Raw genomic sequence first — 127,054 nt, 5'->3', positions numbered from 1 at the left:
CCGTGGCCCAAAGATGTAATTGGTATAAGACCCAGAGTTTGAGGTTCCCAAGTTCTATGTATTAAATTGTAAAATCACATTTTAAAGATTACATTAAATAATGGGGCACCTGGGTGGCAGTTGGTTAAACATCTGACTCTTGGTTTCAGCTCAGGTCATGACCTCAGGGTCGTGAGATCGAGTCCTATGTCGGGCTCTGTGCTGGGTGTGGAACCTGCTTAAGATTCTCTCTCATAGACTATGGACTATGAGAAACAAACTGAGGACTTCAGAGGGGAGGGGGGTGGGGGAATGGGATAGACCGGTGATGGGTAGTAAGGAGGGCACGTATTGCATGGTGCACTGGGTGTTATACACAACTAATGAATCATCGAGCCTTACATCGGAAACCGGGGATGTACTGCATGGTGACTAACATAATATAATAAAAAATCATAAAAAAAAAAAAAAAAGATTCTCTCTCATAAATAAATAAATAAATAAATACTACAGTAAATAATACACAGTCATGGGAGGAAAAGGAGATAATATAGACCACCAGAAAGAACACAAGAAAAATCATCAATAATCCTACCCGGAGATAACCACTGTTAGTATTTTCGGTGTTTTTTTTTTTCCCATCCAGAACTCTGTTTTCTATAAATATATAAATACTTTTCTAAGAATAAACATTTTTCTAGCCAGGTACACACTGTGTCACAGTATATCAATTAATACATTTTAAAGATAGAAATAAAAGTAATCTAGAATGAAATCACTGGAAGGACGGGGTTACAGCTGTTTTCCATATTCTTCTTTATGTTTTTTGGTATTTTCCAAAGTTCTCCAAAATGAGCACATTTGTCAGGGGGATCATATATTAAACTTCTAGACCTTGATAAACACCCAAGCAGAGGAGTTCAAGATTGGGTTTGGACCAATGCTTTTGATATTAGCTGAGGCATCACCTCTTCCAGGGAGCCTTCCTTGATAACCCCGTGCTAGGTTTGGTGCCTTCTCTGTGCATTTATCTTTGAAATAATAATAACAACAACAACAATAGCTAATACTGCCTGCCAGGCACTATTGTAAATATTTTGCCATTTTTAACTGGGCTCTTTGAGGTGTATACTATCACTATCCCCATTTTACAGATGAGGAAACTGAGGACCAAGAACAGAATTCCCTCCCAATCCTAGTAAGGGCAGAGCAATACCCAAAAAGGTTGTTTGCTCCCCATCAGCAGAAGGCATCAGCGACTCAGAGTAAGAACTGACTTCAGGGAAAAGGCACTATTTCCTGCACACCTGAGTTGCCCCGTGGCTCGTACTTGCGTAAAGACCAATCATCAAAGGGAAGAAGAAGGGAAAAAGAAATCATTTTCTAATTTTTGGTTTTTTCTTTTAAAAAGTAGAAGCAGATGGGACACCTGCGTGGCTCAGTCCGTTAAGCATCTGCCTTCAGCTCAGGTCATGATCCCAGGGTCCTGGGGTCGAGCCCCACATCGGGCTCCCTGCTCAGTGGGGAGTCTGCTTCTCCCTCTGCTGTTCTCCCTGCTTCTGCTCTCTCTCTCTCTCTCAAATAAATTTTAAAAAATAAAGCAAAAAGCAGAAGCAGAAAGGATGTGAGGCTTTATGGCCCTTTCTGTGCTTCTAAGGCCCTTTCTGTGTGTCTGCCTTTCTGGGTTGTGATTCTGAGAGTCACGAAGCAGGAAATCGAAAGACGGAAATCCGTGTCTGTGCACCCTCTGGTGACCCCCTCAGTCCATCCTTCCCCATTCCGAGAGGACGCCCCATGAACGAGGCCTCCCCGGAGGCGGGCCGCGGGGCTCACCCCCCCTGGATCCGCACACAGGGGGGCTATCTGCCGCGGTGGCAGTCTCGCCCTGCCTCACACAAGTTCTATTTCTTTTTCCATGAAAACAACTCAGTCCTAAATCACCAACGCCTGAAATTAGAAAAATACGAGGCCCATATTATCATAAAACGATTTTAACACGATGGGGCCCGCCTGGTGGCAGGAGGGGTGGCCAAGAGCTCCATGGCGGCCCCTTCCAGTTGCAGCCCCTGGAAATGCTCAGAGGGACGCGAAATTTGGTTTTCATTAGCAGCGAATGTGAGGAGTTCTGTCGCTCTGAATGGACCTTTGATTCTGGCTGGTGGTGGAATCTTTCCAGGGCCCAGTGAGTTTTGTTTTGTTTTGTGTTTTTTTCATAGAAAATGGGCCAGGCCCTCCTCGCTTATATCTCCCTGGACTACGCGGGGATTGGGCAACACCCCAACCTCTTGACTTCTAAAGTCAACAGCTGGGGCCGGCAAGAGAGGCACCGAGACCATTTGGCTTTATTGACTCTGAGGTTTTATTAAAAATGTTATGTTTCCTTGAGGTCTGCGCCAGACCCAACAAGAAGACCGGCCAGTGAGGGGCTGGCCTGGGCCAAGGGGATTTTCAGCACCTGGGAGACAGCCTACCTTGACCTGCTTTCTCCCGCCCCAGTGACCCCCAGAAATGGCCTTCGCTTTAGATTCTCCGCAGAAAACCCAACTTCTTCCCTTCTGTCCATTTCAAGTGAAAGAACATTGGCCTGCTCTTCAATTCATTCGGTGGGTGTTGGCTCAGCCCCTCTGGGCTGTTGGGTGCCCGAGTCCAGCCCCGCACAGCAGCGGCCCTAGGTGGAGAGGGAGGCCACAGTCGAATCTGTCACCTGATTTCAGATAGTAATAAGGGCTGTAAAAAGTAAAAACAGGAGAGTGCGCGGGAGGAAGACTGGAAGCCGGGAGGCGACGTGAGGTCCAGGAGGGTCCCTCTGAGGAGCGGACAGCACAGGATCTCAGCTGCTGGGCTTGCTGCGGTCTCTCCAGTGGGCAGACCCGCACGGCGGCTGGAATTGGACACACGGCTACTGATTTAACCAGGACTTTCTTCATGACGTCTGGCAGCGGAGAGGAGCCAAGGCTGTTTGCCCTTACAAGGCCGGGCACACCGAACAGCTTCCTGGCCCTGCCCAAGGGCTATGTTAGGGCTTGTTCCCCACCAGACCACAGCCAGGGACTGTCTTAGCTCAGGTTCCCAGAGGCAGATCCGGAGGGAGCGATCTGTGGGCTGTGGGCTTCCAGAAGTGGAATGAGGGAAGGGGCACCGAGCAAGGGGAGAGAGCTGATCGGGGAGGTCTTCGGGCTGGAGACTGGCCTCATGCTGGTCTCACAGGGGCCTTTGGAGCATAAACTGCACCACTGAGGTGCCCGTCCCCACAGAGAGCCAGCCTTTCGGACTCCAGTGTCAGTCAGCCAGACTGTGGCTTGCCTGTCCCCAGGAGAGACGTAACCTCCCTGGTAAGATCCCTACTATTGGGCAGAAAGCAGGTCTCCAGAGAAAGGAGCAGACGTGTGCTGTTAGCAGCTAACACTCGCATGATGTCAACACGATGGACCTGGGTGATGTCTGTGGAATGTCAAGATTACCAAGGACATGGTAGTGGAAGCTTCTGGAAAGTTACTCACATCCCCTTCATGGGCCAGTGTCCCCCTTCCCCTGCTGCTGTGACTCTGGGGAGCAGGGAGTGGCAAGACTATGTGTGCCAGAGGGTAGAAGATAAACCCCATGAAGATTCAGGGGTTCGTCGCGTTGATGAAGATATTAAGGTGCCAGGGGGCTGAGGCGTGCCAAGCTGTCACCCCTAAGACAAAACATATGTGTTGTACCTTTCACCTTCTACCACGAGGTAGGCAAAAAAAGGCCCCCCAAAAGATATGTCCATGTCCTGATCCCTGACACCTGTGGATATTACCTTATTTGGAAAATGGGTCTTTACTTTAAGGATCTCAAGATGAGGATATCATCTTGGGTTCTCTGAGCAGGTCCTAAATCCAATGACAAATGTCCTTATAAGAGATACGCAGAGAACAGGAGGTAGCAATGCGACCACAGAGACAGAGATGGGAGTAAGGAAGCCACAGGCCGATGAATGTCGGGGCCACCAGGGGCTAGAGAAGGCAAAGGATGAATTCTCCTTGGAGCCTTCAGAGGAAACACGGCCCTGCCAACACCCTGATTTTAGGCTTCTGACTCCTAGAACTTGGAGGGAATCTATTGTTCAAAGGCACCCTCTTTGGCCTCTTTGAATTTGGAAGCGGCATATACCACGCCTCAGAATTCTACTCTGACCTATTAGGTGAGCGGAAAGCTAGCAGGTGTTTTTAATTGTGTTAAAATACACGTAACATAAAATTTACCATCTTGACCACTTCAGGTCCACATTGGCTCTCTTAAGTGGCAATAAATATATTCACATTGTCGTGGGACCATCACCACCATTCATCTCCAGAACTCCACATCTTGTCAAAATGAAACTCTATCCCCATGAAACAATATCCTCCCAACTCCTGGCAACCACCATTCTACTTTCTGTCTCTGTGATCTTGATAATTCTAAGTGCCTCATATAAGTGGAATCATACAGCGTGTGTGCTTTTGGGACTGGTTGATTTCACTTAGTTAGCATCGTGTCCTTAAGGTCTGTCCACATTGTAGCATATGACAGGATTTCCTTCTTTTTTAGGGTGAATATTACTCTGTGGTATGGCTACACCACATTTTGTCCATTCATTCATCCACTGATGGGCATGTAGGCTGCTTCCAGGTTCTAGCTCTGGTGAACAACGCTGCTATGAACGCGAACGTCCAACTACCTCTTCAAACCCTGCACTTCATTCTTTGGGGTACATACCTAGAAGGGAGATTGCCAGATTATAGGGCAGTCCTACTTCTAATGTTTTGAGGAGCTGCCATACTGTTTTCCACAGCGGTTTCCCCACTTTACATCCCCAGCAACGGTGCCCAAGGGTTCCAATTTCTCTACAGCTCACTGACATTTGTTAGAGAAAATTATCAGCTTTGAGACAAAGAGAGAGACAGCTCTGCCATGGCCCAAGCTTCGCTGCCCCGCTCTTTACGCCCCACGACCAAGAAGATTCCACAGAACAAGAGAAGGATATTGGGCGAAGTCATTGGCAAACACGGTAGACGTGAGCTAATGCAGACACACCGGGTTGTCAGCAGCAGAAAATGACTCTCCTTTTGGAAAACAGTGTTTGGCCCGCTACTGGATCCTGAGAGAGACTGAGTGCTGGACACGAAGCAACTCTACTACCCGAGCTTCCACAGTGAGCTGGGAATGATCAGATCCACCAGGTCACAATAGTAGGAGGGCCTAGCAGCAACCCCATGGAGAACAGACATGGTATACTACTTGGAATCGGGGCTGGGCAGATCCGGAGGATCCAAGTAGGTGAAGAGGGGTGTCAGACCCCCTCCCCGTGTTACCTGCTTCTGTCGTCCCTATCTCTATCCCTAGACACACCTGTGGCCTCACGGTCACAGTTCCCTACAGTAAACTGTCAGAGGAGCAAAGGACGCAGGTTTGGTTCGTGGGCTGGGACACAGGGCTATGAACCGTACATCTGGTCACCCCCTTCATATGGAGGAAGAAGTGCTACATGTCAGCGCTAACTCCCAGGCTCAGGTACAGGCCGTTAGAAGCAGAGCCACACAGATGGCCCTCAGGATTGGAGTGTCAGGGGCGCCTGGGTGGCACAGTGGTTAAGCGTCTGCCTTCGGCTCAGGGCATGATCCTGGCATTATGGGATCGAGCCCCACATCAGGCTCCTCCGCTGTGAGCCTGCTTCTTCCTCTCCCACTCCCCCTGCTTGTGTTCCCTCTCTCGCTGGCTGTCTCTATCTCTGTTGAATAAATAAATAAAATCTTAAAGAAAAGAAAAAAAAAGAAATGGAGTGTCAGCTACAGTCTTTTCCCAGTTACACCCTCAGCATTGCCTGGTGCAGTGGATTGCATAGTGTCCCCTCCAAAATTCACATCCTTCCTGGAACCTCAGAATGCTTTATCTGGAAATGGGATCACTAGAGATGTAATTAGTTAAGATTAAGTCATACTGGAGTCAGGCAGGCTTTTAATCCAATGGTGTCCTTCTAAGAGGAGAAGAGACACAGAGACAGAGATACAGGGAGAAGGCCAGAGACTGGAGTGATGTTCTACAAGTCAAGGGACACCAAGGATTGCCAGCCGCCATCAGGAGCCAAGAGAAAGACATGGAACAGACTTTCCCTCAGAGCCTCCAGAAGGAACCAACTCCGAGGACACTTCAATCTTGGACTTCCAGTCTTCAATCTGTGAGAGAATACATTTCTGGTATTTTATGCCATCCAGTGTGTGGCATTTTGTTGTGATAGTCCTAGAAAATGAATACACGTGGGGTCATCTGGGTGATGGAAGATGGGCAACACATGGAGCCACTCAGCTTGGGCAGGGAGGCCAGAAGGCCCGCACTGTCATCTTTTGGCCAGAGAGACTTGGAAAGGTACGTATGCTCCAAAAGCAAAATAAGAAAAGGAAAAACCACACACTTCCACCAACTTTCAGGAGGTGAGGACTGCCACCCCACTCAATGGGAACTTGGGTCCAGGCTGTGGACAGAAGTGTCATTAGTCCAGGCAAGAAAACATATCCAAATGCTCTTGAGGTCGTTTTTGGAGCTGCACTTGGCCAGATGGGAGAGGTGCTGGGCCTGGCAGCTGGACCAAGGTCCAGTGAGGGGAAGAGGAGGGAGCAGCTGGGTACTGGGTGAGCGAATGAGGGAGATCACGCTCCTTTGCTCCCAGAGATCCATTGCTCATCGATGCAGGTCACAGAAAAGCACAGTGGGGAAACCTGGCTGGGGTCTTGCTGAGTTGCCCGTATGGAGAGGAGACCAGTGGTCACAGCACCTCAGTCTTGGCATCTTTTGGTGAACAGAGCATGTTTTCAGGACAGAGGAAATCCTTAAGGAGCAAGAATCCATTAGAAACAGCATCTCATTCAAGTACCACCTTCTCAATTTTTGCCATATCTGGCACATATCAACTACACTAGTATTTTACTTGGCATTTTTCTTTAAAACATTGCCTCTTTCAAGTCTTTTCAACAAATGGTGCTGGGACAATTGGACATCCACATGCAAAAAAATGAATTTCGACCCCTACCTCACACCATATACAAAAATCAACTCAAAATGTATCAAAGACCTAAATGTAAACACTGAAGCAATAAAATTCTCAGAAGAAAACAAAGGGCTTGGGGCACCTGGGTGGCTCAGTCGGTTGAGAACCCAACCCTTGATTTCTGCTCAGGTCATGATCTCAGGGTCATGGGATCAAGCCCTGTGTTGGGCTCCACGCTCAGCACAGAATCTGCTTGTCCCTCTCACTCTGCTCCTCCCCCCACTCACGTTCTCTCTCTCTCTCAAATAAACAAATAAATAAATAAAATCTTTTAAAAAAGAAAAAAGAAAACATAGGGGTTAAATCTTCATGAACTTGAATTCTTAGATAGGACACAAAAGCTCAAACAACAAAAGAAACGATAGATAAATTGGACTTCATCTACATAAAAAAAATTGTGCAGTGAAAGACGCTATTGACAGAGTCCAAAGACAATCTACAGAATGGGAGACAACAGCTGCCAATCATATATTCATATATCTGATATACAGGATTAATATCCAGACTATACAGAGAACGCCTAAGCTCAACAACAGAAAGGTAAAAACTCAATTCAAAAATAAACAAAGGATTTAAATAGACATCTCTCCAAAGATGATAGCAAATGGCCAGCAAGCACGTGAAAATGCTCAACACGACTAACTATGAGGGAAATGCAAATCCGAAGTGCAATGAGATATCACTTCACATCCACTAGGATGCCTATAATTAAAGGGGATAAAATAAGGAAGTAGCAAGTGTTGGCAAGGATGGGAAGGGATTAGAGCCTTCATACATGGCTGGTGGGAAATTAAAATGGTGCAGCCACTTTGGAGAACAGTCTGCCAGTTCCTCAAAGAGTTATACACGGAGTTACCGTATGACCCAGCAATTCTGATCCTAGATATATACCCAAAAGAATTGAAAATCGGTGTTCAAACAAGTACTTGTACACAAATATTCCCAGGAGCACTCTTCGCAACAGCCACAAGGTGAAAGCAACCCAAGGCCCCCAATGGGTGAATGGGGAAACAAAATGTGGTCTAGCCATACAATGGAATATTACTCAGCCACAAAAAGGAATGGAGGACTGACACCTGCCACAACATGGATAAACCTTGCAAACATTATGCTCAGTGAAAACAAAAGACCACAAATTATACGATTCCATGTCGATGAAATGCCCAGAATAGGCAAATCCATAGAGACGGAGAGGAGATGAGAGGTTGCCAGGGGCGGGGGGAGGGCGGATGCACACAGTGACTGCTGAAAGGTATGTTTCTTTGGGGGCAATGAACATATCTCGGAATTAGTGGTAATGGTCGCATAACCTCATGACTATACTAAAAACAACTGAATTGTACACTTTATAAAAGGGTTAATTGTAGGGTATAGGAATGATACCTTTTTTTAAAAAAAAAAAAATGTGTTCCAGTCTGGACACACCAGGGACCAACTGGCATGACTGAGGCTTTTGCTCTTTATGATACCAGTTCCTACCTCACAGGACTGGCGGGCAGAATCACGAGCTCATGCTGTGATTTGCAAATATTAGCTTTCAAGCAGAATCTTCTGGAGAACTTGTCAAGAGACAAACTGCTGGCCACATCCCCAGGGTTTCAGATTCAGCAGAAGCCCAAGAATTTGCATTTCTGACGAGTTCCAGAGGGATGCTGACACTGCTGGTCTGAAGACCACACTTTGAGAAGCACTGAATGGATTCATGCAACGTGCTCTGGGTCCAGCCCCAGAGCGAGGACTCAAATACCACGTGAGTCCTGATGGCTCCGAAGGGGTCACGTAAGTCATGTTCTCAACCCCCCAGAGCTCCTACAAAGCCATTTTGCGTGGTCATCTCAGATGCTCCTCTGGATTGGACAGAGAGGCGGCTTTCTCCAGGGCAGTGAGACAGGCAGGCTTCAGAATGAAGTCTCTCCACCCTTGGTCTGTCATCTGCTCGTTCATCCAAATAGATCCCGGACACTTGCCCAGTGTCAGGGGCATGCTGGGCTCTGAGCAAACACAAGGGTGATCAAAAGCCAGTCGCAGAAGGTCAAGGCCAGGTGGAGAAGACGAGGGTGACCCTGCAAGGGTCATCACAGGGGCGTGTCCGAGGTGCAACCCCGTAAGGGACACTGAGCAATCCCCAGAGACACCAGAAGCAGGCAGGTGGCAAAGCCGAGATTTCCTGCAGGGTTCTGGCTCTCCTTCCAGCCCGGGGCCAGAGGCGGTAATAGCTGGCTGACCACAGAGAAGCGGGCAGACCCCGCTCGGCCAGGAGCAGGGGACCCCGTGAGATCGCTGGCCGCGAGGGAACACAGGCATCTCTTTACAGGCTCAAGCACCAAGACACGCTGCTTCTCAAAAGAAACCGTAAAGGAAGACACTCAAAAGGGTAATAGTGCTCTGTGTTTCAGCGGTTCCAAGAGGCGCCATTTTTCACATTTTACCATCTCTGAAAACTGGGGTGTGCCTTACCGTAGCGGTTGGCCAGGGGCCCCGGAGGGAGTTCTCAAGCCCAGCATCTCTCTAGTATGGGTTTCTGTGGCTTGGAAAACAGTCCTGGAGACAATACAGGAGTATTCTTCTTCGCCTCCAGGAACCAGATGGCTGTGGGTACAGGGCAAGCAGACGTGTTCAGCAGCATTCTTCCTGTGGGAGTGGAAAGTGGGGAGCGCTAATGGAAAGTGGGGAGCGCTGCATGATGGAGAGCCGGTCGGGGGCCCGGCGCCAGGGGCCATCAGTCCACCTATGGATTCTTGGAAGAAACGAGCTTCCTAATGGTTAGCTTGTGGCAGAGGGGCTAGGGAGAGCATAAAGTTAGCCTTCTAGGAGTGCTAGAAATCTCTCTCCTAAACCCGCTGGTAGCTCGATACTGTGCCGGTAAACTGGTCCCTGAGCAAGGAAGAAAAGCCCGGAATTGTAGCATTTGCCAGTTTCCATGGCGTAAATATTCCCATGATGGCTGATTTTGAACAATAAACAGTTTAAAAGCTGGTTTGCAAAATTCCTAAATATTGAACAATCAGCCCACCACTGATCCCATGTATATACTTACATGGATGAAAACTCATCAGATATACGTATGATTGGTGCACTTTATTATATGTAAGCTTTTGCTGAATAAAATGTGCTTAAAAACTGAAAGAGAGAGAAGTCACCAACACTTGCTGACACAGAGGACCATATTGTTTGAAAAACACAGGTACAGGCGCCTGGGTGGCTCAGTCAGTTATGTGTCTGCCTTCAGCTCAGGTCATGGTCCCAGGGTCCTGGGTTCAAGCCCCACGTTGGGCTCCCTGCTCCACGGGGAGCCTGCTTCTCCCTCACTCTCTGCCTGCCGCTCCCCCTGCTTGTGCTCTCTCTTTCTGTCAAATAAATAAATAAAATCTTAAAAAAAAAAAACCACTCAGATGTGGGTCACTGACAGAGTCAGATTTTGAATGTGACAAAGTTTATTTTCATGTAAATTTCATATCATTTTATTTTCATATAGATGTTCCTTTTATGTATGTAAAGAGGGATATATGTATGTTATGCGCTTGAGCCTAAAGGAGCTCTTTTATTAAGCGTGAGATAAAAAAAACTTCTAAGGGATAGAAAGTATTGTCTTAGTCTGATTGACAGCATTTTTACTTCCTATGGCTTATAAAATAGCGGTGGGGCAGAATGCAAGGATGTCGTAGCTTTGTTGACATATAGCGAGGCATTTTTGCTCCATTTTACAGCTGTTCTCAGGAGTTGGTGAGAACACTAGCTCAGGAATTAAGAGCTGGGTTCTGGGTCTGGATTTGCTGCTGTGTGACCTTGGGCAAGTCAGCTATCCTCTCTGCGCTTCAAGTCCCCTACTTCCAGAATAGGAATAATAAGGCTACCTGCCTCCCACAGCTACGTGCGTGGTGTAGCACCGTGCTTCAGGGACGCGTGCGAAGAGCTCAGCCAAGGGCTGCAAACTGTTGTCGCGGTCGTTTCTTAGACTGTCTGAACCCTCCTCTGTTAAATAAGCCCCGTCCTGCGTTTGCGGGGAGGATCCATGAGCTAATATGTATAAAGCAGGCTCTGCAAACTGGGACATGCTGCGCTCCCACAAAGGGCCGTGAAGAACGGTCTGAAGATGGTGAGCAACAGACATGGGAAACACGTCGGGACCCCGAAACCATGACGGGCCAGGGCGCCCAAGGAAAAGAGCCGAAAAGGGAACCAGGAGAACAGTGCCTCAAGGCTCCAACCCCACTTCCACACATGGAAACATCTGTCAACCTGTGGTCAGAGCCGCCGTCCCAGCCTGGCCGCTGGGTCATTTCAGAATGGAGAAGTGGCCCTGGGAACGGCATCCTCGTCTGTAAGGGGCTGACGTAGGGGCTGGGACGGAGGGGGGAGGGCGAGGAGCCAGAAGCTGAACCGAAAACGTCCCAGGGAGGCCGTCATACCCCCTGCCCAGCTGTGCTGTGACAAGACCACGTGGCCCACGGTTAAGGGACGTGGGCTTCCCAGCCAGAGGAAGCTGGGTTCCCATCCCAGCTCAAAACAGATCCTCCGGCTGAAAACAGGGGATTAATCGTAGCTGCTTTCAGGGTCATTGGGAGGGTTCGGTTAGACCATGTACCCAAAGCACTGGTAGGCTCGGCACCCTGGCGTTGTCTCTGTAACACAATGCCACCCAAGGCCACCGGGCTCCGTGCCCCCCGCGAATCAGGGGGGCCGACCACGGAAATCCACGTGTACCATGACGTGGTTAGTGCTGAACAGAGAACAGAGTATGAAGTGCTGCAAAAGGGCACAGGGCGTGCCGGCAGGTTCCTGGAAGAGCTCCCTCGCATCAGATGCGGACCTGAGCCAAGCAGTGGGGGGGGGGGGTGGGATGGGCATTCCTGGCAGCTAGGAGACTGTGAGCACAGCCAGGAGGCTTGAGGCAGCCAATGGTCCCACTACACAAAGGGCTGGAGCTCCGAAGACAGATCCCTTGGTTTCAGTGGGGAGTCACAGGGAAATCTCTTCCTTATTTTAAGCCTTATTCATTACTCAGCTAGTAACGAAATGGGCTGTCGCCGTTCCTTCCAGAGTTAGAGAGTGAGCTCCCCGACCCCCGAAGCATTTAAGGACTAGTCATCACGGGGCCAGTCCCAGGCCTCTCGCCTCAAACACCTTCCTTCCTGTATTGCGCGGGGCCGGTGTCTGTGGGCTGCATGTCCCAGACTCCCTTGCCAGTGGGTTTCCAGCTGGGTTCTGGCCAGGCGAGGCACAGTCTGGGGAGACTGAGGGGGGGATGAAGAGAGAGAAGCTGGACTCTTTCTCCCCCAGTGAGATCGCCAGCAGCAGCTGCCTCTCCGCCATGGTCCAGCTCCCCGCCCCCACAAGGCTCCAGCTGGCACCAGGCAGCCCGGGGTTCCGGGCTCTGCTGACCCCATCACCTGCCCTGCTCCCTCCATCCCCAGGGCAGTGGCAGTTTCCCACACCAGCTAATCTCTGGGCTGACTCATCATCCCCTCTGCGACTCTCAGCTCTCCCATAACCTGTGTAAGTAACTCCCCGCATTAAGTCTCTCTGTCTGAAATACCTAGAGTGCTTCTGTTTCTTGGTTGGACCCTAAGTAACGGAAGACCCTCCTGCGGTCGTGTGACAGGACTTCAAGTCATAGACAGGAGGCTGATCCAGAAGGTCCTTTGAGACTCTCACCCAGGCATCCATGGTCCCCATCGTATCCCAGCACCACTTCTCTCTGAGGGGCCACAGGCAGGCCAGCCCCAAACAGACAGGTCCTGGAACAGAAACCAAACCTCCAGCCCCAACCCCAGACACCGGAAAAGTCCAAGAGTCCTTCCGTGGTTACCCAGAGCAGAGAGAGTCCGTTCCAGATCACAGGGAAGAATTGAACAGAGAGCTAGAGAAGAGCCCTGTCGCCCCAGTTTTACAGACGGGGTCCTGCTTGAAAGGCAGGCAAGGTCTCCAATACCCTTTGGGCCAGCATCCACATTTGAGGGCGAGGAAATGGGCCCAGGGAGGGAAAGTGACTTTTTTGGAATTTCCAGCAGGGGTGCCGGAGACCTGGGGCTGGAACCCAGGTGTCCCGGCTCCTGGCCCGGTGCTCTTCCCCCTCCTGTGTTATCGTGTCCTGGCCTGCCTCACAGGAACCAGGGGCCCCGGGTTCACTGACGAGACTGTGCACCTGCTTGATTGGAATTGGGTGCTGCTGTGGCCCAGCCAGCCCGTTTCGCGATGTTTCCTACATGGGCCTAAGGGCATCTGGGCAGTGGGATGACTGTAGCCTTGTCTGAAAGTGAAAAGCTAAGGGTGACCTAAGTGCCATCAGCAGGACATGGGTGACAAGTGTGGCGTGTCCACCCCTTGTGCTCCTGGGCAGCCATGAGACCGCACACGGGGTGACCTCCGCTGGGGCACTTCCACCACGGAGCCCACGTGAAGGTGTGCTTAGAGGGCTCCGTGCAGGGATCAGTGTTGGGGTGGGATGGGGCTCGGCACTGGGAAATAACGTGCTTTTCACTTAAAACCCTTTATGCTGCTTGTGTGCCGGCGCACCATTGTCCTAAGAATAGTTAATAAAGTCGTCTGTAATCTGTCACTTAAAAAATAAGACAAAATTGGGTTCGGGCTCTATGTGCTAATGTGGAAACATAGCCCTGATAAATGAGCTTTCACTGTGTGTAGTGTGCCCTTTGGGAGGAACAAAACATTTATTTACATATGGGGGGGGGATGCCCAGAAGGGGCCACACCAAACCCTCAACACAGGTTAAGATGTGGGGAGGGAAAGAGGAGAAAAAGGAGGCTGCTTTTTACTTTATACACTTCTGAATTGTTTCCCCTTTTTTTCAATCAACTTGTTTTACTTTGTAATTAAAAGAAAAGAGGAAAAAAACTATATTTTCAGTTACAAATGCCTCTGGTTGGCTGGAGTCTCCTCTGGTCTCCTGGCACATGGAGACTCAGCCTGACCTTCCTCTGGCTAAGGGAGGAAAGGGGGCAGGCTGGGAGCCCCACCTTCATGTTGCAGAAAGCCGGGCCTTTTAGGGTGCCCAGCGAAAGATAAGAATGAAAAGGACCTGGCAAAGGCCGTGGCTTCCGCTAAGTTTACCCCATAAACGGAAGCCACTGAAGGCCCGTGTGTCTTATCTGTATTCTGCACCCACAGTCTGTGTTCAGATGCGCAGGGTGGAAGGATCCGGACAAATAAGAAGGTTGGGAGGTGGGAGGCAACAAGAGTGGGGGCCGGGAGCATCATGAGGAATAACTGGAGGGACCAGAGGGAAGACCCAGGTGGCTGGAACTTGTCCGTGGATTAGATGTGTGATGCGCTCCTTGTGGTCCCAAGAGAAAGGACTGGACCCCATGGGAGGAGACCCCCCAGCACATAAAGAACTGGCAGGTGAGAAAGAACAATGAAGCTGGAGGCATCACCTGTCCTGATTTCAAAGCTATAATCGTCAAAACGGTGTGGTGTTGGTGTAAAAACAGACACACAGATCGATGGAACACAATGGGGAACCCAGAAATACACCCACACATGTGTGTCAATGACTCTATGACAAAGCAGCCAACAACACCCACGGGGAGAGGACAGGCTCTTCAAAAATGGTACTGCTGGGAAACCAGACAGCCACACGCGAAAGACGACAACCGGACCCCTAGCTTCCACCAGACACAAACATGAACTCGAATGGATTAAAGACTTGAATGTAAGACCTGAAACCATAAAACCCTTAGAAAGAAAACATAGGTGGTAAGCTCCTTGACCTTGGTCTTGGTGGTAATATTTTGGACTTGACACTATAATAATAATTAAAAAAAGCAAAAATAAACAAGGGGCCACATCAAACTAAAAAGCTTCTGTAGAACAAAAGAAACCACCAACGAAATGAAAAGACAACCTACTGAGTGAAAGACAATATTTGTAAATCATTTATTTGGTAAGAGGTTAATATCCAAAATATATAAAGAACTCATACAACTCAATAGCAAAAAACCCAAACAATACAATTTAAAAAAAAAAAAATGGGCAAAGGAATGAATAGACATTTCCCCAAGGAAGATATCCAGATGGCCAATAGACTCCTGAAAAGAGGCTCAAGGTCACTCGTCATCAGGGACACGCAAATCCAGACCCCAAGGAGATATTGACACCTGTCAGAATGGTTATTAGCAAAAAGACAGGTTATAACAAGTGTGGGGGAGGATGTGGAGAAAAGGGAACCTTCGTGCGCTGTTGGTGGGAATGTAAATTGGCGCAGCTACCGTGGAAAACAGAATGGAGGTTCCTCAAAAAATTAAAAATACAACTACCACATGAGCCAGTAATTCCACTTCTGGGTAGTTATCTGAAGAAGATGAAAACGCTAGTTTAAAAACATATCTGCGCTCCATGTTCACTGCAGCACGATTTACGATAGCCAAGATACGGAAAATAAGCTGAGCGTCCATCGACGGATGAATGGATAAAAAAGATGTGGTCTGGGGGCGCCTGGGTGGCACAGCAGTTAAGCATCTGCCTTCGGCTCAGGGCGTGATCCTGGTGTTATGGGATCGAGCCCCACATCAGGCTCTTCCGCTATGAGCCTGCTTCTTCCTCTCCCGCTCCCCCTGCTTGTGTTCCCTCTCTCGCTGGCTGTCTCTGTCTCTGTCGAATAAATAAATAAAGTCTTTAAAAAAAAAAAAAAAGATGCGGTCTGTTATTCGGCCGTAACAAAGGGGGAAGTCTTGCCATTTGCAACAACATGGATGGAGCTTGAGGGCATTAGGTCAAGTGAAATAAACCAGACAGAGAAAGACAACCATTATATGATCTCTCTTATACGTGGAATCTAAAGGAAAAAAAAAACCGAACTCGTGCATACAGAGAACAGATTGGCGGTGCCAGAGGTTGGGGGTGGGAGCAGGTGAAATGGATGAAGGGGGTCAAAAGGGACCAACTTCCAGTTATAAAATAAACAAGTCATGGGGATCTTATGTACAGCATGGCGACTACCGTTAAGAATACCGTATCGCGTATTTGAAAGTTGCCAAGAGACTAGATCTTGAAAGTTCTCATCACAAGAACAAAATTGTGGCTACATGTGGTGACAGATGCTAACGAGACTTACTGAGGTGACCGTCTGCAACCTGTACAAAGATAGAATCATTATGTTATACACCTGAAACTAACATAATGCGGTATGTCAATTATGCCTCGATTTTTTTTTTTAAGTTAAAAAAGAAAAAAAGAAAGAGCTCCCAATAGACCAACCTGAGATGGAATGAACTGCCTTGAGAGTGAGTGTCCTGTCATGGGAGGAGATCAAGCAAAGGCTGGGCACTGGCCAACAGGACACCGTAGACGTGATTCAATCGCAGGTTGGGAGGGGGGTGGATTCTTTGACGTCCAGAGTCCCTCCCACCCTGAGGGTCTGTGATCCGGGGATGGGAGGACCCAACCCTGGGACAGCCCAGTTTCCTGAGTCCTCACTGTTGGGCCCAGAGCTGTGCGAAGTGTCCTTCAAACTCAAGAGCCTCCAGCCTCGCGGCAAGGCCGAGGGCAGCACGCCCCTGCTCCCCTGTTCTACAGATGAGGAAAGGGCTCAGGGGGCCAGGCCCCTCAGAGTCACACCTGTCGCCCTCCCGAGCCCCAGGTGACCCAGTCAGCAAGGCCCGCCTCTCACCCGCTTCCCCTTCCCCGAGAGGACACTTCGCCAGTCTGTCGGGTTCTCTTTGTCCTCACAAAATACACGTTGCCTTAAATCAGCACAAATGCATTTCACTGTTCTCTCTTACTGGAAATTTGAAAAAAAAATATTAAGCCCTCAAAAAGATGACAAGAAAAACACAATAAACTCCCATGTCCCTTTCACCTAGATTCACCAATTATTAATTTTTGCTGTATGTGCTCTCTCCATGTCTCTATACTTTATTTTTGGCGGACCCGTAAGGACGGCCGCCGCGCACATTAGGACCCTTCCCCCCTAGATGTCCCGAGCCCCTCCAGAGAACAAGGACGTTGTGTTACAGAACCCGGGACGGCGATCACATTCAGGAGAGTTCACACGACACAACACTGTTCCCTGACATACACTCCACATTCCTTCCACCAACTGTCCCAACGCTGTCCTGCCTGTCATTTTTCCTTGTGCGTGTTTCTAGCGTCTAGTTTCTAGTGTGGGTTCTCGTGCCCGTTCCTGCTTCTTCCGCTCAGCCCACGACGTGGGATCCCTGTGTGTCCTTGCGGGGCCACAGCCACCTTGCCTCCAGCTGTGGACCACCCTCCCATCCCCAGCAAGGGACACCTGCCACAGACAAGGCTGTGCGGGACGTCGTCCTGCCCGTCCCCTAGACCAGCACTGCTCAGACTTCGCTCACCAAAGCCCTCGGCTCTTGCGAGAGGGCAGAGTCCGATTCGGTCGGACGGCAGTGGAGCCTGGAAATCTGCATTTTGGACCCACTCCCAGAGATGCTGATGCTGCTGGTCCACCCTTGGAGCAGGGAAGCCCCTGTGCTTGCTTTTGGGGGGGGGGGCAGGGGGGGGAGGTGGGGGTTGGACCAGGAGCACGACTGCCGTGTCTTGGAGCTTGCGGGCTTCATCGTCACGGAGCACAGCCACTCCCCGATGGCCGTCCTTTGTCTGGGCCCCCACGGAGGCCCAAGCCCTGCTGCCTCCCTCGGCCGCCCCCCAGACTCCCCTTCCTCCCCACGCTGTGACCAAGGAGGGCGGCTGAAGCTGCAGCTTCCTGTGGCCAACACGAGTCTCCCCACCCCCCGAGCCGAGCTAGCGCCTGGAAGGCTGGTTCCAGCCCTCTGCGCAAGCCCCAGACCCCTCTCGGAGAAAGGCAGCCTGTCTGCGACTGAAAATGCCCGGAGCTGAGCATCCGTTATCACCGTCGTCACAGACCTCATCCAGTCGCCCTGCCTTTCGCTGGCCTCTGCTTTACAGCCAAGGAAACAGAGGCACAGACACGCGGTGCCCCTTGCCCGCTGCGCAGCCAGAAGGATGGGAAGACTGGTACTCACTCCAGCCAGGAATGAGAAGGACAAAGCCAATGACTGGGGGAGCTTAAAAGTGAGAATACCTTCAATCAGACCAATTGCAGTGGGGAGAAAATGGCGTTTCTAGAAAGACCCATCTCGCTAAAGCTCGTGATCAGGGTGTGGGCACTGGACATTTCGGGGGTTTTTGAGGGTGCGGGATCTCTGGGTTGACCAGGCCGACCCTTGCGTGTGGGGTGCGGGGAGGAAGCCCCAAGAGCCGTTCTGGAGAAGTGTCCCTGAGCCTCTGTGGTCCAGCTCCAGGCACCTGCCTGGCCTGCGCTCGCCTCCCTGCACCCGTGGACCTCAGGGTTCCTGCTGCCCCCTTGCTGCCCCTGCTTTCCTCCCACACCCCGTTCCTGCCCATTAACCCTTCCCCTGCATCTTCCCGTCAGGGCAAGAGGCATAAGGGGCTCGGGCGGGTGCCTCATCCCGCCCCTGAGGGGCCCTGCCCGGGGACCCCTCCTGCTTTCTTGCCCACGCATCCAGGCTGGGAAGCTTCTCTCTGTTTCGAGAAGAGGACCCTCGTCCTCAAGCACAAGCCCGCCTCTTGAGACTCTGAACACAGGCACCACCCAACGGACCCTCAGCCAGGGTGGGGCCCATGAGTCCTATCAGCAGCCCTGGGAAAGCCACCTACCATCTTCCCTGTGTCTCAACACCTCATGCCCTGCACACTCTGGCCCTGCCTCCCGCCCCTGCTCTGCCCTGGCCCCCCGGCCTCCTTTCGTCCCTCAGCCAGACCCGCTCTTCCCTTCCTCAGGGCTGTCCCTCTATTTAGGACACGTGCCCTAAAGAGCTTCAGCCACAGATCTCTCATGTCCCAGCCTCTGTCCAGATGCCACCTCCCCAGAGAGGCCTTCCTGGGCCCAGCCACATGGGTGCCCCTCCGCCTCGCCCTCACCACCGCCCTCCAAACTCTCTCACTGGCTTCCTGGCTAACCGTCCGGCCCCAATCCCTGGAAAGTCACCTCCAGGGACCAGGACCTTGTCTGTCATGCTTGCTGCCACTCCCCCAGGCCCTGGAGAGGGGCCTAGCAGGGAGCAGGTCTGTGATGGAGGCTCATTTCAGGAACGTATAAACAGCACTTCACAGTTTACCTGCTGTTTTCGTGTCCCCCCCACGCGCAATCCACACAAGCCTGAAAGGTAGATAGTTTCTCGCCCCTTTCAAAGATGAGCAAACTGAGGCCCCGAGAGGTGAAGGGACTTGCCTGAGGTCACTTAGCCAGGAAGTGGCCCAGCTAGGACACAAACCCAGGCCTTTCTGACGCCAAACGTCTTGTTCTTGGGATGTAATAAGTTTGATCCCTGTGAACACATTCTTCAGGCTGTTTCTCCCCTCGTGCAAGAACGGCGCTCTGGATCCTGCCCTGCCCTGCCCTGCCAGCCGCCCAGCAGCTATTGTGACCAATGTCCAGTTAGGGACCAACAAGTCCCCAGAGGGGTCCGCCGTCCGCGTAGGAGCTGGGCCACTCGCCTCTCGGGCTCCAGCTTCCTCATCTGTAAAATGGGCGTCATCCTAATCCTCACAGCCTGCTACAGAGTTCTATCCATAGAAACTATTATTAATATTATTGTCTTTATATGTGTGTATTTTCAATACAGAAATAGAACCCCAGTGCATTTCTCTTACAAAAAAACAAAAAATTATAAAATAAAATAAGACACTTCAAATAAAGGGACAGACTAAGGCTCTAAAAGGCAAAGACAGGCGCCCAAGCTCACGCAGGAGGAAGGAGCGGGACCACATCCCAAAGCAGGACCTTCCAACTCCAGGACGGAGTTTCTGGGATCCACGGCCCACGTGGGGACAGACCGCCCAGCACAGCTTCTGCCTTTTCGTTCATTCATTCACTCCGTCATCCAGCCTTTGCGAAGGGCTGGCCCCCCGTTGTGGTATAGAGATTCCAGCAGCGGCCTGACATTCTAGAAGGGGGCATGAGAAATGGACAGCTGCTCCAGGATGACGCCAGTCACGTGGGTCCTGACGGGAGACCGATTCGGACAAGAAGAAAGGAGGCTCGTCGGTCTAGACTGCTTATAGTTTTAGAGGCAAACACACATTTCTCCCGTTACTATAAAGAAGAAACCCACAGCCAGAGGAAGGCAGGGTGAAGCCCGATGAGAAACCGAGGGCCTTTGTGAGGCCCGAAGTGCCCGGGACCCAGGCAGGTGCCCCGGCACTCAGATAGGGAAAGGGTCAAACAGGAAGCGTGGAGCTGTCAGCAGCGCTCAGGCCCCATTAAAAAAGCCCCCGAACCCGAGGGTCATTTCCTCCCGCACCGTGGATGCATTATTTTATATATCTGGCCAAACACAGGGGAGAAACGCAGGCCGTGTAGCCAAGGGGCCGAGAGACAGAGGGGAGAAAAGAAAACAAGGTGAAGTGGAGTTTTACGCGAGGCACTAAATCCCCACACGAGGAATCACACGGGCTGCTAACGAGGACGCCTCCGGAAAGTCCAGGGGACTGAGTCAGGGGAGACGCAGGCCATCGGAGAAAGGTGGGTAAGAACACGCGTGCATGCACACAAGCACGTGCGCACACGCGTGCACACGCGTGCACACGCGTGCACACATGCACACGGGCATAAGCACACACACAGAGAGAGAGCATGCTGGGAAGAAAGGCATCAGGAAAGAAAGCAAACCACAAGGCAGAGCTCTGGAACTATTCCCGGAAGAGCCCTTTCACATAGAACTTTCCATGGCTGGGACCATGGGCAATGAGGGAGAGACCCCCAGAGTCATGGCCACCTGCAGGGAGCCTGGGTCTCACTTCCTGTCCCCCGCTGTCCCCTCCTCGGGCCTGGGAGCTGAGTCTGGTACAAGACATGGTCTCTCTCACATATACACATGCACACACTCACACTAATTTACACACTCATGACTTTAATTTCTTTTCCTGGGTGGAGAGAGCTTCTTGACCAAACATCGAAAGTTCCTCCGTGTTCTCCAAAACTGCCAGCTCCTCGCCCCCTGGGCTGCAGTCAGAGACAGCTTCTCCCCACACGTGGAGTTGTGGGGGGCCCAGTAATGCTCAGAAGCACTCAGCACCGTGCCTGGTTCAGTCCTGGTCAATGGGAGGCATTAGTTTCTTTTTGGTTTGTTTGGTTTTGTTTGGGAGAGAGGGGCAGAGAGAGAGAATCTTAAGCGGGCTCCAAGGCCAGCACAGAGCCCAATTAGGGGCTTGATTTCACGACCTTGAGATCAGGACCTGAGCTAAAACCAAGAGTCGGACATTCAACCAATTGAGCCACCCAGGCGCCCCGGCATTATTTTTCTTTTTATCATCACTGGCAGTGACCTTGGGAGGGCCTGTGCCAAGGAGATGGGAAGGGAGAAGCAATGCGGAAGCCGGGGCAGGAGTGGTCAGGGAGCAGCCAAGGGTAAGTGTCTGCTATGGGGTTAGGCCTCATGCAGTTGAGGGAGCCGGTGTCACTATGAGCCACCCAGACTGGCAGTCAGACAGGGAGACTGTGGGTGCATGACAGCCAGGACAACGGGGACATCGCATCCACTGCTGAGCCCAGGGGAGGGGAAATACGGGTTCTGCCACCAGGAGGAGGGATGGAAGGTGGCCTGGAGAGATGCCTGGTGTCGATTCAGTTGTGCCTTGCCTTGAACCGTGTGACTCTGGGCTCACCACTCACCACTCCAAGCCTCAGTTTCCTCTCTGGGAGTCTGGGGGCCCCATCTCCGCATGGATCTCTGATTCAGTCTGACACTACCCACCGTGCTTTCCAGCAGCGCTCCCTTCCCCCATGGCCACCCCCTCCTCACCTCCGAGCCTCTGTAGCTGGGGGCCACAGCCAAGAATTTCTGCGAAGTGCCTCACCATCCAGACAAACAAGCCAGAAGGAGGCACAGCCTAAGTGTCTTTTTGGTCCGCTGCCTGATCTCCTCGAAGCCCTGCCTGATTTCTTTCAGGCCCCATTGTAGAAAACATGACCTTATCTAACAATTGAGAAACAGCCCTGAGTTCTGATGTGGGCTGCAGCGAGACGTTGGTCCTGGGCAAAGGTCATCTGGCAAATCCCTCAGCCTCTCCAAGCACCCATCCAACCTGCGGAGCCTCTTAGCAATTACGTCAAATTAACAACGGGTCCTGCCAGAAGGGAGTGCCAGTCTGAGCCCGAGGACCTGCGCCAACATCTGGGCAGGGGTGCGGTAAATTGCCCATTGTCTGAGGGACGGCCTGGAGGGATGGCCTCAGGATCTGCTCCCAGACCACACTCCCCTACTTCTTTGGGAAAGATGAGCCAGAGAGGTCAGGCTCCCCTGACTCGGCTGCCAACTCCTGTAGCCCCTCCAGGCCCAAGCCAATGGTCACGGCCAGGGTAGGAGGAGCCGGGGCGGGTCTTGCTCCCCAGCCCATCCCAGGCCGCTCAGCTGGCAGGGTGATCAGGATGATGGGTGCCCACGTGGGCCACACCCAACCTCACCTCCTTCCTGCCAGCCTTCCCGAGTCTGATGCTGCAGGGACAGGGATTGACAAGACGGGGCCTTGTGTTGCCCTGAGTCACAAGCTCCCGATGCCTTCCTGACCCCCCTTTAGCCTTCAGGTGACTCGACTTCTGCCTTGGGGATTGAGGCTGGCAAGCAGCCCCCGATAGTGACAGTGGCTGGATTTCCATGTGCTCTCGCCACCCAGGGGTCCTCATGGGGCGGGGTGGGGGGCACATCGGGTACACCCCAGGGGGAGGCGGAGGGACCAGCTGCTCAACTCCCACGTCAGACCTCCTCCACGGAATCCCCAAAGCCCTGGCATCCCCTGAAGTAGGCTCCCAGGCCCCTGACAATTGCAATTCGGGGCACAGTTCTTCAGGCTTAATCCCAAGAGCCAGAAGATCCAGGACGGAGCCCCGATTCAGCCCCTTACGGGTTGTGTAAACTTGAGCACATAACTGAACCTCCCTTAGCCTGTCTTCTCATCCCTAAAGTGAGGGTAACGCTGGTACCTCCTCCACAGGGGGCGTGAAGAAAATCCGAGAGCATTCCATACAGCCCTTGGCACAGGGCTTGGCATAGAGGGAACACTCGATTAACTCCAGCCGTCATTACTGCCATTGCCGTGTGGCAGACAGCCCGCTGTTAACCACTACCCTGCCTGCTCTCGGGCCACGGTCTCTCTCCGCCCTGCCTCGCTAGCCAAATTATACCCCTCCCAGACAGGGCCGCCATAGGTGGTTGCACAGCTCGTGCACTGCACAAAGTGCTGTCTCTGGAATTTGGGCTGAAGTCCCACCTGACTCTGCCGCTACGCCAGGCATGCCGGCATGTGAGCGGTGCCCACAAGAGACACGTTTTCCTGCCCCAAAGTGCCACACAGGCAGCAGCAGGTGCTGTGGATCCCTGGCTGAGCTTGCCCCAGCCACGGCTGCCCCAGCCACGGCCGCTCCCAGGACCTGGAGCAGCATCTGCCAAGTACTACCCCTCGAGCCACACATCAGTCCCCCTGAGAAGGTCGTGGCCAGTGTAAGACTCCCCATCCCTCTATAATAAGAAAACGCCTGTCCCCGGGCCAATCCCGGGCCTGCACCTCCACGGTCCATGCGGGCTGCAGGAACTTCGGTGTCTCTACCTGACCAGCCCCGGCAGGAAGAGAACAGAGATCCACTGGCTTGTATATATTTGGAGGACAACTTGGGGAATCTGAAAATCAGTTTATTAGTAGATGAGATTAGAACATGATAGTTCATTTTCTTAGGCATTAAATTGTGTAGGCAATGTCCATATTCTTTTTTTTTTTTAAAGATTTTATTTATTTATTTGACAGAGATAGAGACAGCCAGCGAGAGAGGGAACACAAGCAGGGGGAGTGGGAGAGGAAGAAGCAGGCTCATAGCAGAGGAGCCTGATGTGGGGCTCGAACCCAGAACGCTGGGATCACGCCCTGAGCCGATGGCAGACGCTTAACCGCTGTGCCACCCAGGCGCCCCCAATGTCCATATTCTTAGGAGACGAGGGCTGAATTATTTAGGGGTGATGTGTCATGACATTTACAACTTCCTTTGAAATGTTTCAGACAAAATATATAGATACAGACGTACATATGGATATAGAGAAAAATAGACATGGAGACACACTATAGATAAGCAAACAAATATGGCCACGTGTCAACAGCTATTATATCCAGGTGGTCAGTACGGAGATATATGTTGGACTATTCTTTTTTTTTTTTAAGATTTTATTTATTTATTTGAGAGAGAGAGAGTGAAAGAGAGAACGCACACACAAGCAGGGGAAGGGGCAGAGGGAGAGGGAGAGAGAATCCTAAGCAGACCCCGCAATGAGCGCAGAGCCCAACTCAGGGCTCGATCCCAAACCCCAAGATCATGACCTGAGCCGAAACCAAGAGTCGGACACTCAGCCAACTGAGCCACCCAGGAACCCCTGTCGGACTCTTCTTGCATCTTTTCTGTTTATCTGATGGTTTTCAAAATAAAAATTATGAACAATTTTTATTTTACTCATAATTTTTGTAAAGGAGATGGTGAGAAGGGGGCCCCGGGGTCAGCTGAGTGCTCTCTCCTCCCCCCACCTGCACAATCGTCTTCCTTTCCTAGAGAGACCGTCCTGGGCAGGCCCTTGTCGGCTGCAGGCGTGCGGGGAGTGTCCTCCCAGGGCAACAGGTTAGGGCCACTCAGGACCGGGGCAGACCATCACTGCCTCCAACTCGGTCCTCCCGGAGGAGCCCAGACACACCGCTCTGTCCCCCGCACCCCCTCCCCCTTGCGATCCTCCTTCTGGAGTAAGAACACCCCTGCCGCGTTCTGCATAGTCCAAGAAACTGGAAATCACGTCATTGCCCGTGAGTGGAGGATTGGAGGCACGACTGGAACTGCTGTGTGTCTGCACGCTCACACACGAACGTGGGTCTGGGACATTCCAAGTGAGGAGGCGAGGTGCAGAGCACCCCGCATGATTCGTTGTTTTCACAAGAAAACACTAGATACGTAGGATCATCGTGTATGCCTAGAGAAAGATCTGGAAGGTGGCCCACTGAACCGTTCACAGTGGTGACTTCAGGAGAGTGAGAGAGGGTGGAGGAAGAGAAACTTTCACTTTCGTGGCAAACACATCTGCATTTTGGGAATCTGTTCGCAGTTCTCAAGAGCACACCTCGCAGCCCTCGCTGCACTTCAGCGGCCCGGCAGCCCTGTCGACCCTTCCCATGATCCACCAGGGGTCAAGCACTGTTCTAAGGTCCTCGTGCCTATTAACCCACTTATTCCCATCATCTCTCCCAATTTAGAGATGAGGGAGCACAGAGCAATCATGTAACTTGCCCGAGGTCACACAGCCAGTAAGTGGTGGGGCTGGGATTTGAACCTGAGCAGTCTCTCTCCAGCGACGGTGTCACAGGTTGACGATATCCCCTCGGAGGCCTCTTCACGCATCGCCTCTAACCCTCACAAAGCTCCCAGAGGGCTTCCATGCCCGACTCAAGTACTCTAAGAGCAGCTGAGGAGGCCGACCCGAGTCGGCCTGGGTCCTAACGTGATCCGAGGCTGGTAGGAGGTCCGCCCTCTTCTTTTCTAAGAAGGAGGCTGTGAGGGCACCAGAGAAAGAAAGAGGGTGTTCTCTGGCTAAGGATGTGCAAGCTCCAAAGCCCTTTCTTCTTGCCACACGCCTCCGGGGCCACACAATGTTAGTCCTGCAAATCAAGGCCCTTCTGCTCCTTTGACAGATGGGGAAACTGAGGCCCAGAGACAGGGAGAGCCCCATGTCTGGATGAGTTTGGCCAGGACCTTTCAGGGTGAGGGGGGAGAATAAAGCCCCGTCCTGTTGTCCAGGCCTTTCTGGTCTTGCTCTCTTGGTGGGGGGGGGGGCGGGTGGTGAGGACCGAGCCTTGAATCCCAAGGGCCTCCCGCCGGCCACCACATGAGAGGCCGTCTCCAGGACACCCCTCACAGCTGGGACCCCATGGCTCCCACACACCCCCATCCTTGGGGCCGGGACAGAGGTGTCACACTGCCCCAAAGCCACACCTTAGAATTCTGAGAATAAGAAGTGGCCCAACACCCAGAGGAGACACACCCAGATGTTCACAGGGGTGGATCTGGGGCGTGAAATTGCGGGTAATGTTTATTTCCTTCTTTGTACTTTCCCACACTTTCCAAACTTTTATTTGGTGAACATGTATCGCGATTATAATTAGGCCGAGAATACTGTATTTTTTTTTTCTCCAGGAGACACCAAGGACGTATCGCAGGACATATTTCAGCCAGTGAGGGTAAACTGTGTGACACTTGCTAAAAACTAAGAAGAGGACACGGGAGAGGGAGAGAGCCAGAGAACCAACCCTGTTGGATGCCTACTGCGTGAGGTGCTAGGAACGCTGCGTCCGTGATCCCTGTAATCTTCACGGCCATCCTGGGCATTTGGTGTTATGATCCCCACTTTACAGGTGGATATACTGAGGCACAGAAAGCAACTTGCTCTTCCCACCTCACTATGCTGCCCTTCCTTGAGGTGACAGAAAATGCAATTTCTAAACCAGTTTGGTTTTAATACATCCAGAGGACCTATTATCCCGTGCCTCTCAGAGAGGAGTCATCGGTTCTTCACGATACAGGCGCCCCTCCAGTCACCGCGGTATTGTAGCCCAGAACAGTGACCGCCGTCTATCACTTGTCATTTTCTTGATGATAGAGGGTCATTTTATGTCCCATGTGCAAAGTTTTGTACATAAAGCTGAAGTGGACTCCATCTACCATTTGGTAGCCAGCAGCACTGAAAACCAGGACCATCCTTCTGGAAGCAATGGATGACATCGGAGCAGGAGCTGGAAGCAGGAATTGACTCAGGAATTCCATTCCCAAGGACGTATTTCTAAGAACTGCTTCGGCAGAATTAGAGAGCTGTGGGCATGAAGAGGTTTGGGTCAATATTAACTACAGCAGCAAGTAATGTGGAATCCAACAACGTGAGAGAAGACGCCATAAAAAGTGCTCTTGGACCAGGGGAAGCACTTTCTCCATACGTGGTAGCCAAACCCCATGAGGCCCACGAAGGCCCTGCCTCCTCCTAGTCACACACTGTGAGGCCGTGTCTCACGCTGAGTAGGGCTGACTTGGTGGTCAACAGGCGATGGTGGGAGTGACCCCAGGCCTCCTTCAAGGAGAGGTCGTGAAAGATGTTGCAGCTTCCACCTCGGTCTCTGGATCACTTCTTGTGGTGGTGGCGGGGAGCCGGCCACCATGTCATGAAGAAACGCAAGCCCCACGGTGGAGAGGCGCTGAAGTGGAAAGGCGCTGAGGCCTCCCGCCAACAGCCACTCAAGGGCGCCATCTTGGGAATGGAGACCCCGGAGCCCCAGTCAAGCCCTCTGATGACACGGCCCTGCCTGACATCTCAAGTGCAACCTCATGAAAGACCCCGAGGTAGAACCACCCAGCTGAGCTGTTCCCGACATTCTTAACCCACAGAAACGACGAGAGAGTCAGTGTGTGGCTGGGTGTCCGAGAAGCTGGAGAGATGACCCTGGCCGGGCCAAGGACATCGGCTCTCATCATCTTCTTGGCCCTTGACCTTTCCCCAAAGCCCCTCCATGAAATGATTCGATCACAAAAAAATCTTTTTAATTAAAATAAATAAATACACGTTGTCATTTTAAGTCACCAGGTTTGGGGGCGACTTCTTCCACAGTGGTGGAGAAACGATGCCCAGTGCAACGGAATGCGGGGCGGCAAGGAACGCGAAGGGGCGCCTGCTACGTACAACGTCGGACCATGTGGGTGAACGTCACAACGTTGAGCAAAAGAAGACAGAGAGCAGAGGACGTTCTTTGTGATTTTATTGACACGGAGGTCAAAACACTCAAAATTGGGGCGCTGGCTGGCTCGGCCGGTGGAGCACGTGACTCCTGCTCTCGGGGTTTGTTCGAGCCTCACGTCTGGTGTAGCGAAAACTTAAGTAAAGAAGTAAGTTAATTAATTAATTAATTCAAAAACTTAAAAAAAATCAGAATGAATCTATGCTATCAGGGTAGTTGTTCCCTTTGAGAGGGGAGCTTAGTGACTGGGGCAGTCAGGAGGGGGCCCCCGGGTGCTGATAATGGTCTACTTGTCCATCTGGGGGCTGTTTCGTCCAGATCATGGGTGCGTCTAGTGTGCAAAATTTCATCAAACTGTACATTTGTTACTAGTCTGTATATACACCCTACTTCAATACAAAATGTTTTAAAATGACATTTTCCATGCACTGTATAAAGTCTAGACACCTGCGACCAGACTCTGGTCAGTGACATGGGAAAGCCTGTGCAGGGATCCCCGTCCTACAGCACGCACGGCACTGGAAGCCGGGATGGAAAGAACCGGCAATGTTTGTGTTCACGGGGATTCCGGGCCATCCTTACGTCTTTAAGCGTGTCATTTGCCATCTTGACATCTTTAAGTATTTCGTTTAAGAATGTATTATACTGTCTTTTCTAAGGAATGAACTAAAGGGCCAAGAGGCCAAATACATTTCTGCAGGCTGTCTAACCAGAAACTGCAGTAGAGTCCTCCAACGAGTAAGCCTTTCACTCACCCAAAATCTGGCCACCCCGAAGAGCTCCTTCCCAGAGATTTTATGAATTGCTCAAGTGTGGTTTCTCTCGCAGAACTGGTTGCTGCAACTACCGTTTACATTAAAGGCAGAAAAGCGAAGGCCTACTCCCAAGGTTCACGGAACCGCGGGACTGGGGAGGGAGAGAGAAGGTGTCGCAACATCGTGGGCGAACAGAGCAGGAAGTATCACTTTGCTGTGAAGTAAGAGGGAGATCTGCGGCCCTGGGAGACCCTTCCCAAGGCTGATAGGAACAGAATCAGAGCAGAAACACCACCCTCCAATCCCCAAATGGCTGCAGACTCACAGGAAAGAGGAGAGAGTACCCAAGTTTCACTGAGCTATGACCTTTGGGCTGCCCATAAGAGCTTTCCAGAATAGGTTCCATATTGGTCACAGGAGACCTCAGATGTTCCAATATTCAGGCATCGTCCTGAAGACACAGAATCTGTCCTCGCAGGCCCTGCCTTATGTCTTCTCCCAGCTCGGAAATTATCAGTGGCTCCCCTGGCTGGAACCCTACAGCACAGCCTTAGAAAGCGTCCCGGATCTGGCCCCAAACTATGGATCCAATCCGGGCACCCACGGTTGCCTCGCCTCTGGCCTCCAGGCCCTGCTGTATCCCTCACCTGGGAACTCCCTTCCCCAACTGCCCTGTACACGGGGAAGGGCTTTCTAAGCTTCAAAGCTGTGGAAGAAACCACAAAGGAAATGTTTGACAGATCCGTGCTACCAAAAAACAAAAAATTCCGGTGTGATTAAAAAATACAAGCAAAATTAAAAGACAAACAACTGGAAAGAATGTTTGCAGCAAATAGCACAGACAGATGGTTAGAGCCCTTAATTTATGAAGAACCCGCATAAATCAATAAAAAAAAAAACACGAAGATGTTCATGGATAAAAGGCAAAGAACATAATAAGAAACAAATATGAGTGGCCAGTAAACACTTGGAGGGGGAAGAAAGGATGCTCCATCCGTCTGAAGGCCAAAGAAATGCAAATAGCAATAAACGCCGTGAACTTAGCATAGACACCGCTCCCTGCTAGCTGGAGCACAGAGAGAGGCGTTTGCCCTGGTGGCTGGGCGTGGGGGGTAAACCGGTGTGATCGTTCTGGCAAGCCACTTGGTGTTACTTATCAAAAACCTGAGAAATGTTCCTACTCTCTGTCCCTATAATTGTTTAAACTATTTCCTTAGGAACTTTCCAGCAAATAACTTGGTGATGCGTGTCAAGCCTCTAAGAGGTTCATACTTCTGGTTCACATTGCTGATTACTTTCTCCGAAACATGGAAGTTAAAATACGGTCAAAGGTGGACGCACAGAGATACCCACCGCGATGTAAACATGTGATAACAGAAAGCTGGAAACAACCTAAACACCCGTCAGCCGGGGAATCAATGAGTCAATTATGACGTCTCCATGTGACGGAAAGCATTAGGCAAATAGCCTTGTAATAATCGAGGGTTCCAGATGATGCGGGAAATGCTTATGAGATGATAGATTTGTAATGGAAAGTAAGCTGTAAAATTCTTAAAAAAAAAAATCCTAGCCAATAGGTGGAAAAACACACCATGAATGGGTTGCCTCTGGCGGTGAATTTGGGGGAAATTTGTGTATGTGCTTCTTTACCTTTTTCTGTACTTTCCAAAATTTCTACAGTGGGCAGAATTACTTTGATAATCGTTTAAACGGTTAAACACCTTTTATGAAATTATTCTCCTTGATAGACTGTTGATTTTCCTAGCGAAAAGCAATTTTCCCTTTACAAGTCGACGCAAGGTAAGCTCCCTAAATACGCACGAGCGAAGGAATGAACAGCGCTTTCAAGTCTCTTGTGAATCGTTTCTCACCTGCTTTTATTGCCTGGTTATTTGTGTTTATGTCTTTTCTCCCTTGGGATCCTGGAAGATCCTGGAAGGCAGAAATCACGTGTCTCCATTTATTCGTGATCAGCCAGGGCCTTGTGCCCAGGAGGCACTCATGGTGTTATTTTTTAATGAATGGAGCATCTGAAATAGTTCCGTGTGTTTTAACAGGAGATAAAGACTGCGGATCCCAAGGATTATTTGTTAAACCCATTCCTTATGAAGTCAGGGAACTCCCTGCGTGTCAAGCAGAGGAGATCGAGAAGTGGTTCCAGTGGCCGCTGTGCCCCTACCTGGTGGCCATCCCATTCGTCTAGTCCCGAGAACACTGTCCTAGGGGTCCCCATACTGCAACTAATTAACTAAGGGGCCGTGGGCAAGTCACTCATCCTTAGTTGGTTCCTGGCTGAGCCCAGGGTGCTGGAGTATTTCCAGCTTGCTGTCACCATGAGTTCTGAAAAGCATCTGATAATGGAAGTTGGCTCAGAATATCAAGTGGAAAGGTTTCTTTAGAACATTGCAGAATTTTTCTTAAAAAAAAAAAAAGGCTCTGTTGATAATCAAATCAATACTACGCACCAGGGAGCTGGACTCCACTTTATGTACATTTTTGTCTTTAGGCTCAATTTTAAAAATAATTAAAATAGGCAACCTTAAGATTCTGCTAAGGACCATAGGGTCTTGGAGCATGCGTAGAGATGAAGAACGATCTCTCTGCTGTCAACTGTTTACCAGAACCGCAGGACATCGTTGATATAACAGTGTTTCCAGGGAAGGAAGGGAAGGGAGAGAGACCCTGGCTTTTCGTCTCCGGCCCCTCCCTGGATGGGGACTCCTCCCCTGGCCGCCTTGGCAGGACGATTTTGCTGGCTTACAGTGACCTCTGCAGACAGCAGGGAGTGGCACATTTAGGTCTGAGCCAAGGGGGTAGAGAGGCCCCTTTCGCTCTCCCTGGGCTCCCGGAGTCCTCTCTCATCAGACAGGACACTCCAAAGCGCGACGTGCACTCGGTACTTAGTGTTGGAACGGCTCCGTGCTGCTTGCGGGGCGCCCACCTGACTGTGCCCCGGAGCCGGAGCTGGGCCGGGTACAGCCCTGAGCCTCCTGGATGGGCCCCTAGAAAAAGCGACTTGGGGAGCTCTGGCGGATCCACCGCTGGCCCGAGAAATCAGCCTTGCTGAGTCCCCACTTGAGCCCCTCCCAACTCAGGGGAGGTGACAGCATCCAACCCAGGGCCCTAGGTAAATTCCGGAGCCAGACGGGCCTCTATCACCTTCCTGGGCACGTGGCCTGGGGCAAAGCATTGAACCTTTCTATGCTTAAACTTCCTTATCTTAAAAAAGGGGGGGGGGTTATAATCATCCCTACCTCAATAGATTGTTGCCCAGATTAAAAGATTTGAAACATTTTATTTACATATAAATGAATATATTTTATATATTTATTTGTACGTTATATATAAGCTTAACACAGTAACTGGCACGTTTTTTTGAAAATTATTTACTCTGATTTGACCGAGGAAGTCAGAGAAAGAAGGATCGCTTGAAAAAATCGAGGTATGCCCATTCTCACGGTATACAAACCAGAACGAGGAATGCCGTTCTCCCGAAGGACCCCCCCCCCCCCCCCGCGGCTCGGTCACCGGATGCCACCCTCCCGCCGGGGCCGCGGCCGGGCCTGGAACGGTGCCCCCTCCCGGGGACGACGGCGTCCCGGCGCGCTCCGCACGGACCCCTCCTCCGGGGGCCTGCCCCGCGCCCCCGCCCGCGCCGTGGTCCCGCGCCGTCCCCTGCGGGGTTGGGGGAGCCGGGTCCCAGCGCCGGGCCCTCCCTGCACCCGCCTGCCGCCCGGACCGGCTGCGGCCGCCCCCCGCCCCGAGTGTGCGGGGAGCCGGAGCCCGCGGGCCGCCTCGCTTCCCAGCGGCGGGTCCCCCTCCCTGGCGCGGAGGCGCGGGTGCGAGCGGCCGTTCGGCACCGGAAGGAGGGGAGGAGGCCGGAGGCGCCTTCGCAGCGCGCGGCAGCCCTGACAGATCTGATAAAGAGGAAGGAAGCCCGCGACGCGGCCGAGCCGAGCTGACAGCTCCCCAAACTGACGAGGGTCTGCAGCTGTCACGGCCGGCCGTTTGCCGCCGCGGGGAGCCTGCGCCCCCTGCTGGTCACGTTAGAACCGCACCCAACGGGCGAAACGAAAGCCTCCAAGGGCAAGGCTCATGCTTCCTGCAGCACGAGGTGGTGAGCCTTCCTGGCGGAGGCCTGTCCGGGCCCGGGCCCCCTTACCTTCTGCTCCTCGCCAGGGACCTGCCCCGGAGAACAGACGAGAACAGATTTGCTCCCGGTGGAGCTCCGCTGACCTGGCCACCCAACGACCTTGGCCGGTAGGAGTCGGGCCACCAAGTCCACCCTAGTAAAAGCAGAAACACTTGGACGGATCGCAGAGCACGACCTGCATATTGCTCCGTGCCTTGGGCTCTAACTTTGGCTCTGTCGCTTAATAGCTGTGTGACCTTGAGCAACTTTCTTAACCTCCCTGTGTATTAATTCCTTCATCCATAAAATGAGAATCATAGTCTCCATCTCATAGGATTGTTAGGGAGACTGAGTGAGTTAATATATGTAAAGTGCTTAGCATAGTTCCTGGCACATAGTAAGCACATATGTTAATATTTTTTTAATTTCAGTGTAGGTCTTAGTCTTATTTTGCACTTGCTATATAATTGTTTCCTCATTCTGGGGATTCTCCTGCTGTCTTTCAGTCCGTTTCTAATTTAATTCTACTGTGGTCAGAGAACATTATATTATTTCATTTCTTTGAAATTTATTGAGACTTGCTTTATGGGCCAGCATATGGTCTACTTTGCTAAAAGTTCCATGTGTACTTGAGAGGAACGTGCATTCTGCAGTTGTTGGACATAGTGTTCCAATGTCAATCAGGTCAAGTTGATTGAGTTATTCAAATTCTTTAGTGTGTGTTTGGGGGTGGGTGCCTTTTTTTTTTTTTTTCCCTGTTGTTCTGTCAGTTACTAAGAGAGCTATGTTAAAAATCTCTATGATGGTGTATCTATTTCTCCTTCTGGCTTAATTTTTGCTGTATGTATTCAAGACCATGTTATCAGAGGCATATAAATTCTGGACTGTTGTATCTTCCTAGTAAATAAGCTTTTCATTACAAAAGGACATTATAAATGTCCTGTATTATAGAATGTCCTTCTCTTCAGCTCTAGTAATACTTCTTGCCTCAAAGCCTGCTTTGTATGATAAATGGTTACATCTGCTTTCGTTTGATTTACTGTGTCAACAGATTGTTCCAATCTTTAGTTTCAGCCTTTCTGTGTCCTTATAGTTGGTTTCTTACGCATGTCATGTATTGGGGTTTGATTTTTTTTTTATCGTTCAACACTTTGACATCAGATTGTTTAGTCCACTTATATTTAATGTAAGTACTAATGGTGTACGGTTTATAGCTAACCTCTTGCTTTTTTTTCAATTTGTGCTATCCTTTGTTCCTTTAGTCCTCTTGTCCTCTCTTTGGGATTCACTGGATTCTCTTTTAAACTCCTTTCCCCTTGAATCTTAGATTTGTATTTGTTCTTGTAATTATCTTAATAGCTACCTGAACATTACAATATTTATTATAGTTTTCTCAAATTAGTACTTTTACCACTTGCCAAATAAAGATCCTACAAGTACTTAAAACACTTATTTCCTACACTTCCACCAAAGTTATATATTCCTAATATATAACCAGTTATATATTCCACATTATATATTTTCCTCCATTATATTTTACTTCTTTTTCTTTTTTAAAGATTTTATTTATTTATGTGACAGAGAGACAGCCCGATGTGGGACTCGATCCCGGAACGCCGGGATCACGCCCTGAGCCGAAGGCAGACGCTTAACGACTGCGCTACCCAGGCGCCCCTATATTTACTTCTATAACCAGTTATGTTTCACAAAATGTGCTTCCATAGAATATAAATACGTAAATGTTTACTTCCGCAGAAATAAAATATACAACAGTGCATGTCTTCACGACATTATTGTTGCTCTTTAAAGAATCAATATGCTTTTACATTTGCCTACAGATTTTACTGTTGCCATTGCTTTTTATTCTCCCATCTGGTTCTGCCTTCAATCTGGGGGTCATTTTCCTTTGGGCTGAAGTACTTCCTTTAGTGTCTTTCGCACGCTGGTTTGCTAGTGCCGAATTCTCTCTGCTTTTGTCTGTCTGAAAATGCCCTTTTTGGCTTAGCTTATGAGAATACTTTCACTAAGTATGGAATTCTCCATTGGTGGGGTTTTTTTCTTTTCTTTTTAGCAGTTTAAAGATTCCCCTGTCTTCTCGCTTCCCATGTCTCTGCTGAAAAGTCCACCATTAGTATTATTGTTACTCCTTCAAAGGTTATGGGTCATTCTTCTCTGGATGTCTTTAGGATTTTGTCTTTGGTTTGCAGCAGTTTGACTACAACATTCTTAGGTGTGGTCTCTGTTTTTATTCCATATGGAGTTTGCCGAGGCTTATGAATCTGTGGTTTGATGTCAACAGTTTTAGGAAATTCTCACCCATTATTTCACCAAATACTGTCTCTGCCCCATTATGTTTCTGTCCGCTGACTTTAGTTACGCATATCTTTAGACTGTGTTCCTTGTCTCCTATGCTCTTTTCTTGGAGATTTTTTTGTTTTCACATTCTTTTTACTGTCTTTGCTTCAGTTTGGATTTGTTCTGTGGACCTGCCTTCAAGCACTAATCCTGTCTTCTGCCGTGTCCATCTTACTGTTAAACCCATAAAATGAAATAATTTCAGATTTGCATTTTTCAGTTTAAAAAAAAAAGCTTTATAAAGGCATAATTTACAAACTGTAGAATTCACCCATTTTAGGTGAACACAGTTAAACGGTTTATAGAAAATTCTTTTTTTCTTTTTCCTTTTTCCCTTTTAAGAATATATTTTGGAAAGTGGTGCCTGGGTGGCTCATTCAGTTAAACATCTGATTTTGGCTCAGGTCATGATCTCACGGTCCTGGGATCAAGCCCCACGTGGGGCTCCACGCTCAGTAGGGAGTCTGCTTCTCCATCTCTCTCTTCTTCTCCTCTGGCCCCTCCCCCCCTCATGCTCTCTAATGAAATCTTTTTTTTAAAGGAATATATTTTTGATGACATTTAAATTGAACTCTAATTCAAACACAAAGGAAATCCACATTACTAACTTTGCCAATTAACCTGTCAATATCCTGATTATCCAAAACTCGAGCCTGGCAGAGCTGCCTCCATGCAATTTTTAAAAATTGAGATATAACTTAATATACCATAAAATTCACCCTTTTAAAGTACACAATTCAGTGTGTTGTTTTGGTTTTGTATTTTAGTATTCACGAAGTTGAACAATCACCATAATTACTTAGTTCTGGAACATTTTCATCACCCCAAGAAGGAATCCTATACTCACCAGCAGCCACTCCCCATTCTTTCTTCCCCCAACTCCTAGCAATCCACTAATTTGTCGGTCTCTCTAAGATTTCCCTATTCTGGACATTTCATATAAATGGAATCATATGTGGCCTTTTGTGATTGCTTCTTTCACTGAGCATGTTTTCAAGGTTCAATTGTATTGTACCTTGTGTCTGTACTTTTTTATGGCTGAATAGTATCCCATTATATGAATATATAGAAAGATTTTTTTTTAACCCACCCATCTGTTGACATCTGGGTTGCTTCCATGTTTTGGCTACTGTAACAGTTGAAATGAGCATCCATGTACAAGATGTGTGGACAAAGTTTTATTTCTCCTGGTTATAAACCTAAGAATGGAATTGCTGGGTCATATGACTGCTCTATGTTTAACTTTTTGAAGAACTGCCAGACTGTTTTCCGAAGTGGCTGTACCATTTTACATTCCCACCAGCAAAGTATGAGAGTTCTGATTTCTCCATATCATTGCCCACATTTAATAATTGTCTTCTTGATTATAGCCATACTAGAGGGTTTTGTGTGTGCTTGGGGGGGGGGGGCTTTAATTTACATTTCCCTAATGACTAACGTTAAGCTTCTTTTATATGTCTATTGGCCATCTGTGTATCTTCTTTGAGGAGATATCTATTCAAATCCTTGCTCATTTATTATTCAGTTATATGAACTCTTTATATATTCTGGACACTAGACCCTTACCTAGAATTCATATTTAAAATAGACCCATCATCCCAAAATGATCCTTTATGCTTATTAGCAATTCCCACTCCTGCCTCCAGTGCCAGGCAATCATTATGCTGCTTTCTGTGTGTTTTGGGTAAACCCCTCCTGCTAATGAAATCTTGTCTCCTAAATATGATGAGATTATGGGAGATTTCATTCTGCCTTTTGGAAGTCCTTGGCTTAGCTTCTAGCATGCCATGTGTAGCTTTGGAATTCAGCAAATGTCCTATGAGAAAACCAGTCATGTATTTGGGGGTTCCCAGGCTTCCAGTGTGCCCTGTAACCAAGAGCCTTGTAATTTTCTTTTCCCCAGTAGAGCCCCTCTGCATGGGCCAAACCCAATCCTCAGTTTCAGGCCCAGAATCAGCAAATGCCCCCCAGGGAAGAAAACAGCCAAACCATCAGTTCACCTCAGAAAGCCTTCCTTCTCTGAAATTCCAATTCATTTAGTCCAATTTTCTGATGTTTAAAAATATTATTTTGTTTTTGTTAGTTGCAGTATGAATGCTGTGTTGGTGTGATCTACTATATCCTACCCATCAATTACTATAAACTTTTAAGTCTTTATATCTTGTCAGGCAAGTTTCCTAAGTTTCTCTCCCTTCTCCAGATATATATGGGCTATAGAGGGGCTTAATTCTTCCACATGAATTTTTAAAATCCATTTGTCTAGTTCACACACACACACACTTGAGATTTTGTTGGAAAACCTACTGAATTTATCAATTACTTGAGACAGAATTAAAACTCTTAAGATTCTTAAGCCCCCTATCCATGAACATGGTATACCTATCCATTGAGCAAATTACTATTAGGTCCTTTGATAATAGTTTGCATTTTTCTTCATAAAGGAATTTCATTTTCTATTAGATTTGATCTAAGATTAATGGATTAATTCAAAGATTAGTTTATCTTTTAAAGCATTTTATTTTTTAGAATAGGTAATGTATGTTACAAATTTCTCAAAGCTCAAAAAAGTATACATTGACAATTTTCCATTTTCCTCAGTCACCCAGGTTTTGTCCAGAAGAAATGTCATCCAATGTTACTAGTTTATTAATTTTAATATGGTTAATATTAGTATACAGTAATTCTATTTTTTCAATATTTTATCTAGTAATCTGGCTGAATTTTATTATTTCTGATAGGTTATTTTGGATTTCCTTTATGTATATGCATCATCTGCAAAGAGCAGCCATTTGGTCCCTTCTTTTCCATTCCCTATTCTTTCTACGGATTTTACTGCATTGACTAGGATGCTTCTAATAAAGTAGCTGTAGAAAGTAGCCAAATAATAGCTGTGGTAGAAGGCAATCCTGTCTTACTCCGGGCTTTAATGGGAGGACTTTTGTTTCATATTTGCCTATGAAATTTGCTGTAGGTTCTTGGCAGATGGCTTTTCAGGTTAAAAAATTTTTACCTCTGGCCCTACTTTGCCAAGAATGAAAATCATGAGAGTTTTTATCAAATTATTTTATGCACCTACCGAAATGACCATATGATTTTTTTCCTCTTTAATCTATTAAATCTGTTGAGTCACCCACTCATGGAAAAAAGTAGTCTCAAGTAAAATACTTTTACCCCACGCTGTTATTTATTTTCATGAGGGGGGAAAAAAGAACCTTTTATGATAGTGAAAATATACTTTATTTTTTTAATACAATAGCTGCCAGCAATATACTGGTTCTAGAGAGAGAAAAGAAAATACATGCATTCTATAATAAGCTTTCATTTGCCTTTTCAAGTAATTCTAAAGAAAATACTCCAATTCTGTTCAACATTAGGACTTAGGGAGTTGAAATTTTTTCCATGATAAAAATATGATTTTGACAGCCCCAATCTTGATCATTTGTAAAGGATGGAATTTAAAAAAAAAGCCCATATAGTGTATCAATAAAGAATGCTTCCCTCTCTGAATCAAATACTGATTATAACCAGTGTAAGAAAATGGTTAATCAATAAACGATGAAATGTGTATCAAAATGTTCATGAAAAAATACATTGCTATTTCTTCTCATTTTTTACCTTGCAGATATTTCCTAAATGGGTATTTTAAATGTACAGAAACAAATGCTATCTACACAACCCTGGAGAGATTCAAAACTCAACAGACATTAAAATGCCTAAATTCTAGAGTTGATCAATTTAGTGTAAGAATAAATGTCAGAAGTCTCTTAATTGTACACAGATTGCTCAAGCATTTAAAAATAAATTGTGTAAGCTGAGTTATCAAGAAATCAAATCTTATATGATTTTCATCACAAAAGTCAATGATCCTAATAAAAGATAGCAGAGGGGTATAGAAAATTTGCATCTACATTTTTTAAAAAAAGGAAGTTGTATCAACTGAAACAGTAAAGCTCTTTCCAACTGTTCAACACAAAAATTCCTCAGAATTCCTTGGAAAATACTGAGAGTTTCCATTCAGACTCTAATCGTGTTGAAGTGGAACAGAAGGGGTTTAAATAAAAGGAGAAAGGATTTAGTAGTTGTAGAAATAGTAACAGATGATCTGCATTGTATCAGTTCATAAACTACCATGAAAACTTTTATGCCCTAAAATCTCCCAAGATTTTAAGCTACGATCTTTCACACAAGTATAAAATGGGGGGGGGGGGGGTCATGTTCTGGGATCATCCTTTTTCCTAGCTTTTGTCCATTTGCCAATCTCAATTTCATCTATCTTCCCTGATAAAGTAGTAAGATCTGTCTTTCTACATCAAAATCATAACAGACAGACCTGCCTTCCTTGGACACCTAGAGAGACAGCCAAGTACAATCATGGGATAAATTTTAAAAAGACAACAAGGAGAATAAACATCCAAAGTGAAAATAGTTCACAACTGAATTTCAGAATGTGATTTTCATCCCTCTATTTTGAGAAATGTACCTCTGTCCTCATTAGCCCCTGTATTCTGCACCACTTCGTCCCCTGCTCACTGGAAAGAACAGATCCTTCTCTTGAATCTTTTTCATACTTTGAGAGCCATGAGGCGAGGTTCAGTTATCACCTGAATGCCAAGTTACTACTATTTTAAAAGGAGGGGAGAAGTGGTGATGGCTGCCTGTGTCCTGGTGCACACGCTGACGTTTTCACCCACTGAAGCTACTGCTGCAGACCCTCCCAGTGATAACCTGAGTGCTTTTCTTGCAACCAGATAAGTCATCATCATCCAATATTTAATTACAAAAAGGTGGGTGCCCAAACTTTTGATCAGCAATAAGGAGTTCTAAGAAGTGCAAGGCAAAGAAACCTCCCTGAGCCAAATGGATACAATATGGAGCTTATCGTTCTATACCGAGCTAATTACTGATGGGTTAAATAATGCAGTATATGCTTATAAAAATCAGGCTGTCTCCATAACACCAGTGATTACTAAATGTTAACACACCAAAGGGGGGAAAACATTGCCATTTTAAAGCAATACTATACTTAAATTTCCAAAAACAGCCTATGAGAAATAGCACTTCTTAAGCAAGTTACATATAAAAAAATTACCAAAAATGTATTATAGTTACAACCACGGTCTTTGGAGCAGTAGTACTTCGAAAGTCCATTTTTTAAAAAATGAATAAATCCATAGCAAATTTTTGTTTTATTTTTACCAAGTTCATCCTCCCTTGTTAGAGCACAAATCATTCCTGGTTTAGGACTTCAATTTAAAAAAACAAACAAACATGCAGAGTGCTATTCCTCAATGTGGCTTTAGAAAAATTTAATTGAAAGAAGTACAATGATTGAGCTGAGGCAAAACTGCAGTAAATACGTCCTCACCACGACGACTACGATTTAGTCCCAGTGGAGTGAGCCACCCTCTACCCAACGTTTAACGGTCAACGGGGGTGGAACGGAAAAGCTGGTAATGGGTGTTTTACCTCGTTTTTAATTCAGGATGGATAACGCTTCCTTTACATTATCCACGTTAATTAAATATGCTTCAGAAACAAAATTCTGCTTGACATTTTGACCAACCCACCCTACATTCCTTAGGTTAGTATCTGTGTTACTGTTGACGTTGCAGGTTGTTGTACTGCTACAGCTAAGTCAGCTAAATATCAGTTTATGTAGTGTTACTCGAAAGATCTACAGACAGCAAGGTCTAGGCTGACCTAAGAAGGAGCTCTGTGAAATGGAGGAGGAAAGCAATAAAGTTCCGAACGAATGGCACCGGGCCCAATCCACACAAAAAACAACACATGTGGACAGAGTAGCAGGTGCCCATTGGTTCTGCTCATATAGATAAAATGCTTGAGGAAGATCTTGAGAATATCCCATCCCTCTCTCTAAACTTTCAGCTTCTACATAATATCAGATGTTACAACTGATAAGAAGGATACATGCTTTTAGGCAAAAGTAAAAATCCACGTACAAAGTAAAACAGCAAAACCTGTAGTGACTTTCTGCATGACGCTCTCTTCACTGGTGGTGCCATACCCCGGACAGACAGACAGACGGAACTGATGAGGAGGGTTCTGATACAGTGGCAATCCTTTCAATATACTCTTGCTAAATATTATATAATCCCCCCAATACATAAATATTCCTTGTACCATGCATTGTGCACCAGTTTGGGGCTGACTGATGAGGTCGGGGGTGCCACTTTAACAGTTACACACTGCACCCAGAAGTTCTGCCCTCTGTCCACAGTGAACAGACAGTGCTGAGGGCTCTGGAGGGATGGCGAGCTACCTCTAAAGGGGAGAGTGTGGCGGAGTGTCTCCGAATCAGAGGAGAGGAGGGTACGGGGCAGGGGAGGGAGACAGGATAAAGAATTTGAACATAATACTGCTTAGGAGTGCATATTTAAAGACAGCTACTATACCTTGTCTATCCTTTATCCTAATCTTGAATAACCGCACATTCATGCAAAATACGATTTCTACGTTATGGGAACAGGAGCAGTCTGTTAGGAAAAGCAGATTCTTAGGGGAAGATGCGAAGACATCTCTCTCGTAAGTGACATTTTACTTGGTAAGTCTTTTGGCTACATCACTATACGCGATTTCAACCTCCTTGTCACTGGGACAGGTATTGGTAAACTCATCCCTACTATACGCATTAGTTAAGTATCTCCAGATGCCCGTCATTCCTTTCGGAATATCGAAGTTGCGATATTTTTTGGCCACCACCTGAAATACAAAGGGATCGAAAGTTAACATTTATTTTCCAGGACTTGTAAACCAGACCTCTCTCTGATTTTAGGGCAAACTAATTCTGTTGACCTCTGAGAACTGCTTCTATTTGAGAAGAAGTCACCTTTCTTCTAACTAGAGTTTTAAATAACGACAAGGACTGCAAAGTACATCGGAACTTCAGTAAGGTGACAGGGACTGCACACGCCTGCCCTGGTGACCCAGGGAGACAGCCAGGTGTGATCCCTGGGGAAATACTTGAAGGCGCACGCACGACGGGCGATCTCTGTTTTCCCTGGTCTTGGTTTTTATCACACAACTAGTGTTGACTACTACGCTGTTTAGGCCAGTGTCTTACACAGTAAATGCTCAATAAATATTTCTTTGCCTTGTATAGAAATAATCCAGGTGATCACAGAACAGAATCTGACAACATGAAACCAATGTAGCAAACTCCAATCCAAAGTTACCTGCTACATTTTTTAATTTTTATATAGTCACAGAAAAAAATAAATATTCTTCTTTCGCATATGTCTCCATTTTAAGACATAATTTTACATTTAATTAACTCTATTATTCCAACTGTTGCCTAAATAGCATGAGGTTATACTGTTTCAGGGTTCCTAGTCATATACCAGATCAAAAAAAAATTTATAGACAAAGAAAGTGCTATCTTAGTACACAGAGAATACCCGGTCTAATGGCGATGTCACACCACCCCTGCATGCCTACCTTGACAATGTGCAGTTTGGGAAGCAGGTTGCAATCAGCTAATGTCATTTCATTGCCATCCAGAAATTTACGTGTAGAAAACTTAATGTCCTCCATACTGTTCTCATCAATTTCATCAGGGAGGGGAGAATTCAGATATTCATCCAGTTTCTGCAGAGTTTTCAAGAGACCCCTCTCCAACGCTGAAAGAAAGATGGGGTTACTGTGAGAAGGAAAACCACCCAAGTCCCTAAGTAACAGCGTTACTCTTTCAGTCAGTAACTATTTTATCAAATGCTTAGTCTGACATGAAGCACGTTGAACAGGACAGACAAGGTTCCTGCTCTCCTGGGGCTTATTTACATGGGGTGAGGGATGAGACACACAAGTCCCTTTGTTCAGGTAAATATAGAAATGAGCATAACAGTTTCAGAAATTGGAATCTGTAAAAACTCAATAACTAAATGCCCCACTTACAAACACACTATGACCCAACACAGTTGCTGTTTAAACTAGAAAAATGAGTGAGAAAAGGCAAACGTATTAATTCAAATCTAGGGAAGAAAATCTTGCCAAGACAGAGATTGTAATGCCTGTTTCCCCAGGAATATTTGGATTTATCACCAAGAAACATGTGAAAATACTCCAATACAGATAATCCAAGCAGAAAGCCTGAAGTTTTTGCACTGTCTTATAATACAACCCAAGAAGCCAAGAACAGCGCTATTTTATAGTAACACGGAAAACACAGACATCAGATTAGAGAGTTCGATTTACAAAAGTGAATGAGGGGGCTCTTCACCCAAATAGAGTAAGATGCTATGATTGTTGTAATTCAGAGAAGAGTGGGACAGAGCCACCCCTCTATACCTGGAAAGTCAAGGTTAGTGACCTTTGGCAGAGGGGGTGGGAATGTCGTTAGAGAGGAATACTTCCCAGGCCACCCTGACCCCCCACTCCCAGAATGCACAAGCTCATGCTGACGACTACAGGGCTTGGCCATAAAAGAAAGCTAAATACCATGAGGTGACAACCAATACAATTAAACTTTGAATAAATTTGGTTCCATTAGAGAAAAAGACCAAAGTTTTATATGCTGCATATTAGATATTTCACCAGCAACGTAAGTATGTCCTAAGCCAGAACCTCTTCTTCCAAATTGCTCCCACCCACTCATCCCTTGGTCCCTTCCTAGCAGTCCAGACAACAGACGGCAGTCTTAGCTGGATAAGGGGCTGCGGGTATAAAAATGAGTAAGTGGATTTTAGAGGTACTTAGGAGATGAAAACCAACAGAGGTCAGAGACAAAACTGAATATGGAAGAAGGATAAATGTCTTCCACGAAATACAGACATGAGCCCCTACTACACGCCAACTCTCATTCTAAGCACTGTTAAATCCACTCTTGAAGAAAGCAGTTCGAGTTTACGTTTTGGGGAGTGGGAGTAGTGCAGAGAAAGTCAACGAACGATCCCCAGGGTAAACGCTGGTGTCATCTGCTGAAACACGGACCTGCCTAGAGAAGCAGGTTCAGGGGGTGCGGACACGAGTTCAGTATACGCTGCCTTCGAGGTGTCTGTGAGACATCAGGGTCGAAGCACCCGACAGACAGCGGGGCCACAGTGTCTGGAACAGTCTGGGCTGGAGCAGTATGTCTGGAAGTCCTGAGAACACAAATGAATGCCGAAGCCACGGAAGGGAAGGACAGGCGGAGGTTCCAGCGTAGCGCCCTAAGAAACACCATCTGCGGTGCTGTGCAAGGCAGAGCGGCCATTTTCGTCGTTACAGAGCATTCCGCCACAGGACGACGTAAGAAGTGTTCATCCATCCTGTTAATGGAGTCTGTACTGTTTCCGGTTTGAGGCTCATGACTAATCGTGTAACAAACATTCTTGGACAAATCTTTTGGTTGCACATCTGTTCATATTCCACTCCAACACGGAGTTGTGGGCTACTGGGTGTACCTATATTCAGGTTTGGTAGAAACTGCAGTCGACGTGCCAAGTTCAAGACCACAAACAGCAGGGTAGAGACATCCCAGGGACTTCACACGTTCGACACCACTCGGGGCTGTCGGCCTCTTCAGTTTTAGCCGTTCAGGGGGATGACAAATTAGGTCTGACACCTTTTCATATTTACTGACTATCTGGATATTCTTTTTGTAAAGTGCCGTTTGCTCATTTTTCATTGCATAGCTTGCCTTATTTGTAGGAGTGCTCTATAAATTACAGGTGCAAACCCTTTGTGGTTATATGTATTACGTATACCTTCTTTACCTTTTCCGCTCCCTAGATGGTGACTTTTTACAAACAGAAGTTACTAAACCTAATGTCAAATTAATCAATTTTGTTTCTTCCACAATCAGTGCTTCCTCCAGATTAAGAAATCTTACCTACCCCCAAATTATGAAGATATCCTCCATTATCTTCTAGAAGGTATATTATTTAGTATATTTATATATACTACAATCCACTTAGACATGGTTTTTGCGTAGGGTGTGAGATAGGGGTGTTTTCTTGATTCCATATTCTGTTCCGTTGTTCTGTTTGTGTATCCTAGTATTAGTACCACACTGGTTTAACTACTATCCCTTTGTAAGTCTTGTTATCAGGTAACGTAAGTTTCTCTCAAGATCATCTTGGCTATTCTTGGTTCCTTCCATTTCCCTAATAAATTTTAGAATTAGCATGTCAATTCACACATGCGCGCACACGCACGCGTGCACAGAAAACCGGCTGGGTTTTTGAATTATCTACAGATTCAACAGAACCCCAACCTGAGAACTGGCATCTTTACAATATCGAGGCCTCTAATCTATCAATACCACTTATTTAAATCTTAAAACATTTCTTCCAGTGTCTTATGTTTCCTATGTAGAAGCTTTTACCATCTTTAATTGGATTTATTCCTAAATATTTGACTTTTTAAAAAAATATCTGACATTTTGATGGTGTAAATATTTTTGCATGTTTTCTATTGTTTGTTGCTAGCATGCAAAAATACAACTAATTCTTATAATGGCCTCATATCTAGTAACCTTGCTAATTCATTTTTTTATTCTTACAGTTTATCTGTAGATTACTTTGGATTTTCTACATACACAATTATATTGCTTAAGAATGACAAACTGGTTCCTTCCTTTACAATTCTCATACCTTTTATTTCTTTCTCTTGCCTATCGTACTGGCCAAGACCTCCACTACAATGCTGAGGTGGTGACAGCACTGCTTCCTAGCTCCCAGGCTCAAAGGAAACCTTTCACTAGTTCCCTATTACATAGGATATTTGCTATCGCTTTTTTTGTAGATTCTCCCTGCCAAATCAAGGCAGTTCCCTGCCATATCTAGTTTAAGACAAAAATATATATATATATATCATTTTACCATAAGTATCAAATTTTATCAAGTACTTCTGCTTCTACTGAAATGATATTTTTCTCCTTTATGCTATTAATTTATACAAATATTTTACTGTTTAAACAATCTTCTGTTCCTAAGTTAAACCCCACTTGGTTCTGTGTATTATCTTTTCTCACATTGCTGGATTGGGTATATTTTATTTTAGATTTTTGCATCTACGTCCGGGAGAGACTGTCCTGAAACTGTTTTTCTTCTGATGGTCTTGTGTGGTCTGAGTGTCAGGGTTGACCTCAAAAAGCAAGCTGGGAAGTATCTTCCTCTCTTCCGTTCCCTGCAAGACTATGTGCAACACCAATGTTACTTCTTCCCCAAATGCTTAGCAGAGTGCATCGATGGAGCTATCTGGATCTGGAATTCTTTTATGAAATGGTTCTTAATTATATATATAAGACTATTCACATTTTATGCCCTCCTAGAGTAATTTTGTTACACTATACTTTCTGTAAATTTAACCGACAGTGTTTTCAAATTTATAAGCATAAAAATTTGCATAATATCCTCTAAAAATCACTTCAATGTAAGATCTGTAGTAATCGTCTTTTTATTCCTAATATTGGTTATTGCTGCCTTTCTCACTTTTCTGGGTACTTCTTGTCAAGGATTTCTCAATTTTTATTTATTAGACTTTTCAAAGAACTTTTAGCCTCACTGACCCTCTGTCATGTTTGTTTCCTATTTCAAGGAAATCTGCTCTTTAGAATTTCCTTTCTTCTGCTTGAGTTTAATTTGCTGATCTTTTCCTACCTCAACCCTCAAGGTGAAGACTGTCAGATTTCCAGTCTTTCTAATATAAGCGCTTAGAGGTATAAGTTTCCCTCTAAGCACAGCGTTAGCCATATCACATAAATTTAGACCTGCTGTCTTTCATAATTTCATTTTTCTTTAGCCCACGGGTTACTAGAAACATACTGCTAAGTTTTTCAAGCAAGTAGAAATTTTCTAGCTGTGATTTTGTCACTGATCTCTAGCTTCTTTTCTTTGTGGTCAGAAAAAAAATTTTTTGTATGATTTCAATTTCCATTTTTTGGAAAATTTTTCAGATTTGCTTTATGGCTCAGCTTTACAGTCAGTTTTGATGAAGTGTTCTACGAGCACTTGAAAATCAAATGTATTAATCTGGGGCGCCTGGGTGGCACAGCGGTTAAGCGTCTGCCTTCGGCTCAGGACGTGGTCCCGGCGTTCTGGGATCGAGCCCCACATCAGGCTCTTCCGCTATGAGCCTGCTTCTTCCTCTCCCACTCCCCCTGCTTGTGTTCCCTCTCTCACTGGCTGTCTCTATCTCTGTCAAATAAATAAATAAAATCTTAAAAAAAAAAAAAAAAGAAAAGAAAACCAAATGTATTAATCTGCAGTCGTTGGGGACAGTGTTCTATGTAAATATCAGCGAGACTACACAAGTCCATTGTGTTGTACAGTTCTGCTAGACTCTGTTAGTTTTGGGCTGAGTTTAACAGTTATTGCTAAAGGAGTGGGTTAAAATCTCCCACCAAGGCTGTGGATTAGTTTATTTCTCTTTTAGCTCTGTGAATCTGGGTTATAATTTCCAGCCTAGGTATTTAGTAATGCAAATTTAGAATCATTCTATCTTTCAGGTAGATTAACCTTTTAAGTCAGTTTGAAACAGGCTTCATCATCTCCAGTTAGTCCTTCTTTCCTTCAAGTCTCCTTTGTCCAGTATCGGTGTGGCTTTGCTGACTTCTTTTGGTTAGTATTTGCACTCCTTTACTTTCACCTTTTCTGAATACAGGTGTGTGTTTCACAAATACGTGTGTATTCATTCTTGTACATAAGCAATGTATTTTTGAGCCAGCTGGGAAGTGATGTCTTGGCTTTGGAGAACTTAAGTCATCTACACCGAATGTAATTACTACAGAATTTGGTTTAAATCTGTCATTAGACATTCTGATTTCTACTTGTTCTGTGTTTGTCTGTGTTCTCCTTTCTTGCTTCTTTTGGATTAAGTTTTGAAAATTTATTCATCTCTCCCTCTATTAGTGTGTTACACATTCTTTTACTAGTCTTTGTTCCCCTGACTTATTAGCATTTACTTAGAACTTTCCGCCACTTCCAAGATAATGCAAGAGCCTCAGAAACTGAGGCCACTACCTCCCCCCTGTCCCAAAGGCTACTATTGTCATGTATATTAATTCGACCTAGATTTTAAATTCCACAAGGCATGACTGTTTTATACAGACAGTATTCACTTATACTTTATAACATATTTTACTACTTTTTGCTCTCCTTCCGTCTTGCGTCTCTTGGTGTTCATCTGAAATCATTTTCCTTCTGCCTGAAAAACTAGGTATTTCTTTTAGTGGGAGTCTACGGAGATAAGTACTCAGTTTTTGTTTGTTAAAAATGTCTTTATTTCACCATCACTTATTAAAATTCATAAATAAAAAATGAATGTCTTAATTATTACATTCTTAAAGAATTTTTTCGGCTGAAACACTTGGTGAATATGTAATAGAATTAATTCTCAGAGCAGCCATGGGACACAGAGTAGATAATATCCTACTTCAAAGACACAGAAATGAAGGAGAATCTGCCTTATTCTGAGCATCATGACTGACATCTTAGAGAACGTGGATGTGCTCTGACCACTTGGAATTGTAAACTGAATGGTGAATTTTAGAGGCTCACAGAAAAGGCAGTTAGAAAAAGTTGACCATGGGGTGCCTGGGTGGTACAGCGGTTAAGCGTCTGCCTTCGGCTCAGGGCGTGATCCCGGCGTTATGGGATCGAGCCCCACGTCAGGCTCCTCTGCTATGAGCCTGCTTCTTCCTCTCCCACTCCCCCTGCTTGTGTTCCCTCTCTCACTGGCTGTCTCTATCTCTGTCGAATAAATAAATAAAATCTTAAAAAAAAAAAAAAAGAAAAGAAAAAGCTGACCAGTTTAGCGAGTACATGAATCCGGGGCAATAAATACAAATGTCCTATCTTGAGGCAAAAACAAAAAATTATTTGGATGTGCTCGCTTCCACTCTGGGAGAGTGTTTCACTACTTTAGAGAATTTTAATGTACTCTCAGCTCTCTGAAGAGCTCTTAAGATTGTCTTCTGGATTCTACTGCTTCTGTTGAGAGTCAATTGCTCACTCTCACTGCTTTTATCTTGAAGAGCTTTCTCTCTGCCACCTGTAAAGATCCTGTCCGGTTCTCGGCAGGTGCCTATGGTACACACAGGTGTGGTTCTCTTTATATTTGTCCTGCAGGGGTTGTGTAATGTTTGACTCCATGGCCTGTTACCTTTCATCAGTTTTGGAAAATTCTTGGCAATTACCTCTAACTATACCTTTGGCTCCATTTTCCTTCTCCTTCTGGGACTCCAGTTACAATGCATCAAACTCTTTTCATCGTGCTCCCCAAGTCTTACACTCTTTCCTCTGTTTTTTTGTAGGTTTTTTTTTTTTTTTTGTCCTTTTGTCTCTGTGCTTCCATTAGCTATTTCCTTCTGACCTGTCTTCCAGTTCACTAATTCTTTATCACTGTCTAATCTGTTCGATTCAGATAGTGAATTCATAATTTCAGATACTGTATTTTTAAATTCTAGAACTTCCATTTGGTTTTTTATACTGTCCAGTTCTTAGCTGAAATTTCCATGTTGTTCTTTTACCTCTGAATATCTATAATAAAGTTAAAGTCAGTATCTGATAACTGAATACCTTGTAGTTTTTAATATGTTTTTAAAATATGTGTCATTTTAAAATACATATTAAAGGGGGTGCCTGAGTGGCTCAGTTGGTTAAATGTCCAACTCCTGATTTCAGCTCGGGTCATGATCTCAGGGTCAAGAGAGGGAGCCCCTTGTTGGGCTCCATGCTGGGTGTGGAGATTCTCTCTCCCCCTCTGCCCCTCCCCAGCCCCCCAAGCTCACACTCTCTCTTAAAAAAAAAAAGTATTAGTTATGCTCAGTCTTTTAATATTAGCACTGTTAAGATTTTTAGAGCTGTTAAATCTTTAAACTCTGGGCTGGTTTATATTAAATTAATAGTCTACCAACCTCTTCCTTCTAATTCTTGTTATTAAATCAATGTATTATTCTTGCTTCCCCAACTGCACTCTATATTCTTTGAAGGTAAAGTCCATGTCCTGGGCTTCCTCCGTACATCCCCTGAAATTCATGGCATTCTATCGAAGTACAAATTAAACATCTGATCAGCATCTGCCACAGACTGAGAAAGGCTAATAATATAAAAATTTGGAGTTTCTTTAATGTCTGGAGAAGGTTCAAAAGGAAATCAGGTGAACATGTAGGACAGACATTATTTACAGCCAGATGAGTGGAGACACTTGTATCTGTCATATCTTTGTGGGAACCTGAAAAGGAGGTAGGACCGCATTTTGCTATAGAACATAAGAGCCATTTTAAAATGTAAAGAAGAATTCGTAAAATTTTTTACTTAGGGAAATATCAAACAAATTGGAATGTATGTATGTCAAGTGACGAACGACAAGATCAGGATCAAAGAACTACCTATTTTATTGATAAAAGCTCACTCTAGCCATAGCCAGGATCAAGCTAGTTTATTTCTTACAGAAAAGAGTTAAACAGGAGGACACAGGAGCCCAGTAAACTAAAGTTGAAGAATTGAGTTCTGCAACTGTGGAAGTGACAAGGAAGCAAGCCATTTAAAATAAAAGATCAAAAATACAAAAGCAATAAATATAACCTTTCATTGATGACACAGAAGTTATTGATGATGGACATAGTCATGAAATGTTAAATTTATAAACCGACAAGAGAAGGAAATGTGAGAAACAGCGAGGTTAGTAAGGAGTCCGGGACAGGATGGAAAACTTTTCATGGCTGTCCTTAAAAGGGAGTGGGGATGATAAGAACAAAGGGACAGGAGAATCTCAGGACTGTAAAAGAACCAACTTAAAGATTCAATATGCTTCCTATCAAAATTAGTGAATACAGAGTAAATACACAGATATAAGACCGATATAAGGACTTATTCTTTGATCCGATTACAATGAACAGAGTCATGGCTTCTATGGAAGATAATACTGTCTGAATTCAAACACTGAAACCAAGTCTCAGAGGGCACTTGAGAGGTACGGCAAGTCTGGGCAAGTTTATGATCTTCACCCTGCTCTAAATTCATCCTTTCCCTGAATGAGTTTTCAAATACATCCAAGAGAAAAAATAAAGCATTCTAAATTTACAAGGTTTGAAACATACAATGTTTCTAATCCCAGATGCAACGCACAGGCTAAAGTTAAGAACCCGGTAAACATTAAAATTACCATTCTTTCTACAATTTTGGACCTAGTAAAGCACCTGCGATGAAGCTGAGCTGCTGTGCCGCGCTAGAATGTCAATGATTTTTCACTAAGAATCTCAGAATAAAAGGTATGTTAACGCAAACAAAGAATGGTGGATTAGTTTCATTCAATTTTTATGTAACAGCACAAGGAAGGCCAACAAAACAAAGAAAGACAGAGGTGCCAAGACTAAAGAGCGTCACTCAATAAACATAACGAAGTTCTGAAGACAAACCACGAAGGAATCTGGTTAAGATAAAGAAAATGTCCAGACTAACCACTAGACGGCAGTAGCAAGCTACGAGAAAGGCGCTCCTTGTCTTAGCACTATCATTCTCTAACAGCTCTGCTGTGGTCATGCTGGTGTCTCTAAGAAGGTATTTGAAAAGCTCTCCAAAAACTTAGTATCGAATTGTAATAGACACCATCTGATTATTTTTAAATTAGTTCTGAAAATTAGAACACTTTTTTTTGGCCTATGAAACTATAGCAAAATTTTAAAGCACACACACACACTCTCTCTCTCCCTGTCTCTCTCTCTCTCTCTCATACACTCATGCCAGGGTCAGAAGTGTGGGGAAATGAATACTTTCATGTTACTGGGAATATAAACTGGTGTAGACTTTTGAGGGGCAAAATCTTTTGACCTATTTGGAATCTAGCACAAGGACATTCACTGGCAGCACTGTCTGTCACAGTAAAAAAACTCGAGACAATCCACTGGACTATCAAACAGTTAAATAAAAATCCGTATTATGGAACATTAAGCGGTATTCCTAAAAAATGAGGTAGATCTATATTTTGATATGGAAGGACTTCTACCACATAATATGTGGAAAAAACAATTGCAGAATGTAAATATACACATACACACTCATATACAATGTTTGCAAAATTACATAGAAAAAAAGGATGGATGCTAACTGTTGGGGAAGAGCTCAAATGAGGTTAAGAAGGGGCACTGACATTTTATTAAATTTATTTCTAAACTATTTTAACTTTTCCAATAAGCATACATTACTCAATTACTTGTATAATTTGAGTAAATGCAAGACAGGAAGCATTAAATTTAACATGACCATATTTGCTGTAGAAAAAGAATACAATTCACAATGAAGAAAACCAAAATTATGAGCCTTACAAGGATAAAACTATATTTTAAAGCTACTGCTAATTTCAATAAAGGGTCATCTTATGCAAACAAATTTTTAAAGGCCAAGAGAGAACAGGGAGAGGTCAGGAGTATTTAAAGATGACTGGGCGCCTGGGTGGCTCAGTCAGTTAAGCATCTGCCTTTAGCTCAGGTCATGATCCCAGGGTCCTGAGATCAAGTCCCACATCCGGCTTCCTGCTCAGTGAGGAGCCTGCTTCTCCTTCTGCCCCTCCCCCTGCTCATGCACTCTCTCTTGCTCTCTCTCAAATAAATAAATACAATCTTAAAAAAACAAAAAGGCGTATTTAAAGATGATTAAATATACAATTCGGTTCCATAGCTACAATGACGAACCACCACCCTCTGATTCCAAACACTTCCACAGAGAGAGAGAAAAAAAGGGAGGGAGCGAATTCTGAAAAGAACTAATTAGAACCTATAGATTCCTTGCCTCCACTAAAAATAGGAATTTGGACATTATGAAATATGCCGTAGAACATATAATGGCAGATTTCATCACTGCTAAATTCATTGAGCTCTTAAGAATATTATAAATACCAACACACTAATAAATTATCTTTTAGTTACATTTGAGAGCTTAATAATTTATATAAATTAATGAAATCATAGAAGTGAGAAGAAAAGATCTGGGACAAGTCATATCTAACCCATTCCCATAAAAGGAATTACCTATTAGTTTCTTTGAAGGCTTCAAAATATTACACAAACTTATTCCCAATCAGCTTGGACATGTTACCAAAAGAATTCATTCCTTCTTTCTTTTCTTTCTCCCTCCCTCTCTCTCTCTCTATACGTATTTCCCTTTATTTTATTCTTTAAACCCTATTTGTTTATTTTGTACCCAATTTAAGCACTGACCCTTCTCTTTCACTGGCCCAATACTACGGCATCTAGGCATCTAATCCCTTACTTAGAATTACGTCTTAAGAGGTCTTAAACTTGTCCAAACATACTGAATTTTGTAAAATATGTAATAGGCTGTAAGACTAATCAAAACCTTGCCTACTCTGATTTACCATGTTAAATGACAAATCCGTCTCTATGTAAGTGGCTTACAGTTTGAGGGAAGAAGGAGCTGGAACACTAATTTCCAAGGCAGATTTAAGGCATTTTATTGCACTAAACAGACAAGACACCTTCAACAAATCCCATCTACTCAGTAAGCTCCAAAATGATCTGGAATATTGTTTTCTAAAATCTCCTGGCAGTGACAGGCCCTACAGGGAAAGTTGCTTGGCAACTGGAATTCTTATTTACCAATAGGTAATTTACTCTAAAGCCTTCTCAGTTATACACTGTATGATCCATTATGTTGTTTGTTCTTATTGGTTACAACATTCCAAGGACAGTAAGCGTAGGTGGCTACTTAAGACAGTTACAAACTGATAGGAAAAAATAGAATACAAAGTTATACTTAAATGAGTCACTTTCTCCCCTGTTCTCTCCCCTCTATCCCATCCCCAAAGCAATTGTTTGGTTTTGTTCTTTGTGGTTTGGTGGTTTTTTTCTGTTGTTGGTTTTTTTTTAAGCAAACACATTTTATTCCCCTTTCCTCCCCAAGTGTCAAATTCAACCACCCTCCAGGTTCCAAAAACTACAGAGAGAAATAAAAACATTATGAATTTAACTCAGAGGGTTCAGGAACTATGGGCAAGAGCATCTGGATATAAAAGGATGATTTTGTGAAAAGAAAAGAAGTCACCTGCAGGAAGGAAGGGTACAACAGAAAAGATACTGTCTGCGGACAGGAGGGGTTCCATTGTAACTGTTTGTTTAGTGTATAAATTGCTTAGACTGAAACATCAGTCAGAGAAAAAGCCAGTTACTTAGGAAAGTTGTTCCCAAACCTAGGCAGCTACTGGAAAACACTGAGGAGCTGTGAGCCAGGCCAGGACGCTCCGGCTCTTCCCTCTCTCCCTCTGCTGCAGAAAAACATCACATGCAGTGAATATTATCCTAGAAACCCTTGAAATTCAACACGAGATTATAAAATGCCGCAATTTTAAATTTTAATAATGAAAAAATACTAGCCTGAATAGCTTGGAACTCTGCCCACTGAAATCACAGAAGGAAATCAGCAAGTGTTTCCATTTTTTAAAAGATGTTTATTCGTGCTTAACCAGCACTGATCATTTTTTCCCTTTGGTTTTCTTGTTCATCTGCAGCCATAACGTCTACCCAAAAGAACCGCACCCAAGCCACCAAACCGTCCAAAACCATGATGGATTAAAGTGTCTTTAGGAGCCGGCGTTTTTGTTACCGTAATTACTTTTAATTAAACACTAATGTTCTCTCTAGAGAGTTTTACTCAGAGAGAACAATACTTAACATCTCAAAGAGAAGAAAAATGACTGAATGACGGAGTTAAGACAAGGTTCATTAAACGGACCTCTTTCAAAGAGTCTTCCCTTCACCATGCGTAAGTTTGGTAAATGAAATAATAAGATAGTGTCCTTTAATAAATAAAAGAAGGAATTTGTATCTGCACTACCCTAAACAATTCTCACATGAAAACAGAACTTGAAACTGAAATTCCATTTAAGGATGCAAAGAAATTAGGAAGACTGGGGAGTATAAATGCTCTCTTAGGGTAACTCCCCAAATTGCTCTTTAAGGATAATTATCACAAAAATCCACCCAGGCTGATTTTAGGCTGCCAGAACACATAATAAACAAAAGATTTAGTAATAATTTGAATGAAGTTATAGCAATCTATTCCAAACCACCACAACCACACAATTCACTGTTTCTGACGCACCATTAATTCTTTGTATAGCGCCCCCTTCATGAAAACAATTCATTCAATAAACACTGTATCGTACATCTACCATATGCTAGGCACTGACCCACCAGCTAGAAACAGGAAAACAGCAATTTAAGGACTCACCCTGGGTTTATCATCAAATCTCTAATCAACTGTGAAAGCCAGTTTTTAATACTTAATGGGAAGGTCTGGACTCCAAAATATTTATTTAAATTGTCTGTCATAACAGGATTTTTGGATTTATTTGGGTTGTTGTTGTTGTTGGGTTTTTTGGTTTGTTTAAGTGCAACAGTAAGCCAATCATTTGGGTTTTTTGTTTTTGTTTTTTGTTTTTACCTTCATTAGCCTCTGGCCTTGAATTCTTGATATATGCAGAGAATTTGGCAAAGATGTCCATTCCAGCAGTATTTGATTCTGGGTGTTTTGGTGAAAGCTTCAAGTACCTAAGGGGGAAAAGTAAGAATGGATAACAGATCCTCCAAAGACACATTAGCGTTAGGTTCTCTCCATCAACAAACCATTGTTGGAGTTACTAGACATCTTTTAACAGTTACTACTCTAAGAAATGCCATCATCTGTTTTCTATGATATTTTTAAGATGTGTTTTTTCCTTAGGAAACAAAGCTCTGCAGTGTTTTTGTTCACATATTAATATTCTTGGCAACCAAAGGGCATCCGCGCTCCACCTCCATCTTATAAATTAGGATGCTGGGGAAACAGTCTACTTGTTCAGAGGCATAGCCAAGCCAATGGGCACCTTAGAAAGAGAAGTCTGGAGCAGCACTGTCCAAAAGAACTTTCTGCAATGATGGAAATAGTCTACATCTGAATTTCCCAATACAGTAGCCATTAGTGAAGCGTGGCTGGCTAACTGAATAGGAATGTCAACGAATCGGGGTTCTGTAAAGTTAAAAACTCACTTCCGCCATTGCACTAGCCACATTTCAACTATAGAGCTTTCTGGAAACAGGAATGCCAACCAGGTTCTTGGTATATGCCACGCATGGAAGCACCCGGACAGCAGGGAAAAGTGGGCAGCTCGTCATCCGCAGTAGTTTAAGGACAAAAACAGCAGGAAGCAGATCACTCACTTCACTCCCACACTTGGGATTTTCCAGGACCTCCCAGGGACTAGATATTGTCAGGGTGGCACTGAGCAACAGAACAGTAAGATGTGGGGAATTTTGCTAACAAGCGCTCTTACAAACTTTATCCGCTTCGAAAACGGACATTCATGACCCACATTTTTCTTCCAACCACACAAGTGTGTATTTTATGTATTTAAATTCCAAACACGCATACTCAGTGTCTATTTCTTCCTCAAATTGGAAAATACATGTGAGAAGGCTCAGCTCCTCCCTCTTCCCCTCAGCAGAGAGCTACACCCACTGGGAGCCGGCTCCCCAGAAATTCCGACCATTAGCACCATTTTAGGAAGACTCATGGGCTTAAAGGCCCTGTAAAATTTCACTGGGAACTGGGCTTGGTGCAGTTAAGACTTTGGGGGAAAAAACCTTACGTTAAACTAGTAATTTAGATTTCTTCATATATTTTAGGAGGCTGTCTTGCCACTTTTTTAAAATTAAAATTGAAGGTGAGGTATTTTTAGGAAGAAATTCAGTTCAGTTGCAAGCTATAGTGTCTGGTTAGCTTTTTTATTTGTATTTTTTTACATGTGCAATTCTGAATTCAAAGAGAGACAGAGCTAAAAAACTGGACATAGGAGATGATAAAATAACTACTGAATACATACATGCTCAATTTATCTTCCCTTTTAATATCTCTCAATTTTTAAGCTTAAAGATTTCGCTTGTAAACAAAAATATTTACCGAATGAATTTTTCAGTGAACAATTATGGTAAATGAATTTCATGAGGTTATATATTATGTATACTATATTACATATTTTTTCCTCTTAACTATACAAAACTTTAACCTCTTTTTTTTTTCCCCCCCTGCCTGGGCTAAAAGAGTTAATTCCAGGTTCAACATCCCTGAATTCCCCTTGACTATAAAAAAATAAACACCCAACCTCCAGTTTAAATGTTTTTACTGCTCTTAATACAGTAACTTCATTGACTCATTCCAAACAAAAAATAGCACAAGGAACATAAGTGCCTCTTCAATACATCTATGTCTTCCTCTAGCCAAGTTTCCAAAATTATTCTTCTTTTCCCCAACCAATACTTAGCTGTACCTACTTTTTCTAATGAAGGAAGACCTGAAGGTAGGCTTAAACTGCAGACCATTTATACATTCATTATTCATATATGTTCCTTTATTCTAATTATTAAGGGTCTACTCTGTGTCAGGCATTATACTAAGTGCAGAGGTTGTACTGAGGAGCACATAGAAGCGTATTTACTAGAGACCTATTTAAATGAACAGGTAAGACTAAAGAAGGATTTGCAATTGGCATATCCTTATCCGTATGAAAACATGCTATTACAATTCTTAAAAAATAAAACAAAAACAAAAAAACAAAGCACTGTTCTCTAAAGCAGGTTAAACAGGCCTTATTCTTCTCCAAGACAAATCATTAAATTTGTACTGTTAATTTAATGCATACGATACTAGAACTACAAGAGACCATTCACCTCAAACTCTCGTTTTGCCTAAAAGGAAATTCTATTCCAGAAAGGTTATATACTTGAGCCCCCCAAATCCCAGACTGGTGAAAAGTACTGCCAAACTACAACACAGGTTTCCTGTCCCCAGATCAAGTGTTCTTTTTGTTCTTGTTTAACTACAGGTCAAGTTCTCTCTGAAAGACAAATCAAATTCTAAACCAAGAGGTGCTCCAATCAGCTGCCAGCTTATTTTACATTCACCCAAACACTGGATTTTAGTAATTCACCATATTCACTTTCCCAAATAGCTTGATAAAGCAAAACTTTTTAATGACTGAGAGCCTCGTTTCAACATTTGACAAAAGGCAGGCCAGTAATCAGTAAAAGGCTATGTGTCGACATCGTGGGCACAAGCAACCGGGGCGTGCAGACTTTCAGACCCGTCCTGCATTCTGTATTACACCACAGACTACTAACGCTAAGACTAGCTCAGACTATTTCCACCCTTTTAGGAAAGACCTCAGACATTTTCTTTCTCGTGTGAATGTAAGAATAAAGTCTGATTACACAACCCATTAAGTTACCCTTGTAAATTCCACTTTCATTGTATTTCTCACTTAAAAAGGGGGGGGCTTACTAACACTTTATAGGGCTCTTCTCCAAAACTATCAGCCTCCCCTACCCTTCTACCCTTCCGCCATTAAGTCAGCCACGCACACAGGTCTGCTTAAAGATCCAAGTTTCAAAGCTTTTTTGGGCAAAGTACTCCCTCCATTCAAGCAAGGGGAACTAAATATATATTATATATATATATATATTATATATATATTATAAATACTTTCCCCAGAGGAGAAGGAAGATAAAGTTTCTTCTTTCTATGTATACTGGTCACACAAACCAGCACCAAGTTCCTTGCTCTAAGCTCTTCACTAGTCCCCAGATTCTGAACAACTCTGGAACAAGCAGTTGCCCGTATTTATCTTTGTCATGACTGAATCAGAAGCGCTCGCACAAAAACACTCTGTTCTCAGTATCATCAAATGCCAAAAACATGTTATTAGAGATGCTAGAGTCTGGTCTGCCAGCTTGTGCAACTCCTCTGCCTTTTCTCTTCCTCCGCTCTGGAAACAAGGCGGCTCCCAACAGGGTCTGAGGAGGATGAGCAGTAGTGAAGGACCCGAAGTCCTGCTTGTCCTCGAGGGGAAAGGCCAAGAGCCCAGATGGTCCCTGAACGCCCTAGAGCACAGGAAAGGGAAAGGAATGCCCGCGGTGGTCCTGGAAAGAACTTCCTCCTGCTCCTTCTCCAGAAACAATTCTGCATGACTGAGACTCTGCTGTCCCTCGGCATGTCACATCAGGGGCTGCAGAGCCCAGGAAGGGGAAGGCACTCCCAATCTACAGGCACTGTTCCAATGCACAGAAGTAAAAACTCATCGGGGGCGCCTGGGCAGCTCAGTCGGTTAAGCACCTGACTCTTGATTTCGACTCAGGTCTTGATCTCAGGTTGAGATAGATGGAGACCTGAGTCAGGCTCGGGGAGTTTGCTTGAGATTCTCTCCCTCTGCCCCTCCCCCCACCACTTGCACGCGCACACAGGCACGCTCTCTCTCAAAAAAAAGAAAAAGAAAAAAAAAGAAATTAAAAAATCATCAGAAGTTAAACCTCTCCTGTTTCTTTCTTTTTTTTTTTTTAAAGATTTTATTTATTTATTCGACAGAGATAGAGACAGCCAGCGAGAGAGGGAACACAAGCAGGGGGAGTGGGAGAGGAAGAAGCAGGCTCATAGCGGAGGAGCCTGATGTGGGGCTCGATCCCACAACGCCGGGATCACGCCCTGAGCCAAAGGCAGACGCTTAACTGCTGTGCCACCCAGGCGCCCCTCACCTGTTTCTTAAAAAGGATTCATTAAATTTAGTTTGCCAACCACCTTCAGTCCCACCTGCTCATCACAGGAAACTATCTTCGATTTCTCTCCTGCCCTTCCTCCAAGCTTGAGCCAGCCTGCAATCTTACACTCGCTAAAGCACAATCCCAATCGAAGACTTACATTTCACCTCTTTTGTAAAAGTCAAACTCAACAAAATAAAAAACTGAAAAACAGAAGGAGGAGAATAGAACACGGGTTTTTGAAGTCCTACAGGCCTGGCTTTGAAGTATGCCAGCTCTGCCACCAGTAACTATAAAACTAGGACAAGTCACTGAGACTCCTCGTCTGCAGTTTCCCCACAAAGTCTTGGAGAGGAGTGAGATAATCCATGAAATAACCCACGCTGCACCGCGCATGGCCCATCACTGGCACCTGAACGTTAGTAACAGCGGAGGCATCAGAAACATCAAAAATACTCCCTACTGTAAACAAAGTGGAATTTTAAAACTTTACTCAGAAACTCTCTTCAGAATATAAACTACAACAGAAAAACAAGGAAAATAATGGCAATAGGGGATGGGGATTAAAGAGTACGCTTAGCATGATAAAATAAAATAAAATGATTTAAAAAAAAAAACCTTAAGGAAAATACCCTTAGAGAGAATTTAGCACATTGTAAACCCTTTAGAACTGAAAGATCTCCAAGTTTTAAATTATTTAAACTGAAAGAAAAGACCACCTCTGGTTAGAGTATCTCTATGAATATGCCCAAACAAAATCAAGCTGAAATTTCTATATATAAAAAGCAAAGTAAAAACGTTTATTTTCCAGGTGCCTAACTGGTTCAGTTGGTGGAGCGTGCAACTCTTGATCTCGGGGCTGTAAGCCGGAGCCCCGCAGTGGGTGTAGAGATGACTTAAAAATAAAATATTTTTAAAAAAAGAAAATGTTTATTTTCAAGGTCCAATTTAAAAAGTTATGATATGGGGCGCCTGGGTGGCTCAGTCATTAAGCATCTATCTTCAGCTCAGGTCATGATCCCAGGGTCCTGGGATTGAGCCGCACATCGGGCTCCCTGCTCGGTAGGAAGCCTGCTTCTCCCTCTCCCACTCCCCCTGCTTGTGTTCCCTCTCTCACTTTCTCTCTGTCAGATAAATAAATAAAATCTTTAAAAAAACAAAACACACTATTAAAAATAATAATAATAAAAACATAAGAAGCTATGATAGGTCTTATACAGGCTGCCAAGAAACCAGAATATTTTGATATTAGTTCTACCACTATCCTCATGTCTATTACCTCTGAGAAGAATAGCAAAGAAGGAATAATTACAATCGTCGTTCCTACAGTTGAAGAAAAGCCTGGAATGCCCATCATTCCTTCCTGTGAGCTGCCACCTTTTGTAAATTAAAGCTGAATCCAAGTGTTCTCTCTTTTTTAAAGCCTTTCCTGATTCCACTCACTTTCCCTCACCACCACACGACCTCTCCATCCATACTGGAGTGTGTTTCCTGAGGACGGGAATTATGTCTTATTCACTACCGTATTCGTAAGGCTTTGTTGCCTAGTAACTGCAGAATAAATGAATGAGTGAATTCTGAGTAACTGATTATTTTAGAACCCTCTGACCCAATAATCCCATTCCTGGGAAATTTATCTGGATATGGAGAGTAAAAGTCAAACCAACTAGCGAGAAAGGCTTGGGCCAGAAAAACGACATTTCAGTTTTCAGGATAATGGAACAAGAAAAGCCTGAAGAAATCCGTAATGCCCTGAACCTACGCCAAGAGCACAGTATGATGCAAAACTGCACATCTGCCATTCAGGTAACTGTCATTACAGTCCCTCTATCCCTCACCTGTACTCCACATCATAGGAAATAGGCGGGTACCTTAAAATCGTTAACCATGTGGACTAATGTGTAGGACCTGGGAACCTAGAACGCTTCAGAGACATACATAAATAAAAACTGAATCCCAGGGATACAGTCTAAAAAGTCAATCCCCTTGAGTAATGGCTTCAGACAGTTACCTTTAAAATGGCCTGATAAGAAATCCCCCAGCAAACTGCGCCTCCTGCTTAAGACATTCTCCCTGGGTTCAGTCTTAACCTGTCTCTCCCCATCTCTTCTCTTCTCTGAACTTCTCTCTCAGTTCGGGACCAATACCCCTCAAAGAGCCAGTCTTTCCTAACCGAGCTCCCATGTCCCAAACCTACTTTCAATGTATACTCTATAGCTTACTCACATTCTTCCCTAGGCTTATTGGCCTAGCCAGAAGCCAGTTCTGACATCTGTGCAGCATTAATTATAATAAATGAAGAGAAGCCCCAGTCGCTGCAACTTAACACTGTATGGATTTAACTCCAGTACCATCCAGAGAAAGAGCTCTAAGGGCCAGAAAAGACCAAACTTTAAAGAGATGGTAATATTTCCACGCATGTTTTCTGTGATACTCACTTGGGAGGGCATAAGACTTCTTCAAGAAATTCTTCAATCTTATTTACATCCGTTTTGACTTCATTGTTGAAAGTTATAAATGGTGGGTGGGTCCCAGGAGCCAAGTTCTGCAGGTCTGCAGGCTTCCTGTCAAAACAGTCAAAATTGGATCATGTTTTACTCTGGGAAGGCAACAATACTTTAAATTACTCAGAGTGGTTCTAAATGTTTACATACATAAAAATGAGTAAGAAACAGTATTTGGGGGGGCACCAAGGTGGCTCAGTCGGTTAAGCATACGACTCTGGATTTCAGCTCAGGTCATGTCTCAGGGTCGTGAGATCAAGCCCCACATCAGGTTCCATGCTGGGTGTGGAGCCTGCTTAAGACTCTCTCTCTCCCCCTACCCCTCCCAACTCTCTCTCAAAAAACAAAAAAAACAAAAAAACCAAGAAAGAAAAAAAAAAGAAAGAAAAGTAAATAGTATTTTTTTCCTACTAGTTTAACAGCTGCAATACCATTCTACTAAGAAGCAAACCTTCCCAAAGCACAAAATACATAATAAGAAAATCAGGAACCTCTGATACTAACCAAAAGACAAAGTCCTCCTTCATTCTCATTCCAAATTCAACTGAAGTGTTTATTAGAAATGGTGGTAGAACTGAGAGGAAACAGTCTCTAGTCTCAACTCTAGCACCAACTCATTGTGTAGACAAATAAACCATAAATTCTCTAGGTCGTCATCGTCTTCTTTTTTTTTTTTGTAAAATAAGGAAGAGCAGCTAATTCCTACAGTCCTTTCTAACTATGAGATTCCAAATTCAGTTGCTACCAATTTTCCATTTTCCTAGAAGTCCACACTCAACAAGGAAAAAGATCACCAGTCAAAATGACTTCAGTATATAAAACATAGCATAACCAAAGGAAGGCACAATACAGGAAGGGCAAATTATTATAGTGAAGACAGGCTCAAAATACACATTAGGTAAGAATTTTGTCCAAATTCATTAAAAAGCCATCAACAAGTCAAACAGGAGTCAGAAGAAATCGATACACAATAGATAAAATAAGTGAACACGTGGAAAAACGTAAAAAACTATTATCAAAGAAATTCAAGAGTAAACTATGATGACATTTCTCTCCTATTAAGAAAAACTGAAAATCAACAGAACACTGATAAAGATGGTGAAAGTGGATACTTACAACTACTAGTAGCATGGAATGTTGGTACCACTCTACTAAAAAGCAAAATGGCTCACCTAAGCCCACCAGTGAATCCTAGAATCAGTAATAATGACCAGATAGTGTGTATATCCCAATGACAAAATACAGAGCATACATGACTATCTACGAAGTATTCGTGGGGGGGGGGGGGGGTCTAGGGTCTAGGGGACCCTTTCACCAGGTGGTTCATAAGGTCAAAATCATTCTCATAATACTAAGACATCATTTACTTTTTCCACCCTTCCTCTCTCTCATGCCTGTATAGTCGAGTTTTCCGTAGGCTACTTGCGTGTTATCACAAAGTGTATATATATATATATATATATGGAAACAGGAGAATCCGTCTTCTATTAAGGCAGACATAAGAGATGTACCAAAATGTAAAACAATGCCACTCTCCCAACTAATTTTGTTTTGGAAAACATAGTTTTAATTAAAAACATATTTCGTGATAACAAATAATAAGTTCACGATTGTTCTAACGAGTAAATATGTTTTAAATTTCTCATAGATATGACCCACATAACTGAAAGCTCTTTGAAGTCCTCAATAATTTAAAAGTATAAAGGAGTTCTGAGACCAAAACGTTCACTTAACAGGAAACTTGAGGAGATGCAGAACAAAGGTAAATGATACCTCAAGGAAGCCATCGGCCAAATACAGAATTCGGGACACTCTACAGTTCAACAGAATGGATTTCTACGAGTTAACGGCATGAGGGGAAAAAGCCACAAGTGGTGGCTGGAAGGGACTGTTATAGATTAAGAAAAATTTAAGAAACATTGGGGCACCTGAGCCTCAGTGGGTTAAGCATCTGCCTCAGGTCATGATCCCAGGGTCCTGGGATCGAACCCCAGATCGGGGTCCCTGCTTAGCAGGAAGCTGCTTCTCCCGCTCCTGCTCCTCCCCCCGCTTGTGCTCTCTCTCTCTCTCCCCGTGTCAAATAAATAAATAAAATCTTAAAAAAAGAGAGAGAGAGAGAGAGGTGTAACAATCAGACATAACCAGTAAAATCTGTTTGGATCCCGATTTGAACAGATCAGTCAAAGAAAAAAAGGTATTTTGGAGATAACTGGGGAGATCAGATCATATGCTGGAGATTAGACATGATAATGGCAGCGTGGTTGGGTAAGAAAATGTAATTATTTGGAGATGTACAGTGAAGTATGGAGGATTGAAATGACAGGATTCCCAGGATTTGCTTTAAAACAGAACAGGGGGGGAAGAAGAAGAAGAAAAGGGACAAAGCAAATGGGTAAAATCTCAATAACTGAGTTGAATTTAGGGGGAAGTTTATTCTATTCTTGTGTATGTGTTTGAAAACTTTCATTATTAAAAAGATACACTTAAAAAGCTTAAAACAAAAAAAGCACTATAAAACTGCTTCAAAGAACTTTCCCCCCACCCATTATTACAGCCCTTCCTTCCTTCTCTAACACAAATGCACAGAATTTGGACAAAGCATATCTCTAAGTGTCTCAGGAAGGTGAAATACTTTGTCATTGAAAAGAATTTTTAAAATAGAGTGTACCTCAAAATCTCTACTCATCCCAGCTTATCAATTTTCCTTGGTCTTATACGTATTCCTTCACTGTCCCTCTCCCTTTTTTTTCTCCCTCCACCCATTCAGGTTTGGAAAGTGCTTCATCTATGACTACATTCCAAAAATACAAAGACTTATTAATTATCCGATCAGTCCACATTTTCTAGCTCAGAGTCCCCTACCAAGCTCTAGAGCCCATCCCCTCCCAAGCCAAAGAAAAATAAGACACGTTTTCTAGCAACTTGTAGAAGAACTGAAGCTCTAACAGGGGACTTTTAAAAGTCAAAATCTGACTTGATGTTCAATTCTGATTCCTTTCCTGAGTATACTTTGGTCTGAGAAGGTAAAGTTGAGCACAAAATGATGGGAATACATGAAAGCTGAGTAAGTCTTCCAGATCCACGTTTATTTAAACAGTGACGTATGCCATGAGACTCGTGGAACTCATGTAAATACTCGAATCCAGGTCAGAACTAGTCCGTTTCTGGGTTTCATTTCCTTGGTTTGTCTGGCTAGTCCTTTTTACTTCTCACCCTGACCACCCGTTCCTTGATCACTAGCAAGTCCAACAGGCCCCAGACCGCACCATCTTTGGTCTTCAAGTCCCCCTCACGTTCCCACTCACAGCTCACAGATGTTCCCAGTTATGCTTTATTTCCTCCTCAACACATTAAGACCTGGACCAAGGGTCCAGAAACCTTAACAGTTCAGAGTGTATAAATTTATTTTCAAATCTTAACATTTTAAAGTTAAGGGGGGCCACCTGGGTGGCTCAGTTGGTTAAGCATCCAACTCTTGGTTTCAGCTCTGATCATGACTCAGGGTCATGGGATGGAACCTCGCATTGGGCTCCGAGCTCAGCGGGGAGTCTGCTGGAGATTCTCTCTCTCTGTCCCTCCCCCTGTCACTGCTCACCCTCTTTAATGAATAAATAAATCTTAAAAAAAAAAAAAAGACTTTTCTCATTCCAAAGTTAGAAAACATATCCATCAACATTTTTATGACTAACAGTCCATTAATGCCTAAATGTAAGGTAATAACATGCATCTGTATGTTTTACAAATAATTTTTTCATGAACAAGGTAGAGTTAGATAAAGGGAAAGAAAGGGATAGATGCTTTACAATAACCCATTGCGGGGAGGGCAGCAAAATAAGTAACAGCTATTCTATAATAAATTATGACGGCTTTTAGCTCTCCAAATAAAAGTATTTATTAGGGGAGGGATAAAGTTGGCATGGGAGAGAAGAAAGAGCCAAAGACTGAATAAAAATGACCTGGTTAAAGTCCCAAATTGCATAGTTCTGCCATCTACCAGCTACGTGACAAAGGAAATCAAAACCTCTTTGGATTTCCTGCTCTGTACTCCAATATAAGACCCACTTTGCCTGTGAAGATCAAATCAAATAAGGCTTGTGAACATGAGCTAAACCAAAGTATGCAAATGAGATCCATGCCTGCTTTCAGTATCACATTAACATAGCATTAGGCAGGAGATGGGGCTGGCAGTTTTAAACTCTACTTAGAGTCTGATGGTTCAAAACTGGTTATCTAGCATTAACTGACTGTAATAAGAAATCTGATTAATAGAGACCTGTAAGTTGGACGCCTGGGTGGCTCAGTTGGTTAAGCATCTGCCTTCAGCTCGGGTCATGATCTCGGAGTTCCAGGATCGAGTCCCACATTGGGCTCTCTGCTCAGCGGGGAGTCTGCTTCTCCCTCTGTCCCTCCCCACTTTTGTGCTTTCTCTTTCTCTCTCTCTCTCTCTCAAATAAATAAATAAATAAAATCATTTAAAAAAAATAGTCTTGTAAGTAAAAGTGAAACCAACCATATGATTACCAATTTTCTACTAGTATCAGTGACTAGTGAATAGTTCACCGTTTCTGCAGAAAAGGTATATTGATTTAAAAAAAAAAAAAAAAACAAAGGCAATGAAACTATTTTCTAGGATTAAGTGTTGAGATGAAGGGCAACCATGTTGGGTCCTTACTCCAAGTGAAAGTAGATCCCAGAAGAAACCTGGAGGCGTCTGAATGGAGTAGCAGACTTCAAAATAAATGTTCAAGTTGCCAACACCGAGGTGACTTAGAAGCTGTATCGAGTCATGAGCCGAGCAGAATCTCACCTGGCACTCCCAAGGCCTCGGGTGTTTTGTTTGACCCACAAAGGCTCATTTTACAGACGCGGCACAGAAACTTAACATTTCACAAAGCACAGTATGACAGAAATGAAACTGAACGGATAGGCAATGGCTAAAAATTTCAGGAGATCTTTGGTTTGTTTCATAAAATCCCTTCATTCAAACTCATTCCCTTAAGTGACATCTAGAAAAAGCAAAGTGCATATAATTCATGCTATGAGAGAAGAGCGCAAACACTCTTCAAGGTTTGGGAGTTTTCTTATTTTTAATGTTACTTATTTGAGGATTTTTTTTTTTTTTTTTTTTTTTGTCAGAGTAGATGACAAAAATTCTGTTCTCTCCCATTTTGCTTCTGGTTGAAGAAAAGGAAATAAAGAGAAACAAACCAATACAAGAGACAGAGAGGGAGGACTAGGAGGAACCCCATGGGACCTAATACTTTAAGCAACTTAAGTGGCTTAACTTCAATTAAAGTTTAATTCAGTACAGTTGCAACAATTGGCGAACACTGCACAGGTGGCCCAGCTCCAGCTGCTTCTTATAAAATGAGTACAGTACAGCCGCAGGACACAGGAGCCGGTTCTTAAAGATGACCTATTTTGTAACTAGCTGACTCCACTAAACAGAGGGGGAAAATACTAAGTATGTAGAAAATATATAAAATATATAAATATTTTTTTAAAAGATTTTGAGAGAGAGAGAAAGAGAGCGCATGTGGGTATACACCCCACCCCCATACACACACGGTGTGGGGGGAGAGGGCGGGGGGGGGTGGGAACGGGTGAGAGAATCTTGAGTCCACTGAGCGTGGAGCCAGTCTCAACACTGAGATCATGAACTGGGCTGAAACTAAGAGATGCTTAACCAACTGAGCCACCCAGGCACCCCTAGAACTTCTATTTTTAATTGAGTTTTTTTGAAGGTACTGATTTTCAAGGCATAAAATTCATCCACACAAATCAAGAAAACATGGCAAGTATGAAAAAAAAAAGTTAACACCAAAAATCCTTGGTTTCAGAATACTGTGCTCCTATTAATTATTCTTCACTAGGTTTGCCATATTCTGACTAAAGTCACCAGTGGAATGAATGAATCATGGATTCACTAAAACATACACACCAAGGGCCTAGTTACGGAGCATCGGTCTATGTGTTCCAATTCAACCAGTTAAAGGATTTTACTTTGATGACATGGTATACTGCCAAATCTTTTGTCTACTTTAATGTCAATTTGCTGAGCCATCATGTCAAAACAGCACCCACCAAAAGGTTTCAAATACAGCTTCTAGAATTCTTAAGAGATTTTCTTAACACAGTTTGGAGAGTTTACACTGATAGGTTTAGAAAAAGATTCACCAATAATCTGTTCTAATTCAGCTCTTAGTGACCTCAACAGGATGTATTATCTTTGAAATCATTTTGAAAAAGACCATAAAGACATTGCAGTGAAGCGTGCTCTCTCTCTCTCTGTATGACTGTCCATGTCTGTTTGTCTCACTCCGTGTTTCTGTCCCGTCACCCTCAAAACAGATACAGGGGGCATCCACATGATTCAGAATGCGTTTACGAGACACCTATCTTGATCTGCAGGGGTAACAAGGGCTTCATGCAGCTCAAGTCAACCTCACGAAGGGAAAGCGGGGAGTCTGTACTCTCCTGACCCGCCAACAGCAGGAAATGGCAGGTCTCTCTACAAGCTGGCCTGTTCCATTCCATTCAGTCTCTCTGTATGTGTCCTTCACACCACTGTCACCACCTGGAAATCAAACTGGCCTCTCGGCTTGCTGAAGACTGTTTGCAGAAGGATGGAACCACAGAGACATAAGAAAACAAACTACCTGAAGGATCTATTCAGAAATCAGATTTTGTTCTGAGTTTATAAATGACTTTCAAGATACGCAGAACTATCAGTTTTATGGCTCTGTGTTAAATCGTTACAAAATTATTAATGTTTAAACTATCATAATAAGTTTCTAAAACTTTACGCTATTATTACGGCAATTAACAAGGGAGCCTTACACAATACATTACAAATGGTATGTGACGAGGCAGGAAACCATTTGTGACAATGCAAACCATTAGAAAGTTTCAGTGTTTAAGGAGGAAATGGGAAAATGGAAGCATACATTTCTCAGATTTTTTAAAAGCAGTCTTCTCCAATGTGTTTATTTTCTCAGAGAATATCACAGAGGAGGGATTTTATTCACTGGGAATACAGCAGATATCACTGCTTTTATAATAAAAAGCTAATTTCTTAAAGTTATCATTTCCACTCTCATTTCTCAAAACTAGAAAAGCTTACCTAACAAGTATGTGACACTCAGCTTTACCCACGTCAGCGTCTCAGGTGTGTGTGTATGTGTGAGACAAACAGAGACAAAGAGAGAGATGGGGGGGGGACACTATTGTTGTCACTGTTTCTTCTTTCTTCCCTTTGCCTGCCTCTCAGGCTTACCTGTGCTCTAAAGATGCTGACCACTGATTTAAAAATTTCTGGGCATAATAAAGGTAGCAGAAATCTTCAAAGATTTTCATCTTCCTGTCAGCCAGGAAGTATGATATAAAACAATGAATTCTATTCAACGACAGGTCTGAAAATGGTTTGATGAGTAGTAAAAAGTACCCGAACAGTGGTCAGCACAAAGGAGACACTGAAGAAGAAGAAATGTTAATGTTTTCCTTCCTTTTTCCTGACTTTAAAAAGGAGTAACTGACCTCCTCCAAAGATGAGGCGTCTTGCCCAATGTCCTAGGGAAACCAGTGACAGGGCTCTTTCCACACAGAACCAGGTCTCTATCCCTAATCCACTGCTCCCCATTTGATGACATGTGATAACATCTTTCCTTTTTTTTTTTAATATTTTTTTATTATATTATGTTAGTCACCATACAGTACATCCCTAGTTTTTGATGTAGAGTTCCATGACTCATTGTTTGCGTATAACACCCAGTGCACCACGCAATACGTGCCCTCCTTAATACCTATCCCCAGCCTATCCCATTCCCCCGCCCCCTCCCCTCTGACGCCCTCAGTTTGTTTGTTTCCCAGAGTCCATAGTCTCTCATGGTTCATTCCCCCTTCTGTTTACCCCCCCTTCTTCCCTTTCTTCTCCTACCGATCTTCCTACTTCTTATGTTCCATAAATGAGTGAAACCATATGACATCTTTCAATATGCCCCGAAAGTTTAATATTTTCATTTATATTCAGCTGAAGATTTTGCTTAAACGGTGGTTGATGTAAGTCTAAATTCCTTCTGAAGCCTGGGCACTTTTTTTTTTTTTTTAATCTGCAAGTTCTGTAATACAATTGCAGCCTCAACAGAAAATGAGGTTTGGAGATGACTCCCACTAAAGCATTAAGGCAGCACTGGCAGGCAGGCAGTGGGAGATCGTTCCAAGCCTCCCAGGGGCACACGAATACCACCAGCATAGTCATTAACACCAACTGAGATTCAAAGAGAACGTGTCACATGGTGCCAGAACTGGAAAGCAGCTTGTTCTTATGGATGAAATGTCATGTAACAATAATTTTCTCAGAGCACAGAGTGGGCCTCTAAATAGCTTGCAATAGAGTCTTATCGCTCTCCTCCGGCTGGTTCTGCGATCGGTCCTCTTCAGCAAAGAACTAGCAATTAGCAGGAAAAGCAAGAAATAAGCACTAGAGGCATTTTCTCCCCCCCAGTTTTATAAAAGCAGTCATATCTAAAGTTTTAAAGTTAAGATTATGAAAGGTACTTCTTACTATGGAGTGTTTAACTCATCTGTGACTTTATCTTATAATGGTTTTTTGAGCCCATGTTCACTCTCTTGAAATCTGACTCAAGACTGTAAGTGTGTAAATTCATAGGTCCGGAAGGATAAAGACCAAACCTAAATGCAGTGGTACCTGTGAGGGGGAAGCTGATGACCAGGGGCTGGGGGTGAAGAGGATTCATTATCCTGTCCAACTTCTATACTTTTAACGGCCCTTGAGAAGCAGGTTTTCAATGTACCACAGACCTAAGATTTCTAAAGGAAACTAATATGGCCTCCTACTTTAAGTGCTCTCTGTTGATTTTACAAAAAGCCCTAGAAAATAGACACCTTCTCTGGATGGTAATACTGACTGATTAGGAAGCCCTGAATCTTTCATCCTACTTCCCAGGTGTCACTTTGCACATGGAGGCTATACTCCTCTTAAACATATACGAGTCCTCAAACATCAACCAACATACAGAACTCACGTCATCAGGAGTTTGTACAGGAAAAGTGAAACAGCCACTGTGAGTTCACTTCCTTCCCTGAACCAGACTCCCCTCGTTTATGGCGCCATCACTGGTATGGGCCACAATCAAGCACTGTGTCGAGCTCCTCAAAGAAGGCTTTCTCGAAGCGTGGCAGTCAACTCACTTGCTCCAAGCCAAAAATGGAATAGGAGAAATCCATGTATTTTAAGACACAGTCAGGGTGTGCCTGGTAGCATGGTCTATTTTTAGAAGTTACATTGAGAAACTTCCTTTTTGAGTGCGTGTAGGGAAAAAAACAGTAATAGAGGGATAACTACTTGAATTATTTCATTCTTACAGCAGCTCTGTCCAAAATGAGGTAGGTCTATCTTTGAAAGAGCCTGCAGTTTGAACTCTCAGGCGGACCTCTGCTTTCATATACAGAACTGAAGGGGGTCCCGGAAGAATCACGGCTTATTTTCAATACACAAATCTTAGGTCTCCAAAATCTCAAGTAAGTGCACTAGCAGTTAAGGAAAGAATCAAGTCGAAAGAACCGGCAGAACCAGGGAACGCCAGCCGAGAACTGGGAACGGGATGACAGCTCCCAGATAACTCTCTCTCGGCGACGCCCGGAGGAATAACACGCAAGAATTCCGCCACCCATCATGTGACAGCCCGTCCACAGTTTTTCCTGGACACTGGTCGTGACTGATATGCTTTAAAAAAAAAAAGCAACAAACGATGTTGTTGCCTTAGTCTCAAGAGGTGATACATTTCCATGTTCAATGCTAGATTTTCTATTAGTATAACTGCTCTTAACCCTTAAGTCTCTTCTTCTCCCCTAAGTATGAATGTTCTTCACCTCAAACCTGTTTGCTAAGGAAGAACCAAAGCTCCGGAGTAAAAGGAGCTCACTATTTATCAGGGCTCTTCTCAGCCCTCTCCACTGCGGTCTACAAAGAGAAAGTCAGAAACAGTTTTTAACTAGCAAGAACAATCACAGGGCCATGCGTAATCACTCTTCTTTTACAATTATATTTAATGAAATACGGTTAAAATCATATTACAGAAAACTCCTATTATTCCCTGAAAAGTACAGTAAATGAAACAGACCACAGTAGTATTCATCCTCCTAAAATCCCACCCTTATCTTTAAGAATCCAGATTATATACACCACGTGTTTAGTACATTTTAAACCAAGAAGTGGTCTGCTTAGAAAGCTCTTCATAGCTCCACGTTTACACTGGAAAGTCAAAAATTTCCCTGCATTTACACTAAAATTTAGTTCCCGGTGCTGCTCTTGAAATTAAAAGTAAACATACCGTAAGTTCTTCAAAATACTGAGTGGCCAGCAAATGCAATTTACTGACATTGTGAATTATCCATAACACTTTTACAAGTTAAATTTGTCCACAAATCAGCTGAACTTTAACAAATAGATTTATTTCCTTTAGAGAACATATGCATGCAAAGTGAGGAATGGGGAGAGAATCAAACAAAACAGTATATACTCAACTTCAGTTAATTTCAAATGGCAACAAAGTCTTACCTCTTCAGGTCCACCGTTGTGACACTAAATACAACTCCTTTGAGCCAAAGAATCATGAAGAGCCTCTGGGAAAAGGGGCAGTTTCCTATGCTTTCACCATCACTGCCAGCCTGGGAAAGAGAAATCAACATGGAAGAACAGGGTCAAAGGGATGATACTTAAAATGACAGACCTTTTTCTGACTTACAATCAAGGATTTGAGAAAACAGGCAAAGTTGCATTGTAGAAGGAAGGGTGGAAACTCAGGTCTCTTATTCTGCTCTTTCGTTCGCCCCCCTCTCTTCTTTAAAAAAGCCAGTCTACTACAGCACTGTCCTAGAGAACTTTCTGCAATGGTAGAAATGATCTGTATTACCACTGTCCAAATACAGTAGTCATTTGTGACATATGGCTAATGAGTGCTTAAAATGTGGTGAGTTCCACTGAATTTTTTTATTTGCTTTTAATTAAGTTTATGAAATGTTAAGCCATTTCTTGTTCTATGAGACAGTATTCTTTAAAAAGCAACATATGGGGCGCCTGGGTGGCACAGCGGTTGAGCGTCTGCCTTCGGCTCAGGGCGTGATCCCGGCGTTATGGGATCGAGCCCCACGTCAGGCTCCTCCGCTATGAGCCTGCTTCTTCCTCTCCCACTCCCCCTGCTTGTGTTCCCTCTCTCGCTGGCTGTCTCTATCTCTGTCAAATAAATAAATAAAATCTTTAAAAAAAATAAAAATAAAAATAAAAATAAAAATAAAAAGCAACATAAAGGGGGAAACTTGCAGGTGTGTTATCCAAAGAGTTAAATAATCACCAACCTCCACCCATTTAAAAAAATATTCATTATGAAAATCCCATACCCTGTTTTACACATTCCTTCAAGGAGCAAGAAAATAACCAGACATCTTTGTAAAAAGCTATCTGTAATCCTACTTAATGTGAACGGAACAGCTGACGACTTCCCCAAGCTCAATGACGAGGTAAAATTTTCCTAAAAATCAGGGTGGGACAGAGCCCCCAGTTTACAAAGGAGGGACGGGGGAAGCAGGGAACAGGAGTGGGGGAAAGAAAGCCAGCATGCTGGAAGAGAACATTCTGACACTTGCTAGGGAGCAACACAGCCCTCTTCACCACAAAGTCTGTGCAGAAAGCCAGAAATAACTTTCAACAGCTCATTCAGCGACGCATGGCTCAAGTTCTGTTTATTATCCTGAAGTAACTCTCAAACTATTCAGAAGCCATTTCAGTAAGATGCTACATTAGTAAAGTTACTAATTCCTAAACTAATGGGGAAATAGGGTGGAGTAAAAAATAAGTAAGTAAAAGCAGTTACCTGATTACATAACACAACTAACAAAATACATGGGCATAAAAGGAGGATCCCAGAATCCTACTCTAATCAGATAGCATGAAGACAGTTACAACTGAACTCGTTTTTTTAATTATTCTTTATCAGAAACGAAACACACACAGAATTGCGGCCACTGTGAATCATATTAATTTCTAGTACTCCAACCCGCACGAAACTTGACTTGCTAAAGGTCTCGTTCTTAAACTTTAATGTGATTTAGAATAATCTAAATAAACATTTTAAAGGAGGATTTCCGGGCTTTATACCCAGAGATTCTGATTCAGAAGAATTCCTGGGTGGGGCCCAGGAATCCTCATTTTGTTACAGGCACCCAGGGAGATCACAAAGCAGAACATCTGCCCAAGACACGGAGAGGCACTGGTGCGGGAAGGTCAGGAAGATACTCCTCCTTCAAAGTACAAGGCAGTTCACAGTACTAAGTCACCCTACGATACTACGTAACAAGCTGGTGCTCAAAGTCGCTGTTTTGAAGATGCCGGCCATCCCAACACCTATAGAACACTGATAACATACAAGTGAGTTTATCACAGATAATAAGTTAAGATATCATCTTTCTATATAGCTTGCTAATACTTTTACACAAGGTTGCGCCTTTAAGACTCAAATCTTACTATCGTTCTTGTTTTGTTTTCCCCTCCCAGTATTAACGTGCTTAGCAGCAGAAGTGTAATGACAAGAAAACGTATACCAAATTTCAGACTTACTGAAAAAGCAGTAAAGTTTGGTAGACAAAGAACAAGTCTGACTCCCTCTGTCCTACCCCATTTGTTTAATCTATAAAAGGAACCATCATTCCCTAAGATGCCTGTCATAGCAGCATTAAAATAATCATACTGGCAAAGAATTTGTAATAAAGATGTGACATATAGGCTCTTGGAAAGACATTAAACCTAAGGCAAGCTTGGAGATAAACAGCACTGGCTACAGATCAAACATACCACAGCACAATTTCCTACGATGGTCTGCAGGGCACATTCTAGAGTCCCCGAAAGAAGACCCTCGGGACACGGACGCTGCATGAAGACCTAGCCAGGATGCAAAGGCCCCCTTTCCTTATAGTTTTCAAGCAAATTGTACCAATGTACTCTCGCCGGCACATCTGAAGCTTTCACACATCTCATACTCCTTATAAAACTGTTCTTTTATGCACACACAAATAAAAGATGCGTCATCTTCAGGACAGATCTGAAAAACGGCTATTTGAATTAACTACTCCCAAAACTCATGACAATTCAAATAAGAAATCTTGCCAAGTACAAGTTTTTCTGAACTTTTAATAACATGAGAAGATTGGGAGCTAATAACCAGATCATGTTTTCATCAAGTGTAGTGAAACTGGAAAAATTCCGATCTCTAGAGTCCTAAGTCAGAAACTTCCTCCTTTAATGCGTGTCATAATAATCAAGTTCCATTTCAACACTTCAATGAAATTCCATTCAGGGTAAAAGATCAAAAGCATGCTCTTCAATATGAACTACACTGAACATAACCTGCTGTTACAATCGACTGGGGAGAATGTTCTGGTAGAGTGGAAAGCATTATACACTGAAAATCAGGATACCTTTATTCTATACCCAGTTTTTTATTATAACAAAAATTAACACATGGGTATATCCAACAATAGCATCTAAGAAAAGTATACCTTTGAAAAAAAGAACTTTGTTTTTTACTGCTTCTAACAGTACACTCGTTATTTTTAAAAACTGAAACCCTGCAGAAGGTCAGAGTTCCCCTACCTTTGAACCATTCACCAGTTGCTTAATCTTCTAGATTTTTATTTTCTGTATACATACTACCTTTCTCTTTTAAAAATCTGATCACGCTATATACAACTTTTTTATGATCTACGTTACTTTATTCCCAATTAACCCCCGAGAGGCTGTAATGCGCCCACCAGAATGGTGTCCGAGAGGGCCAAGGAGGGAGGCAGGGCTTTCAACCCTGCCAGCCAGTAAAAGGAAGCCGTATTCCTCCTGCTCGGGTAGGGGTCAGAGGAGGCCCAGTGTACAGTGGTCAGGACATTAACGATCAACCAGAGGTAATGAGACCACCTCACCCGGGGTGTCAGGGGAGACTACACAGGGAACTGGAACCCCCGCCCCTGCCTAGCAGAAATGAGGAGCTGCCCCAGGGGTATCACTGGAGGGCCCCGTAGATATTCATTCTCTATCTAGCTGTAACAAGGCAGGGTCATTGCCCTTCTCCCCTCCCACCCTCCTCCAGCGCAGTGTCAGAGAAATCTTATTTGAGTGTTAGAGAGGTTTAAACAAGATCCAGACGCTCAACGTAATAGATAATAGCAAAGTTTCGATCAAAACTCACTTGTCATACTAAGAACCAAATCAAGCTGAATGAAAAAAGTCCATCAATAATGTCGCCATCAGGATGACAGAGACGTTAGAATTTGCTGACAAAGATTTTAAAGCAGCCATGATAAAAGTGCCTCAACAAGCAATTATGAACAGCTTGAAACAAGTGAAAACATAGAAAGCCTCAGCAAAGAAACAGAAGATGTAAAGAAGAACCAGAAGGAAATTTTATAACTAAAACAAACAAACAAACAAAAAAGACTTCAAAGGATGCATCAGTTCAACAGCCAAACAGCCAAATGGAAGGGACAGAGGAAAGAATCACTGAACTGGAAGATAGAATAAGAGAAAAAGTAGACTGAAAATATCACACTTCTTGGGATGCCTGGGTGGCTCAGTCAGTTGAGTGGCTACCTTCAGCTCAGCTCGTGATCCCAGGATCCTGGGATCGAGCCCCACATCGGGTTCCCTGCTCTGCAGGGAGTCAGCTTGTCCCTCTCCCTCTGTCCTGCTTGTGCTCTCTGTCTCTCTAAAAAAAAAAAAACTTTAAAAAAATCATACTTCCTTTATATTTCCATATTTTGATGTCATCCATCTAACAGTTATTTTTGAAGACTTTATTTATGCTATTCATCCAACAATTTCATACGTATAAATTTATTCTGTAGAAACACTGATACAGATGCCCGAAGACACGAGTAAGAGACAGGAACACTGAAGCACCATTTGTAACGGCAAACCACTGGAGACCACCTAATGCCGTTCAATAAAGGATCTGTTCATTATAGACCACGGCCAGAGGGTGGAAGTCTGGGCTAACCATGTGGCCTTTGCTGGCATGGGTAGGAGGACAGTCACCGTTTTTCCCTGTGGTGTCTGAAGCAGAGCAGCTATTGCCTGAGTCTTCTGTCGTAAGCCTAGGCTGCCCCTTTCCTGGTCCTCTGGCTAGAGAGAGTGGACTTCTCTTAGAACGTTGTCTGCACCTGTGTTCCCGGCTGCCAGCAACTCTAGCTCTGAGTCTGGGATAGATTCAGGCAAAAAAAAAAAAAAAAAAAAAAAAAAAAAAAAAAAAACCACCACCACCATAAGAAACGCATCTACTCTGCCTTCCCAGAAGCAGATGTCTCTCAGAAGTATTAAATTTAGAAAGTAAAATTAAGAATGTAGAAAACATCGTATATCCATACAGTGGAACAGCATTCAATAATACAATGAAGTATTTTGATACACGCTAGAAGTTGGATGACCCTCGAACAATTATGCTAAATGAAAGGAGCCAGTCACTAAAAAACACACAGTATATGATTCCATTCATATGAAATGTCCAAAACAGGCATATCCATAGAGACAGAAAATGGATTAGTAGTCACCTACCTAGGGCTTTCATGGGGCAGGAAGGAAAGAAGGGTTGGGGAATGACTGCTAACGAGTACAGGGAATTTTTCTGGAGTGCTAAAAACGTTCTAAAACTGGACTGTGGTGATGGCTGCACGACTCTGTGAATATACTAAACACCACCGAATTGTACACTTCAAATAGACGTATTATATGATATATGAATTATATCTCAATAAAGCTGTTTTAAATATATAAGCACAAATTACAAGTATAAATATACACATACTAGATGAGATTTTAACTTGGAAAACATAGTTCTAATATTATGATTTCATATTCTACAAAAAACATACATGCCCATAATGTTTTCCCAAAAATTAGAAAACCCAAATAAAGCAAAAACGAAGAATCCCACTGACACAGAAATAACCACCCATTTCCAGATAAAGATGAATCTTCACATTCATTTAGGTTTTGTGCTTATAAAAGGGGTAGTTTTGTTTAACTTGCTATCTGGGGTTTCTCTTACAGACTCACTGCTCCTCACCCTTCTCCCTCTAGGCCTCCGCTGTAATTCCTGAATTGCCTAATACCAGTATTTAATCAGAAACTGCCAGATTAACTCCTACATTGCTGAACAGGGGTCAGTGGTAGATGCCATAAATATTTTAATGTTTTACTAATTCAAGGTTAAGGAATGGCTCACTTAGAAAACCCAGTTTAATCAGTTGCTAGAATAGTCATTTTAAAACACCCAAGAAGGTGAGCTTGAACTTCGTTCCTCTCTATTTCTTTGTGTTTAAGGGATTGGGGGTGGGGGTGACAGTGACTAGGGTAAGAAAGCCGAGCCTGGGATCGGAAGGTAAAAATGTGCTCCTGACACTCGACGCATTTTCCAGGGAATGCATACACAACATGCTGCCAGAAGAATAAACTTAAAAAAAACTTTAAGGCTTCGTTTTACCTTTAGTGTGGATTCTATCTAACTTAGCTGTCTGAATACACAAAATGGCTTGCTTAGACTTCGATTAACGTAAAAGTCTCAAAAGAACATGATAAATGGGCAAAGTCACCTGGTTTCTATTATTCATTTCTTCAGAGTTTTTCCTAACCACATGCCAGAACCAAGCTTGAGAGTCCTAAGGCTTCACAAGCTATCGTCCTTCTACGGGGCCTGCACAGCATGAAGGGAACAAGGTTTAGAACCCGACATATACGGATTTGAATCCTGCCTCACTACTTACTACATGTGTAATCTTTATTTTTTTTAATGATTTTATTATTTTTTTTTATTTATTTATTTGACAGAGAGAGAGACAGCCAGCGAGAGAGGGAACACAAGCAGGGGGAGTGCGAGAGGAAGAAGCAGGCTCATAGCGGAGGAGCCTGATGTGGGGCTCGATCCCAGAACGCCAGGATTACGCCCTGAGCCGAAGGCAGACGATTAACGACTGAGCCACCCAGGCGTCCCTAGATGTGTAATCTTTAGTAAGTTACTTACCATCTGTGAAACTTGACTTCCTACACCACGTTATTAGGGGGTCAAATCAGTTAGGGTAGACACAGTTCCTGGCATATGGTAAGAGTTTCGTACATGTTACTTGACTTTAAAGATGCTTCATGCACAGAACTCAAGGCCTAACAATGGGTTCTTCAGTTCAAGCACTTAGTCATTAGAATCCCTACTTATTCTTCCCGAAAATAAGAAAGAGGAAAGAACTGCGGAACTAATGATGTAAAACAAAAGTCACAGGGGCACCTGGGGGGCTCAGTAGGTTAAGCGTCTGTCTTTTCAGCTCAGGTGACCATCCCAGGGTCCTGGGACCGAGCCCCATATTAGGCTCCCTGCTCAGCGGAGAGTCTGCTTCTTTCTCTGCCTCTGTGTGCTCTCTCCCTCTCTCAAATAAATACATAAATAATCTTTTTTTAAAAAGTCACAGAACAAATACAGAAAAGCTCTGAAGATGACTGACACAGATGTGACAGAAGTCTAGAAGAGCAGGCTTCTCCTATCTCAGGATACATAAAAGTCCACAAGCAGTGTGTTTAAAATGCAGATTACTGGGGCGCCTGGGTGGCTCAGTCAGTCAAACATCTGACACTTGGTTTCGGCTCAGGTCATGATCTCATGCATCATGGGATCAAGCCCCAAGTCGGGCTCCACGCTCAGTGGAGAGTCTGTTCAGGATTCTCTCTCCCTATCCCCCTCCCTACTCCCTCCCCCGGCTCACAGGCACACACTCACTCTCTCTCTCTCTAAAATAAATAAATAAATCTTTAAAAAATAAGATAAAATACAGATTACCAAGCCTCACCTCCAGACATTTGGATTCAGTATGTCTTTGGTGGGATCCAGGAATCTGCAATTTTTAACCAGCACTTCAAGCAATTCTAATTCTGATGCATTTGGGGGACAGACCACATTTTGGTAAATATTGACACAGAGGAAAAACATGCCAAAAAATAAAGACAGGAAAGAAGTTTACTCCACAGTTAGACTTTGAATTCCTCGTGACGCCTTTTGGACTCTGCTCTTTGTAGACCAGGAACCTGGTCACCATTTGTTAGATGCAGTTTTGGTAAATAACAGCCCCCTCTCACACTTTAAAGGAATACTACTCTATCTGTCGTCAAAGGAGGATATATCAAGACTTAAACCAAGCCAATCTAAAAGCCCTTTAAAACCAAGACACTCAAGGGTGCCTGGGCGGCTCAGTTGGTTAAGCCGCTGGCTAAGGGACATACTGATACTTTTGGCTCAGGTCATGATCTAAGGGTCTTCAGACTGAGCCCCACGTTGTGCTCTACGGTTGGTGGGAAGTCTGCCTGTTTCTCTCCTCCCTCTGCTCCTTCCCACCCCCGTCCCGCTTGAATGCCCTCTCCCTCTCTCAAATAAAAACCTAAAAAAAAAAATCTAGACACTCAAATTCAAGAACATTCTTATTTATACAAACTAAGAAGCAGAAGCAAAACAATGGAACAATAACGTTTCTAAGGGCTTATCCTACAGCTAAATATACCGTTAAGGACATCACGGTCACGCAGGGTCCTCCATAGATCAAGTCCTTTATTCTGTGGGACGGTTATATCTGGTTTAGAGGAGCAATTACAAATTTTAATTACTATATTATATTACTAAATGATTTGACTTGTCAGGAGGAAAAAAAAAGAAGAAAAGATTCTTCTGTGATGTTAGGGACATGGACCAATACCTGACTTAAAAAACAGGCTGGGTTTTCCACTTAGAAGCTATAGAACTTTACACTTGGGTAAGTCACTTAATCGTTTTGCCTTTTAGTTTTCTCTTCTGGAAAGCAGGAGAGGAGTTTGGGGCAGCGGGGGATCACAGACTGCTTTACAGAAGCTGGTAACTATAATGTTGTGATACAAGATATATATTCCTACTCTTAGGGAATACAGTGTATACAACTTCAAGAGAAGGAGCAAATAATAAAGCAAATGGGGTAACATGTTAATAGGTAAACTGGGTAAAGGATGGTCTTTGTACTGTTCTTATTCTTGCAACCTGAAAATATAAAATTATTTCCAAATTAGTGGTTTTTAAATTATTCATCTTGTTTCCACTTCTGTACTAATAGTTTCTAACTATAACTCATTTTTACTGTACCATTTACATATTATCTCCAAGGACAGATAAAAATCAATCTTTTTAAATTAAAATTCTTTATTTCTTAATCGTCCATCAACCATGTGAGGACCTACCTACACTAAATACTAGAGATCTAGTGATGATAAGAAAAGACATGGTTCCTACCTTCGTAATTTTATTTTTTTATTTTTTTAAAGATTTTACTTATTTATTTGACAGAGAGAGAGCCAGCGAGAGAGGGAACACAAGCAGGGGGAGTGGGAGAGGAAGAAGCAGGCTCCCAGCGCTCCCAGTAGAGCAGGGAGCCTGATGCGGGGCTCAACCCCAGGACCCTGGGATCACACCCTGAGCCGAAGGCAGACACTTAATGACTGAGCCACCCAGGCGCCCCATGGTTCCTACCTTCATATTACCTAAGTTCTACAAAGTTGAATCTGAATAATGTAAGAATGTGAGAACCCACTAAAAACGCAAATCAGGGGCGCCTGGGTGGCACAGTGGTTAAGCGTCTGCCTTCAGCTCAGGGCGTGATCCCAACGTTCTGGGATCGAGCCCCACATCAGGCTCTTCTGCTATGAGCCTGCTTCTTCCTCTCCCACTCCCCCTGCTTGTGTTCCCTCTCTCGCTGGCCATCTCTGTCTCTGTCAAATAAATAAATAAAATCTTAAAAAAAAAAAAAAAACGCAAATCAGTATAGGATACAGGGTAACTCGAAATACATTCCTCACCTGGGGCACCTGGCTGGCTCAGCCGGTGAAACATATGACTCCTGATCTCCGGGTTCTGAGTTCATTGGGTGTAGAGATTACTTGGAAATAAAATCTTAAAAAAAAAGATACATTTCCCAACAACTGAAATAACACTTTGGTGTCATAAACATCCCCCAGTAAATCACGACTTTGTGAGTTTCAGTTTTATGGGCTCGTCACGGCTCCTCCTCTCAGCTGGTAATTCAGCTTTTAACAGACTTGATGTTCTCTTGCTTTAGTCTAAATCACCAAATTGAGGAATCATTCAAAACTATTCAAAAATATGTCTTTTCGCTTTATTTTATTTTCAAATATAAAAAAAGGAGGGAGCAACTAAAAGTATAAGACAAAGTTTATGGTGCTTAACCATATAAAATAACCTTCTAAAATTTATAACTAACGTCGTCAAGACTCAAAGTTACTTGAAGGCTATTGGAGGAAATCACTGAAATATACAATTTAGCCCACCGTCCTAGCTAAATGTCCTGGTTTAGTGATACAGCTCTCTTTTTTAAGCTTCTTCCACCTACAGCTATGGATAATTAAACTATCGAATGTGATTTCATTTGAGTAGTTTCTCAGGCTAGTTCTGTTTCCATTAGTAAATGACCAAATTATGATTCAATTACCTAACAAAGCCGACGGTTTAACTTAAAACAAAAAGAAGCCTGTAAACATGTACAGTAGTCTTTAAAAACGAGGTCTCTGCAAAAGTTCTCACCTCTCCTTTCCCTAGATGACTTCCCCACCCGTGTTCTTGAGGGCCCTGCATCATGATTCCATTATCCCCTCCCATTTGTCGGTACAGCCTGTACAAAACTGCAGATTCCTGGACCCCACCAAAGACATAACTGAATCCAGTATGAACCTGGACACTTTTATGACTCAAATCACATTATCTTCCACAAAAATACCTACTGCTGCACCTGTCCTTCAGGTGAAGCTCAAGCCTCACCTCTAAGAAACCTTTCTAGATCATTCTGGCCCAAACCAGTTACCTGTCCTCTCAACTTCTACTCTGGCTTCTCAGACTCAGATGTCAACACAAATCATCAGAATATCTTGTTAAGATGCAGCTTCTGATTCAGCAGACCTGGGATGGGGCTCAAGATTCTGTATCTTACAAACTTCAAGGAATAGCAAGCCTGTGCCACTTTTTTAACAATTAATATGGAGTTGCCTTGTGATCTCTTAAATCGTTACTGTGTATTACTATTTTACTGTTCATATCCCTGCACTGTATCTCCTGGGCTAGACTGTAACTTCACTGTGATGGCATACATTTTTTTTTTTTTTACCTTCCCATAGGACCTCATCTGCTGCAGATGCCTTACTATTTATCAGCTTTGTACTGATTGCTAAACAATGAAAGCCTCTGAGTTACAAAGAATGTGCTCCAGGTTATCAGTATAGAAAAACAAAAACAAAAACAAAAAACCCTAAGTCAAATCTTCCTGATTAAGGCTTCTCAAAAATTTAAATTAGTTCTCCAAACTTGGAGAACTTGGGACAGAGCTGACAAACCACAGAAGTCACTATTCACAAACTCTGAGAGCTGCCTGCCCGACACCCAGTCTCCACTTTTTATTGCTGATAGAACTCCCATTTTTTGATCAGGCATCTATTTGTCCTTCCCCCAGGGGACACAGGGGATGATGACCCAATCTCAAAGCTAGAAGTAAATGCTGACTGATTCCAAGCCAGTCATGGTAGTTCCATTCCTCTTGCCAGTGAGTAGTGGCAAGACCCAGTGATCCAGTCCTAGTATTCACTCTTAGACAAAGATACCAGACAAGGAAACCCTTGGATGTGAAACCTGTGGCTGCTGTGGCCAACTTGACAGAAGCCAGAGGCTGCAACCAACACCAAAAGACAACAGAGCCAAGAAAATGGAAAGAAGGGAGCCAGACCCTGACACACTACACATGGGGCAGCCCTACTATACTTTGTTCACTACATACGTTTCCTTAGCGGTTAAAGACGATCTGAGGTGGTTTTCTGTTTTCCACCATCGCAGTATTCAAAACATTCTCACCATTTATCTCCAATTACGAGTAGCAGGAAGAATAAAAACATTTACATGGCAAGGAAAGAAAAAAACAAAGTTCTCAATATAAGTTAAAGGAAATATAATAGCCATTCTGGGGCTCTGGTTTGTGTACAATTAATTCTATTTTCTACGGGCTGCCATTTAGACTTTGCTCTGGGATTTCAGTGGGCTGGGTAGCATTTGCCACTGATGTTCAAGCTATGGGCTCTCTTCCTCATTCATAGGACAGCTCACAGAAAGAACACCTCCTTGCCCAGGACCCAGGTATATTTAGTCCACATGCAACACATACTTACTGAGGACCTACCATCTCCCAAGCACTGGGAGTCGGCACTGGGGAAATAACTACGAATGAGTCAGATAAGACCTGACACCTCGCGAAATTTAGATTTTTGTGGAATAAACAGGGAATATATCAAGCTAAAAACATTTACTGTAATAAGTCCCAAAAGGAAAGCAAAGTACTAAGAGTAAGGATAAGGAGCATCTACTTTAAGTAAGATGGTCGTAAAAGATCTCTTAGACCTACAGAATGAGCGGGAGCCAGCCGTGCAAGGGCCAGTGTGAGTACGAGAGAAAGTGCTATTGGCAGAGGCCAGATCATGACAGATCTTCTAGACCAAATTAAGGAGTTCGAATTGTTATGTTTACAGAGGGAACATTTATTCGCTTATTTAACAACTGTTCACCAAGTGCCTACTACGCAGAAAGAAATCATTTAAAACAATGGTTAACAACAAGGACTCTGAAAGCGGAGTGTCTGGTTTGATAACCCACCTAACCTACTGTGTGATACTGGGTACACTACTCAACCTCTCTGGGACTCTGTTTCCTTATATGTAAAATGGGGATTACCTACTTCATAGTTAGGAGATTAAATGAGTTAATATGACAATCTCTTAAAACACTGCCCAGCATCTGGTAAGTGCTCAGTAACAAAGTACGTGCTAAGTAGAGAACAATTTCACAACTTCGTGAGCCTGGGGGAAATGCCAGAGAATGGGGTAATGGGATACCACTGAAGGGTAGGGGCATACGAGGGCAAAATACAAGTCCCATTTTAAGACAATGAATAACACTTGCTACCATATGGAGAACAGGCTGGGGCCGTGGAGCTGGCAGAGAATGTACATTAGGAGACTTGGCATGTGGCTTGGATTCGAGGCAATGGAGTTAGAAAGAAATGCATGGATTAAATTGAATTGGGAAGGTACAATCCTAAAGACTTGTGAGGATTTGCATGTGGCAAGTGAAGGAAAGAAAGAAATCAATTAATTCCAAGATGACTGGTTTGAGCACCTGGGTAGAGGAAGGCCTCCAAGGGTGGGGGTGTGCCTATACTTTGCTGGAAAACAGAGAAATCCCTTCAACAGATAACCATACAACTATCACCTTGGCTTACTTAAAAATATTTCTTAAGTGTGAAAGGCTACAAACCAAAATTGACATTGGTGACCTCCCAACATACTTTAGGAGAGGTGGGGACAGTGTTACTAACTTTATACACCTCTGTACTGCTTCCCTTTTCCTTCTCTTTTTTGGCCAGGGAAGGGGGGTAGATTTAAGAAAATTATAAAAGAAGAAAACATTCAAAATGTTTACACATGACAGTCTTATTCCTGTCCCTTACCACTGCCAAGATAATAAACTGCTTGAAGATGACAGAACTTCTTTAGAATTCTTCATATTGCTTGAAAAAATACTGAATGCAAAGTAATCACTCAAAAATGACTAGCTTAAATAAACTAGGAAATGAATGACAGTCGAGAAAGATTCTACTGAGTACTTTTGTTCTGTTACATATTTGAAGCATATGCTGAAAATGAAAACAAAGGCTCTAATCTATACTCCCATCAAATCTGCAATGTCTCAGCTAGAATCGTTTGTTAAAACAAAGTGTCAGGTATACAATGACCAGACTTTCCATCTAAGCACGACAGAACCATAACAAAAACAAGTTCTGCTGGAATGTTTAATTTACATTCACCCATCAAAAGCCTAAGGAGGAACAAAGTTTCTTATCTCTTCAGAGCAAATTATATGCCATATATAATTAAAAATACAGAATGACAAGAAAGAAAAAAAAAAAAAGATAACCAAAAGCAGATCCCTTTTTTCTGTCTGGATCAACCCTGATTCTACTCCCTATAGGAATCAAATACAACAAACAAAAATGTCACCAAAGTGGCCTAGAAACAAGTTAACAGCTACTGTTCAATTCAGCAGTTTATTTCTCACTTGATATGCACTATTATGAAAATGTTTTACATGTTAATCCTCACAATAACCATAAGAAGTTTGATATTGTTTTCCTCATATTTCAGATAAGGAAACAGATTTTGAGAAGCTTAAGTAACTTGCCTTAGGTCATACAACTGAGGAGTAGCAGAACTGAAGTCTGATGTCTGAGGTCTGAGGTCCATGCTATTAAGCACTTTTACAATTTTTTTTAAGTTTTTTTTTTAAGATTTTATTTATTTATTTGACATGACAGAGACAGCCAGTGAGAGAGGGAACAGAAGCAGGGGTAGTGGGAGAGGAAGAAGCAGGCTCGTAGCGGAGGAGCCGGATGTGGGGCTCGATCCCAGAACGCTGGGATCACGCCCTGAGCCAAAGGCAGATGCTTAACCACTGTGCTACCCAGGAACCCTGCACTTTTACAATTTCTTACACCAAGGATAGAAAGAGATGCTGGAATCTTACCCGCTAATTCTCATGATTTTACAGTACAACCACCATCTATCTCATTCATAAGGATATTACTACCAAGTAAGATAAATTACCTGAATTACAATCAATATAATGTAATCTACAAATATTACTTCAAATTTTCTAGTAGTCATATTAAAAAAAGTAAAAAAGAAACAGGTGAAATTTATTTAAATATTTAATTCTATATATCTAAAATATCATAATTTCAACATATAATCAACAGGAAAAATAACTACATTCTTCGTATTGAAATCTGGTATAGATTTTATAGTACATCTCGATGCAAACTAAACACATTTCAAACACTCAGTAGCCACCTACAGCTAATGGCTATCATACTGGTCAGCACATGTCTGGACAAAAAGCCTCTGAATAATCAACACCAGTATCACAAAGACCATGTACTGAAGGTCGTGTACCGGGACTCATCAACTCAACATTCAAACTCTCAGAAACGATTTATTCTTATTCCAAACAAATCTGAACAAGTTTGTCTGGCTTACCAAACTACAACAGATTACAACAGAAAAATAAAGGAAATGGGCTGCATCAACAGGGCTAATAAGCTGGCGAAGGAAGAAATAAAACACACACACACACACACACACACACACACACACACACAACAGACCTAGATTCAAAAAGCGTAACAGCTGAGGCCACTTAGGAGAAGGGCAAAAATAGTCTTCCATACCTCAACAGTTCACCAGGCCATTGTGGCATTACTGAATTCGTCAGAATGCTGGCATTAATGGGCAGCTAAATTCAGCATTTTAAGAAGTCAAGGAAGCATTAATATATTTTAGAAATATTTTCATTTAGGCGCACCTAAATGGCTCAGTTGGTTAAGGGTCTGACTTTGGCTCAGGTCATGATGTTGGGGTCCTGGGACTGAACCCCTCATCAGGCTCCATGCTCAGCGGGGAGTCTACTTGTCCCTCTCCCGCCTGTCCCTCTGCCCCCTCCCCCATTCCTGTGCTGGCTCACGTGTACACGCGCTCTCTCTCAAATAAATAAATAAAATCTTTTTAAAAAGTTTTTTCATTTAAAATCAGTTTGAGAACCCTCTGTACTATCTTTGCAATTTTCCTATAAATCTAAAGCTATTCCAAAATTATAAAGTTAACTTAAAAAAAACAGTTTGAGGGTCACCTGGCTGGCTCAGTTGGTTGAGCGTATGACTTGATCTCGGGGTTGTGACTTCGGGCCCCACATTGGGTATAGAACTTATTTTAAAATCTTTTTAAAAAATGAAAATAAATAAACAATTTGAGGCTTCTGATATGGCAAAAAGTTCCCACAGATCAACCCTCTGCCCCCATAACAAGAATAACTTCTAGACCAAAGCAACCACTTGACAGCACTGGAGAGTAAACAAAAGCAAGCAGATGCTGGAAGGGAACTGACATTCGAAAGAAGGGAAACACGCTGGACAAGTTTCCCCAATTTTTATCTTTTACTCTTGTGCCATTCAGGGCAGCTAAAACTCCAATGGAAAATTCACAGTTCTGCTGGCCTGAAGAACAGCATTCAGAGCAACCACCGCCACTAGAAAATAAGGTAGAAGACCATAAAAAAAGAGAGTCAAAGACAGGAGCCCTAAAATCTGCATAAAACTGCCCAAATCTCTAGCTGATCCCTGACATATGCACACACAGTACAGACTCCAAGCAGGACAGTTAAAAGAACTGAACTGATATCTGAGCCGCCACCACCACAGGGGAAAGAGTTTTGCAGTTTGAGTTCATCCGACTTAATTACCTGCTTAAAAAAAAAAAAAAAATTCTTCAGAGGAACATAACAAAATCCAAAGTTTCTACAACTTGTCATTCACAATATCCAGAATATAATCCAAAATTACTCCCCATAGGAAGAAACAGAAAAACACAACCCATTCTCAAGAGAAAAAATAATCAAGGAAGCACACCCTATGCTGACCCAAACACTGTAATTTGCAGGTAAGAATTTTCAAGCAGTTATTATAATTATGCTTAAGAACATAAAAGAAATATATGCTCAGGGCGCCTGCGAGGCTCAGTCGGTTAAGCGTCTTACTTTTGATCTGGGCTCAGGTCACGATCTCACAGTTGTGAGATCAAGCCCCACATCAACGTGGAGCCTGCTTAAGAATTTCTCTCTCCCTCTCCCACTGCCTCCCCCTTCTTAAAACAAAAGAGGTTTAAGGAAGGGAGGGAGGGAGGGAGGGAGGAAAAGAGAGGCAAAGAAAGGAATAAATAAATAAATAAATAAATCTAGGCCTATGATAAAGGAAGATAAAAAATTTCAGTAGAGAAAGACTGAAAAGAAAATGGAAATTCAAGAACTAAAAAATACACTATCTGAAATTTTTTAAAAATCACTACATGGACTTAACAGTAGAATTGACAAAAGAAAGAGAAGGGTCTATGAATGTGAAGACAGATCCAAGAAATTACTCAATTGGAAGAATTTTTTTTAATGTGAAAAAAAATCAACAGGGTCTCAAAGACCCATGGGAAATACTGGAAGGTCTATATTTTTAATTAAAGTCTTAAAAGGAGAGGAAGAGAAAGAATAGCATAAAAATTTTCAAGAAATAATGGCCAAACTTTTCCCAAATAAAGACAAATTTACAGATTCAAGAAGTTTCATGAATATCAAGTAGGATTAGTATAAAGAAAGTCACACCTAGGTACATCATAATTAAAATGCTAAAAAGCAAAAAAAAAAAAAAAAAAAGAAGAAGAAGGAGGAGGAGGAGGAGGAGTAGAAGGAGAAGAAGAAAAGAATTTAAAATAGCTGGGAAAAAAAACAATATATGGCACGCACAGGAAAAATGACTGGAATGATGGCTGAATTTCCATCTGAAATAACAGAGGCAGAAAACCTGGAGCAACATTTTTTAAATGCTGAAATAACAAATAACAACAAAAACCACCCCCAAATATTAAATCCAGCAAAAATATCTTTAAAGAATGGAAGTAAAATCAAGGCATTTTCAGATAAAACTAGGTAGAATTTGAATGTCTGACATTTAAATGAGTGAATGTCTAGAATATAGAAAACTAATTTGTGTTTATTATATTAAGACATGATTAGGGGCACCTGGGTGGCTCACTTGGTTAAGCCTCCAACTCTTGGGTTTTCACTCAGGTCATGATCTCAGGGTCTTGAGACTGAGCCACATGCGCCCTCCCTCACCCCACCACCCCCAGCCAGCAGCGCTCAGCAGGGAGTCTGCTTCTTTCTCTCTCCCCAGCACTCTCTAAAATAAATAAATAAATAAATAAATAAATAAACAAACAAACAAACAATCTTTTAAAAATAAATAAATCTAAATAAATAATTATATTACTAAAAAAAGAAATATGTGCCCTTTACAATTGGTTATTTGCACTCTGATCACATACAAAAAAACGTTATCTCCCAACTTTTCCACTAAGACTCATTCTTTTAACATCTTCTAACCAAAGATAAATTCACTAATTTCCAGGGTCTTCCTTTATCAGCTGAAGACAAATATGTTGACGGGGCAGGGGGGGAAATTCTTATGCAAGTCAAAACCCAGCAGCCACTTTCCCTAAGGGTAGTTAAAAAATATACATGCTATGGTACAAACTAGACTCAGAAAGACATCTGGGAGTGAAAGAAAACCTCCTCCCTGATCTGTGTTTATGGCAGCTACCTGATTTTAGTGGATGAGAGGTATTTCTATTTATCAACAAGTTTCCAGACCTAGAAATTGCATTACGAGTTTAGCAATAGGATCAAAAATCCAATTTCTCCTTTTATAAAAAATCTAAATTCTCCGGGAAGTACTTTTTTTAAGAGATTACATATCGGGTAAACAAAATAAAAATAAAGAATTCAGAAAATAAACAAGATACGTGAGCAACTTTAAGAAAAGAATTACATGATGTGATTATGCACAGAAAATTAGCTATAAAGACACACATCACAGTACTGTTTAATAGCTAAATTTTGGACCTATAAATAACTAAGAACAGTGAATTGATAATGATAACAATGAACAATGAAAAACTGCAGTCATAAAAATGCAGTCAATATTAGCAGTCAATAAACATATGAAAGAATGAATTTTTCTCTCATACTTTATTTTGGATTATCTATGTTTAAATTTTTCATTAAAATATATTACAAAATATTTTTTTAAGTAATATACTTGACAAGGTACTGCAGCTGTGAAAAGTTAATATTTAGAATTTTTGTCTATCTTCTTAGCTGGTCTAAAATAAACTTCAAATATCTGAACAGTACAAGATAGTATGTTTATTACTGAAATTCTTATTTGCCATTTCAATGCACAAGTGCCTTAAATATGACAAAGGCAAATTCTAACCTAGAATAAATAGTTCTGTATCTTATTTTAGACACAACAAACAAAATCTTCCCTTTATCTTTCAGGTAGTTCATGTAGAAAATAAAACATATTCCTAGTCAAAGAATTCACTCTTGAAATATTCTTCATTTCTCTGACAAACTGCCCTCATTGTCACTGAGAATTTTTATTACTTCCACTTGTATTTGTTTTCTAATAAGCTGCATCTAATTATGAGAACTTAATTATCTGGATCTGACTTGAAATTACAAGTCTCAATTTTCTGTCTGGACCTAAATACCCGAGACTAAGGCTACTCTGGTACTTAAAAAAGGCTACTTTGGTACATAAAATAAATCTGGACTAGATTGGACATTAGTTCTAAGAAACACACCCACTTGACAGATGAGAACAACAATTTGAACCTGGTTTTCCAGTTATGTAATTTGAAGATTCTAGACCTCTCAACCCATCTGTTATTAAGTTTAGATCAATGGCTATCTAGTGAGCACTAGACACAAAACCCAAATTACATGTCTCAAGTTCAATAACTGAATACTATTTTTATCTCTGGTATTTTACTATGAGGCAATACAGAACCCAACACCAAATACAGACTTAAAACTCTCTTACATGCATCTGTCCCCAGACTACACATACCAATTTGCCCCCAAACTCCAATAGACATTTACTGAATTAATGAGCTTTCTACCATTTAACGAGATTGTGTTGGGTGGAAAATATAAAAGATGCAGAACATGGTCCCTGATCCCTGATCTCCTGGAATTCACACTCTGGCCTGAAGCAAAGGTAGGATGAGAAATGATTCAGAAGAATGGCAGAACAGGCCTAGGCACACAGCTCCAGACAGAGTGGGAAGGATTCACTCTGCTGCGGGAGCAACGGGGTCAGAGAAGGAGCTAAAACCTTGGAGGGCTTTTATTTTCACGAACTAAAACCCCTGTAATTATATGTTAAGCTAAATGTTTTACAGAGTTGGGTGTACTCCAAGACATTTATAATAAAAGATGCTATACAGGTATATGGTTCTTCTCTTCAGAAACATAGCACATTCCTAAGTGCCCAAATGCTCTGGTATGCTTGCAAAGAGCTCGGAGAAGGAGCGCAAAAGCTGGAAACAGTTACTGTCAGTAAGAATGTTTTGGGGGGGGGCTTTTAAGAGTCCTTATTTGAAAACAACCTGTGCTTTGGCCAGAAACAGATTTACTCCTTCATTCTGTTCTACAGTACCTACGACCAACCCATCAGAGGAGTCTTACTACCACTTGACCACCCTGAGATCTGACTTCATGGTTAAAAATTGAATAAACCGGGGCGCCTGGGTGGCACAGCGTTTAAGTGCCTGCCTTCGGCTCAGGGCGTGATCCCGGAGTCCTGGGATCCAGCCCCACATCAGGCTCCTCTGCTGTGAGCCTGCTTCTTCCTCTCCCACTCCCCCTGCTTGTGTTCCCTCTCTCGCTGGCTGTCTCTCTCTGTCAAATAAATAAATAAAATCTTTAAAAAAAAAAATTGAATAAACCACGAAAATAGTAATCTGACAAAAGACAACAGGAGTCTAGAAAAAGGAGTCACAGAAAAAATACATGTGAAAAAGACTTAAGGATAAAACCACCTTAAAAAAAGGGGGGGGGGGAGAGAAGAATTGGGGACAGGAAAATGACAACAGGATCAAGAAACTAAAGAATCAACATACCTACAACCTCCCTCAAAAAGGGGATAAGCAACTATTCTTTATACAGAAAGAATTTGTGTGTATATGTTTTAAAGAGAAGATTCCTTGCAAATGGTTTGGTTTTCCTTTAAGGGACAAAGGAAGACAGACCACAGGACTACACAGTTTGGTAGCCTTTTAAGTGAGCCAAAAGTTTAAAAAAAAAAAAATAAGAAAAGAAACAAACAAACCCCCCCCCCCCAATCCAAAAGCACTGGCTGATCTCATTAGCTCTGCCTAAGAAACTTTATAGATGTGACTTCACTCCTGGATTACACTTCTATATTTAGTTTATACCTAATATGGATAAAGTCCCGAACTAACAGCCATTTCCTCTCTCCACAAAAAGAAACTTCCTTGCTTTTTTTTCTATCAACAATGCAAAGATTAGTGCAGGCTCCTCTGAAGGGAGAGGTTTAAAAAAAAAAAAAAAAAAAAAAGGAACACAAAGAAAAATATTAACAATCCGGTATGTTATTTCTGTTAAACTTGGACCGCTTTGACACTTATAAATTGTAAAACAATCCTAAAATCAAATATGTGATGTTCCAGTCAACTTCCTTAACAAGTTTATAAATAAACCCTTTAAAGAACTTTACAAAATACTAATTAACCAGGCCCCAAAAACGCACAGAGGTGAGGTCATGGAAATTTTACAGTTTCCTTTCAAATCTAACCAAGAGAACTGAAAGCAACCAAACTCATTTAACGAACCATCCGGACTCACTGGTTGTTAGTATGTTTTAGGGATACTCTTAAACATTCTCCGAATTTTTTATTTTTTATTTCTCAGGGTGACTGAATACAGCAAAGAGTGAAAACAAAACTATGTTAGATAAACATTCGAGTTTCAAATACAGAAAAAGAATATAAACAAATAAAAAAGCTCTTAGTGGTTAAGAGTCAGGCTCAGGATAACAAAGACCTTGGTACGAATCCCAGTTCTGCGACTTACCAGCCCCGCGACCACACACAAGCAATGACCTCTCAAAGCCTCATGTGTAAGATAGTATCCATAGTACCTATTTCAGAGTTTTATAGGAGGATTAAATTAGCTAACATGTAAAGGGCTTGGCACACTGTGCCTGCACCAGAGAGAGAGTAAGCTCGCAATGCTGTTATCTTAGAATTCTTATTCCGACTTTAACAGAAAAACAAAAACTCTTCATTTTCATGCATCAGTATACTCTATTTTATACAGGAATAAATTAAGTAGTTTCAAGAAGCTTAAAACATTATCATAAAATGAAATGTTTTAAAATCAGTTTACGATCTTTATATCACTTATCAGTTACAGCCACGCTAACGTTTTAAAATTTCATCATCATCCCATTGTGATATAAAGTAAAAATTTAAAAACAACAACAACGATCTCAGGTTCTAGAAGTAAATTAAGAATTAGGAGACGTCAACTCTCTTTACTCTTCCCCCTTAAAAATTACTAAACATAAAACCTGTCAATCTACACTAGCTCAACTTCTTCTGCTACGAATTAAGTAGATAATCTCTCCTAAACATGTCTGTATTTCCCATAGAGAAAGCACTACATAAATGTCAGTTCATAGATGACCAGCTCAACTTTGTAAGTAAATACCACAAAAATCAAGGAATAGTAAAATGTAGCAGCACAAGGAGCTATTATGCTAAATCCATAATTCAAAAGTACTTCCACAGAACCGCTAGACCCTATAAGCCACAGATTAGGCCTCTTTACTTCTTTTACGCTCTCACTAAAAAAGAAAGAAAGAAAAAAGAAAACCACTCTTACTAATAATAGACTCTTAAGCTTTAGCTACTAGACCAGAAAGAGCTGCTGAGGCAGAGTCTAAGATGGCAGAGTCCAATCTGAATGTCCTTTAGTTATCTAGAAAGTGTCAAAAGAATCACGGTTCACTTAATTCAGGAATAAATTCTAGTCTAATCTTGGATTTTTTTTTTCTTACACTAAATATGCTCTTCTGATAAAGAATGGTAAGTTCCCCCACCTATTTATTTGTAATGTGGCAGCCTGGCAGATGCTTCTCTTAGTAACACCCTGGAGACTGAAACCACACTGAACATATAAACTAACCATGAGAGGTGCCTGGGTGGTTCAGTCGGTTAAGCGTCTGTCTTTAGCTCAGGTCATGATCCCAGGTTCCTGGGATGGAGCCCCAGATTGGGCTCCCTGCTCAGCGAGGGGCCTGCTTCTCCCCCTCCTCCCCACTAGTGCTCTCTATCTCTGTTGCTATCTCTGTCTCTCTTTCAAATAAATAAATAAATAAATAAATAAATAAATAAATAAATAAATAAAATCTTTAAAAAGTAAAAATAAAAAATAAAATAAACGAGCCATGGGCCGATACAGTCTTAACTCTCAGCACTCCAGAGGCCCATGGAATAATAATAAGCAAACAATGCTTACTATATGCCAGACCTTAAGGTTTTTTCTTATATTAACTCTTCTAATCTTTACAGAAGCCCAAGAAGTAGATACCATGACCCTAGCGGAGACCCTAAGGCAGCCAGCGAAAGGCAGTACCAGTACTGAAATAGTCTATATGGCTCCAGACGCCACGCTCTTAACCACTACAGCATGACGACAATGTAACACAAAGATCCAGTCTTCCAAATGACAACTCGACTGCCTACTTGAAATATTAATTCTAACCATCTTCAACTCTGAAATAGACTATTTAGTGCTGACAGAGGGAACACAAATGATACTTCAAGTCAACAATCATCCCCTGGCTCTGACTCTGGGATCTCGAATCCCAAATACCTCCAAGGACAGCACGAATCTTTACAAGCAATACCAAGGCAGCACCAGGATCTAGCGCAGGAGTCCCTGCTGAGTCATCAGACAGCGAGGCAACTCTTCATCCCGCTGGCGGTCAAGCCACACGCTCAGGACGGGACACAATCGTGGACTTTCCCTTCGCTCTTTTCTACTGTTCAAGAAAAAGAAGTAAATCTTCATTTCAATCTAAAATAACAGTCCTGGGGCACGAAATCAATATGAACTGAGCCCAGCGATTTGCACCATATTCTATTTCTCTGGCTTCTTGTACGAAGATCTCTGTGAATTTAATAAGCATTTGCTTTTCCCCAAGCATACGACATTTTATCTCTTCTCTTCCCACAAGCTTCCTCTGGAATCAACCCTGCATAAGGGAGAAAAAAGATTCTGTATATTCCTTCAGCAAAGATGTTACTGGGTTAATACAAGTAACACAGTTAACACAGTGCCTGACACATAGAAAGCGCCCCACAAATGTTGACATTATTTCAATTAAGTATGAAATACTCTTCTATATATTCATTCTATCGCATGCATTTGGGAAATGCAATAGAAAAATCAGTCAGTGGTAATAAGCACATCTATTCTAAATATACACAAAACAGACCTTCCTCGCAGTGAAAAAGGCATCCCAGTCAGTGAACTATGATGACTCCCATGGGAAATATTTTCCCCTCTAACCTGATGGTGTAGTGTTCCTTGCAACATTGTAGCTTTTTCAGCTCATAATTTTTAAAAATGCCTCCCTTAAAGTGTATCCACTTCTGGCTACCAACCTGTCCCTTCTACATCGCCAAGTTTCTTGTCAGGGCTGGCTTTACACGTTGCCCCTACTCTTGCTTCCTCTCACTCTTCCACCCACCACAACACTCTGGAGTCCCCACCAGGACTCCTACCGAGGCTGCTACAGTGTTACCAATGACTTCCAGGCCGATAAATCAGATAGACATTCATCTTACTTGACACAAATGGTCCCTCCCTTCTTCTTAAAAGCCTCTCCTGGCTTCTTTGGTACTTCACTCCTGTGTCCTTGCCCACGCTGCCCTACTGCAGCTCCTCGCTCTCCTTCTCCAGTTTCTCCTCTAACGCTGCACCCCTAAATGTCGAGAGTTCCTCAGAACTTGGTCCTGGGCACTTTCTCTGCTACTCCTCATTCATCCACTGCCTGATCTCACACACTTTAAATACCACATAAATGTATGTATCAAGTCTGAACGTCACATCTGTAATCAACTTTCTACTAGACATCTCCACTTGACATCTCAGTCATCTGAAACTCATCAAGTCAAACCCGAACAGTCGGCTCCTCCACCATCTCAATAAAAGGCACTGCTACCACCCGTTGATTCTGATTAGAAACTCACATACAACTCCTTCGATATCCTCCTACTGGCTCCACCTTCAAAACTGATCTCAAATCCATTCTCTTCTCCCCATCACCACCCTAATCCAAACCACCATCATCTCTTTCTCAACTCCAGCGGCCTCCATATTTGGCCTTGTTTCCACTCTTGCCTCTCCTCTCCCATTCCTTTGCCACAGAGTGGCCAGACTCCTCATCTTAGAATGCACATCAAACCATGGTGCTCCCTTGCTTAAACCATTTTGAGAACTGCTCTCTTTACTAAGGATAAAATTCACATGACCTACGAAGACCTCTGTGATGTGGCCCATCTATATCTCACTCTGCACCTCAGTTTCATTCCCTCTATTTCAGTCATACCCTCAAACAAAAATATTTGTTGACTATTTCCAGCCTTTACATACATCAATTCCTCTAGCCTGGAACCCTCTTCTCCTCACTCTTCTCCTAATCACCATTCATCCAAATACCATTTCTCCTTGAGAACGACACACTCAGCTTCTATTTAATCGGATTTCCTGTCATTCCGTCTCAAGATGCCCTATTCTTGTCCTTAATGTAATTATATACTGTCTTTATTTGTGTATTTCTTTAACATAAGCCTCTCCCACTAGACAACAGATTACACGTCAAAAACTAAACTCCTGATCTCCTCCCTGTCACAACTAGCTCCCCACAGCCTTCCCCATCTCGATTAATAGCAACTTCACCATTCTTTAATTTCTTCAGAACGAAACTCTCAGAATCATCTTTGACTCCTCTTTCTCTCATATTCTACATCAGGAAATCCTGTTATCTCCATCTTAGAAATATATCCAGAATCAGACCACTCCTCACCTTAGCTCAAGCCACCATCTCTTGCCTGAATTACTAAATAGACACCTAATTGGTCTCTGCTTCTGACTATGCCTCCCTATATGCTATTGTCGGCAAGGTTATCCAAATGTCCTGTTAAATAAAAAAAAAACAGCACCCCCTGGGGCGCCTGGCTGGCTCAGTCGTTAAGCATCTGCCTTCGGCTCAGGGAGTGATCCCGGCGTTCTGGGATCGAGCCCCGCATCAGGCTCCTCCGCTGCGAGCCTGCTTCTTCCTCTCCCACTCCCCCTGCCTGTGTTCCCTCTCTGGCTGTCTCTCTCTCTCTCTCTGTCAAATAAATTAATTTAAAAAAAAAACAAAAAAACAGCACCCCCTACCATTCCCCATACTCCTTCCCCTACACTTCCGTTTTCTTCATAGCCCTTATCACTAGTAGACACACACGTACTGTTTGCCTCCCCCACCTGAATATGAACTCCAGGCTGTTCCGTGACGTAGCCACGCCACCACAACACTACCTCAGTATTTGTTCACGGACTGAATGAAAAAAGAAGAAGAAATTGCAGGCGGGAGAGGGGCTGGAGAAGTCAAAGATATTCCAAATGAGGGAAACACCAGCAAAAATCTTACATGAAGGCAGAGAAGTCCAGGGCATGTTCAGGATGAGTCTAGCTAGAGTAGGAGGTAAATCTGCAGCTGCTGGGGGAGATCGGACTGGGAACAGAGCTGGGTCATGATCTGAAAGACTCTGACTGCCAGAGCAAGTCATTGTGTCTAATTCAATAAACCAGAGAAAGTAGGATCCATTTAACATTTGAGGCAAGAAGTATCAGTTTTATTTTAGACAGATTAAAATTACAGAATATTGACATATAACTAAATTACTAAGGGAAAAGATACAAGTTTTTTTAAACGACTGATAATATACACCATACTTAGTAGATTCCATAATACTAACTACCCTTCTTCTGTCAGCATACAACATAAACATTTCACTCATCTCTAAGTCAATTAGCTCATTCATTAGGTTGTCACATAATGCATTTCTTAAGGTCTTAATTCAACTGGAATGGTGTTTTTTTTTTTTTAGAGGTGGGGGGCAGAGCGAGTGAGAGAATCTTAAGCAGGCTCCATGCCCTGTACAGAGCCCAACTCAGGGTTCAATCTCACCACCCCAAGACCATGACCTGAGCTGAAATTAAGAGTCAGACGCTCGAGGCGCCTGGGTGGCACAGCGGTTAGGCGTCTGCCTTCGGCTCAGGGTGTGATCCCGGCGTTGTGGGATCGAGCCCCACATCGGGCTCCTCCGCTAGGAGCCTGCTTCTTCCTCTCCCACTCCCCCTGCTTGTGTTCCCTCTCTCACTGGCTGTCTCTCTCTCTGTCAAATAAATAAATAAAATCTTAAAAAAAAAAAAAAAAAGAGCAGACGCTCAACCTACTGAGTCACCCAGGTGCCCCTCAACTGGATTTTAAAAAGCACGAGACAAAAAGTCACTCTACTATATAGGAAAAAGCCATCAACCATGGCTCATTTACTCACCTGCTGATTGTCCTATTAGGCTATACACCTGCTCTTATTTCTTTCTCTCTCTAGCACTTACTGCATGGAATGCATTCAGTTAACATTTGCTTCTATTAATATCCCTATACTGTGCTGGACCATTTCTAGACAAAGATTGTATCTTATATCCTCTACTATAAAATGGGCACCTACTACAAGATTGAAGGGGAAAATTAATATGAAAAAATAATTTGGATTTTCAGAAGAGATTTCTCCTAAAGAACGTAAAGGACAGGCTACCTTCAAGCCATTTAATCAGTATCTATTCTATGAGCAATTCTAGGTGTTGGCAAATTTCACAACAACAACAAAAATCTTGCTTTCTTCCAGCAAAGATCAAACAGGGTAAATGCTCTTGTAGTGCCATTAGGAAGATAAACACAAATACAATCGGAGTTTCTTTGAAAAAAGCAAAATAAAGTATACTTCCTCTAAACCAACTCACAACTCAATACATGTTACATACTTGACTGGGCTTCATTTTTCATTCCAAGTATTCCGCTGTCATGAAGGACATTAAAATATTATACGCTCATCAATAATTCATGCAAGTTTATAGAAAAGACTATGACATATAACAAAATAGCCATTTCCAAAGCAGGGGCTATAAGTAATTTTATTTTATGTATATTTTCTGTGTTTTCTAGGTTGTTTACAATAAATGCATATGCTTTGTTATAATGGCGGAGGGAAACACATATTTTTTAAAGAGCCCATTACATATAAAATGAATATACTAGGAAGCAGAAAGGAAATGACATTACTTTCCAAATTGGGGGCCAATACTTAAACGAAAGCAGACCAAAGTTAGCTACTGCTTATGCTAAGTGACTCAAAACCAGTGTATTTGTAACCAAGGGTCCTGCAGAAGATTACAAAATGTGAAACAGTGTGTGTTACTGATGGCTAGCAACAGTTTTTACACGGTTTAGTGAAGAATCAACAAGCCCTCAACATTTCTAAGCCAAAACTCTGGATCCCTGTGTTAACTAAAATATGCTGTAGACTAGAACATCAAGTCATGTAAAACTGCACACTCTTCCTAAGTTTATTTCTTTGAAATTTTTTCAATTCCGTCTCGGACATTTGTATGTTCAAGGCCAAAATTTCATTTCCTAAGTCTGAACACCTTCTCTCTCTCCCATTAGCCTGGTAGTCTGCCCGCTGTCATGGCTGCCACTCTGCCAGCTTCCCAGGAGAGCAACAGCCCTTAGCTTGTCTTCAGTTTTTAATGAACTTTCCCTCTAGTCACCTACCACCCGGTCTCCAGCCCCAAAATAAAAGGAACTGGTTGTCATCAGAGGAAAACAAGCGTAGAACTCATATACCCTTAAAAGTTCTTAATTGCTTCAGCTTTCACCTAACTGCTTGCTTTTTCTAGTCTCCAATGTTTGTTCAGATTCTCCTTCTTTCTTCTCTCACACTTACAAATAATTAGCTACGCGGTGTGGTGTAAAATCCAATACTTAAGTTATTACAGATGATTGACATGTTTACAACTCTATTATAATGAGAACTAAACCCTTTTTTTCATTAAGGATGAGTTGTTGCACATGTAAAGCTGGAATAATTTTATCACAAAAAGAAAAGGGGGGGTATGCTCCTTACTCAGCTTTAAGAAAAGCAAAAAAAAAAGGGAAGAGAAAAGAAGAGAGAAAGAAAAGAAAGAAAAAAAGGGAGGGGGGGTTGTCTGGCTTCCTGGCTGGCTCAGTCAGTGGTGCATGTGACTCTTGATCTCAGGGTTGTGGGTTCAACCCCCACAGGGCGTCGGGTGGCTCAGTTGGTTAGGAAGCTAACTCTTGATTTCGGCTCAGGTCATGATCCCAGGGTTGTGAGATCAAGCGAGCCTATTTAAGATTCTCTCTCTCCTCTCCCTCTGCTCCTACCCACCTCTCTCCCTCCTGCTAAAAAAAAAAAAAAAAAAAAAAAAAAAAAAAAGTGAAATCTTTTTGGAAAAAAAAGTGAAATCTTAAAAAAAAGTGAAATATTAAAAAAAAAAAAGCTAAACAAAAATCTATGAAACAAAATATATGCATGATAAACTCAGGTCAGTATCTGGTCCTGGTTCTAATATTGTTACTTCTTCAAAACATTAACCATTAAAATTTAAGATATTCCTAGTCTATCTTTGGTACAACTGTTACATATAGTCTTACTTATCTACATTAACTTGTTACTTTCATATATTTAGACTAATACAGTCTCCTGGTTTTAAATAAAGGGGGGAAAAAAACACCAGAAACCAAACAAGGCTAATTGATATTCCTTATACCAATACTCAGTACTGAGCACTGAGGGATAAAAGCCAAGTCTCAAAAAAGACGACAGAATTAAAAGTTCCAATAGAATTCACAAACTGATGCCCTGAATTAAATTTAGATTCCTGTTGATTCACACTTGAAAGGTTTGTAAATGATGTTATTTTCCTTCAGAAACTCCCTTTCCATTCTCTACGAGAGTCTCTAAAATGGGTGAACTCATCTTAACTTACCCCTCACTTGATCGAAATCTTAATTAATGCTTTAATCACACTTCCCAGCCTCCCTAACGCATTTCCCCTTTACGGACTCACGAATTCCCTATCCAGGTGACACCTGACACTGAGGACCCACAGCACTAATGAAACAGGAAGTGGCAAAGTCTTGCTCATCATCCTTTTACTGGCTTCTCAGCATCTCCGTAAGCATCCTTTCAAACCAACTGTACTTTTCAGGATCAGCCAGGTCCTCCCCAGTGCCTCTTTCCTCTCATTATTCATATTGTGTTAGGCTTCTCATTGGTTCAGTCCCCTACCTCAGCAGCCTCTTGTCTCTTCCCCATCTGGGGTCCCATTCTCTCCGAACTTTACGGTTAACCAAAACTGTGACCCCGGCCTTTACAAAGAGTAGCACTCTTAGGTGTTCAGGAATAGGTGAGACGTGCAGAAAGAACAGAGTTCCCACGAATTTCACATTTTACATTCATTTTTATCTCCTGGATTTTCCCCTCTGGAAACCTCAAAGGAATGGCAAACCAATTAGATCCAAGGTCACACTGTCTTAATGTTGAATTCGTTTTTGTTCCATTTTAAGAACAAAGTTCTCAGCATCATTTCCTACAGAAAATGTATCTCGTTTGTGTTAAAAAAGGAGGCTGAAGACCACCACTGATACAAAATATACAGAACTCACTTTATACCGGCAAAACAGTTGAGGGTTTGCCCATCTCTGAGGGTTTGCCCATCTCTGAGATCCGCACCCTCCCAAATGCCACTGAGAAGCTGCTGAACAGACAGCAATCCAAAACACAGGAAGTGTTGGGAGAACAAACGAGGCTGGGAAAATTGTATGTACGAGCAAAAACCTAAGTTAAGTTTTTGAAGTCTCATCCTCAGCTTTTTTTTTTTTTTTAAAGATTTTATTTATTTATTTGACAGAGATAGCCAGCGAGAGAAGGAACACAAGCAGGGGGAGGGGGAGAGGAAGAAGCAGGTTCATAGTGGAGGAGCCTGATGTGGGGCTCGATCCCATAACGCCAGGATCACGCCCTGAGCCGAAGGCAGGCGCTTAACCGCTGTGCCACCCAGGCGCCCCCATCCTCAGCTTTTAAATAACTTGTCTCCTTGGCACTACGGATTTGAATCATTCCTGGCTCCTTCTTTCAAAAGTATCAGTCTACCTACTATTTCCTGAATGATGAGTTTACAAATAATGTCAAAACTAACATTCCTCTCTCTCCCTCTGTCAAATAAATAAATCAAATATATTTTTTTAAAGCCCTAACACTCCCATTCTTGGCTATTCCCAATCCACCTACTCCACCCACTTTTTTAAGGTCAAGTCCAAATCTACTTCCATCCTTCCCCCATCTCTCAGCTTAATTCGAATTACACTTGACTCCTTAAGCATGTACCATCTTGTGTTATTGGTTTTTTTCCAATAAAATTTACAACCCTAAAGACAGGAAATGTTTAATAATTTCTTATAACTTCCATAATACCTTATTCAGTATCAGGCACCTAATTCATTCCAATAAATGCTTTAAGTTACAGTTAATCAGATGGAAGGGACCTTAATGACGACCTAGCCCAAACCCTTCTTTTACACCTTGCTTATATGAATTATGCTTGACAATCAGAACTCCACCATTTACTTTTTTAAGAGCAATGGTTCTTAAACCTGTGTCAGGAATCCCCAGGAAAAAAGACTCACATAGAACTTCTTTATGTAATTTTAAGGATTTACAGAATCCCCTGAATCCTATTAATGAAGCCCACATTTAAGAATAATATATTGTCATTTTAAAAAAAGAATATATTGTTATCAACAAAAGTAAGTCTTTACTGTGTGCCAAGCCCTATTCCTAATGTTTTCCACGAATGGTGTATGGCTAGATCACATTTCCCAGCCTTCCCTGCAATTATATGAAGCCTTGTCTTCACGTTCTCCCCAGTGCAACGAGAAAGGAAGTGACAGGCAGAACTTCTGAGCTAGGGCCCTTAAGAGACATGTGCCTCCTACATATTCTCCACCTCCCACTGGCTATAAACAGGACTTCCTAGCCACCAACTTTGACAGCTTAGGGGAGTTCAATGCTCTGGGGGTTGATGGAAAAACAAGTTAACAGCGCTTTGGTCCCTAAATGACTCTAAGGAAGAATGCCACCCCAGTGTCTAAAACACTCTCCTTGGACTGCTAAGTCAGAAAGGAAATAAACTTCCATCTTGTTTGAATCCTTGTTTGGGGTGAATTATTTATTAAAGCAGCTCAGACTACCCTAATTCATACATACAGATTAGCAGCTAATCCCCTCAGCAACCCTATAAAATTGTTGTTATTATTATTATCCCGATATTAGAGGTCAGGAAATGGAGGCGCGGAGAGTTTAAGACACTTGCCTGACACACTACTGGAAGCCAGAGTCAAGCCAAGCAGTCTGGCTCCAGGGTCCACGCGCACTGGAAATCCTGCCAAATATCTCAAAAGAAACAGTTACCCTTCTGTGTTATGCCACCCTGCACCAAGCTAATTTTTTACAACCAACACCCCAATCCCAGCAGTTCAGTGACCACTGCCCACAGGGACTGTCCTGGTTCAAAATCACGCACCAACAAGTTTAAATTCCAGCCCATAAGGGGAGCCTGGGTGGCTCAGTCAGTTGAGCATCCCCACTCTTTGGTTTTGGCTAGGGTGGTGATCTTAGGGTCACGGGATGGAGCCCCAAGTAGGGCTCTCCGCCCAGCAGGCAGTCAGCTTCTCTCCTTTCCCCTCTCCCTCCGCCCCTCCCCCTGTTCACAAGCGCAAGAGCACTGGCATGGGCTTGCTCTCTCTCAAATAAATCTTTAAATAAATAAATAAATAAATAAATAAATAAATAAATAAATAAATGCCAGCCCATAAAACTAAACTCTACAAACGGATTCCTTCTATGCGGAGATCAGAAACACCATTGCATCATACCAAAGCTACTAGTGGGACTGGGGAGGCAGCAGTGTCGACAGGAGTTGGGCTTATACAAGCCAAAGAAAAAAACAAAGATCAGTCATTTTCGATTTCTCTCATTGTGTGGTTCAATAATTAATAGTTTTGCTTAGTACAGAGATCTTGGTTCCCAAAGTCTGAACATGGCCAAGAAGAAATATTGATGGAAATATGGCAGGTATAAGAAAAGACTAGAAGTACTACAAACTAGAGGGAGGGAAAAGTAGGTAGATAAAACCACACAGGGTTTAGTAGCAAAAGACCAAGGTTTGAGACTCAGACTGTGAGGATCTAAGTAGTTCCCAATTCCAAAGCATGTCAGACACATATATAAACAGCAAAATGCTAAGAAAAAAGGAAACAATCTCATTTCAAATATCTGGCACCCTCTTATTTTCCAAGCACTTAGAACAATAGATAGACTTTACCTTCAAGAAACTATCTAGAAGGGGAGATATGCATATAAATATGTACATACAAAACAGACACATACTTAGCATCTATTTTCTGTGTATCAGAAACTGTCCTAAGCTTATTACATGCTCCATATATCAACCAATTTATTCCTATGAGCTTGGTGTATTAATATCCTAACTGCACAGATGAGGCATGGAGAGGTTTAAGTAGTGTGTAGTAAGTGGACAAAGTGGACTTGAAATTTTAATTACATTCAAATTATAAGGTACCTTATGCCCTTGCTAAAGGATCTGAACTTCACCCTATTGGTTAGTGGTTCCCAACTACAGTTGGTATACCAGAATATATACACCTACCATATACCGGATATACACCACCCACCTATACACTAGGTCGGGAAGAAGGCATTCCCACTGTTGAGGATGACTGCCTTTGTAAGCATCTTTTACTACTGCGAGGGTGCCCCACCCTCTGGGTGTTGGGGTAAACACACACAACGGAGAATGCACTGATCCAGGGGATGGGGAGCCACGGGACTCAGGGGCAGAGAACTCCAAAAACAACACTCACCAGGAAGGCAATGTAGCTGTGAGGCCAGTCACACTAGTTACTAAGGCCCTGGCCTACTTCTCAATTTAAAGCTACCTATACAGGGAAGCTCAATATCGTTTTCACTCGTGTGCTTTAAGTGTAGATAACAGTTTTTGGCTACACACTCAGATACCTCTTGGCAGAAAAATTAACACTGTTTAACATAAAATGCTGAACAACCATGACCTCTGTCCCCTCACTGCTTTCAAAGTAACTATATTTACCAGGGTATCTTTCCCCATTTGCATTTCCCATATATAGGTTTCAAGAAGAAATCAAGAATACTCTTTAACAAAAAAAAAAAAAAGAAAAAAAAAAAAAAGAAACCTCTTTACCACAATTTACCTGGCCCTGCCCTTTTTTTTTCACTTGGAAACAACTATCCTGGTTTATATCAGTACAACATTTTACCTGTGCAGAATCACAGGGCAGCAGAAAACATTTCACCTCTTATTTCACAAAGGAAGAAAATAAGTCTCAGAAAAAGAAAACAACTTGTCCAGTGAGTACAGAACTGTGACTTGAACCCTGGGTCTCTGCCACTAAGCCCTGTGAGAAAGGCTTACAATTAGTGGTAAGCAGGATGCTTTTAGGTGAATTACAACATTTTTTACTTTAATAGTTATGCACAGGAGAAATAAAATCACCACACTTCATCAGTTTCAGATATTACTGCAAGATGTATTCAGTAAATAATAATACACATCCAACACAAATATGGAAAACTGGGAAGCAGTATAAAATCACTCCAGTTTGAGAAACAATGTACCATGCCCCTCTCCTTCTAATTGAAGGGTTAAATTAATAGTAGGCAGAGCATTAAGCATGGATCTCTTCCTCTCTAATTCATACACTTCATTTCTTTTTCTTGTCTTGTTGTCTTGGCTAGGAGCTCCAGGACAAGGCTGAAAAGAAACCATTACTGCTAGTATCCTTATCTGATTCTAAATTTAATGCTACTTCCAAAATCACCATTAAGTATCATGGGGTTTTTTTTTAGAACTTTAATAGATACACTGTTTTTGAGTTTACGGAAATTCCTTCCTATTCCTAGTTCAATAAAAATTTTTGAACACTGATCTGTGACCCGCCCTTCTGCTTTCCACCAGTCTTACTTTCTCTTATTTCAGGATCCTTCCTACATCCTCTGCACTTCCCAGTACTGTATCTGCCACCCAAACAGAATCTTTGAAGATATTCTGGGGGTTCTATACCTGTCTGCTGTTCCAGTTCCCCAAACCAAAATGTTTCTAACACCGATAACAGAAAGAAAATCCTAAAACATTGTTCCGATCATGTCTTCTCTCCCTTCTCTCAAAGACACACTTCAGTGTTTTCCCTTCTTTAAAATAAAAACTCAAGGAAAAAAAAGAACAAAATTGTTCTAGATTCCTGTTAACTTTCCAATTCTGAGCCTAGCTCTGAATAAGCCTGCGTAAGTATGTGACTATGAGAATCTCAAGGATTTTGAAGTTTTGAGGGAGGCAGCTGGAGCCAGATGTTCCGAACTTCTCTCTCCTTTGCTAAAAAGAAAAATATTAAAGAAAATAGGAGAGAGATAGGGGTAATACCTGTAAGCAAATAAGGTAGTTCCAGGAAAGAGACCAGAAGGGACTATCAACCCTTTAAAGCCCAAGCAACTTATGAATTCTTTCCCTCATCAGTTTTCCTTTCAAAACAAAAGGGCACACACAATCTTTCCCGAGGCAGCAACACCGAAGGGAGCAGCCAAAATGTTGCATCATACAAACCACTCCGAGTTTAAGAAACAAGAAACCCAGATGGTGGTAAAATACCTAACGCAGGAAAACCCAAGTTGGGAATCTCGGTCTTTCCCGGAAGCCCAGGAATGTCTGCTGTTTTAAAAAAAATTTTAAGATCGCATCGAAAATTTAAGTTAAGAGTTTCATGCCAGCGGGAAGCGAAATGCTCTTTCAGAAAGCGTTCCAAGAAGTTGGGTTCATCATCTCCCGACTAAGGGGTTTCGGCCGGGCCGGGGGAGACCCGGAGGCGAGGGTGGGCCGGGGTCGGGCCGGCGCCGGGGCGGGAGCGGGGCTGGGGGTGACGGGGCCCACCCCCACGCGGGTCCTGCGGGCAGCCGCGCGTCCCACCCAGACGCGGGACGACTGTCTGTCGTCCGCCGGAGCCCGCGCGGCTGAAGGCGGTGACCGCCGCTCCGCGTGCCGGCTGCCGGGGGTCCCGGTGCCGCCCCGGCTCCCTCGACCGGCCTGGGCGGCGGGAAGGCGCGGGTGGGCCCGAGACAATGGGCCGGGGGCGCGGGAGCAGCTTCTCTGGGCCGAGGGGCGGGCGCCGCGCGAGGGCGCAGAGGGGGCGCCGGGGCCGAGGAGCGCCCCGGGCGCAGGGACACCGCCCCCCCACGGCCGGCCGGGCGGACGCCGGGGGCTCCGCGCGGCGGGACGGCGGACAAGCGCTCACCTTGACGAAGAGCTCGATGACGGGCTCTTTGTCCTCCTCCTTCAGCCCGTTCAGCGGCATCGACAACGCCATGGCCGGCTCGGCTGCGCTCCGTGGACGGCGGCGGCGGTGGCTGCTCCTGCTCCGGGGCTGCTCGGGTTGAGGGCTCCCGCCGCGCTGCGCTGCGCCTCCCTGGACAGTCCCGGTGTCGAGCTCGCCTCAGCCTCGCCTGCCCAACACCGCCCCACGCCCCGCGCGCGACTCGGAGGCGGCCCCAGCCTGAGCCGCTTCAAGCCGCGGGGCGGGGCCCAGGGGCGGGGCTTCGTCGGGGCGGGGGCGGGGCCAAGGCCTGCGCCTCGGGACTCTGGAGGAAATGGGGAGGTGGAAGCTTGGGGGGTGTGGCCTCGGGCGGGGGCGGTAAAGAAGCTCAGGCTTGGGCAGTAGGTGGGCGGGACTCCGAGCCACGCCTCCCGAGGGGGCGGGAGGGAAATTCCCCCGGGGGCCGGAGCCTGACACCGCCTCCCGCCGCGGCGCGGGCCGGTCTTCGCAGCTGCTGCTGGCTCCCTGCCCGGTGACCTCATGCCTTCGGCTGGCCTGGGGAGGCGAGGAGGCGCCTCCCGCTCTGTCCCCCCGCTGCAGCCCACTGGATTCAGCCCTTTCCCGTAGCAGCCACCTCCCCAGCCTCTTCTGCTAGGAGCTGCGTTTCGGAGGGACAACTTTTTGTAAAGTTTTCATCCCCTTAGAAACACCTCTTTTTCCTCCTCTGACTTCTCCTTTTTTCCTTTGACTCTCCCGTCACTTCTATCTTGGGAGCCAGCATATTGACAAATATTTATGAAGACTTCCTATGTTCCGGGTCCTGGGTGGTGAACAGTAAGCACAGAATCCCTCTGCTTAGAGTCTACAGTCTTGATCCGCAACCCCAGTGACTGAAGGCTGGGAAGGATTCCCAAGCCGTTTCCATGCTGTTCCTCCTGCCTGGACTGATTTCTTAACCCCCACTCACCTGGCCAACTCTAGTGTGCCTCAGAATCACCTGGGTGCTACACCCACACCTGCTTTATCCATCCAATTCCCCTTCTCTGGGGAAAGGGGAAATTCACATTTTAACAAGCATCAGAACAATTTTGATACAGGTGATCCTCAAACGGAGAAACTGTCCTGGGTTTTCAGCCCCCAAAGACAGGGACTGTGATTCTTTGAGCCAGGCAGGAGGTAGGCACCTAGTCCAGGTTTGCTACTGCTGAATGCCTGGAGCAAATGTCACCCCCTCTGGAAAGAGTTACTTGTTCCCTCTTCTGACTTTCGGTAATACTTGACTCACAACTCTTCCCCACTTCCCAGGTTAAGTTGAATGATGAAGGCCAGTCGTAGGAGGGTTGTCTCTCTACGCCCTTAGTGCATTAACACATCTCAGTGTTTGAACAAGTTGAATGTATGCAAGAAACTACTGTGAAACCTGCAGCTTCTTCCTCTCCCAGACCATAGCAAGTTGCTCAAATATTCTTGTGGGGACTCTGTGAAAGAGACAGTGCCCCCAGAGGTCAGAAGCACTGCTCTAGAGTCAGACGAAGTCCTGAAACCCCTAAGCCTTAGTTTCATTATGGCGGGGCGGGGCGCTCGTACCAGTCTTTGCCTTACCGCAAGGGCTGCTCGGTCAGTGATGGCTGTTAGCTCTGCCTTGAGCCCTGTACCATCCCCGTTCACCCCTGCAGGCTAGGATGACGTCATACTCAACTCCTCCCGTGACCAGCTTGTTTGTTGAAAAGAAATAAACGCCAGGGGGCTGCCCCCCAGACAGGGACTTGAACCTAAGACAAACTGAAGTGCCTGTCTGGACTCTGAACTGAACTCAGTGTTAGTTTTTCATGAAATTATGAACTGAACCAAAGTTCCTTCCAGCCACCCCCCTCCACCCTGCCTGAAAAGCCACCAAAGTGGTCAACCAGTTCAAAGCAAATCCAAGTCTTAAACGATCAAATGAAACCTTGAAGAAGGTTCCAAACTGGCCCTGGAGCCGAGGAATATTTCAAGGCATCCCATTCTCCCAGGTGTGCCTGAGGGTTTATCGAATTCAGTTTGAATCAGCGAACATTCCCTGCGGTGTCTGTTGCCGGTCACATACTGGCCTCCCAGCACCAGGATAAGGTGGTGGGCAAAGCCTGGAAGCAGGGCTCTTTTTTTTTTTTTTTTTTAAGATTTCATTTATTTATTTGAGAGATAGAGAGAGAGCAAGAGAGAGCACAACCAGGGTGAAGGGCAGAGGGAGGAGACTCCCCAAGGAGCAGGGAGCCCGATGTGGGACTCGTTCCGGGATCATGACCTGAGCCAAAGGCAGACGCTTAATCGACTGAGCCACCCAGGTGCCCGGCAGGGCTCTTCAGACCTCCTTGACTATACTCAGATATTAGCGGAAAGGAAACAGGACATTTTCCTCCTGAGAATGCTGAGGCAGTGGTGGTCTCCAGGGCTTAGAAACTCAGTCACAGTTACTCATACCTGGTTTTCAATCTCATGGGCTCACAGGGATGGGCAGAGAGGGGGTGAGTAGGGATGTTCATGCGGGGGAGGCTCCATGAGCACCTTGTGCTCAAGTCTCATTTTCCAACTGTGATATGTATGCATAGTTTGCATTCTAAACTCGTGTTTGTTTTTAGAGCACACACACCAACTTTAAAGATGGGTGGAGATGCGTTCTCCTTCCCACCTCCCCCCGCACCCTTCTGACCTCATCTTAACTGCTCTCCCTTTTGCTCTCTACCCCAGCCACACCCATCCCCTTGCTATTCCTTCAATAGGCTGAACACACTCCTGCCCCAGGGCCTTTGCACTTGTCCTTCTACCTCCCCCCCAGAATTCCAGCAACTCCCACTCCCTTGCCTCCTTCAGGTCTTTGCTCTTCATGCCACTCACTCTGAGAGATCTCCCAAATACCATCCTTTCTGACAGTGCAAGCTGTTTTCTCATTCCACCCTCCACTTTTTCTCTTTCCATAACACCACCCTCGGTCATACAGTCCATTTATTTATGGGCACATTGTCTGTCTCTGAGCACTAGAACACCAACTCCATGAGAGCAGGGATTTCTGTTTGATTTTGTTTATGGCTAGATTTCCAGCTCGTGGAACTGCTCGTGGTATACAATAAAAACTTATGGAATGAAGAACAAGCCGTGTTTACCCCGTGGTTTCCTGTACCCTGGGCATGCTCTGGAGGGTCCTGCTTGCCCGGTCTGAGAAGCCAGGTGGTTTGTGTGCGTTATGATTGCCACTTGCCAAGGAGTCAGGTTTTCCGAAGGACAAGATGGCACCTTGAGAAAGCTTCCCCTAATGACACACTTCCCTCCTCCCACTCTTAATTATGTGGCGTTGCTGGCCCACGGTCTCAACCCCACTTTCGACAACTGAGACAGTAGAGAGTTGCTATACACATGCACTCTGGGGCCAGACTGCCTGGTTTCCACTCTGTCATTTCCCAGCTCAGCAGGACTTATTCAGTCTCTCTGTGCTACAGTCTCTTATCTATAAAACGCACCTAAAAATTGTACTTATCTGATTAGATCATGGGTAAACGAATCTACGTGGAGTGGTGCCTGGCGTGTGGAAAGTACTCCGTCGGGACTGCTGACATCGTACCCAAGTGTGGCTCGGCTTGACCACTGAGCTCCCACACTGCATGCCACTGCTAGCTGATTGTTTCCAGAACCAATCACGTCTATTCCTCAGGGCGTGTCAGAGGAATAGTTTTCATTGTCCCCATTTTACAATGAAGGAAACGGGGTTGGCAGAGATAAACAGAAGCAGTGCAGCTGGGAAGATGGTGGGGCTGAGATTCAAACCCACAATTATCTCTTCACTACACTGTCCACTAAGTGGGTATGGGAAAAGGTAGGCTTCTATTCGTCCTTCAAGGCCCACTCACGTATCCCCCTGCTCTGCAGAGCGTCCTTCCACCGTTGCATTGGTCCGGCTGCTACACCACCCATCAAGGTCAAGGTCAGGGTGGTGGTGCAGGTTTCAGTGTGTGCTTCCCGAGCCGACTGCCTGATTTCCAACCCCAGCTTGGGTGGGTGACTCAAGTACGTTCCCTCATCACTACAGCAGGCAATACAAGAGAACTCGTAAAGTCACTGTGAGGATTAAATGAGATATTATCTGCCTAGAGCATTTAATAAGAAGCATTCAATAAAAGTTAACGATGATTACTATTCATATCAATGTGTTCTGCCTGTGTATTCGGCGAGCTTCCTGGAGCACGGGGAAACTTGTCATATACGTCCTTACGTGAGCCAAATACTTCACTTCCCAGCCGTGAGACTTCGAGCAAGTTACCTTCTCCGTACCTTTGGTTTCCTTGTGCAAAATGATGATAATTACAACACCTACCTCACAAGCTTGTGATGGCGATTATAGAGGTTAGTCAATGTAAAGCACGTACCATAGTGCCTGGCATATACTCCGCGCTCAATACACATTAGTTATTATTTATGTTCTGCTATGCTTAACTCAGGGCTGGGTACACTATATAGGATAATAATAATCAGACTAGTGAAAGAATAAATAAAATAAATTTCAAACATTGCCTTTTAACTTCCCATGTCCTCAGTACATATTGTTTCGCTCACTGTACATATTACAGGTGTTTAATCATTCTTTGGTGATGCCAGTCAACCCAGCTATGGAAAATCCCAACACACCTTTGAATTTCAACTCTGTCCCCATTGAGGTGAATTAGGTCTTGTAAAATCTCTGTAGTTGTGACTTAGCCATAATTCTGGCTAAAGTTTAACCTGAATGCCGTGTCCATAGGAGTACCAACCTTTCCAACCTCCCTATAGATCTGGGCCTCCCCTGGAAGAATCAAACAAAGACCTGGAGGCACATTTCAGTTCAGCTTTTCTAGGCCCTTGGGAGAGAGTTCCAGTGTGTGGGTCCAAGGACTGACATGTTCCTCCCGGCCACAGGCCCCAGTAGATGGACCTTCATTAGTAAGAGACCATCCAGGTACCACTTGAAACAAGGGTACAGTGGAGAAAACTTGAGTTTCAGAGAAGTTAAGCAGTTTGCCTAGGGTCACACAGCCAGTAAGCGGCAGAGCCAATAATCAAGCCTAGATCTCTTTATCTGTGTTGCCTATACCCTGGCCAACCACCTGCTCATAATGCTGGTCTTAAAGAGTTCTTATGCATGTTTTAAAAATGGCACATAGGGGCACCTGGCTGGCTTGGTCAGTGGAGCATGTGACTGTTGATCTCAGGGTTGTGAGTTCGAGCCCCACGTTGGGTGTAGAGATTACTTTAAAAATCAAATCAAATTTAAAAAATGGCACACAAAGTTTTTAGCACAGGGTAAACATTCAAAAACTGTCATCTTCTGCTTCTTCTGCACAAACCCCTCCTCAACTCAATTTCTCCTTTGCCTTGTGATCCTGAGGTCAAAAGATGTTGCATAACAGGCCTTGGTTCAAATTCCGCCTCTGCCACTCACTAGTTTTGGCAAATCGTTCCACCTTATTGAGCCTCAGTTTCTTCTTCTGCCAAGTGTCAGAGGCTTATGTGGAATCAGGGAAGGAAGGGAAAGTTTACACAGATGTGAGAGGCCATTATTCATATCGAAAAGAATTTATTAACATGCTCACAGGACCTACTGAGTTGGCTATCTTCAACATTACCTCCGGAGAAAACCAGCTGGAAATCTATTGCCAACAATACAAGACCTCACAAAAGCGATGAGATACAAAGTTAATATCCTTTTAGAAATCAGTGTCTTTCCATATACAAACCCCTACCATCTTTTAAGTTGTAATGGAACAAAACATCTCATGTATTAAAAGCAACCAAAAATATAAAAACATTTAAGAACAAGGAAAGCATCTTAATAACATGTACAAGTTCCATTTGAAAAAAATGGTGACGAGGGGCACCTGGGTGGCACAGCGGTTAAGCATCTGCCTTCGGCTCAGGGCGTGATCCCGGCGTTCTGGGATCGAGCCCCACATCAGGCTCCTCCGCTATAAGCCTGCTTCTTCCTCTCCCACTCCCCCTGCTTGTGTTCCCTCTCTCACTGGCTGTCTCTATCTCTGTCAAATAAATAAATAAAATCTTTAAAAAAATAAAAATAAAAAAAATAAAAATAAATAAAAAAAAAAAGAAAAAAATGGTGACGGGGCGCCTGGATGGCACAGCAGTTAAGCGTCTGCCTTCGGCTCAGGGCGTGATCCTGGCGTCATGGGATCGAGTCCCACATCAGGCTCTTCCGCTGTGAGCCTGCTTCTTCCTCTCCCACTCCCCCTGCTTGTGTTCCCTCTCTCGCTGGCTGTCTCTCTCTGTCGAATAAATAAATAAAATCTTAAAAAAAGAAAAAATGGTGACGCTTTTGAGAAACATACATGTGTGAGAGAATATGTGTGTGTGTGTGTGTGTGTGTGTGTGTATGTGTGTGTGTATTCATGAAAAACTTTGAAAATGCTTGGACAGATCGAGAGGCATAATCTAGTCTTGGATAAGAGGACTCAAAATCATTATGATATTAGGTCTTTCTATATTAATCCAAAATTTAATGCAATACCCATGTATCATCTTTGCATGCCTGCATATCACGCGTGCACACCTGTGAATCATCTTTTCATAACCTGTAATTCATCTTTCATCACCTATGCATTTTTTCTCTGGAAGGACACACAAGAAATTACTAGCAGTAACAATTACCTCCCTGAGAGGAGAACTGGCTCACAGGGGACAGGGGCGCCCTTGTTTACTATACGCTGTTTTGTTTTCTAACTGAAAAAGTCTGTCCTTGGGTATGTATTACTTATTCAAAAATTGGTTTTAAAAAGAAATAAACAGGGGCGCCTGGGTGGCTCAGTTGGTTAAGTGTCTGCCTTCAGCTCAGGTCGTGATCCTGGAGTCTGCTTCTTCCTCTGCCCCTCACCTCGCTTGTGCGCGCTCTCTCTCTCTCTCTCTCTCTCTCGCCAATAAATAAATAAAATCTTTACAGAAAGAAAGAAAGAAAGAAAGAAAGAAAGAAAGAAAGAGGGAAAAAAGAAAGAAAAGGAGAGAGGGAAGGAGGAAGGGGGGGAGAAAGAAAGAAGAAAGAAAGAAAGAAAGAAAGAAAGAAAGAAAGAAAGAAAGAAAGAAAGAAATGGGGGTGCCTGGGTTGCTCAGTCCTTAAGCGTCTGCCTTTAGCTCAGGGCGTGATCCCAGGGTCCTAGGATCCAGCCCGGCATCGGGCTCCCTCCTCCACTATGAGCCTGCTTCTTCCTCTCCCACTCCCCCTGCTTGTGTTCCCTCTCTCGCTGGCTGTCTCTATCTCTGTCAAATAAATAAATAAAATCTTTAAAAAAAAAAAAAAGAACAAACGAACGAATGTACGAACAAAAGAAAGAAAGAAAGAAAAAGGAAAAGAAGGAAAGAAAGTTGAAAGAGCATTTTGAGCGCAATTAAGACTAAAGCTGTGCACAGGTGCCTTTCCACTTCTGCAGGAGGGAGCTATGTGACCTCGAGCAGGGCGCATGCTGTCACCAGCTTGGTTTCCCATTTGGCCACACAGTGAGGTGGGAGCAGGAGAACCCAGGTCTCCTTGCTTTCAGCTCTTTTCCACTGACTGCATCCAGCTCCCTCCCTTCAAGGACTGGACTTGAGGGTGGTGACCCAGCCTCTGATTCCGGCTCTTTCTCTCTCTCTCTCACTCTCTCTCTCACACACTGTATTAAAACCGTTTGGGTGCAATGCACATCTGCTTCCCTGGGAGCAGAAACCCTACCCGCAGCCCCTTCCTGCCCTGCTCGCCTGGAGACTGTCTCGTCTTGGGAAAGTTACAGGTTTCATTTTGTCCCTTGGAAGCCGCAGCGGCCAGGAAGGGAACCCGAGTTGACTCGGAGCCAGGGCCTTAATTGGATTGGATCCCTGTGGAGGCCATTAGCCTCTTGCTGCAGCTTGGCAGGGAGGAAATATTTCCTCCCTCACCCCAGTCCCCCCTTGCACACGCCCCAGCCAAGATCTTCAATGGCTTACCACCCAAATAAGGTCCTGTATTAAGTTTCCAATTATTATGACTCTCCCTTCCGTTTGAGCAAGTTTTTTACCGTTTCCAGGCACTAGCAAACACTAAGTATTGTGAAGAGTCTCGTTTGATCTCTTTAGTCACTCGTGCCATACCTTTTTACTGCGGGCCTACTGTGTGTCAGGCACTGTTCCAGGCTCAGGTCAGACAGCAACTTGGCTTTCACGAAGATTACATTTTATTTGGGGAGACAGACAATAAACCAATTCCCAGCACAATTCCCCTATGTGCAGAGGTAACAAGAGCTACTGTGGGGAACAAAACAGAGTCAGGGGATGGGGACGGGTGCTGGGGGCAGGGAGTAGGAACAGCCTCTCTGATAAAGTGACATTTGAGTAAAGACCTGAAGGAAGTGGGACAATATCCAGGCAAACAGCGCTCTGGGCGGAGAGAACAGCAAGTACCAAGGCACTGAGGCAGGGATTTCCTCAGCGTGTTGGAGAAACGGTAAAGAGGCAGCTGAGAAATCAAAGCGCCAGCCAGTTTGGTGACCTGTTTGCTGACAGTTCAGTGGCTCTTATCCACTCCTCTGCCTAGTGAACACTGAAAAGTAGCAGAGGGCTTAGAAAAGCTTATTTAGCTGGGTAACAGAAATCATCCCAGGATGATAAATAACTCACGCACAAAACAAAACACAGCAGCAACAACAACAAAAAAACAACATTTATGAAGATATCCTTGGTTACGGTAACCACACACACACACACACACACAAATATATATATATATATACACCATTAATCATTAGAAGGAAAAAGTAGTATTTGTTGGCTGAATACTGTGCTTGTAACACTGTACATTGAGCTTTCAATATGGGGAAAGTATGACTCAGGGAAGACACATGACTTGCTTAAGCCCACATAGCCAGGGGTTTAAACTCAGGTCCAATGATATGCCTGTCTCCCCTGTGGCCCATGAGCACTGTGAGAGCAAGTCCGTGTCTGCCCTTTTTACCCTGGCACAAAGCACAGGGCCTGGCCTGGAGTCAAGGCTGAAATTAATGTTGATTAAATGGTTGGTGATCTCTATCTTCAAAGCCTGTTCTGACTCTAATACACCCCTTTGCTTCCCTGTTAAAATGTGATCCATCTAATTGTGGAAATATTCTGCAACTGTCAAAAGTGATTGTTTGCTTAAATAAGACATCGTTCATCCATATAATGGAATAATACACAGGCATTAAAAGTGAGGTTGAGGGCTGTCGCGAATAGGTCTGCTGACAGGGGCTGGCCACCAGGGTGATGGCCTTCTGTACCTCAGCTCGGTGCCGCCAGCTACTCCCTTAGCCCACACCCCACGCCTACTTCACCCCGGCTCCAGCTTCCTCGTCAACCCTAACAGCAGCCTGGAGGCTCAGGAATAATAGTCATCATCATCGTCATTAGCACCATTATTATTATTACATCTTACACTATTTTTAGAGGTTTACAGGACACTTAATATCTGCCTGATTGAGTGGATTGTGAATACAATTTCATTTAATACCTACAACCTCCTGTAATACCTATAATATCTACAACCTGACTTGAGTATTATTATTATTATTTTTATTTTTAAAGATTTTATTTATTTATTTGACAGAGAGAGACAGCCAGCGAGAGAGGGAACACAAGCAGGGGGAGTGGGAGAGGAAGAAGCAGGCTCCCAGTGGAGGAGCCTGATGTGGGGCTCGATCTCAGGACTCCAGGATCAAGCCCTGAGCTGAAGGCAGACGCTTAATGACTGAGCCACCCAGGCTCCACGAGTATTATTTTTTTTAAAGATGGTATTTCTAAGCAATCTCTATACCCGGTGTGGGGCTTGAACTCACAACCCTGAGGTCGAGAGTCACATGCTCTACCGACTGAGCAAGCCGGGCACCCCTGAGTTGAGTTTTATTATTGCTCCCCATTTTGCAGAGAACACACTGAGGCTTAGAGAGATTAAGTCACTTGCCTAAGTCCAATAGCCGGTAAATGAGCAGCAGAGCTGGGATTTGAACCCAAGGCTATTCTGACCCAGAGGGCACACTGTGCCACACTGCTCTGCCCCTCTCCCATCACCCGCAGCCATCCTGTGGGCAGTACCCTGTGGCCAGCAGTGTTCCGCTACATGCCTGCTCTGCCCTGTGACCTTTGATCTGACACTATGCATACAGTCTTCCAACATAGACAAATGGCCATAGAGGGTCCCACCCAGAGCCAGTGGCCCTGACTCAGAAGAGCTGCTGGTTTCCTTCTGCCTAAAGGTGCAGAGACAGGCAAGCTGTTGCCCCAGGAGAACCCCGGGGCTGGGTAGTCTACTTCCCAGCTGTTTCCTTGCTACGTAAGAGCGAAAATGGACAATCGTCTCCAGCCCTAAGGTTTGATTTGAATAAGCACATTTCTTCTCCATCCTTGGGCATTCATAGTTCATTTATTTGGTACTTGGAGGCCTGAACAATCAGTCCTTTAGATCACAGCTAGGTAGCAGAGGGGGCGTTAAACTATTTGAAATTCAAGCAGGCAACAGTATTTTTTTCAAAGCTGAGAAGTGTCCTTCACGCTTCAAAAGAATAAATGAGTTCCCCAGCTCTGAGCTGTGCTGAACGTCAGCAGCCAGAGGAGACCCTGCAAACAGGGGAAAAGGAAAAGCCTCGAGCTGATGTTTTCCCAGCTGCATCCCGTGCCCTGGGGGTCCACCTCCCTCACTTGTTGGCTCGGTGATACCTGGAGGCCCACAGAACTAATGCAACGCCCCTGTTTAGACCAGGACCGCCCAGTCTTTGTGTATGCCCCAGGGGACGGTCCCTGACATAAGGACCGCAGCCTCGTCTGAGCTGTTCACAGACATGGCCAGGGTCCTGAGGGATGAGCCCAACACTCTTTTCTTCCCTCACTGGGTTCACCTCCTTGTTTTCAGGCAAGGCTCCCGAAGGAGTCCTTTCTTCCCCTGCCGTTCTTCTCAGCGGCTGGATACACCCTGCCAAGGCAGGGCAGGACCAGAGGCCCTGGATTCACCTGGCTGGGCCCCCCAGGGGGTGAGCATGTCCAGGCCCCACAAAATGCTGATCTAGTCATGCTAAGCAAGGCCCTGCCCCCGTCCCTCGACAGGGGAGGATGACAAGGAAGAGGAAAGGGGGAAGGAGGCTGGGCACCTCTTCCTGCTGGTCAGAAATAAGCTCCATAAGAAGGGCGCCTGGGTGGCACAGTCGGTTAAGTATTCGACTCTTGATGTCAGCTCAGGTCAGGATCTCAGGTTCGTGGGATCGAGCCCCATGGTGGGCTCCTTGCTCAGTGAGGAGTCTGCTCCCGATTCTCTCTCTCTGCCTCTCCCCCAACTTGTGCTCTCTCTCTCTGAATAAATAAATAAAATCTTTTTAAAAAATAAACACTACAAGAGTGAGCAAGAACAGGATACGTATGTGACCTTAAAGTGTCCCTACAGATTGTTTATCCCTTGCAAGGAGGGAAACTGTGACTTACACAGTGGAGAACCCAGACCACCTCTTCACTGGTGATCGGAATGAACATGACCCTGTCCAGGCAGACGGACGTCAGGGCTCCTGGACGTGATGCCCACAGCATCAGTTGTATAAATATTCCGGCTGAGAACGTACAACCTGAACCTAGTCCTGAGGAGACATCAGACACACCCAAATCCAGCAGCATTCTATAAAACAACTGGTCTGTGTGCTTCAAAATATCAATGTCATGAAAGGCAAGTGGGAAAGTCTGCCTGGTTCCTCCCGCACGATTCCTCCGCTGCGGGGCCTTCTGTCTAGCACCCCCACCTCCCACGGTCTCCAGTGGGGCTGGGAATCAGTGGGACCAGAACCCACCTTTTCTATTTCCTGCTCGTCAAGGCCTTCGGGAGTGTTCCCCGCTCAGTCTATGGTCCAGATGACTATCGTCTTTCCCAAAGAGGCAATGTGTGTAGTGGTTAAGGACCCCAGTGTTAAATAGAGACTGCCTGGGTCAGGTGCCGTTAGCAAGTGACTAGCCGATGACCGGTGGCAAGTCTCTTCACCTCCATAAGCCTCAGTTTCCCCCCTCCATAAGGAGGGACAAGACCCTACCCATAGGCTCCTTGAAACTGGTGAATGGGATACATCCGGTGAAGAGCTGACCGATGCCAAATGCTCAACAAATGTTCCCTGTTCTTCCTACTATCAACCACAGGCCCCGTCCTCCCAGAGTTTGCTGGCCGGCCAAGAAAGCCCCAGATTTAGAAGGAATATCAAAGAAGGCTGATACCTGCTGGCTGAGGGGAAGTACTCATAATTTGCACGTGCTGTGGAAATTATGTCGGGGGCATCCGACTTAGTCTGGGGTGGAAGAGAGTCAACAGGCTTTCCAGAAGCAAGGATGTGTAGCACAGATATAAGCTGAGCATGTGCTATGTGTCGGACCCTGTGCTGGGCCTCAGGACCACCTCCAAAACAGAACCCGAGTTCTCACAGAATTTCTATGTTGCTGGAGAGACAGACTCTATCACTAACAGACAGCCAAATCCGCAATGCGTCAGGAGCGGGTGTGCTGTGATGAAACAATAAAACGGGTGAGCAGGATAGAAAGTTTACCCGTCTGTGGAATGGGTACAATTCAAGGATCTAACTACAAGGATCTAACTCACACCCTCATCACAAGGATTAAATGAAATCACGTAGAGAGTACGACACAGAGCTTTGCAAACGCTCGAGAAATCGTTATGGGTGTGAATGGATCGTGTTATTTCTTTAACAAGAATTTTTTGATAATTTTTTAATACGTGCCAGGCCCTGCGTGAACATCGGGATGACATGACCCAACCACGGTGTGCAAGACGTCCGGCGGGGGACACCGATCAACAGGCAGTTCTAAATATCATGTGATAACAGCCAAGAGTTATCGAGTGTTGACCGGGTACCAGGCACTATTTTGAGCATTTTATCTGTATTAGGTCATGCCATCTTTTCCAACTCTGAGCTAAGCACTGTTTTACAAACGAGAAAACCGAGGATCGGTGCAGTTAGGTCATTAGCCCAAACTAGGGAATCCCAGGGTGTTGTGGGAGCCCTGCGGAGGGCCCCTGACAGGACTGGTCAGGGAAGGCTTCTTGGAGGAGGGCCCATTTAAGATCAGATTTGCATAATGAGTCGGGGGACTGTCCCGGCACAGGGAACAGCTTGTGCGTGGGCCTGAGGTGAGAGAAGGAAGGTTCTTCTGCTTCCCAGCCATTGGTGGGTGATGAGGGAGTGGAGAGGATGAAGCTGGACGGAAGGGTGGGGCCGGTCAGGGAGGACCCTGGGCTGTCCTAAGAAACAAGGGCTTCCTCTTCGGTGTGGAGGGGCGGCAGGGAGCCAGCGAGGAGCCCCGGCCTGCCCCGGTGGGGGGCCTCCAGGCAGAGGGAGACCCCCACGGTTTTGCTCCCTGAGCGGTCAGGTGCCCACTTTGGTACAAACAGCCACTTGGCCGGGAGACCCCCAGTTGGACCCAGGGTCTCTCCAAAGGGGTGTCTCTTAAAGAACCAGAACAGAGAACGAGGGGGGAGCCCATAGCCGAGTCCCCGGATGGCAACTGAGGGAGCCGATGGAAACTGGGGGCTTGGGTCTGGTTGATGTGCTTGACAAAAAGTGAAACAAAACAAAACGAAACTCTGAGGGGCCCCTGGCTGGCTCGGTCGGTACAGCATGTGACTCTGGATCTCAGTGTGTTGTTCGAGCCCCATGTTGGGTGTGGAGGTTACTTAAAAAAAGAAAAGAAAAGAAAATCTAAAAAAAAAAAACAAACCCACACACTTTTTTGAAGAGTTATGCACACATGTAGTAAGATGAATAAATAATAACTCAAGCAGTCCCACGGACACTACAGTCCAGAGGCTCCCCGCCTCATTCCCCTCCCGCCAGCCCTGTGCTTGACTGTTTCTCCAGGTCGCCTTCCAAAGACGTTCTGTGCACACTCTATGCATACAGGCATAGTTTATGTAGACATATCCCACGGAGGGATTTTAATAATGAATTTTCATGGTCTTCTTTGGTGGGGGCAGGGAGTCCATTACAAAGTGAAATACGTTCATTGTAGAGAATTTTGGGGGGAAAAACAAAACACAAAATGTAGAAAAGCAGAACAAAGGCCGAGCGGCAAAGGGCAACCGCTGGTCACATTTTCAAGCCAGGATTTCTGCTTTAATAAGAAAAACAGATAACCTTGACCGGCATGGTAAAAAGCCACGCGGCCTTCTTCACTGTGTTCCATCCGCCCCCTCTCAATGGCAGGGTATTTAAAATAACGCGGGTTGTTATTACTTCAAATGAGCAAAGGGGGGGTTTGGGGAGTAGTCCTAGAAAGCAAGCTCTCCTGGCTCAAGAGCTCCTTTCCACATCAGGTCCCCCACCTTCTCCCCATCTCTCAGGCCTCAGGAGGGGGGCCACCTGCCTGCCCACCAGAGACAAAAGGTGGCTTCCCGCCTTTGTCTGCCAGATGCAGCCCTCCCCCCCCCCCCCCCGCAGCGGTCACCCCCAGCTGCAATGACTCATGCATTGACACCCTGGCCCGATGGGGCTTCTCCCTCTCCTCACCCTGCTGGGATGGGGACCCGGTGAGGAAGGTACCGGGCATGTTGAAAGCCCTGGCGTTGGGGTCAGAGGGTCCCTTGGCAGCTGTGGGACTTGAGCTTTCTGTATCTCGTTGTCTTGAATGCCCAAGAAGTGCGTGCACACGGCGAGAGCTCGGCAATGCTAGCTGTTAGGCGGGTGCTCTTGCTGGACAGGGAGGGAGAGAGGAGCCGCTTCTGTGTTCTGAGGGACATGTCTCCACACCCCCCACTCCCAGGCTGCTCTGCCCGTAAGCCCCCAACTTCCCAGAAGCACACAGATCTTTGCTCATGCTCTACCCTCTGACCCTCTTCTCAGGCTTTCCCGGCCGAGGAAATCTTTCTCATAGTCCAGGATTCAGAGGCGAAGCCTCCAGGGATCTTCCTACAAATACACCTCCACCCTCAGTCCAAATAAACCTCTTCCTCCTTTGGATCCGGCACCACCGGACACTGGATTCACACACTGCATCAAATTATTTGTGTAACCCAGGGGTCCTCCCCAGATCCTCCAGCTGACAAGGGTCACTAGTTCTTTAAAGTTGCACCCACGACCCCTTTATCCCTTCCCAACAGAACCCTCTGGCCAGCCCCCTTATTCTGGGAAATCCTGCCCCCATATCAGTTCCAAGCGCGTAGACAGAGAAGGCAAAGCCAACCAGCTCCTGGCATTGTTTTGGTGCTATGATTGGTCCAGGGAAGACCACAGACACAGCTTGCCCAGTCAGACTGAAGGGAAGGCCTTAGATGTCTGGCTTAGGGGCATAGCCTCTTCCTCTTGCTGGGAAAGAGTAAGGATGCTGGACAGTCTAGGTGTTGCTGGCAGCCATCTTGCCACCAAGAGGGTAGCTGACCTTGGACTGCATCCAATGCACAGAGCAGGACACAGAAAGCTGGTGGGTTCTTATGCCATCATCAAACCACTGAATCAATCAATCCTGAGGCCAGGAATGCTTCAGGACTTCCTGCTGGTGAAATAATAAATTGCCTTAATGTTTAAGCCTATCGAGTCGGTGTCCACGTCACCGACCACAGCACAAGAGCTCCCATTTAACTTTTCGAGCCCTTTCTATGCTCCAGGCACGGTTCCAAGAGCTTTACATGCGTAAGTTCATTTAACACGCACAACGACCTTCATAAGTAGATGTGATCTGTGTCTTGGCTCATAGCACATTTTCTGGAGTGAGACCTCCTGGGTTTTCCCAGCTCTGCTACCTATCGTGGGAAGGCAGCCAGCTGCTTCCCCTTCCTCCGCCTCAGTGTCCTCACCTGAAAATAGTGCCTACTCCATAGGGTTGTAGCAAGGGTTAAAATAGGATAACCCACATAAAGTCCTTATACCTTAGAACCTTTATGTTATTATTCTCATTTTACAGATGAAACCAAGGCCCAGAGCGTCTAGGACGGGACCTAAGTTTGCACGAGCAGTAAGTGTGTCAGACCTGGACGCCCCAGCTCTGCAGGCTGCAGTCATGACCAGGGGATTCAAAGCCCCAGTGCCCCCCTGGGGAGAAGCCCGGGAGACGTGCAGGTTACAGGCGGCCCATCTCGTTGGCCTCCCAGGACCGCATCCACTGAATTGGCACTCTCCAGACCTGTTGAGGGCCCCTTGTGTGCTGTCCACACCCCCACTTCCAGTCCTTCAACACCACCACCCACAAGCCGTGGGGAAGCCAGGGTGTGGCAGGCGGTCGGTCTGGAAGGTTAGCGGTGACAGCGCGGGGAGCCACGGCTAAACAATTGAAATTTGAAAAAAAAAAAATAAAAAAATAAAAAAATAAAAAAACAATTGAAATTTGATTATTAAATATCCTTCATCTTAAAAGTCCAGCATACAGAAGATGGACCTCAGATGATCTCCCAGAACACAGACGAACCTGATGAAGGTAGGAAAATAAAAGACGAGATCCAGAGGGAAGAACAATGAGAGATGAATTTTAAGAATTCAAATGAATGTAAAAATCTAAAAAAATTTTTTTTAATTTAAAAATTTTAAGATAAAATAAAATAAATTGGAAGTCCAGCAAACATTTCCACCCCAGGAACACTGGGACTCTGGGCGGGCTGCCCCTTTCTTCGGGCTCCATCTCGCTGCTCCTGTCCTCTTCTCCCATTTACGGTCACAAGTCTTCCCTTGTTTCCTTGCCCGAGGCCTTCCTGTAGGCGGTGGCCAGGGAGAGGGCAGTGCCCTTCACACCCGAGGTGGCCATCAGTTTATCTGGCCACACAAAGACCCTCCTCTTCCCAGAGGAATGGTGTGGCCGGGTTTCGATGTAGCATCCCTCCCCCTGCCAAGTCTGCGAGCACCTTGAAGGACCGGGTTGGGTGGATTCAGGCCTCTGGCTCTGGGCCCCAGCCTTATTCCAGTGGGTGTCCAAGGAAGGAAGACAAAGTTAACACACGCTGAGCCCTTCCCGACTCCGCCGCTCCCCCCCGCCTCCCCATGAGTCAGTACTGAAGGCAGGCCTCTGAGCCTTTCCTGTTCCCTTCCCAGGCTCCGGAAGAACAGCAGGATGGGAGCTCTGCCCAAGCCATTTTTGGACTTGGCCGAGTGGCAGGTGTTGGCAGGCTGTCTGTCCCCAGGGGCTGGGCGCATTGCTCAGCTCCCCACATCCCACAGCCAACCCCTTCCTCCCACCCCGAAGATGGGAGAATCCCATCCCAGGAGATGAGTAATGGATGCCCGTGGATGGGTGGGTACACTGTGCACCCCAACTCCTGGGCAGAGGGAACAGGGTCGAAGGAGTTCAGAAGAAGAACCTGGAGCCGGAGGACCTGGGTTCAAATCCCCCAGCCCATTAACTCTCTGCCTCAGCTGCCCCATCTGTTAAAAAAAAAAAAATGGGGATACTGATAGTCCCTCCCTCCAAGGTGGCGAGGAATAAATGCGTTCACAGAAGAGTGCCTGGCGCATAAAAAGCACGAAGTTGGCAGCTGGCTGGCTCAGTGGGCAGAGCACGTGACTCTTGATCTCGGGGTGGTGAGTTCAAGCCCCACGTTGGGTGTGGAGCCTACTTAAAAAAATAAAAATAGGGGCGCCTGGGTGGCTCAGTTGTTAAGCGTCTGCCTTCAGCTCAGGGTGTGATCCCAGGACTCTGGGATCGAGCCCCATATCAGGCTCCTCCGCTAGGAGCCTGCTTCTTCCTCTCCCACTCCCCCTGCTTGTGTTCCCTCTCTCGCTGGCTGTCTGTCTCTGTCAAATAAATAAATAAAATCTTAAAAAAATTAAAATAAAAAAATTAAAATAAAATAAAAATAATTACAAAAAAAAAGCACTAAGTCGGTGTTTAATGAAGAACATAAATTCGGTAAATATTTAGTGAGGGCCCACCTTGTGCCAGATCCAGGCCAGGTTCTGAGGATACACCGGTGAGAAAGAACAAGAAGGACCTCGAAGAAAGGGACCGATTCGGTAGGGTGGGGTGGAGCTCGGGAATCCGTTAGCAGATGGCACCCACAGTCAAGTCTAAACTTCACTAAATTAGTGGTGAAACTGAGGCACGGGAAGGGACAGGCCGTGGCCAAGGTCTTGCAGCCAGAGAATAACACCAGCAAGGACGAAAGCTCACAGAGCACTTTTAATGTGCCGGACACATTGTTGTTTTATTGGTGTCTTGTCCTTGTCCCCAGGTTATAAGCCAGGAACTGAGCACGGAGAGGTTAAGTAACTCGCTCAAGGTCACACTGCTAGGAAATGGTAGAGCCAGGGCTGAACCTTAGGCAACCTGGCTGAGCAAACAGCCGAATAAAATTAATAATTAACTGTTGTCTAGTAGGTGCCTACAAAGGTACTGCAAAATACATCATCTTACATCCTTACACCACCCGATAAAGTAGGTGCCATTACTGGCCCCATTTCACAGATGAAGGAACTGAGGCCCAGGGAGAGTATGCGATTTACCCAAGTTCTCACGACGAGGCTGTGGCACAGCTGGGGTTTCTAGACACTAGGCTAATCCTGCCTCCCCAGACCTCTGAATTCCCAGCAGCTTTCCCTGGCCTGGCCGGAGCCCGTCCTGTCGTCCTCCATCCCTTCTGGGCCCAGGGCGGTGCGTGCAGAGAATGCAGAAGCCACTGAACCACAGTCTGCACAAATGAGCATTATGAGCCGAGTCCTTCTGCCAAGCAGAGAGAGCCCTAGAATGTAGCCAGAGCCAAGTGGATGCCGTCCTGGCCCAGCCGCAGCCCCACTCCCTGCAGCCTGACCCCAAGATTCAGGATTCTCTGAGAAGACTGGACTCCGGCAGGCTCAG

General features: G+C 44.2%; 1 protein-coding gene across 1 annotated transcript; it reads right to left on the bottom strand.

Annotated features, from left to right (window-relative positions):
* Window positions 1–37,538: 37,538 nt before the first annotated feature.
* On the bottom strand, window positions 37,539–108,526 carry CLIC4 (chloride intracellular channel 4). Its single transcript, XM_026517020.4, has 6 exons — window positions 108,233–108,526; window positions 72,642–72,751; window positions 61,997–62,122; window positions 55,438–55,544; window positions 42,497–42,678; window positions 37,539–41,761 (listed from the first exon to the last, which is right to left on the bottom strand). The coding sequence occupies exons 1-6, from the start codon at window positions 108,302–108,304 to the stop codon at window positions 41,597–41,599; spliced, it is 762 nt and encodes a 253-aa protein (XP_026372805.1). The 5' UTR covers window positions 108,305–108,526; the 3' UTR covers window positions 37,539–41,596.
* Window positions 108,527–127,054: the final 18,528 nt, after the last annotated feature.

The sequence above is a fragment of the Ursus arctos genome, unplaced genomic scaffold, assembly GCF_023065955.2.
Source record: "Ursus arctos isolate Adak ecotype North America unplaced genomic scaffold, UrsArc2.0 scaffold_32, whole genome shotgun sequence".
Classification (NCBI taxonomy): domain Eukaryota; kingdom Metazoa; phylum Chordata; class Mammalia; order Carnivora; family Ursidae; genus Ursus; species Ursus arctos.
Note: the sequence above shows the minus strand (reverse complement) of the source record. Positions and strands in the feature narration are given on the sequence as shown.

Excerpts from the sequence above, each read along its gene's own strand:
- CLIC4 (XM_026517020.4), bottom strand. The coding sequence starts at position 108,304 with ATGGCGTTGTCGATGCCGCTGAACGGGCTGAAGGAGGAGGACAAAGAG. Across the intron at positions 62,123-72,641 it reads ACAACGGTGGACCTGAAGAG|GAAGCCTGCAGACCTGCAGA; the intron begins GTAAGACTTTGT and ends CTGTTTTGACAG. Across the intron at positions 41,762-42,496 it reads CCAAACTGCACATTGTCAAG|GTGGTGGCCAAAAAATATCG; the intron begins GTAGGCATGCAG and ends TTTGTATTTCAG.